Below are 143,068 nucleotides of genomic sequence, written 5' to 3' on the forward strand. Positions count from 1 at the left end.
TGTGGGGGGAGGGGTGGGTGACGGGGGTCAGAGGGGGCTCAGGGGGAGGGGGTGATGTGGGGGGAGGGGTGGGTGACGGGGGTCAGAGGGGGCTCTGGGGCAGGGGATTTATGTGGGGGGAAGGGTGGGTGACGGGGGTCAGAGGGGGCTCAGGGGGAGGGGATGATGTGGGGGGAGGGGTGGGTGACGGGGGTCAGAGGGGGCTCTGGAGCAGGGGGTGATTTGGGGAGGGTGTCAGAGGGGGCTCAGGGGGAGGGGGTGATGTGGGGGTCAGAGGGGGCTCAGGGGCGGGGGGTGGCTGACTGGGGGTCAGAAGGATGATGTGGGGGGAGGGGTGGGTGACAGGGATCAGAGGGGGCTCAGGGGCGGGGGGTGGCTGACTGGGGGTCAGAAGGGTGATGTGGGGGGAGGGGTGGGTGACGGGGGTCAGAGGGGGCTCAGGGGGAGGGGGTGATGTGGGGGGAGGGGTGGGTGACGGGGGTCAGAGGGGGCTCAGGGGGAGGGGGTGATGTGGGGGGAGGGGTGGGTGACGGGGGTCAGAGGGGGCTCAGGGGGAGGGGGTGATGTGGGGGGAGGGGTGGGTGACGGGGGTCAGAGGGGGCTCAGGGGGAGGGGGTGATGTGGGGGGAGGGGTGGATGACGGGGGTCAGAGGGGGCTCAGGGGGAGGGGGTGATGTGGGGGGAGGGGTGGGTGACGGGGGTCAGAGGGGGCTCAGGGGCGGGGGGTGGCTGACTGGGGGTCAGAAGGGTGATGTGGGGGGAGGGGTGGGTGACGGGGGTCAGAGGGGGCTCAGGGAGAGGGGGCGATGTGGGGGGAGGGGGTGGGTGACGGGGGTCAGAGGGGGCTCAGGGAGAGGGGGTGATGTGGGGGGAGGGGTGGGTGACGGGGGTCAGAGGGGGCTCAGGGGGAGGGGGTGATGTGGGGGGAGGGGTGGGTGACGGGGATCAGAGGGGGCTCAGGGGGAGGGGGTGATGTGGGGGGAGGGGTGGGTGACGGGGGTCAGAGGGGGCTCTGGGGCAGGGGGTGATGTGGGGGGAGGGGTGGGTGACGGGGGTCAGAGGGAGCTCTGGGGCAGGGGGTGATGTGGGGGGAGGGGTGGGTGACGGGGGTCAGAGGGGGCTCAGGGGGAGGGGGTGATGTGGGGGGAGGGGTGGGTGACGGGGGTCAGAGGGGGCTCAGGGGCGGGGGGTGGCTGACTGGGGGTCAGAAGGGTGATGTGGGGGGAGGGGTGGGTGACGGGGGTCAGAGGGGGCTCAGGGAGAGGGGGTGATGTGGGGGGAGGGGTGGGTGACAGGGGTCAGAGGGGGCTCAGGGAGAGGGGGTGATGTGGGGGGAGGGGTGGGTGACGGGGGTCAGAGGGGGCTCAGGGGGAGGGGGTGATGTGGGGGGAGGGGTGGGTGACGGGGATCAGAGGGGGCTCAGGGGGAGGGGGTGATGTGGGGGGAGGGGTGGGTGACGGGGGTCAGAGGGGGCTCTGGGGCAGGGGGTGATGTGGGGGGAGGGGTGGGTGACGGGGGTCAGAGGGGTCTCAGGGGGAGGGGGTGATGTGGGGGGAGGGGTGGGTGACGGGGGTCAGAGGGGGCTCAGGGGCGGGGGGTGGCTGACTGGGGGTCAGAAGGGTGATGTGGGGGGGAGGGGTGGGTGACGGGGATCAGAGGGGGCTCAGGGGGAGGGGGTGATGTGGGGGGAGGGGTGGGTGACGGGGGTCAGAGGGGGCTCTGGGGCAGGGGGGTGATGTGGGGGTAAGAAGGGTGATGTGGGATTCAGAGGGGGAGGGGTGGGTGGGTGACGGGGGTCAGAGGGGGCTCAGGGGGAGGGGGTGATGTGGGGGGAGGGGTGGGGGGTGATGTGGGGGTCAGAGGGGGCTCAGGGGGAGGGGGTGATGTGGGGGGAGGGGTGGGGGGTGATGTGGGGGGGTCAGAGGGGGCTCTGGGGCAGGGGATGATGTGGGGGGAGGGGTGGGTGACGGGGGTCAGAGGGGGCTCAGGGGGAGGGGGTGATGTGGGGGGAGGGGTGGGTGACGGGGGTCAGAGGGGGCTCAGGGGCAGGGGGTGATGTGGGGGGAGGGGTGGGTGACGGGGGTCAGAGGGGGCTCAGGGGCAGGGGGGTGATGTGGGGGGAGGGGTGGGTGACGGGGGTCAGAGGGGGCTCAGGGGGAGGGGGTGATGTGGGGGGAGGGGTGGGGGGTGATGTGGGGGTCAGAGGGGGCTCAGGGGCAGGGGGTGATGTGGGGGGAGGGGTGGGGGTGATGTGGGGGTCAGAGGGGGCTCAGGGGGAGGGGGTGATGTGGGGGGAGGGGTGGGGGGTGATGTGGGGGTCAGAGGGGGCTCAGGGGGAGGGGGTGATGTGGGGGGAGGGGTGGGGGGTGACGGGGGTCAGAGGGGGCTCAGGGGGAGGGGGTGATGTGGGGGGAGGGGTGGGGGGTGATGTGGGGGGGTCAGAGGGGGCTCAGGGGGAGGGGGTGATGTGGGGGGAGGGGTGGGGGGTGATGTGGGGGTCAGAGGGGGCTCAGGGGGAGGGGGTGATGTGGGGGGAGGGGTGGGGGGTGATGTGGGGGTCAGAGGGGGCTCAGGGGGAGGGGGTGATGTGGGGGGAGGGGTGGAGGGTGATGTGGGGGGGTCAGAGGGGGCTCAGGGGGAGGGGGTGATGTGGGGGGAGGGGTGGGGGGTGACGGGGGTCAGAGGGGGCTCAGGGGGGAGGGGTGATGTGGGGGGAGGGGTGGGGGGTGATGTGGGGGTCAGAGGGGGCTCAGGGGGAGGGGGTGATGTGGGGGGAGGGGTGGGGGGTGATGTGGGGGTCAGAGGGGGCTCAGGGGGAGGGGGTGATGTGGGGGGAGGGGTGGGGGGTGATGTGGGGGTCAGAGGGGGCTCAGGGGGAGGGGGTGATGTGGGGGGAGGGGTGGAGGGTGATGTGGGGGGGTCAGAGGGGGCTCAGGGGGAGGGGGGTGATGTGGGGGGAGGGGTGGGGGGTGATGTGGGGGTCAGAGGGGGCTCAGGGGGAGGGGGTGATGTGGGGGGAGGGGTGGGGGGGTGACGGGGGTCAGAGGGGGCTCAGGGGGAGGGGGTGATGTGGGGGGAGGGGTGGGGGGTGACGGGGGTCAGAGGGGGCTCAGGGGCAGGGGGTGATGTGGGGGGAGGGGTGGGGGGGTGACGGGGGTCAGAGGGGGCTCAGGGGGAGGGGGTGATGTGGGGGGAGGGGTGGGGGGTGATGTGGGGGGGTCAGAGGGGGCTCAGGGGGAGGGGGTGATGTGGGGGGAGGGGTGGGGGGTGATGTGGGGGGGTCAGAGGGGGCTCAGGGGGAGGGGGTGATGTGGGGGGAGGGGTGGGGGGTGATGTGGGGGGGTCAGAGGGGGCTCAGGGGGAGGGGGTGATGTGGGGGGAGGGGTGGGGGGTGATGTGGGGGGGTCAGAGGGGGCTCAGGGGGAGGGGGTGATGTGGGGGGAGGGGTGGGGGGTGATGTGGGGGTCAGAGGGGGCTCTGGGGAGGGGGTGATGTGGGGGGAGGGGTGGGGGGTGATGTGGGGGTCAGAGGGGGCTCAGGGGGAGGGGGGTGATGTGGGGGGAGGGGTGGGTGACGGGGGTCAGAGGGGGCTCAGGGGGAGGGGGTGATGTGGGGGGAGGGGTGGGGGGTGATGTGGGGGGGTCAGAGGGGGCTCTGGGGCAGCAGTGACGCTGTTCTGACGGGGTCTGAGCGTGGGGACCCCCCCCAGCAGGGGGCGTGGCTTAGAGTCTCGGCGCAGCCCGCTGCCGCCTTTCAGTTTCGATTCCCCCCTTCCCGCGCCGCCGGCCGCGCCCCCCAACCCCCAGCAGCCAATCCACGCCCGGCGAGCGGCACGTGCGCCGGCGAGAGAGGCGGGAGGGGGTCACGTGGGATGCGGGCCGCGAGCTGGGCGGGCGCGGCAGACACCAGCTGCGCGAGCCGAGGCAGGCCGGAGCGCGGGAAAGCGCCAGGCAGCTGGAGCCGGTGAGAGCCGCCCTGCGCCGGCGGGGGACGCTTCCCCCCGGCCTGGTGCCGCCCCCTCGCTTGCCCGCCCCGAGGGGTCCGCGTCTCACTGGCTCCAGGTCGGGGCCTCAGGGGCAGCAGTGCCTGGGGGGGGGGCAGCAGTGCCTGGGGGGCGGGACAGCAGTGCCCGGGGGGGGGGGCAGCAGTGCCTGGGGGGCGGGACAGCAGTGCCTGGGGGGCGGGACAGCAGTGCCTGGGGGGCGGGGCAGCAGTGCCTGGGGGGCGGGGCAGCACTGCCGGGGGGGGGTAGCCCGGTGGGGTGAGCCTTGCCCGGCTAAACCCAGCGCTGGGAGTTCAAGCCTTGAGGGGCCACTTGGGGACCTGGGACAAAGCTCTGTCCTGCTGGAGCAGGGGGTGGGACTAGATCCCTCCCGAGGCCCCTTCCAGCCCCGCGAGTCTGGGATCCCCTGACCCCCTTTGGCACCAGCAGCCCTGGCTCGCCTGGAAAGTGACTGTGGGGAACGTTTTTAATATATTGTGACTTCTTCCAATGTGGTTTTTAGCAGACAGACTCATCGGCTGGCTGGCTCGCTGTGGACTGCGGGATTCACTCTTGCCAGAAGTAAGCTTATTCCTTTATTAAATAGAAGTAAAATACGTATGTTTTTAATACAAGGTATATAAACCCGCTCGTGTTGGGCCTAAGCCAGCCACTAAGTGTCAGGAAGAAACTTTTTTTTTTTACCTCCTTGTGTGTCTTGGGTATTTAGAGTCTCATCTCTCTGGGGTTGAGACTCTCACTACCTGTTTGTGTGAGGTCTGATGATGTGGGGCCGCTAGGCCTTGCTGTAGTACGAGGAATAAAGTGATCCACTTTGGAGTTTCTTGCACTTTCCTTTGATGCTTCGGAGACCATAAACTGAGCTCGATGGACATCGGTCTTCCCAGGGGTGGCAGTTGCTCTGTTCCCTCCTCTTCTGCTTTTTTTGATCCGTGTCACCTCTTCTCTCTCAGGGATGTGGCCACAGGTCTTCAGTGTGGGTCCTCCTCAGTCTGTAGCTATAGGGGATAGAATTGGAGCTGCTTGGACAGCTGATACGGGACTAGTCCCCACATTCTGGAGACTCCTTAGTTTTGTTCTGCCCCCTGTAGCATCTACTGCAAGAGAGAGAATTAAAAAACAAAACAAACAAAAAACACCCGGAAGAGTCGGTTTGTTTCCTGCCTGGAATTACTGTAACCCCTTCCCCCTGGCAGCTCAGACTAGGAGGATGGTAGAGAGAGGTCCAAATGGAAGACCAAAGCTATATTCCTCCTGCTCTGTATCCTTGCTGGAGGATGGAGAAGGAATGGCGTGTGCATTGTGCCGTCTCATCTGAAAGGTCAGAAAGGTTTTACTTTGGCCATCTTAATCTGTCCCAGAAACTGGTTCCTCGCCTCTGGGGAGTCTGACAGCCAGGTTGTGAATGTCTTGAACGGTGGAAAAATGGAGAGCGCTCTTCTCCTGGAGGCAGTTACCCCAGGCTGCTGCCCTTTGATGTACAGGGAACCCATAAGCAGGACTGGCTGAATCTGTCACAGACAAACGTGTGTGCGCCCTCCTGTGGTGCAAGTCCTCAGTGGGCAGTTTGACCTCTTTTGTTTAGCCCCAGGGGAAGTCAGGAATTCTTCATGGAGGTGAGAAGAAGGGAAGAAATTCCTCTTTGGGCTAGGGAGCTCTTGGATTTGGTGTAGAATATGAACTGAAACCATAAACTCCCCGAACATTAAATCTCACCAAATGAAGGTCAATCCATCCTCATCATCATATCCACACATTATACTCCACACCCAAACATAGCCATTATATGAACTTCATACCCTCATAGCTCAGTGTCTGTACTTTGACCCATCAATCTTTTACCCCCAATCAGGGATATTGCAGATTATGTATTCTGTATGCCACCTGATCTTAGACCGAACTTCGCACGCCTCGATAATCCATATGTTATTCCCTGATAACCAGAAACTTCTATGCTTATATTCTGTACTGTTCACTTTTTTTTTTTTTATAACATCATCGCAATACAATTTTTAGCACTTTTACCTCAGAGGCTGCCATCTCATGAACCCCAGGCAGTAGCTGCATTGTCTCCTTACAGCCATCCTATGCATTCTCAAATGGGCAAAGATAAAGAGATGCCTGCTAGCAGAAGAGGTTCATGGGACTCCTCATCTGACTCAGGTTTCCAATCCCTATCTTCCCTAAAGAGTAAAATTTGAAAAAGGAGAAAAGGGTTCAAGAAATTGTCTCAGAACCTTAGGAGAAAACTGTCCTGTTCTTCTGGGGATAGCAGTTCCACTGACTGATCTGCTCACAAGATTTTCATACTTGGAAAGAAAAAACTTAAAGGGAATAGAATTGTTTGTGTCTGGTTTTTCTTCATCATTTGATTCATTTTCATCCTCCTCTTCATGGGCATCATCAAAGAAAAAGCTGGCTAGGAAATCTGTTCAATCTAAGTCCAAGAGAGAGAGAAGTCAAGTGGAAAGTCAAGATCTTCACAAGAGAAAGATGAAACTCTCAATCTCAGCGTCTGAAACACAGGATGAAGCGATGCAAGAGGAATCTTTTTCCGGCTTAATCACTTGAGAAGATGTTACAAAAGGTGATTAGATACTGTACTTGGGTATTCTGTCAGATGAGCTCATTAGAAAGGATTCTTAGGAGGGAGAAGAGGAGAATGCTATGGAAATTGAAAGGAAAAAAAAAATTCCCCAGCCTGTTTAGAAATATGAACCACACATTCCTCTTCATGTCTTTTTGGAAAAAGTAATTGTCTGAAAGGGAAACACCGTCAAAGTCTTTGAGATTGTAGAGTTTTTTGGGAAGTCTGGAGAAAGTGCACTATAGACAAGCAGATGTTGTGTCTCTTCCCAAAGTGGACAGGGCAGTTTCAGCACTAGTCAAAGACACTGCTATCCAAATGGAAGGGGACTTTTTCCCAAAAGAACCCAACAACTGTAGAATGGAAATACCACTGTGCCATATGTTTGAGGCTGCATCTTCCTCTCTGAGGTCTTCTGCTATTGCAACATGCTGGCCTGGACTGAGTTTGGTAGCCAGACTGCCGAAAAGGTTAAGATGGATCAATGCAGTTAGGTTCGGAGTTAAAGAAAATCTTAGTGGCTTCAGCATTCATAGCCGATGCAACCAGAGATGCTTTGGAGGTCATGGCATGTGCAGAAGACATGAATGTGATGACCAGACGGCACCTCTGGTTATGAGCCTGGAAGGGCAATATATATGCCAAAAATATGTTAATGGCTTTGAAATATTCAGAGATCAGTTACTGGGGAGCTATTAGACAAAGTGGTGATGGAATCCTCAGATAAATAAAAAAAGATCTTACTGAACCCTCCTACCTCCAGAGCTGCGAAAAAGGATAGTTGACCTTATTACAGGTCTAAATATTTTTCTCATGGTTACTCCGAAGTATGGTAGGTGAGACAGCAACAAAAGCAAATGGAACAAATCTAAACCTGGAAAGAGGAGAGACTAGTCTTCCTGCAATGGAAATTCCAACACTAGAAACAGTGCCTGATAATGGTCAGGAGAGGTCTGACAAGCAACACCTAGTGGGGAGACTATTAAAATTCAAGGGCCAATGGCCTCTCTCCACATCAGACAGATGGGTCCTGGATGTGGTTTGATAAGGTTGCATCATAGAACTTTCAAACAAAAAAGCACCTCAACATGCAGGGACTTAGCTAATTATCCCATTCTATTGCGTTTTATGTCAAGGGTACTATTAAGGGCTGAACACTTCAATAGTCTGCTCAATAAACTATCCACAGTCGATCGGCGTGTCCTTGATCAGTTACCCGAGAAACCCATCAAAGAGGATCTTGACCTCCCTCCATCAGTTGAAGAAGTCATGAAAGCCATCAAACAATTGAACCCTGGCAAAGCATCTGGAAAGGATGGTATTTCAGTAGAATTGTACAAAGTAGCAGGCCCAAAGGGTATCGAGGTATTTCACGACATTTCAAGTAGCATTTGAGAGGAAGAAGAAATGCCACACAACTTCAACGATATTATTGTATCACTGTTTAAAAACAAAGGCAGCAAAGCTGACTGTAGAAACTACAGAGGCATTTCTCTTCTCTGTACGACATGGAAAATACTAGCTCGCATTCTTCTGAACAGACTCATTGTGAATGTATCTGAGGAGAATCTGCCAGAAGTGCAGTGTGGTTTCAGACCTGATTGTAGTACTACAGACATGATCTTTGTCATAAGGCAAGTCCAGGAAAAATGTTTGTTCAGAGCAGAACATGGACCTGTATGCAGTTTTCATTGACTTAACCAAAGCTTTTGATACGGTCAACGGAGAGGGTGCATGGGCTATTCTACATAAACTGGGTTGCCCAAGAAGGTTCATACAAATCATCTGTCTATTCCATGGCCACATGACAGTGCAAGGGCTCTCCAATAGTGATTCTTCTAATGCATTTGAAATCTCAAATCTAGTGAAGCAAGACTGTGTACTTACTCCAATGTTGTTTTTACTGTGTCCTCAGCCATGCCACTAGGGGCTTGGATCAGGAGATATACATGTGCTGCTGCCTCGATGGCTCCCGCTCTAAGACCAAGACACTTTAGAGACTTCTTGTCGAGGCACTTTTTTGCAGATGACTGCGCATTGATGACCCATAGACGTGACGACCTTTCAGGTCATCATTGATAGGTTTTCTGAAGCATCCCAGCTCTTTGGCCACACCATCGCTCTTGGGAAGACAGAGGTCTTATTCCAACCAGCACCTCATTCCAATGCCCCAGTACCAGCCATCTTCATCCAAGGCACACAGCTGGAAAATGTGGATCAGTTCAAGTATTTGTGTAGGACCATCTTGAGTGACGGTTCCCTTGATAAGGAAATTGCCTCCAGAATTAGTAAAGCCAGGCAGGTCCTTGACCGACTCTGAACAAAAGTCCTTAACCAACACAACATTTGTGTCTCCACCAGAACGAAGATTTACAGTGCTGTGGTTCTAACATCTCTCCTGTATGCATCTGAGACTTGGACTCTATAGACAACACATTACATAGCTTGAGCAATTTCACATGTGCTCCCTTTGCTCAATAATGAGCATTCGCTGGCAGGACAGAGTGACCAGTGTTAAGGTCCTTGAGAGAGCGCAAACAACCAGCATTGAGGAATGCTACTGAGAGTACAGTGTGGGTGGATCGGACATGTCATCAGAATGGAAGACCACCGTCTCCCAAAACAGATCTTGTGTGGGAAGCAGAGTCAGGGCAAAAGAAAGAAGGGTCCTCCGTATAAGTGTTTCAAAGATCACTGGAGACTGCTCTTCAGGTTATCTGGCATCAGTCTCAACTCAAGCAAATGCCTTAGAACAGGATTCACTGGCATTCTCTGGCAAGATCCGCATTTAACAGGTTTGAGTGGGATAGACGAAATCTCGAGGCTGCAAGTGAGAGGCGCCACAGAGCTGCATCGTAGCAAAAATCATAGATATGGACTTCCCATGCCCTTGATGTGGCCGACTGTGCATCAGGGTTCGGACTTTGTAGTGATATGTGTAGCCATAAATGAGAATTGTAACAATATTGTCATTTTTGTCAGCGATGAACTACCAGCACTAATAAGGGGACTCTTAGAGGGTTCCTTTCTCTCGCAGTTAACTAAACAATTATCTGTGAGTGCTTACAAATTAACAGGGTGATAAGAAATAGCCAGCATGGATTTGTCAGTAACAGATCATGCCAAACCCACCTAATTTCCTTCTTTTGATAGGGTTACTGGGTTAATGGATGGGGGGAACCAGTAGAAATGAGAGAGCTTGATTTTTAGGAAGGCTTTTGACACTATCCCACATGATATTTGCATAAGCAAACTAGGAAAAAAGGGTTTAGATGAAATTACTATAAGTTGGGTGCACAACTTATTTGAAGACCACACTGAAAGAGCAGTTATCAGTGGTTCACTGTTCAGACTGGGAAGATGTATCTTGTGGAGTCAATCCTGGGTCTGGTACTACATTTTCATTAATGACTTGGATAATAGAGTGGAATTTGTTTATAAAATGACACCATATTGAAAGGGGTTGCAAGAACTTTGGAGAACAGGCTTAGAAGTCAAAATGATCTTTGATAAATTAGAGAATTGGTCTGAAATCAAGATGAAATTCAATGACAAATGCAAAGTACTACATTTAAGAAGGAAAAATCAAATGTGCAAGCCAAAAAAACCCCCAAAAACCAAACAGCTGGCTAAGTGCTGGTACTGCTGAAAAGGATCTGGGGTTTATAGTGGATCACAGATTTAATGTGATGTAGTTGTGAAAAAGGCTAATATAACCCTGGGGTGTATTAATAGGATTGTTTGTATGTAAGACCCAGGAGGTAATTTTCCCACTCTGCTTAGCACTAGTGAGGCCTCAGCTGGGAGTATTGTATCCAATTCTGGGCACCACACTTTAGGAAAGATGTGGACAAATTAGAGAGAGTCTAGGGGAGAGCAACAAAAGTGAAAAAAGGCTTAGAAAATCTGACCCATGAAGAAAGGTTTAAAAAAAAAAAATCATGGTTAGTCTTGAGAAAAGACGACTGAGGGGGGATCTTGTAACAATTTTCAGATATGTTAAGAGCTGTTGTAAAGAGGATGATGATCACTTGTTCTGTTTCCACGAAGGTAGGAGAAGTCTATAGCAAGGGAGAATTAGGGTAGATATTGGGAACAACTTTCTAACTATAAGGGTAGTTAAACTCGAATAGACTTCCAAAGGAGGTGGTGAAATCCCCATTATTGGATGTTTTTATGAACAGGTTAGACAAACACCTATCAGGGGTGGTCTAGGTTTACTTGGTCCTGTGTCAGCATAGGGAGATGGACTTGAAGATTTCTCAAGGTCCTTTCCAGGCCTACATTTCTGATTGTGATTCTCTGAAACCCACAATCGTGAGCTGGACAGGGTTGGCTTTTGCTTGAAGTGCTGCCTCAGCCATGAGCTCTCATGATGAACTTGCTGTGTCTTCCAAAGAGACTGCTTTGCTCGTCTCCCTGAGGGTTGTGGAGGTAGAGGAGGAGTCATTAAGCTCAAGAATCTCCTCAGTGGTTTGTCTATTACAATGCCTGTGATTGGGTATCTGAATTCTTACTGATACTAGTATTTTCAACATCTGCTGTTGCCAGTACCCAGTACCTTAACATCAGAGTTTCGAGCATTGATGGCCTCTGGCTCTGGGGCTCCTGTGTTAGATGTTCCAAGGTCCCTTCCAGTTCTAGGAGATAGAGTATCTCCATAAATTTATAAACATAAACTACTAGTCACAAGTTATTGATTAAAAGATCAGTATGAGTTTTTGGAAGTTTGTGTGGGGTGCATTTTCCCCCTCCTTTCTTAATGACTGAATAGTTGGACTTCCAGGTATGGACCAGCCCTTCACTCCTTGTGTGGGCAAAATGCCTATTTGCCTTTGTAAGAGCTGCTGGATTGGTCCTTGAGTTTGTATGATGCTAAGAGTTGGTGAGCTGCTGTCTGTCAGATGAGACATAAAACCAAGGTCTAGTCCAGTTTTCATTAGAGATCTGTGGCTTTTTTGTTAACTCAGTGCTCTGGCCAAATTCTTCTGGCCTAAATAACTAATGTTGTTTCAACATAATGGAGCAGGTGATATGGGACTCGATTGGTAAAGAATTAAAGGAGGGTAATTTAATGCCAATCAACATGGGTTTATGGAAAATCACACTAGATAATTTTTTTGAGATTACAAGTTTGGTGGGTAAAAGAAATAGTGTTGATGTAACATACTTGGATCTTTGTAAGGCATTTGACTTTGTATCGCAAAACATTTTGATTAAAAAAAAACTAGCATGATATAAAATTAACATGGCACACATTACATGGATTAGGAGCTGGCTAGCTGGGAATCATTGAGCAGGTATGTTTCTAGTGGAGTGCCGCAGGGATCAGTTCTTGGCCCCTATGGTATTTAACATTTTCATGAATTACTTGGAAGAAAACATAAAATCATCACTGATAAAGTTTGCAGATGACTCAAAAATTGGGGAAGGGGTTAAATAATGAAGAGGATAGGTCACTGATACAGGGTAATCTGGATTGATAGATACAATGGGCACAAGCAAACAAAATGCATTTTAATACAGCTAAATGTAAATGTATACTTCTAGGAACAAAGAATGTAGGCCATACATACACTATGGGGGGACTATATCCTGAAAAAGATTTGGGGCTTGTGATGGATAAACAACTGAACATGAATTCTGAGTGTGATGCTGTGGTCTAAAGGGCTAATGTGATCTTTGGCTGCATAAACAGAGAAATCTTGAGTAGAAATAGAGGTAAAATAGCGCCTCTGTATTTGGCAGTGGTTTGACCACTGCTTGAATTCTGTGTCCAGTTTGGTGTCTGCAGTTCAAGATGGATGTTGATAAATTGGAGAGGGTTCAGAGAAGAGCCGTTAGAAAGATTAAAGGACAGGAAAATTACACTTTATAGTGATAGACTCCAGGAGCTCAGTTTATTTAGCTTAACAAAGAGAAGGTTAAGGGGTGGCTTGATTACAGTCTATATGTATCTACGTAAGGAAGAAATATTTGATAATCAACTCTTCAATGTAGTAGAGAAAGGTATAACATGATCCAGTGGCTGTGCAAGTTGAAACTAGTCAAATTCAGACAGGAAATAAGGCATACATTTTTTAACAGTTAGGGTAATTAACTATTGGAACGATTTATCAAGAGTTGTGGTGGATTTCCCCGTCATTGGCAATTTTAAATCAAGATTGGATGTTGATCTGAAAGTTATGCTCTAGGAATTATTTTGGGAAAGGTCTCTGACTTAGTTATACAGAAGATCAGACTAGATGACCACAGTGTTCCCCTCTGGTCTTGGAATCTATGAAAAGGACACTCTCTTTTAGGACCAGAAAATTAATATGATTGTATAATGTTGTGTGCAAGATCTATGATGTTCCATACCAAGGTTGGTTATATTTCCATGATGGGTACAGTATTTCCTATACATAATTTGTTAAGCCTTTGGGATCCTTGGGCTGTAAAGCACTAAATAACCGAGGGAGCCTAGAAAGAAAAAGCTATGTTCACTTTACTTGTTGGCCATGGAACTTGGTCCTCCACTTTTGACCCTGGACCGCTTCTTCGGTTCACTTTGTGGAGGGTGATATTTTATGTTTCTGGGATAAATGCGTTGAAGGGTTGTAGATAAAATGGGAATGTTTTTGTGAGCAATGTGAAACTTACATGCTTCATTCACTTAATTTTTAATTTGTTTCCCTCCCCCCCCCCGCCCCCCCCCCCCCCCCCCCCCCCCAAGATGTAAAGCAAGTTTATATTCTCTGAAATGGCAACAATCTGCCAAACACACGGTGAGGGGCTCAGCCGGTGTCACCTGCGCAGCATAGGCCGCAAAGCTTCTGTCTCCGGTGTTGCAGAGATCATCCAGTGAGTACTGTGTAAGACAGCTCTTGGGCTGCTCTGCTCAAAAATGAACACTACATGCTGGGATTTGTATTTTACGGGCTGTGTTCCATGTTAAGTATGAGTGGCGATGGTCCATAGTCTAAACTTTGTCCAGTATGGAGTCTAACTTGTTATGGTGTGAATCTGATTTGATAGAGTATGTTCTTAGTTTAGTTTAATATTATTGATAGTAGCTTACCTTGATTTTATTTTAGTTTGAGAATTGTAACTCTATATCAATTTTATAAATTGTATTAAATTTCTCTCAATAAGCAGTACGGGTCCCAGAACCTTTTGGGGGCCTGGATTGGATACCAGCTGATCAACCTAAAATTCTGACCAGCTCCTCTTTCAAGAGTTTGGTTCTCACAGCTTGCTTAGACAGTTTTGACTTTGCCACTTCGAATATTTAACAGAACAGTCTTGGCATTGTCAGTGCAGTGGGTTTTTTGTTGATTATTTCCCCCCAGATGTATAAGTTGAACATCTTTTCTGCTTATGTTTCCAATTTCTCTAGGTTCCTTTGTATTATTATTTCTGTGCCCTGAGTGGTGTTTGACTCCTCCTACTTTATTATTGCCTGTGAATGTAATTTATTAGCTGTTTACTCCTCTTTTTTTAGATTATTAATAAAAATGCTATATAAAACCAGCTGTAACTTAGTCCTCACAGTATTCTGTGGACTTAATACAGAGTACCTCTTGCTCCCCTCCTCTCCCATTGGGCTCCTTTAATGTGTGTCAAGTTGGGCAGCCAAAGATCAAGATGCCCATAATCACTGGTTACTTCTGAAAATGTGAGCCCTGTGTTCTCTGAAACCACTCCCTACTATGCTGAGTTAGTTTTGCTCTATGTATCTTCTCTGGTAGTGTCCAGAAAATGACGATACATTACTCCAACTGTAATTCAGTTGCTAGACCTTGGAAATTCACCTATTTGTGGTATGGTGAGAGGTGTTGTCTCCAGCCTCTTGTAATCACACTGCTTTTCATGAAATCCAGACTTCTGCAGAAGAAGCTATATATAACAGAAAAAAAATCTGACTTTTTTTTTTTAAACTTTGTTTAAAGTTTTTATAAGGCAGTTACCCTGATTGGAAGAAACAAAGATGTTGTGGACTATTTCATCAGTTGTCCAGTTTCAGAGAGAAGAGATTACATTTCCCGGACTCATGCCAGAGTGATTCGAACCAATGATACTTACAGACTTGTGGATTCCAGCTTGACAGGTGTTTATGTGAACGATGTTAGAATCAATGGTAAGTGTGAAAGGAAGATGTTCAAGGGGATCTAGAGGAATCTTGTGCATTCCTCTCTCTAGGATCAGATGTTGTGATATACATAATACATCACTTTATTTTATGCTTATTTAATATTTATATTATGGTTTCTTTATCGCCTGATTGTAATACGTCCAATAGTTGTTCTGAATTTTTGAAAAGAATGATAGTTTATGATGTGTAATATTTTTTTGTTTGTTTTAAATTTCCAGGTACAGTTAGCTTGCAGGAAGGAGATACTGTGACCTTTGGACATCCTGCAGGGAATGGTATCAGGCCTGGAACACAAGTTCGTCAGCCAAATTCAGAATTTTACTTTCTGGTACATTTTATTCCTTATTTCATCTGTTGTAAGAGTAGCTAAAGCCTGGGTCATGGGTCAGATGTGATCCATATTGTTACACAGTGCAGCCTATGGCTACCCTCCTCCTTAATAAAAGGCAGGTCCCATGGGCACTATGAGTCCCATCATGCTGTGCTCTATTTTGATCCAAATGTCCTGTCCTCATTGCAGACTGGATGGGGGTGGCTGTGATCTGATTCATCTTAAATAAGTTAAGCGTTGTGTTTGTGCTCCTGGCAGGGTCCCATCAGTATACCAAAGTTTTAGAGACCTCTGTTCTAATTAGTGTTACTGAAGAGAACTCCCATAAGTTTAGTATTCAGATGACTTTGATTCTTTTAATACATCAGTATAGTTGTTTATGCTACAGACTCTGGGAATGAGTCACTTTTAAAGGTAACTAAATAAGACTAACTTGCATTAAAATTGGAAGACTTGAAAAAACTTGACTTCCTTTAAGCCTGAAAACTGAAATCTGTTAATTAGCAGTAAATGATGCAGTTTACAAGGTATTAGGCCTCATCTTCATTTTAGTCTTCTGGATCTTGAATTAAAGTGAGGTTGTGTTTCAGATAAACCTCTTGCACTTCTGTTTCAGTTTGAACATTGTTACTGTAGGATCGATCAGTTGCGAAGTGCACGTGGAGAGATGAGGAATTCGCTACCACAGGTGAGGCAAAGCATAGGAAAAACCCTGAGTACTGCTAGTAATTTCTGTTTCATCTGACAAACAGTGTTCCTTTTTTCAGCTAAGAAAACTAATGGTGGAAATATGTGAAATGCTCTCTGGACCTCCTGAATTAGTTCCCCTACTCATTGCAAGAATCATGCTGTTGTTTGTTCAGTACACATGTGTAATTTTCTTTTCAGATTGTATAAATCTTTCACCTTTTACTAAAGATTTCTGTGGAGAGGAGTATTTAGGTGCTGTTCAGACAAATAAGACCCAGATCCTGGCCCAGTGTACTTATTTTCTAAATTGTAGACAAGATACAATGAATGATAGCAACAAACAAGATGGGGAGTTTGGGAAGGAAGGACAATGATTACAAAAATGTCATACTGTTTGTGTGCACATCTTGAAGATTGTTATAATAAATAAATACTTTTATATTATAAATGGAAAAAAATAATAAATACCTATTGTATGTATATGTTTCTTGATCCTGTCTTCACCAAGCACTGTTCTCCCCCCCCCCCCCCCCCCCGGCTGAATTCCCTCTGATCACTCCTGCATTGCTTCTGAATTCTTTCAAGGGTGCCTCCACAGTGGCCAGACAGAACGAGAAAGAAGTGCGGTGCGGTTGGAACTTGGACCAGTTCCTGGAAAACAGCACTGACTACACTTGGAGTGAAATAGATATCCGCATACCCAATTATAGAAATTGGGTCACCAGCTGCATATGGGGAAGAAGGCTATTATGCTCCCTCCAGTCAAAAATTATGTGCACTTAATGTGTAGTAATGTGGGGTGTGTGGTGGAGGGTGGCACTGAATAAGTGGGGGGGTGGTGGTGAAGAGGGATTAAGTAGATATGAAATGTCAAGTCATTCATGCTACATCGGTTTCTGTTTTTACACTTAACATGTAAAACCAAAGTTCATTCCTTTTCAGTTATTTATACGTAGCATTTTATGGTGCTGTGACTCTTGTCTCTTTTCTGCAGATTCAGTTACCGCTGTTGACATCTGAAGTACCACCAGTGTACAACTCAGGTCTGGTCTTCGAGAACAATGTTGGCCTTCCCATTATATCCCAGCTGGCATGGACTTCTCCAGTAGTCCAAAATAGTGGAGCTCCATCTACATCTAGCACACACTGTGGTGATAGGCAGCCTCCCACAGTCAGTGTGACTCTGCCATTAACATCAGCTGGCTCAGTACTGTCTTCAGCGAAGTCTTCTCTGTGTACAAATTCTGTTAATGTGACTTCAAACAAATTAGAAATGCCTGCAACATCTACATCAACTGCAACACCAGATACTTCTTTGGAAGACTACAGTAGACCTAATTCTCAGATTGTACGTTCTGCTTCGCCTGAATATGTCCATAGGAAGGGCTCAACAGTCAGTGCAGAGCCTTCTCAACAAAGTGCACAGTCGTCTTTGTTTCGGGAAAATGCTGCAAGGACAGCCGAACTGGCTAATTCTGACTTTCCCCGTGTGAAACCAAGTGGAGCCCAAGCATGCACATCAGGAAGCATGCCAAAGTTTTACAGACCATTCCTGGATGAGAGACAAGACAGTGGTGAAATAGAAACACAACTTCCTGCTGTAACTTGTTATAATCTAGAACCTTCACCATCTTTTCCTCACTCAAGAGATGCTGTAGAGACACATGACAGTGACCCAAGTGGCAGAGCAATTGTCAGAGCTAGTCTTTCTGATAACAGTCTAGATCTTTCAGACTCTTTTCTAGTGGAAAGTGGAGGCAACCTTGATTCCAATCCACTAGCTCCTGTAGCTGATAAGTCAGTGCTTAGAAGTTGTGCAAATTCTGACAATGATGTAGTGATGGAGATCAACGTTATTAACCGCACTGAAGAAATAACTAAACATGAAACTTCTGGGAGTTCAGAACCTTGTATTCAAATGCAAGTCACAGAAGTGATAAATGAAGCTATGAAAAATGTTCAAGTGCCATCAGTCAGTGATTATAAGGTGAATTTAATGGAAAAGGAAAGATCAACAGAAGAACAGAATAGGTATTCATTGGAGCAGCATATTGTTGATGCTTGTGTACATGAAACTCCATGTGTGGCTGTATCTGTTACTGGTGCTGAAACATCTGAATCCCATTCAAAGAAAAAGGGTAGTCTTCATATAAATAGCTTGTCAGAGTCTGTAACTGTTGAAGTAGAAAACTGTTCAGAAGAAGACATTGCTTTGCGTAAAGATCCAGATGGTAGGTCTCCTGTAAAAGAAGTGGTGAGTCCAAAGAAACAAGTGAATGCAGATAGTAAAACCTGTGTAGAAGAGTTGGATTTGCCTTCTGAAACTGCTATGACCATAGACAGAACTCGGGAAGTAAGCATATCATTTGTGCCAGACTTAGAACTTCCACATAGTGTTTGGCATTCTGAGATCAAAAATGAGATCTGCAAAGATGAGCTGACTTCAGTTATAAAGCAAAACAGCCTTATGCCAAATGAGGAAGCAATAAAAGAAAGTAGTGATATTGTAGAAAGTGACAGTTGTTCCTTGGCTGACAGAGAATTGGAAACTTTAAATAATATCTTAGACATGGAAACTCAGAAGCCTGAAACTACTTTGGACATTCAGGAAGGAGCTGAACCTAGCAATGATAAAATCATGATGACATCAAACAGAGAAGTAGGAGAAATACATAGCGATCATGTTTTTGAGGACAAGTTGCAAAATGCTTTAGATCAGGACTACATGCTTTCAGACACTGGAATAATTAACCTAGAACATCAGAACTCGTCTGATGCTCATAAAATTCTGACAATGTGTGCAGCAAAAGAAATGTCTGAGTGTGATATTGATTCTGCTAAATCCCAAGAAAAGGAGGATGACCATGTCAGTGGGGTTGCCTTATTCCAGAGCAGTGTTACAGAACAAGTTGTCTCTAGAGCCAGTGGAACAAAGATTGTCCAGTGTCTGGATGTGCCTCATTCAGAAGAGGAAGAATCATCAATGGCTTCTCATGTGGCAGTGGATGGGCTTGTAACAAAGATGCTGCAAAACAATCCAGATCCCACAGCACCAGAGAACCTGCCCTTGTGTACAGAGAATATCTCAAACTATCATGTACATTCTCTTTCTAAACACCATATCCTATCTAAAGATACATACTTGGAAGATGTAACTTATGATTCTTCCTGTAATTGTGTGCCATCTTCCTCTGGATCTTTGCACAGTGAGAGCTCACCTCACCAACCAGCTCCAAAGGAAGAGGAATCATGTAAATCAGGGGCAGTTGTCAAACCTTTGAGTGGAACATTTTGCAGTTTGCAGGCCACAGAAGTAGAAATGACTTCTCCTGAGTATCCTTGCAGGTATGAAGAGACTGGAGCTTTTACATCTGCCAAGAGGTCCATTAGGGAAACAGAGAGCCAGGAAACGAACATCCAGCCATTGTCTCAAAATGAACCTGAAACTTCTGTGAAACAGAATGCATGCAATAAGGCAGATATTTCTCATGCCACTGTGTGTATAGAGTCTGAAGGCTTTCAGTCAGACCATGTATATATGACTACATCGGTATCTACAAAAGGTGTGCCACAGGAGGTTAGTGATGTTGGTATCAATAAAATACATTTGGAAGTAAGTGCTTCTGAAGAGGGTGAAGAGCAAACCGATATGAATGTAAATGCCATCTCTTTAACAATGGATAGTCATGTTAAATACAGAGACAAAGATGAGAGTGAATCAAAGATGGATTCCATGGATACAGAGTTGAGAATATCTTCAGTTACAGATTGTGTTGAAATATCGTATGCAGAAGTGGGAACTCAAACTAGGCTAATAAATGAGAGGGCAATAAGCTTACTGGCTACAAAACCCGCAATAAATGGAAACAAAAATAGTGTGTCAAACACTAGTATCTGTGAGGAAGAAGTAAACATGTCTGTGGACACGGATTTGAGTCTTCAACAATTTTCAGAGGCATATGAAAGAACTATACTGGATAACAATGCAAGTAAAAATTCCTGGAGAGAGTTCTTCAAACAGATGGAGTTGGATTCCAAAGCAGAGGAAAAGCTGCCTTCAGAAACACGGTTAGAAACCTTTGACGGAAAAACAGTATTTGTAGCTTCATGTTCTTCTCCAAATAAAGTGACATTTTTGGAAAACACAGAGAAATTGGTAGAAGTGATGAATCCTGAGTCACTGATTGATGTAGGTGAAGAATTTCTTGATCGGTGTCTGCTACAGAAGAGTGACTGCACTTTGGAGAGAAAGAGGTCTCCAGGAAAAGAAGAGGACGGGTCATATATCTCTGTGTTATCTTCCAATTCTCTTTCAACCACTAACACTGGGTGTATTAAAACAGTTGGAATCCTTGTCAGTCATACTTTGGATTCCACTCTTAATAATAACAATAAGATGCGTGATACTGATTGCCAGGAACTGAAAACTGCTTGCTCAGTAGTGGATGATACAGTATCAGGGGAGAAGGAGATTGATCAGTCAGCTAGTATTGAGAATACATTTTATAAAAAGACAGATGAAGATAGTGTTGAAAGCAAAGAGATAATGAAAATACCTGGAGAGAGACATGACTCAGGAACAGCCATTAATGATAGCATATTTGAACAACAGAAAAATATAGAAAACAAAGGTATAGATAAAGAGATGGAGATTATGGCAAATGTGTGTGTTGGACAAACACATCTTAATCACAGTAGCGATACAGAAGCACCTACAAACAGGCTGGAAGGGAATACAGCGTATTACTCTTCAGCGTTAGAGGGAGGAACAGCAGATGATCTTTCTCCATTATGCTTATCCAAACAGACTTCTCTAGTAGTGGAAAGAAGCTCGGACTGTAATGATTATTCCTGTTCGCAAAGACAGTCCCCTTACTATGTGAATAAAAGGAACATGGGAAACAATCCAGAACCTGTAAATGATTACATCTTGCCCCAGCAGGTCACCAGGAATGAAGAAGATATGAAGTTGAATAATGAAAATAGAGTTGAGGCAGTAAACCATAAATGGAGTGTAAAATCAGTTACACTGGAAAAAGATAAAGTGAAATTTAAGGACACTGATGCACATTTTAGTGAGCTTGATTTGGGAACATTGAATAATTACCAAGAGGATAATGAGAACTCTTCTGTTAGCTCTGCCCATTTGGAATTACGACAGCCGACTAGTGCATTTCATGACCAGCAGGAGACAGATTCCCATGCCGGGGAGTCTCAGCATTTGGAAAGTAACATAGACTTGAAATCTGAAGAGGATCCTGTGAAACAATCACTTTATCCAGAAGACTTCGTCATAGACAGTGATTTGAAGAAGCTATGTGAACAAAATATGACTACTGAAATCTTGACACCAACTAGTTTGGAAAGGAGTAATCAAAAAAGTATATGCCAAGAGGATGGTGGAATCAAACTGCAAACTTCTGAAATGGACACACAACCATGCAGTGTAGACAGAAATGATCTTGCGGTTGGGATGCAGGCTGTTGCATTTGGAAGGCCTGAATCTGCCAAAGAAAATATAGCTGAAAACCTCCTAAAGGAAATTGAAACTGACCCTACAGAGGGGTCTGAGTTATTCAGTGCAGAGGAGCTTAATTTATATATCTCAGATTCTGAAGTTGAAAAGGAAAAGGAAGAAGAAAATAGCAAGAGAACGAAAAATGCAAATGAAATGCAGTATGATAGAAGCAAAATCCTGAAGGAAAAGGACACTGTCTCAAACAATGTTTCTGGCAGCATTATTCTGCAAGCTGACCTGGACTGCAAACCAAATGAAGATCAGCTTGGCAGAGTGATTGAAACAGATGATAGCAAATCAGTGATAGGTACAGAAAAGTCAACAGATATGAGTTTGGAGGAAAAAAGCTATTCTCTTTGCAATGCACAATATGATCTAAGTGAAGTTAGAATTGCTGGACCTGAAAATTGTAGCACCGGCATCGTAGTTGGTGAAGTCAGTCGCTTAGTAAAAAGCCCAACACTGAGAGAAGAAAAAACAGAGAACCAAACAACTGCAGAACATGAGCTTGGGCCCTTATGTTGTCCATATAATTCTATAGAATTTCCCTGTGTACCAGGAAGCCAGAGAGAAATGGAAGCAGTGAAAGGCAATGCAGAGGTTGGTTTGAATAAGGGAGATGCAGGTTGTTCAGATGAACATGTAGGAAATGCTGATTCTAATTCTATCCAAGCTGGAAAAAATCTAGAGGAGAATCCAGAGCCTGAGAATAGCTTACTTGATGGTTGCATTCAAGAAGTAGATGTGGGGACATTAGCTGCACCTCTTGGAGCCCTAAAAACTGTTAAAGACTCTCCAGTAAATGAAATGCTGCCCAGCCTTTGTGCAGAAAAAGACAAATTTAACCAGAAAACAGAAACAAATGAACTGATATATATGCAGCAAGAAAGCAAAGACTCTGAACCCCTGAAATCCCAAGCAAAGATATGCCATCCCACAGGATGTGCAGACTTTTCTGAAGGCAGAAATGAAGGTTTAACTGTTTCAGAGTCTAACTTTACGAACAGAGTGGAATCTCATAAAGAGGCGAATCAAGATTCTCAGAATAAAGAGGCAAACAAAAATAATTCTTTCAGAACACTAAAAAGACACATTAGTAGAACCGAATATTCTGGAACTTCAGTTTCTGAAGATGAGCAGTGCGCCCAAAAGAGAAACTGCCCTTTGGGGTCTCTTTCCATGCAGGAGTCTGTATCTGACCTGCCCAGTCCTAATGTAACCCTGTTTTCCATTCCCACTGATTTGAAGGAGTGTCATGATCGGTTTGTTAGCAGTAGTGTTAGGCGGTTCTTTAAAAAATACCCCATTCTTCAAACCACTCAGCATCTTGATGAAGTGGAGAAGGAAAGTAGTAAAAATATTGCCCAACTGGTGAGAGAATTTTTTAAAAAAACAAATGACTCTGAGAACCCGGTAAATGAAAACATAAAACCTGAAAGGTTTGTGCCACCCATTGAAAGTAAAGTAGAAGACGACACTGACTGTAAATCTGTAGGTGAAGTAGACAGTGATGACAGTACAAGGAGAGATGAAAGCAGTTTACTTCTATTTTCAAGTATTGACCCTCAAGTAAATGGAAAACAATCAGTTAAATTAATATCTGAGTCCCAGAGTCTCCCCCTTGACAGTGAGTTTGGGTTTACCGAAGTTGCTGCTAGTTCAGCAGATTCGTGGACTGATGTACTAGAAAAAGATGTGGTAAGTAAAATTCCAGAAAGCCCAAGTGCAGATTCCCTGTCTGAAGAGGAACAGTTTCAGTCTAGAGTGTGTTTAGCATTAGATAATCGATATTCTTCTGCTAAATCTCCCCTGAAGTCTCCTGATGTAGATTCTGAACAGAGCACCAAAATCAAAGATTTGGACTTCATATTCTCTGACACATCGAATAGCTCTGTTGAAAGTGAGCATCATCCGCTTACCCAAAAACTAAGTAGCAGTAGTTCTAGTGGAACGGGTGATGGGCTTCATGAAGGTATTTGCAGTGACAGTTGCAAAGCAGCTGGTCTTGACACGCAGTCAGGTTTTTCATTTAACTCCTTAGAAGCCTCAGCTGTGTATTGGAGCGATGATGACACAAATATAACTTCAAACCTCATTGCGACATCTAGAGAAAGCAGCCAGTATGTTACAAGTAACTTTCCACAGCAGTTGGAGTCAGAAGACCATGTTGAAAGCATCAAAGACAAAAATTACATGCCAGTACTGCACCGGGCTGAGAAAACACTTGATGGTGTCAAAACGCCCAATATAGAAGACTTATCAGTTCCTGCGTTCTGTGTGAATTCAATAACTGGGGCCGTTCCTAGTTCACAGAAGATCATCTTGAAGGTAGAAAGTGATGCAGACCAACATGAAGTCCCTGAATTTGATGGTCACAACAACACACAAAATAGTGAAATCTCCTGTCTTCAAACAAAATCTGCATGCTCTCCCTGCAAAGGTAATAAATTTTTTTTTAAAGGAATAAAAAATACATGTCTTAAGGCAGAAAAATGCATTTGAGAAGGCATATGTTGTAGCCTGGGTGTGTGCCTATAAAAACTCCCAGAAATAAATTAATTTGGCTATCACAGCACGTCATATTTATTATGGCACATAGTCCTATTGTATAGAGAAATTATAGTTGTCTGATTTCATATAGATAAACTTCCCTTTTCGTATGAGGAATGTCGCGCACACAGTGTTTTGGAACCAAATTTGCCTTATCCTACAGACTTGGAAGTAGCTTACATCTGTTGCTCTGGCTCCTGCATTTCAGTTATTTAATTTAATTATTGGCGATATCCCATCTCCTAGAGCTGGAAGGGACCTTGACAGGTCATCGACTCCAGCCCCTGCCTTCACTAGCAGGACCAAGGACTGATTTTGCCCCAGATCCCTAAGTGGCCCCCTCAAGGATTGAACTCACAACCCTGGGTTTAGCAGGCCAATGCTCAAACCACTGAGCTATCCCTCCCCCCATATAAAGTTATAAATTTGATGTGTTTATATTTTTATAGACTCTTTTAATCTTTCAGCATGGTTTTTCTTGCATTCCTCATGGCTGTGGACAGAGCAGCCTGAGTGGTATGGCTAATGCAGATTGAATTTGCTAAAAAGTATACAAATATTGTAGTTCTCTAGCCTACTAGTGTTCTGGAACACTGGCTTCTGTCTCAAGGGTATGTCTACACTGCAGTCATGGGCTTTTGGGCCATCTTGTACAGTCCACACTGACGTGCACGCTGCTCAGCTTCACTGCTCTGGTACCTGAGGTAGCTAAACTAAAGATAACTTAGATATGTCTACCTGAGTTGTGATTAGTCTAGACCTACCCTAACACAGATGTGCCTCAGCAGGCCTATATTTATGCACATAAACACAAGGCCCCCATATTTCTCTATCACAGAATTCATCCCTTAACAATCTCAACTTTCATTAAAAAAAGAACAGTTTATAATTTGCATGATTGTGAAGATTGCCTCAAAAATGTAAACCAGTGCCCTGTCTGAGTCTGTAAAGAGACAAAAACAAATAATGTTGGTTGATCCATTTTCATCCTTAAATCTGAGGGTAAAAATGATATTCTCAACTAAGAAAGCCTCTATTAGTAGAGTCTAAACAAATGAAGCTGCTCACTCTAAAATGCAGCTGTTCTCTGTTGATGCAAAACTAATGTCGAATCAAGGGGTGAGGGTAGAGGGCACCCAAATGTTTCAAGTTATATCTTTTATTTCTTTGAACAACCAAAAACGTGCCAGGTACTCCACATAAGCAAGTATACAGTCCCTGCCCCAGAGCTTGCAGTCTAAACTTGGATATGACAACAAGTGTGGGTTATGGATAAATGAAATAGCGGAATTTAGGAGAGGAAAGGGAGAGGTGAAGCAAAAAGATCACGTGGTTACACAGTAAAGCAGTGACCCATTGTTGGTTTTAAACCTGCCGTGGCCTTTTGAGAGACAAGTCATGGGGGTGGGGTTTGAGAGAGAGAGGGAGGTGTCCTGGTAAACATTAAGGAGGGCATTCCATGTATGGGGATGGCTTGGAAGAAGGCAGAAAGGAGCAGGATTTGAGTGAGATGAAGGGGATATCTAGGCTGGCATAATTGGTGGAATTCAGGGAACACGGGAGGGAAAGCAAAAGGAGACAAGGTTATAGCTGAGAAGTTTGAATTTGATAGGAATATAAGGAGCCAAAGTGGGGATTGAAATAGTCTAGATTTCTGTGAATACCAAGTTAAATGTTTGGTGTGTGTGGTTTGTTTGTTTTTTTTTCCACCTCACCCCCAGATTTAACACCTGCAGCCACAGTGGATTGGAACACTAACTCACCTATACAAGAACAAATCACATCCCATGTAAGACTAGGCGTTAATTCCCAGATGCAGTTAAAAAGAAAGCTATCTCATGAGGAGCATGATGACAGTGGTAACAGAAGCAGCATTTCCCCTCTATCCAAAATGTGTCCCCCTGTCGTTGCAATTTCTTCAGAGTCTGCTGATGAGGAACCAGCACCAAATCAAAAGGAAATTGGCACTCCTGATGCTTCAGGATCAGGCAGCACTTCTCAGACCAGTCTTACTGAGCCTGTTACCCAAACGCCATCCAAGTCTGAAGCCAAGCACTCTTTATCACTGAAGAAGCTGAAAAGTTCCTATGAATCCATCCCTCCTTCTGCAGTCAAAGTGAGCAGTGCTTCTCAGAAGGCTGTAGATAGTAATGTAAGGAGATCTCTTCAGAGCTCTTATTTCAACAGTCAGTTGGAACTCTTTTCCTTTAAGCTTCCGCCTCCTGAGGCAAGTGATTCTGCCGAGGTGATTAATAGCCACCATGAGAGAACTGCCAAAGAGGAGGACTTTGCTGAAGATAATCAGCATGGAGACCAGCAAAACCAGAAAGGACAAACTAACCTATATGATTACATGGATGGAAGAGTTGCTTCGGAGCCTTGTATTGCAATGGGATCGAAAGACCCCAGTGACTTACAGACTACTAATGATTTTAGTAGTATGAGCAGTGTGCCAAAACTAGAGGCTATGGATTTGTCTAGGTCAACATTGAACAGTTTAGCTTGTGAACCTGCTGCCTTTCCTGCTTTCAAAGAAGAAAATCTGCAGTGTTCTCTGCAAGTACAAATACGTGCTGACACTTCTGATCATTGCAGCCTGGACTTCAAGGAGTATCCTACAACTCTTGTTCCAGTAATCTCAACTTTGCATGAATGTGGTGCCTCAGAGACTTCAGTAAGCTCTCTGCCAGACCATTCGTTTCGACCAGTGTCTATAGCAAATCTTCAGATTCAAGACATGGTCCTCTCTCCATGTAAGTTTAGCCAACTAGCTTCGGAACGTGTTTGCTCTTCAAATGAAGAAGCTTCCCGCCATTCCGAGGATTTAGGTGAAGATATGGAAGAATTCCTATCCATGTCTACAGAGAGTTCAAGTGCTATTGGCCTCTTGTCTGAAACCAAACATTTGGGCAATCTCTCTGATGCTGAAAATTCTGCTCCCAAAGCAAGTTCCAGTAATACAAACCTAATGGAGAGTGAACTTCAGAAAGCCTGGGCTTTATCAGAGGGAGACATTGAGTTTCAGTTGAGTCAGTGTCAAACTGTGCTTGATGAAATTTCCCAGACTCTGTGTGCTGTGGAGGGCATTGATGTAGTGCACATGAAGGAATGGAGGTAAAGCTTTATTTTTGAGTCCGCAGCTGTCAAACTAATGAAACCGTGGTGGCGGGGGGGGGGAGGACAGGGTTGTGGTGGTCAAAGCATACTGATAGGCAGGATTCCTGACTCTCTGCATGACTTTAGGCATGTCCCTTTAACCTCTGTGCCTCAGTTTACCCATTTGTAAAATAGTGTGAGTAACCACTTCACAGGGATGTTTTAGGCTACTATACGTGGCAAATTTGCTGAACAGTCCTCGTTTTTTATCTCTGAAACTTGTCAAATGATCATAAATGTTGTAAGAAAATTTCTTTTGGGTAGAATCTCTTCATGTTTGGTGTCAGCCCAGTGGTGAATTTCTTAAGGAAGTGTTGAGGAAAAGGTATCCAGCCAGTATGGGTTGTCAGTATGAAAACATAAATTAATGGGGTCAGAACAGGAAACTACTCAAATATCCAGGAACCTGTTGTCATGCCTCTCCAGCGTGCCCTCATGTGGCCTGTGGGTGTATTACACTTAGTGCCCCTTGAGTCTTTTCAATTACAATTCAAAAACAATTACCCAGACCAGGTTAATTCAACCCTTCTTTGCGCGGTCTACTTTATTCACAGTTGCAGCATATTCCCCTTTACCAGGTCGGGTTTATTAACTTGTTCTACAGCAGTAACTCACCTGTTTAGTCTCTCCAGTTCCTGCCCTCCCTAGATCCATGTAAAAGTCCTGGTCGGTTTCCTCCACTGTTCAGAAGGCCCCAGCCCTTTCCCCAGACATTGGTTGGACTTCAGACAATCCCTCATGTCTCATTTCTTAATACAGGATCCTCCTAGCTCTCCTTCTTGGAGCTGGAGTTAGACTTTAGGCCTACCGTAGAGTCTCAGGCACCTTTTCCCCACTCAGTCCTTCTCTGCTCAGTCTGGGAGGGTTCACCAGACAGCCTTCCTCTGCTAACTCAGGGCTGTGCAGGAGCCTCTTCACTCCCTGTAGTATCTGAGGGAGGAGGCGGTGTTTATACAGGCACTTCTCCCAGCTTATTCTTTATTGGTTGGGTGAGAAGGGAGGCTTGCCCCACCCTCTCTGCAAGGCTCCTGGCCCTGGACCCTTACAGGACCAGTGACAAGATTCCTTCTCCATTCCTGTGGCCACTTCCCCTCTTGTTCTATCCCCCTTAGGTCTCAGGTATAATAATCTATTGGCCCCTTAAAGAGCCATCCTATGTGGCGGGGTGGACTAACCTCTAGGTGCTACTGCATTTAAAAGGCAGACCACCCAGGGACACCCACATAGAAAAAATTTAAATTAATAGGAAACACTGATTACCTGAATGTGTTTTCTTAAGGAGTACAAGTCTGTGCATGCTCCACGTGTTGATATCCATGTTTTAAATTAATATACCTTTTGCCTTTTATGCACTCTTACCAATTAATCCAGCTTCACAGAACTGCAGTATTCCAAACCTCTGAGCAGCTTCAAGCAGTTGTCCCTTAAAAAAAAAAAGAAATAAAATCCTCAGCCTGCCATCGAGATATATGTGCATTTCACACACAGCTCCTCTAAAAAGTTAAACAAAAAAATACCCACCCTCTTGAAACCCAAGACTGGTCATTCAGTCCTGCACCAGAGACAGGTTTAAGGTCTGTTTATCTTGTGATATCTAAAAATTAGAAACAGAAGCTTTATATCACTGGAAACTTCTAGTCAATGTGCATAATGAGTATGGCTGGAATACAGTAGTACAATATTGTGTCCCTGTTTTCCTTCCTGTAATACTTCTGCCTCCTCCTCTCCCTCACACTAAGTCACACCACACACTGGCTAACAAAGTCTTTCCAATTTTCTGGGGTGTTTTATTTGGCATTCTTGTTCTGTGAAGGGCCTAAGGGTATAACATAGACTTCTCCTACCTACACGTCTTAGGCCAGTCTCTTTAATTACAGTCCTAGACCAACAGCACCTGTCTTTTTTAAAAATGGAAACTTAAATTGCAAGCTCTTTGGAACAAGAACCATGTCATGAATTTGTGCAGTCTATAGCAGAATGGAACACTCATCCTGATCAGGGCCTCTGGGAGCTAATGCAGGATAAATACTGCTAATAAACAGTCAACACTGTAGAAAAATCACTCTTCCTAACTATAGGCTAACGGTTCTGACTGAAGCTCACTGGCTTGTCTCATTGAGCTCCTAAGGAAGACTAGCAGCAGGTGTTTTGATTCCTGTTGGGTTAATTGACATGGTGGCAAAGGTCACTTGCTAAAGCAAACCCACTTTGTGAACTCTTGCTAGTCCTGGATAAATCCCTGCAAAAGATGCAGGGGTGATGGGTTTTCTTTCCAAAGGCTTATCTGGATTAGGATGCTATTGTCTTTGCTGAACCCCAAAGAGCTAGTACATCCCATCATACTTCCAAAGTAAGCATAGTTCTGTGATTTTGAAATTTATTAGATGCACAACTGTGATACTTTTCAGTTAGTCTGGAGCAGACTTAAGCACCCTTTAGATAGTTGCGATTTTCAGTATTCCTGTGGTCTCTGGAGCACTAAAATACTTAAAATACTGGCACATCATTGCGCCATTGACCATACAGAACATATATATGTTAGTTATATACAATATAGAGGAGAATTATTTTTTATTGCATTTGGATAGAGCACCCCAGTGGAACTTATTGCTAGTATTTATGTGTTGTCATGTTGAGGGATCTCTATGCTTATCCCTTGCTAAGATATATTGCTTTCTTGGTTTATATAACAATTCATGATACAGTTTTAACAGAGCTCTTCAATTCTTAAAGAAAACCGAAGTTGAATCCTTTGCGGAAGATTCTGAGTCACTTCTGTGATATTTATTAATTGCTTATTTCTTCATCTTCATCGTGTTCTTGTTCTTCTTCTTCTATCATCAAAATCCTGTTCCTATTACGCCTCTGGCATTTAGGGCAGTAACGAAACTCCTCTGCTCCTGTCTGTTTCTGGCAAGTCTTTCAATGGTTCCCCAGCTGTGCCCCAGGTTTTTCAGCTCAACTTCCACAGCTCTTCGCCATGTTGGTTTTGGGTGGCCTTGTTTTCGCTTGCCCTCAGGTGTCCATCTTATTGCTACTCTGGTGATGGAATCAGTTTCCATCCGAAGCACGTGGCCATCCATCTCCAACGCTACCTGGCAATGATGGTGCTCAGATCCTCTTGGCTGCATTGTGTCAATAGATCTTGGTTTGAGATTGTTCTGGGCCAAAAGATACGGAGGATTTTTCTGAGGCAGGTTGTATGGAATGAAGACAGTTTGGACTTGTCATACTTTTTCATTCCCCAGCATTCTGCACTATAAAATAGTGTTGAAAGTACGCAGCTCTGATAGATCTTGAGTTTGGCTTTGGTGTTGTATTTTGATGATTTCCAGACTATATTTAAGCTCCCGAAGGTGTTCCTGGCTCTATTGATTTTGTTCTGGATGTCCTGGCTTGTTCCACCGTCCTGGCTGCTTATTTACCATAGGTGTAAATCTTGAAGGTAGACAGTTTATTCTGTAGAATAACCTTAAATCTTGTTGATTGCTGAGGAGAGACTTACAGGTGGGGAAAAAAACCAGAGTGTTTGAGAGGGATCAGATTTGCTCATGTGCCTAGGTTGTTAAGCAATGACCAAGCCTGGAAGTCATGTGGATTTGTCAAACATTGCAGCAAGTAAATAACAGTATTAGAAGGTGCAGCAATCCTATCAGGGTAAGAACAGATGATACCTAGGTTCCACGGCCAGAAGGGACCATGGTGATCATCTAATCTGACCTCCTGTATTACACAGGCCATAAACTACCCCAAAATAATTCCTAGAGCAGATCTCTTTAAAAAAAAAAAAAAAAAATCCAGTCTTGATTTAAATGTTACCAGTGATGGAGAATCCACCATGAGCCTGGCTAAATTGTTCCAGTAGTTAGTTACCCTCATGATTAAAGTAGGTGGTTGTATTGCTGTACATTGTAAGTGAAATGTTTGAGGGTGGCGGTGGGTTCAAAAATACAAGAAGTAGGATATGACTCTCTAGTTCTGATTTGATCTCTGGTGGAGTAACTTTGGGAGCGTGGTAGGTAGTTCAACTTATATGCAGCTATAGAGTTCATCTTGTACGTAATTTATGGCTTCAAAACTTGCATCAGTCAGAATAGCTGCTTATGCAAACTGAAAGCTTAATAAGTTAAATATTTGCCAGGTGACTGCTTCATAATTCTGCCCTTTTTTTTTTTTTTTTTTCCAAATAAAGAGAACAGATTGAAAACTTGCAGAAAGATACAAAAATGCCAAAGACCTACATTGCAGTGGTGGGGAACACTGGGGCAGGGAAAAGCAGCTTGTTAAATGCCTTGCTGGATGAGGAAGCGGTGCTGCCTACATCTGCCATGAGAGCCTGCACTGCTGTGGTGGTGGAGATCTCCAAGACTGGTGGGAAGAGTCTATATGAAGCAGATGTGGAGTTTCTTTCTAAAGAAGTAGGTAGCAAAGATAAATCTAAATATCCAATGGGTAAATTCTGCCAGCAGAATGGTTGTATGACAACATTGGGAGCCTATGGTGTTAGGGTAAAGGGGTTAAAGAAAAGCAATTTCATTCCTGTGGAATGCAGATGCATTTTGTTTTGGCACACAACATTTCATGGGCGAAATCTGAAATCTATGACCTGTCTGTCTTCCCTCACTCCCTGTCTCCTCATGGATGTGTCCTCTAACTTTGAATTCTGAAACCCATTAACCTAAGTTGGATTGTCTTGCTCCCAGTCTCCATCCTTTATGGGTTTCACTACACTCCTGAGTGAACGTTCCAGTTAGCACAGACCCTGTAAAGCCACTCTTCAAAACTAATGGGCATATTCTTCATTGCATGTGAGGGTTAGCCACTTGACCCATAATCTTTTCAATGCCGATTGAACAGTTTTACTATCATCTGAATGCTATTCATCTGAAAATATTGGGTACCCCTCTAGATCTTTGGGGTTGTATTATAATTTGTAGGGGTTTCATAGATTCCACGGCCAGAAGGGATGACTATTATCATCTAGTCTGACCTCCCATATGACACAGGCCATAAAACTTCCACAAAAATTCCTAGATCGTATCTTTAAGAAAAACATCCAGCTTTGACTTAAAAATTGTCAGAGATGGAAAATTCACCACGACCCTTGGTAAATTTGTTCCAGTGATGGTTCTCACTGTTATAAAATGTGTGTCTTATTTCTGGTTAGAAGTTAATAGGTTTCTAAACCCAGAGAGAAGTAACATAACTAATATAATGAGATAAAAATCTCTCTGGCCTTGTTCCAAAGAGATGTTAAGGTTTGTGGGGTCTGTGATGATGGTACTTTGACCTTTTAGCTGGATGGTACTTTTACAATTTTCTGTGCCAGGGTTTGAAAATTCCACTTGTCCTTAGTGAGCAGAATGTTTTTCCCAGGGAAGTGCCATTAGCCTCTTCCTAATTTAAGCTTAGACTTGCATTTAATTTAAAAAATGGTTTTGGGTGCCTTAATTGTTGGGTGCCCATTTGAAGGAGCCTGATCTTCAGAAATTGCTTCCCTGTGAGAATCAGGCCCTTTGAAAAATGTCTCAAGTTTTGCGCACACAATTACGGCCTAAGTTTCTTCGAGTGACCTCACCCTTAGAATGTTTGAATGGTGAGGGGAGAGACTAGAGGGAGCTTGTGAGCACTCCAGGAGGCACAGCTAGTAAAAATTCCACTGTCTGAGCAAACCCAATAGGTGCATCCCATGAGTGTGAATATGCAGAGCCTATTTTGAAGAACTTTGGTTACAGTTAAGTAAACTTCATTTCTTCTTCAAGTGCTGGTCCCTATGTGTTATCCGCCATGGGTATACGTGTGCTCCATGTGCCTGAGACAGGAGAATTCTTGCAAGTAATGTCCATTGGTCTGCATCTGTGCTCCTGCTGTCCTCATGCTCTGCACCAAGATCATAAGTGGTAGGGTGGTCTAATTGCCTCTCCAGTTGCTTCATCAGTTTTATCTTCAGTGTAGTTATACTAATAGAAGTGTTAATGCTAGCTAGTCGCTGGATAGCGTCCCCTCCATGGGGAACCTTCCCAGCTTCCTGGTATGGAAATTAGATTATATCCAGAATACTGGGCTTTAAAAGCTGCATCTCCTGTCCCTGCTCTTTTCTTGTCAGTGATGACCATCAGCATTGCCTGCACTGCCTCAGGGAAGCTCATCTCTTCACCAAGTGCAGTATCTGTTGTTTCTACCCCAGCCGGACCTGTCAGATGTGGGAATTCTGACTTCATGGGGAAGGCTATAAGGCCCCAGTCAGACCCAGGCTGGGGGAACCTCTCTGTACATTGGCCAGAGTCCTCAAGTAGTGTGCCTCCTAGCATGAGGCCTGATGCAAGTGTGAGGAAGATCACACCTAGGGACCCTCCATCAGGGTTTGCTCAGGAGAGCAGGGGACACTCTCATAAGCACAAAAGCAGACCACTCTGAAGAGGACGATCCTCCCCTTCTCCCCACCCTCCCCAACTCCATCCAAGTCAGGCAAGTCTTCATCCCCAGGTCCCAAAGACTTAGCATGTCTTGAGTCCCAGGGCCACTCTATAAAGGTGCATAGGAACAAGGTTCTGCCGATACTAGACTCTGCACTGGCAGCGCTGCCATTGGCAGGTACCATCTGCAGGCCTTCCTGGAGCCCTAGGCACGCCTAGCAGTATGAACCAAAGGTGGTGAACCAAAGTAGGCCGTGTCAGAATAGTAACATCAGGGTATCCACTAACCAGGTAAACCTGTTCCTGACTGGAGAGAATGGACAGAAACACACAGGCCCCTCCTAAAGATAAGGATGGGATGACAGAATAATGGATGAGGGTGTTTTGTTCAAACTAGGAGGTACAAGTGTTACCCGCACACTCTAGGGGCATCCCACTGTTACCCTTCGGTGGGCTCCTGGGTTAATTTAGGCACCTCCACCCTAACCCAGTTCCTAATGCTCAAGGCCACCCATACCCAATTCCTAGGGTTCAAGGTGTACTCTTCTGTGGGTTTTGTGGGGCTTTTTACCAGTAAAAGAGCCTTACACAGTAATAGTCTTAACCTCTTATTTATTAAGTTACCACAACAGAATACAAATGCTAAGCATACAATGCTCACCACTCCCAATAAGTCAGACTAACTTTTCACTCCACGAACAGCATAGGAGCAACACAGACACACAGCAGCATTAACTCCACCATTGAGACTGAAAGTCAGAGAACCACCAGTACTGACAAAGAGCACTCATTGGGAACCTCAGTAATGCTGCAACCCCATAAGGATCCACCAACTCAGAGCCTTCCTATGTCAGCTCCCTTAGTGTGGGTAGACCGAATCGTGCACACCGCAGGTAGAGCAGAAGGACTCCACTCCAGGGGACGTCTTTGTTTTCCTGGATCTGCAATCTCCTCTGTTGCCAGGACTAGCGAGCTCTTGACCCCACCCGGAGACATGGGCTATGGGAAGAGAAGTCTGTCTCTCCTCCCCCCTTCCTCCCCAATTTGGTCTACCAGCTACAGCTTTCCTTCGATAGGATCAACTGCCCCATTGATTGTCAGACCTGACCTTGTTATGGGGGGAGTCAGTTCCTCCAGTAGATTTGTCATTGCCTCATTGATGGAGAACAATCCAAACAGGAGATCAAGAGCTTCCTGGAACCAACCTCCCCAACTCAAACCAGGACATCCCTCCCCTCGGGACAGGTAGTACCCCCTGTGTCTTGGGGACCTCTTCAACCCTTTTGTCTGGCCCTGTTGGATCCATGGGCCCCATACACACAACACCCAAGATCTGTGTAATCTAATAAGGAGTCAGATCACCCGTCTCCTCTAAGAGAACAACCAGAGCTTCTTTCTGAGCCTACAGAAGAGGAAGAGTATGGTTCTGCTGGTACTGACAAGGGTATCTTCTATGGTTAGATGTTCGGCTGCGTATGTGTGTTCTCCCTGTGTGCTGTCCCAGCTCTGTGAAGACAGCCGGCACAGCAGACCTTGAGCTAACCACGCAATGACCACAAGGTCCATTAAGGTCCGAAGGCACCAGGCCAGGATTATTGTCGACAAAGCACAGTAATAGCACCTGGTAGACTCTACGAGGAAACTAAAACGTGTATGCCAGTGACAATGGACGCAGCTCAGTGGATGGCGGGATTTTCCATTCCCCCCTCAGCTGGACCAAGACACGCTCTCTGAGAGATACCTCTTTAGACCCTGATACAAACAAGTTACATGCTGCCCCCCTGACATAGTTACTGCTCCCTGATGTGGCTAGTTATCACCCATCTCCTTGTACATGTTGGTTCGATTAAAACATCTCTATTCATCACACTGTCATCCTGACGGTCTCTTTTAGGAGGGGTCAGTGTGTTCCTGTTCTCCTTGGGGAATGTTTTTGTACCATCCTTGATATCGAAGATGTTCTGGTACCACTTGATATCGGGATGTGTTTGCCTGAGTACTCTGTGCCTAGCACTTCTTAGGAATGTGTGTTTCTGCAATATCAGCCCTGTTCTTGCCAGATTCTGTGAACTCGCAAGCAGGCAGAGCCTGATGTTTGCTTACAGCCTGACTTTTGCTAACTTCGCTTTATATCAGCAAAGCTTGCCCACTACTTTAGCTCAGGCCTCATACCAGGCCTCTGACACAAGGGCTTATATCTCAGGCTCTCTTCCTACTACATCTTCCTCATGATTATATCGACCAGTGAGAATGCACCTTTTTTCAGAAAATAGTTGAAGTACAAGTGGAAAAGTAGATTAAAATCAATGACTTAAATGGAGGATTTCTACTTGGTGATTTAAAATCATGATTTAAATCAATCCCCCGTCACCTTGTAGTTTAAAAATAAGAATGTTGCTCATGCTATATGTTGGAACTATCTTTTCAGTAGCCATTCTTTGTACCAGTTGTTGGCAATGCTGTTGATATTGTATGTTTAATTTTAGTGCTTAGGTACTATGGTAAAAGGGAGCTGTATAAATATCAGAGGGGGAGAATCAGAGCTGAGTGGAAAACTTTTTAGTCTTCAAGAGGAAAAAAACAAAAAAAGCTTTTAAAAATGTTTGAAAGTATTTCCTGTTTTACTGACTAGCTGGTGTAATCAGTTAAAAAATGTTTCTGGGTCTCAGCAGAACAACAGTAATAGAACGCACTTCTCTCTGTATGTGGTAAAAATACCGTAGAGCAAACAGAGCATCTAGTCTTGGATTCATTTTAACTTTAATAGTTATTCTACATATAACAAATTACAAACTTACTCTTTTGGAATATTGTCTCAATTGTTTCTATATTTCCCATTTCAGGAGTGGAATAATGAGCTGAAAGCTCTCCTAGAAGATATGAAAGACAAATCTGGTAACTTAAAGAAACGATGCCCAGATCGCAAGACTGAAGCTGGCGCTGCCTATAGTCGTGTGAAAGCTGTATATGGGACGATAGCAGAACTTCCAAAGCTGATGGAGATGAAGGAGGTGACTCAGCATCTTGGGACAGTAAAGCACATCTCTGCAGAGAAGGTAAACACAGCATGATTTGACGTGTGACCTTCCTGCATCTTCACCCGTTCAGGCTAGTTCACACGGATCGAGATGATAAATAGAGTAGCTCAGCCTATTGCCTGTAGTGAACCTTAGTCTTCTTTTCTCTCCATTGCTTAGGCAGCAGATTTCCGCACCAAAATAGAGAAATTCATTGACTCTCGGACTGATAACTTACGCGACATGAAAGGTGGAGAATTTTGGCCCATTGTTAAATGTGTCAAAATCCGTGTTCCCGGTGCTGATGTCTTGAAGACTGGAGCAGTGCTGGTGGATTTGCCTGGAATTCGAGATTCCAATGCTGCCAGGGATAATGCTGCCAAAGAGGTAAAATGGCATCTCTGAAATTGCAGCCCTTTTAAGGCTGTGGTTTTTGTTTTTTTAAACTCTTGTGTCCCTTCTGGTTCTCAGACCCTGATCTGCATTGGAAACAGCATCTTCCTCCTTAACTGCTATATAATGCTCTTGCACACACCATGTCATTCGATATGCATGGAGAGCATGAGCAACCTCTTCCCTTTTCCCCTGGTTTTCAAACATAACTATTTGCAACACCATGTAATTAATGTGTGGCACTTGCTGCTGCATGATGCCATAGTGACAAGCTGATTACTAAAACTCTAGGATTAGTAGCTTCTATGGATAAGTGGCATTCACAGCTGCACTAATTAGGATAAAGTTACAAGTGCTGTCCATCTTGGTGCTTCAGGGCATATACTGATTGTTATTTGAGGTCTGTAAATAATCACCATAAATGTTATCATATTGCACACTGCACCACAGGGGTGGGCAAACTTTTTTTGGCCCAAGGGCCACATCGGGATGCGAAACCGTATGAAGGGCTCGATAGGGAAAGCTGTGCCTCCCCAAACAGCCTGGGCCCCGCCCCCATCCGCCCCCTCTCACTTCCCCGACTGCCCCCCTCAGAACCCCTGACCCATCCACCCCACTCTTGTCCTCTGACACCCCCCCCCCCCCCAGATCCCACGCCCTATCCAACCACCCCTGTTCCCTGTCCCTGATTGCGTGCACTCCGCCCCATCCAGCTGCTCTCTGTTCCCTAACTGCCCCCCCGGACCTCCAAGGGCTGGCTTTTAACCCTTTCTATTAGGGACTGATCATAGTACTAGATAGACCATTGATCAGTTCTCCTATAGCAATATAATGGCAGAGTTCTTTTTTGGAATTGATGTTTTACACTCGGGCCCTCTTCGCAGTACAAGCGAGTTTTTGTAAGCAGCTGGAAGAACTGTTAACCAATCAGAAGTAACACAGCTGTGTTTGTGTCTATGCAGACTTTTTCTGCCATTGCAGTCCCTTTTTGTACATCTCAATCAGCAACACTGCTAAATTGTGTTTGAATTAGTACATTCTGCGAAAGTCTGGGCAACTGTCTTATAGTGTCTCAGTAGGTTACAGAGTGCAAAAAAAACCTGATTAACGTTAAATTTGGAAAATGGTTCACCACTGTTAGACACATGTAACTGTTATATAGCAACTCTGAAAGCCTCGGCACGTAAATAGATTTGGAATTCTTTTCTTTTGCATTATCCATCTGGAGCTTCCACTTAATATTTCTAAGGGCTTGTCTCAACTTACCAGGGGTCGATTTAGTGAAGACGCGCTAAATCGACTACCGATTGCTCTCCCATTGACTCCAGTACTCCACTGGAACAAGAAGCATAAGGTAAGTCGACGGGAGATTTTCTCCCCTTGACCTAGTGCGGTGTAGATACTGCAATAAGTTGACCTAAGGTACATCGGACCTAAGGTTGTTCACGTAGCTGGAGTTGCGTAACTTAGGTCAACTTAGCCCTATAGTGTAGACCTTCCCTAAGTGTCACCCTTCCACTTAGACACCCATGCAGGTTTGGAGATTCTGGAACAGCGTTTCTGAATGTATTATTTCATAAGAATTGGTTGAAACTCTCAAGTTTTAGAACTAATCACTACAGTTTTCCTGTAAACTGACTTTTCTTTCCATCTTTTAGTATTTAAAGAACTGCAATGCAGTATGGGTAGTAGCCAACATCACCAGAGCAGTGGATGACAAGACTGCCAAAGAGATGCTGAGTGCAAACCTGCGGAGACAGCTGCTCATGGATGGCCAATATGGGAGTTTAGCATTTGTTTGTACTAAGACTGACAGCTTCAACGTTACAGAAATAATGAGGTAACTTCAACGCTGCTCCAGTAGCATGTCTTGCATGAGGTAGTGGTTGATCACTCAAGCTCTGTTAAACTGAGAACCTCTTCAGCAACTTGCCAGGGGTACAAGAGATGCTCTTAACTTTCATAAAATGGGACAGATTACAAGTAGAGGTAGAATGTAGAGGTGATCCCACTGAGCCTAAGGGCTCGCAAGTTACTGTGCAGCAAGCCAGGGTCTGACTCTGCAGCTCACCAGCTTGCTGTGCGCGAACATCCTGTGTGGACACTGCTACAGTACAGTGAACGTCGGTGTGGCTTCTCATACCTGGGGCTTGTCTTCACTATGGAGCTAAATCGGCGCTGCTGCAATCGATGCAGCGGCATTGATTCAGCGGGTCTAGTGAAGACCCGCTCAATCGATGGGAAAGTGCTCTCCCATCGATTTCTGTACTCCATCTCAAGGAGAGGCGGAAACAATGTCGGCAGGAGAGCGTCTCCCATCAACATAGTGTAATGTGAACCCCACGGTAAGTAGATCTAAGCTATGTCTACTTAAGTTATGCTACTAACGTAACTCAAATTGCGTAGTGTAGATCGACCAGCAGCGGTAGTGTAGACCTGCCCTTAGGGCCCTACCAAATTCACAACCATGAAAAACACGTCACGGACCGTGTGTGCTTTTACCCTATACTATGCAGATTTCACAGGGGAGACCAGCATTTCTCAAATTGAGGGTCCTGACCCAAAAGGGAGTTGCAGGGGGCATCACAAGTTTATTCTAGGGGAGTTGGGATATTGCCACCCTTGATTCTGTACTGACTTCAGAGCTGGGAGGCTGGAGAGCGGCGGCTGTTGGCCAGGTGCCCACGTCTGCAGGCAGCAGTGCAGAAGTAAGGGTGGCAACACCATACCATGCCATCCTTACTTCTGTGCTTCAGAGCTGGTCTCCCGGCCAGCAGACACTGCTCTCTGGCCGCCCAGCTCTGAAGGCACCGCAGCCGTCAGCAGCAGCGCAGAAGTAAGGGTAGCAGTACTGCAACCCCCCTATAATAACATTGCGATCCCCCCACACTCCTTTTTGGGTCAGGACCCCAACAATTATTATAGCACACTGAAATTTCAGATTTAAATAGCTGAAATCATGAAATTTATTATTTTTAAAATGTTATGACTGAAATTGACCAAAATGGACCATGAATTTGGTTGGGCCCTACTCATACTACTACTTGTAGGGCTCGCCATGTAAACCAGTCCTCAAGTGTGCAGAGTTCAAGAAAGGATCAATTAAGTGTTCTGGTTTGGCCGGGGTACGCTAGCGGTTGGCTATATGGATTACTGGCCACAGCAGTGAACTAAGTTCTTCAACATTTCCAATCGTGATGAAATGTCCCTAACCTTTCAGTTGAATTACAATGGACTGTACCACCTGTAGCTCACACTAGTACAGTGCTCTTAGGATATAAATTGCTATAAAAGTGCTAAATGTTTATCTGTCCTCAGAATGTCTGTGTGCTGGGCTTTCTAGTATCTGCAAATGTTTTGGCCCGAGGGCCACATCGGGGTTGCGCAACTGTATGGAGGGCCGGGTTGGGAAGGCTGTGCCTCCCCAAATAGCCTGGCCCCTGCCCCCTATCTGACTCCTCCCACTTCCTGCCCCCTGACTGCCCCCCTCAGAATCCCCAACCCATCCAACCCCCCCTGCTCCTTGTCCCCTGACTGCCCCCTGCCAGGACCCCCGCCCCCATCCAACTGCCCTCTGCTCCTCATCCCCTGACCATCCCCTCCCAGGACCCCCTGCCCCTAACTGCCCCCCGGGATCCCACCTCCTTATCCAGGCCCCCCTGCTCCTTGTCCCCTGACTGCCCTCCTGACCCCATCCACATCCCCGCCCCCTGACAGGCTCCCCGGGACTCCCACTGCCAACCCTCCCTGTTCCCCATCCCCTGACCGCGCCCCCAGAACCTCCACCCCATACAACCGCCCCCTCTTCCCTGACTGCCCCCCAGGGTCCCTGCTCCCTTACCCAATCTCCCCTCCTCCCCCCACCCCCTGACCAGCAGCAGGAGCTTGCAGCTGCGACACGCGGCCAGAGCCAGCTGCGCTCCCCACGTTTCCCAGCAGGAGTGGCGGGCCAGAATGCGGCCCACGCCGCGGCGTGGCTTCAGGGAAGGGAGGACAGCAGAGGAGGGGCCGGGGACTAGGCTCCCCAGCCGCGAGCTCAGGGGCTGGGCAGGATGGTCCCATGGGCTGGATGTGGCCCGCGGGCTGTACTTTGCCCACGTCTGCCCTATAGTATGAGGGCCCTAGATTATAGTGTGGTATGCAAACCAATGAGCCATAGAACTCACCCATCTGGAAAAGCTTTGCAAACAAAACACGTGGCACAGGATTGTCAATTTGTTCACAATGAATTGCTGTTAGTAATCAAGCAATTAAAGCAGAATATCTGTGTAATTCTTTTACCACAAAAATATCCACTTAATTCCAGTAGAATATCGGAGTATGCAATGTCTTTTTTTTGTAGTGGCTCACTTTTTTTTATAGCCTAACTTTTAAATGACCTGGATCTTGCAGTGACCTGGATTTAAGAGATGAAATCCAGCCCATAGAAAAATCACTGGAAGAGCTGGAAAATCAGCGGGTGCAAATGGAGATGGAGAAGGACATACTTTATGCTCAACTCCAACAAGAGGTTGGTAATTCTTTTCCGCCTCCTAGCACAAGACACTGGGTGGCAGATATGTTTGGGTCTGGAAACAGCCTCCAGGCAGTAGAAAACTATGTTTGTTGGTGGTTAAAACAGCTGTTATCCTCCAGCTAACTTCACCCCTGCCACTTAGACTCTGATGGGCTGTATTTCAAACCTGGAGAAAGGCTTTTCATGGTTAGTTGTTCCAGTGGGGAGAAAAGGAGGATGGATAATCCAGAGATCAGATATGAAGAAAATCTGACTCAAACCTTGGGAGCAGCACAATAAGAGGAGATGTAGGGGATCCTCAGCTCTCAGACTGCCAGGTTAGAGAGGAAAATGCTCTTACCTCTAGTCCATCACCCAGGAGACAGTGCTGAACTGTACCCTACAATATGTTCCTCCAGTGTTTTGCCCTGTGTGGTTTGAAACAGCCTAAGCAATAGAGCTTCCTCTTCTCTTGGAAGGCTATTCCATAGTCTAAAGAACAGAAGTTAGGCATTGTACGTCATTTGTGATAGGTCAAGAGAAACTCAAATAGCTATTGCAGTGGATGGATGGATTAAAATTTTGCCTCAGATACTAGGATTGATTATTGCTGATATATATTGTGCAACTAACTATTTTAAGCCATCAGACTGTGCGCAAGTCTATATGTCCTATCCCTGTAACCCTCTTCCTTCCTTCCCCATGTTTTCCTGTTTGGTTACTCATTTCTTTTCTCTAGTCTTAATCTGTAAACTCTTCAGATCAGGGGTCGTCTCTTACTGTGAATTAATATAGCACTCAGTATAACAGGGCCCCAATCCTGATTTGCTACAAAATAATACTGAGAATTATTAACATACAGTGATAGCTAGATTAATTTTATTCACTTGTTAACAGTGATACAATTGTATAGGGACTTTTTATAGAGAAAATAAACAAATTATGCCTCAAGAGCTTGGAGCCGGCTTAGATACGTGTCTTCTCTTCTTGTGTCATGGTCCTCAGGCAAGATGGGTGGAGAGGCTTACACAAAATAAAGTTGAAGTTACTTGTCTTTTACTTAATCTCAATTTTATCACTATAACATTGATGTGGAGTGCCAGTCACTGCTGTGCTTGGGTGTGATGAGTCTTGAGGACTCCCTCAGTGTTCTCTTCTGGGAACTTCAGTGATTTGTGCAGTAGAAAGCTTTGTTGAGTTCAGTTTTGTCTAGCCAAATGTTTCTAGTTCATGGAATTTTTCTGACTTAACCCCCACCCCCCCCACCCCGCCCCATGGGGGACAGCCTGATGATTGGAATAGTATGGAGCTTTAAATTTCTAATGTTTTTAATGCTTCCAGTATTCTGTTCTTTCATAGCAGCAACGGCAAGGACCTGGTGCAGAAAATCCAGCCTCATTCCAGAAAGAAAATGACCTTAGGAAGAAAATCCTAGAGAAGGAATTCAGAGTGAGTGTCCTTGGGAGCCATGATCTGACCAACTTTTTGTTCAAATGAGGAAATGTGGATTCTTCTTCAAGTGATGGTCCCTAACATGTTCCACTGTGGGTTATGCATGCATACCATGTGCCTGGAGCTGGAGAATTTGCAAGTATTGTCCACTGGTCTGCACGTGCGCCCTAGCTCACCTCATGTTTCTGACAGAGTGGATAAAAGGTGGGGCAGATCAACTGCCTCTCCAGTTCCTTCTCACCGCTGCATGAGCCAGGTCGGAACCTCTCTGTGTCCGTAGCTTTAGCTTCATCCCTTAAGATATTATTTAGCTTTGTTAATTAGTTTTTAGCGCCTTGTACAGTTAATAATTTTAGTGTTTTCATAGTTTTGTAGTGCTAGATTAATCATTGGGGGAACATGTCCCTTCCCCCTAATGCCCCATGTGGGTACTGGACTGAGCCCAGGACTCAGGGCTTCAAACTGTTTTTCCTGCCTGCAATCCTTCTTTGTCAGTGACAACCACAATGCCTATATTGCTTTGGGGAAGCTCACACTGCAATGAAGTGCAGTATCTGCCACTCGTTCCCCAGCCGTACCTGGGAAGGGCAGGAACTCCACTTTTGAAAACACCTCCATGGAAAAGACTGTGAGCCCTCAATTGGACCCAGACTAGGAAAAACCCCTGTACATCAGCCTGACTAAGCAAGGCATGGGCCTCCTGCTGCTAAGTCTGACACTGATGCCAGAAATGCTACCCCCATTGACCCCCTGGCAGGATCTTCTCGGGAACCCAGGAAGCATTCTCATATGCCTGAGACTGTCTTCCTCAAAATCCACTTCAAAGGCATCGGATTTGGCTCTGAAAAGCTCAGCACCTCAGTCCAAGAGGACTTACAGTAGAACCTCAGAGTTACGAGCACCTTGGGACTGGAGGTTGTTCGTGACTCTGAACAAAACGTCATGGTGGTTCTTTCAAAAGTTTGCAACTGAACATTGACTTAATACAGCTTTGAAACTTTACTATGCAGAAGAAAAATCCAGCTTTTAACGATCTTTATTTAAACGAAGCAAGCACAGAAACAGTTTCCTTACCTTGTCAAATCTTCTTTTTGGTAGTTTACATTTAACATAGTACTGTGCTGTATTTGCACTTTTTTTTTTCTTTTGTCTCTGCTGCTGCCTGATTGTGTACTTATGGTTGCAAATGGAATGTGTGGTTGAAGGGTCAGTTTATAACTCTGAGGTTCTACTGTAGTACATCCTAAGTCCCAGAGGCTTAACAAGAAAGTCCATAAACATCAAGCTCCATAAGTACTGGAAAGCGATCAGTCCGTATTGTTCTCAGCACCTCCCAGACCTCCAGATCTGTTGGCTCTGTCGAAGACTGTGCCTCAAGTAGGAGGTGAACTGTCTTTAACAGCACCCTCTCCAGCTCTGATGGTCCAGACAAAGACAACCACTCTTAAACTGGGGAGAACTGAGTCCCAGGCCACTCCACAGGACATCTTCGCACTCCTGGATCTGGCATCTCCTCCATTGGGTCTGTTCCTTTCCAGAGATGTTGTTATAACACCACCTGGAAATCAACAGCTCAGAGAAGTTTATTGCCTGTTCCTTCTTCAAGATACAACTTCCCTTCAGTGGGAAGGTGGTACACCTCTGGAACAGGAATCAGCTTTTTCCTCATCGGGAAACTCCAAACCACCCGAGGAGCCTTCGTTTCCTTACCCTACGTATCCTTCACCACTCAAAAGACTTACACCTGCTTGGGACCAACTTCCGCATTTAGCTTGGAGCCACTGGCACTTCATGCCATTGGGGCTTCCATGTCCCCCTTTTGACCCTTCCTACTGGCCATATTGGGGGCCCTGGGACCAGTACCGCTCTGCAGAGTCTCTCAAGTCTGCTAGAGAGTCACTCCTTGCCTCCTCGTGATGGAGACACTCTGTTCCCTCCAGATCCTTCAGAGGAGGAAGAGCAATACGCACTGGATCCAGCAGTTCTGTCAGAACCAGCAAGACTGCTATCTTTGTCTCTAGACGAAGCGGTAACCCCTATGTCTCCCTCCCTCCCCCCAATGAATTCAGGCAGTTCCAGGATCTTCATTGTAGGGTTGCTGGAGAACTACAGATTCCTCATGAAGAGTTTCAGGAATCCCAGCACAAACTCCTTGACATCCTCCACCCATCTGGATCCAACAAAGTAGTGCTCCCGATAAACTAAGTTATAATGGAGCCAATGAAGGCTGTTCAGCACATTCCTGCCACCTGTGCTTCCATCCCCAACTGGGTGGAAAAATGTGCGCCAGCCAAAGGGGCTGAAATTTTGTTTTCTCACCCTCCTCCCAACTCTGGTTTAGGAAGCTTCTGAAAGGGCTAGAGAGCTACACCCACAGTCTGCTCCTGCAGACAAAGAGAGTACGTGCCTAGATTTATTGGGGAGAAAGGTCTTCTTGTCATCTAATCTCCAGTTCAGGATAGCCAACTACCAGCCATTAATGGTCAAGTGCGACTTCCTGAACTACTATAAGTTCGCGGAGTTCACCGACAGTCTTCCACTACAGGACAGAATTTGTTTCCAGGCATTGATAGACAAAGTCAAACTAATAGCCAAGACTGCCCTCCAATACAGAGTCGATGCCACTGACATATCCTCTAGAGCCATGGCTACTACCATTGTCATGTGCAGAGTTATGGCTCCATGTGTCAAGGTTCCTTGAGAGATCCAGAATCCTGTGGAGGAACTCCCCTTTGATGAGTCACAATTACTCAGTCAGAAGATGGATGAATTCCTCAATAGTTTGAAGAACAGGAGTACTTGTGGCACCTTAGAGACTAACAAATTTATTAGAGCATATGCATCCGAAGAAGTGGGCTGTAGTCCACGAAAGCTTATGCTCTAATAAATTTTAGTCTCTAAGGTGCCACAAGTACTCCTGTTCTTTTTGCGGATACAGACTAACACGGCTGCTACTCTGAAACCTGTCAATAGTTTGAAGGACTGTAGGGCTATCCTCCACTCTCTGGGGACATATACACCTGCTCCCAAGAGAAAGTTCCATCGACAATCCTCTAGACCTAGACGTGTGGCTCAACAATTTTTTCATCAGATGCCCTATGAAGCAGAATGTTCAAAGGACTCACTTCCCTGCACCTTTTGCAACAGGCTTGGCCTCCCAATCTCAACCCCCCAGTGAGGCACAATTTTTGAAGGGACCATGAGAGCTGTGAACCACTAGGCCAAACATTGTCCGACCTTCACATGCCTTTTGTAGGTTGTCTGGCACTCTCTCAACCCCTAGAATGTAGTAACAGACCAATGGGTGCTGAACGTCATCTGCGCTGGCTAGGTGATTGAGTTTGCATTCCTATCTCCTCCCTCTTTAGGGACTACTCTCACAAGACTATTTTCAAGCAAGAGATGGACTACCTATTAGAGGAAGGAGTGATAGAACATGTCCCCCCTAGATACCAAGGAAGCAGCTCTTACTTGACTGACTTTTTTTATACCCCAAAAGAAGGTGCTTCCTCAGATTCATGATGGGCCCTGACCATTTTCATTACAGAGTGCTCCCTTTTGGCATAGTGACCACCCCCAAAGTCTTTACCTTGACAACTGGCTCCTTATCGGTAAGTCATGCCAGAAAGCCCATGCATCAACTCTAATGATGCTACACTTCCTCTTCAACTAATAGCTTTCTTTGACAGGGTAACAAGCCTTGTGGATGGGGGAAAGCGGTAGATGTGGTGTATCTTGACTTTAGTGAGGCTTTTGATACTGTCTTGTACGACCTTCTCATAAACAAACTAGGGAAATACAATCTAGATGGAGCTACTATAAGATGAGTGCATAACTGGTTGGAAAACTGTTCCCAGAGAGTAGTTATCAGTGGTTCACAATCAAGCTGGAAGGGCATATCAAGTAGGTCCCATAAGGATGAGTTCTGGGTCCAGTTCTGTTCAAAAATTTTCCTTGATGATTTAGCTAATGGCACAGAGAGTACACTTCTAAAGTTTGCGGACGATACCAAGCTGGGAGGGGTTGCAAGTGCTTTGGAGGATAAGATTAAAATTCAAAACAATCTGGACAAACTGGAGAAATGGTCTGAAGTAAATAGGATGAAATTCAATAAGGACAAATGCGAAGTACTCCACTTAGGAAGGAACAATCAGTAGCATGCATACAAAATGGGAAATGACTGCCTAGGAAGGAGTACTGAAGAAAGTGATCTGGGGGGTCACAGTGAATCACAAGCTAAATATGAGTCAACAGTGTAACACTATAGCAAAAAAAGCAGTCATCATCCTGGGATGTATCAGCAGGAGTGTTGTAAGCAAGACACGAGAAGTAATTCTTCCATTCCCCTCTACTCTGTGCTGATTAGGCCTCAACTAGAGTATTGTGTCCAGTTCTGGGTGCCACATCTCAGGAAAGATGTGGACAAATTGGAGAGAGTCCAGAGAAGAGCAACAAAAATGATTAAAGGTCTAGAAGACATGACCTATGAGGAAAGATTGAAAAAATTGGGTTCGTTTAGGCTGGAAAAGAGAAGACTGAGAGGGGACAAATTGTTCTTGTTAACTTCTGAGGTTAGGACAAGAAGCTTAAATTGAAGCAAGGGAGGTTTAGGTTGAACATTAGGAAAAACTTCCTAACTGTCAGGGTGGTGAAGCACTGGAATAAATTGCCTAGGGAGGTTGTGGAATCTCCATCCTTGGAGATGTTTAAGAGCAGGTTGGACAAACCCCTGTCAGGGATGGTCTAGACAATACTTAGTCCTGTCATGAGTGCAGGGGACTGGACTAGACGACCTCTCGAGATCCCTTCCCGTCCTGTGATTCAATTATTCTTCCCTGGGGGTCAGTGTAAACGCTGGAAACCATTCTCACCCTCCAAAATCCAGTAGGACAGGGCACAGGTTATCCTGATCACTCTCTGCTGGTCCAGTCGGTTATGGTTTCCGAATTTTCTGCACATGTCATTCTGAATGCCAGTCATCCTCCCAACATTCCCCAGACTCCTGATTCAGCAGGATGGCAAGATCAAGCACCCCAACCTATATTTTCTTCATCTCGGGGCTTGGTTTTTGGGTGGATGTCGTTCTTGAAACATGCATGTTCTGCAGCCATACGAGACGTACTTTCTAATGGTAGGAAGGATTCCACTAGATGATTTCTCCTGGCTAAATGGAGAGATTTTTCTTCTTGGGCACCTCAGATATCTCTCATTTTAGACTATACCTTTTCTCTAAAGATGTCAGGCCTATCCATCAGCTTCTTGGGAGTCCACCTGGCAGTGATTAGTGCATACTGTCCTCCTTTTCAGGGTTACTTGGTCTTTGCTCACCCATTGACCACCAGATTTTGGAAAGGCCTATTTGGAACCTTTCTGACTATTCACAAGCCTACCCTTGAGTGGGACTTGAACCTTGTTCTCTCAGCATTTACAAGGTCACGCTTTGACCCTCTAGCTTCCTGCTCCATGTCTCTTCTCTCCATGAAAGTCGCATTCATAGAATCATAGACTATCAGGGTTGGAAGGGACCTCAGGAGGTATCTAGTCCCACCCCCTGCTCAAAGCAGGACCGATCCCCAACTAAATCATCCCAGCCAGGGCTTTGTCAAGCCTGACCTTAAAAACCTCTAAGGATGGAGATTCCACCACCTCCCTAGGGAACCCATTCCAGTGCTTCACCACCCTCCTAGTGAAGTAGTTTTTCCTAATATCCAACCTAGACCTCCCCCACCGCAACTTGAGACCATTGTCACCTCAGCCAGAAGGGTTGGCAAACTTGGAGTGATGATGGCGGATCCTCCTTACACTGCATTCCATAAAGAAAAGGTTTTATGTTTACACCCCAAATTCACTCCCAAGGTTGTCTTGGAATTTCACTTGGACCATTCAATCCACTTACCTGTGCTCTTCCCTAACTGCACACTTCCTCAGAGGGACAGAAACTCCACACCTTCAGTGTCTGGCAGGCCTTAGCCTTTTACCTACACAGAACAAGACCAATCAGGAAGTCCCCAAGACTGTTTGTCGCTATAACAGAAAGACTCAGTGGACAAGTGATCTCGACTCACAGGATCTCCAAATCGATCTCGGGCTGCGTTCTACTGTTACCAAATATTGAGCCTCTCTCCCACATGGGGGAAGAGCTCATTCCACGAGAGCACAAGCCGCAACCATGGCATCTCTTTAGGATGTAATCCTCCTTGGTCTCTATAATTCAGCCACGGGGGACTCTGTTCACACTTTTACGAGACACACTGCCCTAGTCCAGGACTCCTTTGGAACAGCAGTCCTTTGCTCAGCCCTATCATCAACATCTTCGCACCCTCCTCCTACTTAAGTACCGCTTGTTAATTACTCACAGTGGAATACAGTAGGGAACATCACGCTAAGAGAAGGTTACTTACCTGTAACTAGAGGGTCTTTGAGATGTGTAGTTCCTATTCAACTATCTGCTCACCTTCCTCTCTGCTTTGGATCTCCTCCGATTCACGGTGGAGAAGGAACTGGAGAGGCGGGCGGTCCACATTGTCCTTTATCCCCTTGGGTGGAGAGACAAGGTGATCCAGGGGGCATGCATGGACCAGTGGACGCTACTTTCAAATTCTCCAGTTTCAGGCACATAGTGCACATGTGTAACCCACAGTAGAATACAGATAGGGACCACACATCTTGAAGAGCCTTCATTTATCAGTAAGTAACCCCCTGTTCCTTTAAGTTACTTCCTTTGGCAACCTTGTCATTCCTGACCCTGAACAGCATTGACATTCCACTAAAACAACAATGTGAAGGTCACATGCAGCGTCAGCTTTTGGTTGCAGTTGGAACTTTGTTTTTTTTTAAATGATATCTCCTGTTCTGGGTATAATTTCATTTCTCCCCTTTCTCCTTTACCTAGATGAGTAATTTGCAAAGAGAGAAAGATATGAAGCTTCGTGACATTAGTCTGATCTGCGTTCAGTCCCGAAATAGGTTTTCCAAACAGCGGATTTGGGTGGATTTCAACAACGGCCTTCAGGTAGGAATCCTTGGGAACACCACCTCCGTCTCTGCAGAAGGGGGGACAGCACTTCCGGGCCACCATCTGGATTTCACTGCTCTTATGTTGTCAGTGGATGCAGTGAACCAGAACTGAAATATGAAATGTCAACCTTCACAGAAAAGTTAAAGGGAATCCATACGTTTTTGGTGCTACCACTCCTTTAATCTGAATTGCTGATGTTTCTATATGTACTACTAATGAATGATTAGGGCACCTTTTTAATGAGAAGCACATTATCTAGTAGAGGGCAACTCGGTGTTTTTGTTTGGCTAATTTCAGGAGACGAGTCGTACGTTCATCCATAAATTGCCATTATGACTTTCTGAATAACACAGGCCAGAGAACCGCACCAAATGCAGCTTGTGGTTGAACTAGCACATATCTCTTAGACAGACAAGAAGTGCTCATTCTAGTGTCTAAACTAGATGTTAGCTAAAGCCTCTGCAGCTGAACAACCGGTCTACTTTGAGTAGGGGTGCAATGGAGGCTGTTCTTCGTTGCAGGAAATGAGAAGGAAAGCAGCATTTGCTGAAGATGAGGAAGATGAGGAAGAAGAGGAGACTGAGGATGAAGAGTTAACTACTTCAGACACAAGTGACCCTGGTGAAGTTGAATCCCAGCATGGGAAACTTCAGGTTTTCACAGTCAGCTCTACAGAATATCTAAAATTGCATGGAAAACTGCTCCGAGATGGTCAGCCGCAAGTCTTCCACAATGAGGAGGATACCGGTATTAACACCTGCTAACTTGAGCTCAAATATCATGCTGCTGAGTTAGTGGTCTGTTGTCTTGATTGCTCACTAATACAATGATCTGCCTCCTGTAACTTTGAGGTCAGTTTCAGTGTGTTCTCCCTGGTACATGGCCAATAGACATTGCAGCTATCACTTCTGTTTTATATCTTCTTATTTAAAAATATCTCTACATCAAGTTATGATAGTTTTTGCAACAAAATGTTTCCCATCACTGTTTTCCTAGTCCTCTTCCCCAAGTCTTCCTTTTCATATTTTGTCTGATAACTAGGTGTTTGTACAGAGCCTGGCACAATGGGGTCCTGATTATGATTGAGGCCTCTGAGTGCTAATGTAACATAAATAATTTCTGAGAAAGAGGGTCTATGCGGGGGAGTGGTCATGTTCTCTTGTCTCTTTGTCCAGAAATACCGGCTCTGAAGAAGTTTGCCATTCACACTGCCTTGCAGCATAGCATAGTGGCAACAGAGAAGGTGATCAGAAATGTGGCTCGTGTCATAAGTCAAGTGGTCAATTATCTGACCAATCAGAGAGCAGAGGTAAGCATACACTAACATTTTTAACTTACTTTTATTTGGGTTGAGCAACTATTAAAAGTTCCCTCAAAACTGATAGATATTTGCAAATGCATAATATGGAATAGACCAGGGGTTATCAAACTTCATTACACCGTGACCCCCTTCTGACAACAAAAATTACTACACAACCCCAGGAGGGGACACCGAAGCCTGAGCCCCACAATCCCAGGCAATATGTCTATTCCAGCGGTTCTCAAACTGTGGGTCGGGACCCCAAACTGGGTCGGGACCCCATTTTAATGGAGTCACCAGGGATGGCCTTAGACTAGCTGGAGCCTGAGCCTCACTGCCTGGGGCCAAAACCAAAGCCTGAGCCCCATCGCCCCGGGCAGGGGGACCAAAGCCGAAACCTAAGGGCTTCAGCCCCAGGCGGGGGGCCGTTACCTGAGCCTTGCCAACCGGGGCTGAAGCCCTGGGGCTCCAGCTTCAGCCCTGGGCCCAAGAAGTCTAACACCATCCCTGGTGACTCCATTAAAATGGGGTCGCGACCCAGTTTGGCATCCCAACCCACAGTTTGAGAACGGCTGGAATAGACGTATTGCAGTGACTTGTATGGACTCTAGGTTTATTGCATGATACACGTTGCTGGCTGTTAGTGCTATTGTCCTGTGTCCTACTCAAGATGGAGAAGAAATGCTGGAATGGCAGCCAGCAAAATGTGTGGCCTAGTAGACTCCTGCTTAATAATATACATATTTAGGGAACCGAAGAGACTGTCTTCTTACTTCTACTTCTCTCTCTTTGCAGCACAAGTCCTGGGTTTCTCTCTTTAAAATACAAAGATTAATTTTAACTTGTTTAATGCATTTCACGTTGACTGACTTCTAGTACCTAATCCGAATGGAACTCCTCTGTGACAGCAATGATGGCAGACAATGGGCAGTCATTAGTGTGACGGAGCAGGGAGCAGGGCAGATTTGACCTGGGAATGTTGCAGGGGGATTGCAGTGAGGAGAGGGGACTTCCCTTGAAGGAAGCTACCTGAGCTGTAACCTGAGTCAGGAACGGGGGTGGGGAGAATTAACACCTTCTGCCCGGGAGACTGAACAAAGGAGAGGAGCAGCGGGAGGAGTTTTGAGTTTAGTTTCGGTTTGGGCTGGGTGGTGCAACGCAGGGAACCCCAAGCTGGGGTCTAAGCTCCCTGAACCTCCCAGAGGGGCCTAATTGAGGGGGTCTGGTCGTACCTACACGCTCTGCTTGAGACTGTGTTCCTGTCCTTAAATAAACCTTCTGCTTTACTGGCTGGTTGAGAGTCGCAGTGAATCTCGGGAAGAGGGGTGCAGGGCCCTGACTCCCCCACACTCCGCAATAACTGGTGGCAGAGGTGGGATTTATGCACGCCGTGGACGGCGCTTCCTGCAGTAAGTGACTGGGGAGCAGTAAAACGAAGGGGGATTGACGGGGACCAGGCGTGCTGAAGAGTGAGAGAGAGACGGTTATTACCCCTGGGAGTGTGTGACCAGCGAGAAGGACTTTTGCAGTAACAGGGTCCCCCGGGGGGATCGCAGCGAGTGGTCCCAGGGGCGGAGGAGTCTGCAGCTCGACCCTGGCAGAGAGGTGGTGACCTCGAGAAGGGCTGGCACACTAGGGGGCCCCCTGGGAACTGTGGGGAGCTGTGAGCACACAGGCCGGTGAGTGGCCAGCAGGAAGATGTATGCCAAGCGGCTTAAGAGCGACCTGGTGGAGCTGTGCAAGCAGAGGGGGCTGTGCATTGGGAGGCTCACCAAAGAACAGCTCATTGCCCGGCTGGAGGCGGAGGATCGCGCGAATGAACTGATCCCTGTGTCTCAGGGAAGCAGCCTGGCAAATGCAGCGCAGGCACCAGTGTCTGTCCCAGCTGGGAGTGGTCAGCCGGCTGCTGAGGGCTTCCCGAGACCCCTCCTTCCTATGCCTAGGGGAAGGGTGGGGAGGAGCCCAGCAAATACCGAAGGCGCCGTGACCCCCCCGGCCAGCAGGGGACCCTCCTGGCGAAGCTCGCCGGCCAGCAGAGGATCCTCCCGGCAACGTTCAGCATCCGGGGAGCGGAATTGGCTGGAATGGGAGAAAGAGCTAAAACTGAGAGAGCTGGAGGATCGTGAACAACAGCGTCAGCATGAAGAGAGACAGCGTCAGCATGAACGGGAGGAGAAAGAGAGACCGCATCAGCGTGAAGAGAGACAGCATCAGCATGAACGGGAGGAGAAAGAGAGACCGCATCAGCGTGAAGAGAGACAGCATCAGCATGAACGGGAGGAGAATGAGAGACAGAGACAGCATGAACTGGAACTGGCGAGACTGAGGGGCAGCGAACCCCCGGCTGCGGTGAGTGAGGGGGGGCCAGGACTGCACGGAGCTTTGATAAGTGCATCCTGGCCCCACGCAAGGAGGGGGAGGACATGGATGACTTCCTGGAGGCCTTTGAGACGGCCTGCGAGCTGCACCGGGTTGATCCCGCGGACAGACTCCGGGTCCTTACCCCCTTACTGGACCCCAAAGCCGTGGCATTGTACCGCCAACTGGGAGAGGCAGAGAAAGGGGACTATGAACTATTCAAAAAGGCCCTGCTACGTGAGTTTGGGCTGACTCCTGAGATGTACCGGGAAAGGTTCCGGAGTCAGGATAAAACCCCTGAGATCTCATATCTGCAACTAGCCGTCCGCATGGAAAGATACGCCAGCAAGTGGGCTGGTGGGGCCCAGATGAAGGAGGACCTGATTAAACTGCTGGTACTGGAGCAACTGTATGAGCGGTGCCCATCCGACCTGAGGCTGTGGTTGGTGGACAGAAAGCCAGAGAACCCGCGACACGCAGGGCAGCTGGCTGATGAGTTTGTAAAGAGCCGGTCAGGGGGTGGCAGGGAGGAGCCCCAAAGGAACAGGCCCGCCGCGATGCAGAGAGAGAGTCACCCTGGGACCTCCCAAAGGGGGAATATGGGGAATCCCCTCCCACGGGGAATGCCCAGCATCAGGGACAACCGACCGGCTCGAGGGGACCCACGGGACATGAGCTGCTATTACTGCGGCCGAAGAGGCCACGTTCGGGGCCCAGTGCCCCAAGCTCAAGGACAGACTGAGCAGACCGAACCCGCACCGGGTTAACTTGGTAGAGGCCCAGACGGACGAGGGGCAGGCTTCTCACGCAAGAGGGGCTGGCAGCTTATCAACTGCTCAAGAGAGAGAAGGGCCCCAGGCCAGCTTCTCTGGGGGGCCAGATGCTCCGGATTCAAAGTTCTCCGTTTACAGGGTTGGCGCGGGGCTGTCCCTGCGGAGCGAGTGCCTTGTTCCCCTGGAGGTGGATGGGAAGAAAGTTTATGGATACTGGGACACGGGCGCAGAGGTGACACTGGCCCGGCCTGAGGTGGTGGCCCCAGATCGGGTGGTGCCCAACACCTTCCTGACCCTGACCGGGGTGGGCGGGACCCCATTCAAGGTTCCCGTAGCGAGGGTACACCTGAAATGGGGGGCCAAGGAGGGCCCCAAGGACGTGGGTGTGCACCACCATTTGCCCACTGAGGTGTTGATGGGGGGGGACCTAGAGGACTGGCCAAGCAGCCCCCAGACCGCCTTAGTCGTGACCCGTAGCCAGAGCCGGCGAGGGGCACTACGCCCTGACCTTGGGAAGGATGTCCCACCGGAGGCACCGAACCCTTCCCGGGTGGGGAGGGAACACCCAAGGACAGGCCGCGGGGCGGCTGGGGCTTCCGACCCAGCCGACGAGAGGGAGCAGGTCCCCATCCCTTCCCCAGCCGCCGAGTTCCAGGCCGAGTTGCAGAAGGACCCCTCCCTGCGGAAGCTAAGGGGCCTGGCTGACCTCAGTGTGGTACAGACCATGAGGAGAGGATGCAAGGAGAGGTTCCTGTGGGAGAAGGGGTTCCTGTACCGAGAGTGGGCTCCCCCAGGGGAAGTGGAGTCGTGGGGGATCAGGAGGCAGCTGGTGGTTCCCCAGAAGTTTCGCCACGAGCTACTGTACCTGGCCCATGACATCCCTCTCGCAGGGCACCAGGGGATCCGGCGCACCAGGCAGAGGCTGCTACAGAACTTTTACTGGCCCGGGGTCTTCACCAACGTCAGGCAGTACTGCCGATCCTGTGACCCCTGCCAGAGGGTGGGGAAGGCCCGGGACAAGGGGAAGGCAGCATTGAGACCTTTGCCCATCATAGAGGAGCCTTTCCAGAAGGTGGCCATGGACATAGTGGGACCTCTCAGCAAGACGACCCGGTCGGGGAAGAAATACATCCTGGTGGTGGTAGATTTCGCCACCCGCTACCCCGAGGCAGTGCCCTTATCGTCCATTGAAGCAGACACTGTGGCGGATGCGCTGCTGACCATTTTCAGCCGAGTGGGGTTCCCCAAGGAAGTCTTGACGGACCAAGGGTCCAACTTCATGTCGGCCCTACTCCGGTGCTTGTGGGAGAGATGTGGGGTCCGGCACAACTGGGCCTCAGCATATCACCCCCAATCCAACGGGCTGGTGGAGAGGTTCAATGGGACGCTAAAAATGATGCTGAAAACATTTATGAATCAGCACCCGCAGGACTGGGACAAGTACTTACCTCACCTGCTGTTTGCGTACAGGGAGGTACCCCAGGAGTCTACTGGGTTTTCGCCTTTCGAACTGCTATATGGAAGGCGGGTAAGGGGCCCCCTGGACCTGATGAGAGACGAATGGGAGGGGAAGGCCACTCCTGACGGAGAGTCGGTGGTGGAGTATGTCCTGACCTTCCGGGAACGACTTGCCGAGCTCATGGGCCTGGCCAGGGAGAATCTGGCCAGGGCCCAGAGGAAGCAGAAGGTCTGGTATGACCGCACAGCACGGGCCCGCGCCTTCGCCACTGGGGATCAGGTGATGGTCCTCATCCCCGTGAGGAAAAACAAACTCCAGGCCGCTTGGGAAGGGCCCTTCAAGGTTGTCAAGCAACTAAACGAGGTAAACTATGTGGTGGAGCTGTCGAACCGGGCACACCACCACCGGGTGTACCATGTGAATATGATGAAGCCATATTATGACAGGGGGAATATGGTGTTGGCCGTGTGTGGACATTGGGAGGGGCAGGGAGATGACCCTTTAGTAGATCTATTCCCTGGGACAAGAGTTGGCTTCCCCCTGGAAGCAATTCCCCTCTCTGATCGGCTAACCCCTGCCCAGCGAGCTGAGATCGGAGGGGTGCTGCATCTGTACCAACAGCTGTTTTCCAACCAGCCTGGACGCACTAATCTGACTGTCCACCGGGTGCAGACAGGATCGCACCCGCCTATAAAATGCTCCCGCTTCCGAGCCACAGGGAAAACTGCTCAGGACCTGGAAAGAGAGGTCAATGACATGCTGGCTTTGGGGGTGATCCAGCCGTCTTCCAGCCCTTGGGCCTCGCCGGTGGTGCTGGTCCCCAAAAAGGACAGGTCGATCCGGTTCTGTGTGGACTATCGGAAGCTCAATGCCATCGCTGTAGCCGATGCCTACCCCATGCCCAGGCCGGACGAGCTCCTAGACAAGCTGGGAGGTGCTCGGTACCTTACCACCATGGATCTTACAAAGGGCTATTGGCAAGTGCTGCTGGATGCAGATGCCAGGCTGAAATCGGCCTTTGTCACCCCTCTGGGGCTCTATGAGTTCCTGACCCTGCCCTTCGGCCTCAAGGGAGCGCCGGCCACCTTCCAGCGCCTGGTGGATCAGCTACTGAGGGGGATGGAGAGTTTTGCCGTGGCGTATATCGATGACATCTGTGTCTTTAGCCAGACCTGGGAAGACCACATATCCCAGGTTAGACAAGTGCTGGACCGACTCCAGAAGGCTGGGCTGACCGTAAAACCGGAGAAGTGCAAGGTGGGGATGGCTGAGGTATCCTACCTAGGCCACCGGGTGGGAAGCGGCTGCCTAAAGCCGGAACCAGCCAAAGTGGAGGTGATCAGAGACTGGCCCGCTCCTCAAACCAAAAAGCAGGTCCAAGCCTTTATTGGGATGGCAGGGTACTATCGGAGGTTCGTGCCCCACTTTAGCGCCATAGCCGCCCCCATCACTGAGCTGTGCAAGAAGGGGAAGCCAGACAAAGTGGTCTGGACCGAGGAGTGCCAGGAGGCTCTCCGGGCGCTGAAGGAGGCTCTGGTCAGTGGCCCAGTTCTGGCAAACCCAGACTTTGACAAGCCCTTTATGGTGTTCACCGACGCCTCAGACACAGGACTGGGGGCGGTGTTAATGCAGGAGGATGAAAAGGGGGAGAGACACCCCATCGTGTACCTGAGCAAGAAGTTGCTACCCCGGGAGCAGAACTACGCGGCCATCGAGAAGGAATGCCTGGCCATGGTGTGGGCCCTCAAGAAACTAGAGCCATATCTCTTTGGGCGTCACTTCACCGTGCACACCGACCACTCTCCCCTGACCTGGCTGCACCAGATGAAAGGAGCCAACGCCAAGCTCCTGAGATGGAGCCTGTTCCTGCAGGATTATGACATGGACGTGGTCCATGTGAAGGGACGTGACAACCTGATAGCGGACGCATTGTCCCGGAGAGGGAGCCCTGAACTTCCCCAGGTCACTGGTCAGAGTGACCCCGCTCAGTTCAGTCTCGAAGGGGGGAGAGATGTGAGGGAGCAGGGCAGATTTGACCTGGGAATGTTGCAGGGGGATTGCAGTGAGGAGGGGGGACTTCCCTTGAAGGAAGCTACCTGAGCTGTAACCTGAGCCAGGAACGGGGGTGGGGAGAATTAACACCTTCTGCCCGGGAGACTGAACAAAGGAGAACAGGAGTACTTGTGGCACCTTAGAGACTAACAAATTTATTAGAGCATAAGCTTTCGTGGACTACAGCCCACTTCTTCGGATGCATATAGAATGGAACATATAATGAGGAGATATATATACACACATACAGAGAGCATAAACAGGTGGGAGTTGTCTTACTAACTCTGAGAGGCCAATTAATTAAGAGAAAAAAAAAAAAAAAAAAAACTTTTGAAGTGATAATCAAGCTAGCCGAGTACAGACAGTGTGATAAGAAGTGTGAGAGTACTTACAAGGGGAGATAGTCAACGTTTGTAATGGCTCAGCCATTCCCAGTCCTTATTCAAACCGGAGTTGATTGTGTCTAGTTTGCATATCAATTCTAGCTCTGCAGTCTCTCTTTGGAGTCTGTTTTTGAAGTTTTTCTGTTGTAATATAGCCACCCGCAGGTCTGTCACTGAATGACCAGACAGGTTAAAGTGTTCTCCCACTGGTTTTTGAGTATTTTGATTCCTGATGTCAGATTTGTGTCCATTAATTCTTTTGCGTAGAGACTGTCCGGTTTGGCCAATGTACATGGCAGAGGGGCATTGCTGGCACATGATGGCATAGATCACATTGGTAGATGTGCAGGTGAACGAGTCCCTGATGGTATGGCTGATGTGATTAGGTCCTATGATGATGTCACTTGAATAGATATGTGGACAGAGTTGGCATCGGGGTTTGTTACAAGGATAGGTTCCTGGGTTAGTGGTTTTGTTCAGTGATGTGTGGTTGCTGGTGAGTATTTGCTTTAGGTTGGGGGGTTGTCTGTAAGCGAGGACAGGTCTGTCTCCCAAGATCTGTGAGAGTAAAGGATCATCTTTCAGGATAGGTTGTAGATCTCTGATGATGCGCTGGAGAGGTTTTAGTTGGGGGCTGAAGGTGACAGCTAGTGGTGTTCTGTTATTTTCTTTGTTGGGCCTGTCTTGTAGGAGGTGACTTCTGGGTACTCGTCTGGCTCTGTCAATCTGTTTTTTCACTTCAGCAGGTGGGTATTGTAGTTTTAAGAATGCTTGATAGAGATCTTGTAGGTGCTTGTCTCTATCTGAGGGATTGGAGCAAATGCGGTTATATCTTAGAGCTTGGCTGTAGACAATGGATCGTGTGGTGGGCACCCTGTAGTTACAATTTTTTCTCATATGTGAGAAAAAATTGTAACTACAGTAGACCCTCAGAATTATGAACACCTTGGGAATTGAGGTTGTTTGTAACGCTGAAATGTTGGTAACTCTGAACAAAACAGTATACAACCGAACATTGACTTAATATCGCTTCGAAACTTTACCATGCAGAAGAAAAATGCTACTTTCCCTTTATTTTTTTTTTAGTAATTTAACACAGTACTGTACTTGTTTTTTTGGAGGGAGGGCCGGGGGTTCTCTGCTGCTGCCCGGTTGTGTACTTCCGATTCCGAATGAGGTGTTGACTGGTCACTTGGTAACTCTGAGGTACTGCTGTATGCCATTGTTCTCGGTCCAGTACTGGCCTGTGAAGCGTACTTGTTAGATGGGTCCCATAGGGCCACTTTGTAGCAGTGTGAGGAAAGCAAAGGTATTTAATCGTGTCACTAAACCAGGGGATGCCAGAGTGCATTCTCTGAGCCATATCCAGCTCCAAAAATTCTCAAGTGCAGCCTGTGGCCACTTTATTGTTCTTACTATGGAGTTATGGCCAGAAGACTGCAGGTCCTAGCATATGAGGTGTGGCCTGAATGCTTGGCTCAATATGAATCACTTCTGGCTGAGACCTATGGTTTCTGTAGGCTGTGCCTCTTTGTTAAGATGTGGGTGGCTAAGTAGCCGTACCTCTTTGGCTTATGGCATCTTGCTGCTGCTGCCCTGTGTTGTGCTGCCTTTGAATGTAATGCAGGGTGCCCACATATCTGATGTGTGCATGTTTTCATGGTCCCTGGATCTTCCACTGGAGAGATGTGGAGACTTACTGGATGTAGGTTTGTATGCAGTGTTGTAGCTGGATCGGTCCCAGGATATTAGAGACAAGGTGGGTGCGGTAATATCTTTTATTGGACCAGCTTCTGTTAGTGAGAGAGACAAGGTTTTGAGCTTACACGGATACCCGAAGAAAGAGCACTGTGTAGTTAAGAAGCTTGTCTTGCTCACCAACAAAAGTTGGTCCAGTAAAAGAGATTACTGCATCCAACTTGTGTCTCTGGATGTAGATCTAGTAGGCCAGCAGAGCTGTGGGTTCTGTACAAAGTTAACTCTAAGTCATGTTCTTTAATTCTTCTAAGTGCGACTTAGCCAACATCCAGTGACCTGAAGCAATGTAGCAGGAGGCCCACGTTGATTGCTTGCATTGTGTGCAGGTCTCTGGATGCTTTTGAAGCACCTGGCAGAGCTCAGCAGGGATGTAGATGGCCTCATGTACCTGTTGCACTGAGAGCTTTTTACGTTGCCCTGTTAGGATCTTCTCTGTTTGCCTTTCAGGACAATTCTCACTGGGCCCAGGTCCAAGAAATCGTGCAGGAGTGCCTGTCGAGACTACCCATGCTCCTTCAGGAGGCAGTGGAAGACAGCCTCCATGATATCCAGTACTATTTTTCTGTCCTCATTCTCGCCAATCTAAAGAAAGGAGCCAGAAGGGCAGAGGAGCTGTGCGAAGACAAAGTCAGAAGTTGGGGTTTACCTGTAAGATACGTGCTTCTGTTTGCCAAACCCTCTCCTATGCTGTCACTGCCAACCTGCCTGCCTCCCAAGCGTGGTGCTGCCTTTCACTGCACTTACATTATAGTACCCCTGTGCTCTCCATGTACTGTGTTCTGTACAAAGCCACATATAAAATTACGCTAATGCAGATCTATGTTGGAGGGCTGTGATGAGGACTATCTAGTGTTTTTTGGCATCACTCTAAAAATGCTATGTAACTGGGGTGGGGTGTTGGTGGTGGTAGTTTAAGGAAAAAATCTACGCATCGGAGTGGATGGGCTCCACCTAAACCAAAATGGAACCAGGTTGCCGGCACTTAAAATAAAAAAGGTCGTAGAGCAGTTTTTAATAAGCAGCAGGTTTAAAACAAACATAGGAAGTATTTCTTCACACAATGCAGTCAACCTGTGGAACTCTTTGCCAGAGGATGTTGTGAAGGCCAAGACTATAACAGGGTTCAAAAAAGGACTAGATAAATTCATGAAGGATAGGTTCATCATTGGCTTTAGCCAGGATGGGCAGGAATGGTGTCCCTAGTCTGTTGGCCAGAAGTTGGGAATTGGCGATAGGGGATGGATCACTTGATTGTTACCTGTTCTGTTCATTCCCTCTGGGGCACCTGGCATTGACCCCTGTGGATACTGGGCTAGATGGACCTTTGTTCTGACCCAGTATGGCCGTTCTTAGAAAATACCTGTGGAAGGAAAGGGCCGCGCTGGCGCACTCATTCCACTGAAATGAAAAAAATTCCAAGGGCTGTTAGCAAAAATGTATATTTCTCTATGTAGATGGTATAGTAGACTTTATCATGTAAGGTTTTGTGGGTAATAAAGATTGTTAGTTGCTATAGCTCAGTTAATGACTAATTGTGCTAAGATGTGTTTCATTTACTGCCACTGTTTTCTTCACCTCCCCCAGTTAAATAGCATCTTGCATTTTAAAAACGTTGCACGAGCGCTAGTAAATCTACACAGACATTTGTTAGTTTCATCCATCTGCCAGTTTCACTTGTAATCTAGATTGCTGAATTTTGTATTAAGTGCTTTTGTACCGTGCCTGCCACAATGGAGCTGTGATTAGAGCCCTTAACCACTACCTGAATACAAATAATATAAAATGGTATGGGTGCTGCACTCCTACCTGTTAGTCTGCTCACTGTTCTAGTGTATCTCACACCATCTCCCTGCAAACTATTCTGTATTGGCACTTAGCCTGCTTATTTCTTTGGGGAACAGCATCTAGTAGCCCGTAAGTGGGCAAGGAATTGTCATAGTATATACCTTTTGAGTTGCTCTTTTTATTTGTATTACTGTACCGCACTCAGAAGCTAAATCCTACACGGTCAGTGCCTTGCACAGTTATGATATGGTTATCCCAAAGGTGCATTTCTCACCGGTGAGCAACCAAAGAACATATTCGTGTCGTAGCGTTGACCTGCTGTCTCCTGTGTACATTGAAATACTGGGACAGACCCTCTCTCTCCTTGCTTTCCACTTCACAGGTTATTGGATACCCCTATGCTACATACCGAGCTCTGTGTGCTCGTCAAGGTGTCTACAGCTCGGTAGCATGTGGGTTTGTTGATTTCAATGAGCAACTCACAGAGCCAATATCCAGTGCAGTCTCCGTGACCTGGAATGAAGTCTTCAGGTACCCTCCTCTTCACTGCACATTAGGGCATTCTTACTAACACAAGACGCTTGCAAACCTCCCTGGTATAAAAACAAACACAATTTTGAGCTGTCTGCCAAAAACTGTGAGATGAGCTGGTGCAAAATGCATGGCCTCTGTTCTCTAATGTCCTCAGGCCACTTTATTCCATGGGTGAAATGATATCTCAGCATTTGATACAGGGAATGGCAAAACTTCATGATTTCGTCCCCTGAGGGGCTGAGCCTTCCAATTCACTGCCTGTCTCCCAAAAGGGGGAGATCACCCCATGGCTGATTTAGTGTCTAATTTGCATTGCTTCCTGAATGGGAAAGGATTAGTTATGTACTTTTTTGTAGTTTTGTATTAAATTATATCCCACAGTCCCCAGTCTTGCAACCAAATGCCAGAGTGCTGGTGCAGAGCCCAGTTTTCTTAAGTGCAGTTGCAGAATTGGGGCCATATTCTCCCATCACTTCTTGCAGAAACCTATTCAGTTACTATTTTAAAAATACAGACTTTGTACACTGTATCTACATACTAGCTATAACTTGTATTGTAATGCAAGTCTTAACAAGGATGAAGGTGTTAAATTCTGAAACTCTTATTAAGTGAACATAAAATGTACTAATCGTTTGGAGAATATTATTAATATGGAGTAATAGTACTTATTTAAAATCTCTTCCTATAAATTAAGAAATCAATGACTTGTAGCCTATGTGATCCAAACTTTTTAACAGTAGATCCATAATATAAATGGCCATACTGGATCAGATCAGTGGTCCATCTTTTATCGGTAATAATACACAGCTTTATTAACAAGTGTAAAGTGCTTTGAGATCCTCTGATGGAAGCTGTTACAGAACTAGGAAAGCCCAGGACAGAAGCAGACTGATGCGATGCAGCAGGGGTTCCCGAAAAGGACACCTCACATTTGTAGTGGGACTTTAGACCCTGTGGAAAAAAATGCAGATGTTTCATAGAACTCATTTCTCTGAACATAACTTCATTTGGTCATCAGTCTGACCCACCATTGTATCTCCTTCAGTAGCAGTATAAATGCATGGTGAGCAAGCCCCCAATGCCCCTTTTGGCATTGCAGCATGTTACTCATGCCCTTAGGTACCTGGATTAATCCTTGAATGCATTTCTCCCCTTCCAGTTGTAGATTGGGCGAGTCCATCGAACAGTTCAGCAAAGCCATCTTAGATAAATTGAAATACTTCTTCAGAGATCTCAAGAACAAGCTCCAGGAAAAAGGCAGAAACACAGAGCCAGTAAACGTCATTCAGAGGCATCAAATGGAAGCTGTCCAGGCTTTGGTAAGATTGGCAAGGGGGTCCGTGCGGTGGATACCCTTCAGAACTTGTCTGTTTTGTGTTGGGTAAATATGGTGAGGATGCCTCACGATTTGCAGTTTGGCCTGTACTATAGGGAATCTGCAAATGCTCAAGTAATGTAACTGTCTTGAGTAATGGGCAAGTTTTGCTAAGGAGCCACTTTATTTGAAATGAGAACTTTTTGTAGCATACCATGCTGATTTTTCCTTCCTCCACTTCCCAGTTGTGTAACTTTCTCCTGGATCAGACCGAGTACATCAATAAAAGGCAGCGTGGTATATCCCGTGTCCTGACACCAGAAATACAGGCTAGCATGAAACCAATATATGCAGGTAGGAAAATCCTACAGCTGGGCTAAGTCTGGCTTCCTGTACATTGAGAATCAAATTGTAGCAGTGACACTAACCATCTGTGCAATGGTGAATTCTGCCAGTTAGTACTGGAAAGAATGGTTCCCAAGCTGGTAGTATGAAAATCTGTATGGTGGTAGAGTCACTACACTACTCCTCCTGTTGAATCCACTTTTCCCACTTTTATTTCTTAAATTTCAAAGGCCCTAGTGCAAAGAGATCACTTTAAATTCTTATTCTTGAGCAGCCAAATAATAATGTTGTGTATTTGTAGATCACTTAGCATCTTCAAAAGGGAGAGAAGGAGCGGAGAATGAAATTCCACAGCAGTGCTGCAGAACTGCACAGAGCTAGAGCTGGACTCTGTCACAGCAATGTAGTAGCACCCAGGTGTGGTGCGTGCCTCCATCTGACACTGAAAACATCCACTCAGTGTGCAGCGGCAGTCAAAAAAAGCAAAGTGTTGGGAATCATTAAGAAAGGGATAGATAATAAGACAGAAAATCTCATATTGCCTCTCTATAAATTTATGGTACGCCCACATCTTGAATACTACGTGCACACATGGTCGTCCTATCTCAAAAAAGATATATTGGAATTAGAAAAGGTTCAGAAAAGGGCAACAAAAATGATTAGGGGTCTGGAACAGCTTCCGTCTGACGAGAGATTAATAAGACTGGGATTTTTCAGCTTGGAACAGAGACAACTAAGGGCATATAAGATAGAGGTCTATAAAATCATGACTGGTGTGGAGAAAGTAAATAAGGAAGTCTTGTTTACTCATAACACAAGAACTAAAGGTCACCAAATGAAATTAATAGGCAGCAGGTTTAAAACAAACAAAAGGAAATATTTCTTCGCACAACATACAGTCAACCCATGGAACTCCTTGCCAGAGGATGTTGTGAAGGCCAAGACTATAACAGGGTTCAAAAAAGAACTAGATACATTCATGGAGGATAGGTCCATCAATGGCTATTACCTAGGATGGGCAGGGATGGTATCCCTTGCCTCTGTTTGCCACCTGCATTACTGACCCTCTTTAGCTGTGATGAAGCAGCAAATTGTATGCTCTGGATGTTAGGGGCCACACCAAAATGAGTCTCTGGGAACTTTATAAAGGACTTCAGAGACTCTGCAGTGATTCCTTCCTATGGTGGCATGAATGAAGTAATACTTTGCTGCTGTGTGTATGATTGCATAGGTCTGGGCTAATTTAAAATTGGAAGCATGTGATGATGAAGGCAGAAGAGTGGTAGGTCAAATGCCCACAGTTTTGAAATTGGAAGTCTAGGGATTGTGGAGACCATATGGGATTTGAAATGTTTGGAATGTTTTACGGGTGCCAGCAGACAGCCTAACAACCGTTCCACTACCATATTCTGCTGATGTTGCTGTCAGGTCTGGAGCTGCTCACATTCCCTGGTGAAAAGAACTTGAGGGATCAACATGTAAAACCCTGGCTTTTTTTTCTGTGCTCATGACTCCCCCTCCTGACTTGCTGCAGAGCATGCAATGTGCTGCGTCATCACCGCTAAAGAGGGTCAGTAATGCAGGTAGCAGAGGTTTGTATGTTTGGTGCTGAACATGTGGAGTTTAATCCACAGTGACAGTTATGTCGTCTGTATACATGCAGCGGTGGCTTGCTGTAAAAGCACTAGGGATGTGCTCAGGCTCATGACCACAAAGCTCCCCCTGGCTGTGTATTTCAGTCTGTGTGGTCTACAAGCTAAATACATCCGAGTTCTACAATGAAGATTGTGTCCCACCTTCTCTTCAGTGTACAGCCCTGTTTCTCATGCAAGCTTTGCTTCCCTTGTTCCCGAGAGGGAGAACTTCTCTCCTCATGACAGCTTGGGGCTTCACGAATGATAAGGCAGTCTAGTGCCTTCAGTGCCATCCCAACATGCAATTTAGTATGGCCACTTGGATCAAAATGAAGCAACATATGTTGGGACCAGAGGCAATACGTGTGTGTGTGTGCGGGGGGGACATGTAGGGTCATGTGCCCCCTCCAGATTGCTTGATCACATGGTATGGTCGGGCCTCCTCCCTGCAGGACAGCTGAGCAGGCAGAGAGAGGCAGGAGGAACAGCTGGGATCTGCAGGGAGAGGCACTGCTTCCTGGGAGGGAGGCACTGCGGCGGGGGGGGGGGGGGGGGGGAGAGACGGACATAACTTGAGCTGTTTCAGGGTTCTGACCCCCTCCACTATCAACAGGCCTGGGTCGTCTCTGGTTGGGACCTGCCGTCTCTGTAGGCCACACCTCTATTAGATTGCAGTTTCCATTTTAGTAGTCGTGTGGCACCAGGCCTCCTGACAGATTACCATTCTGGCCATTGGTTGAGTAGCACATGGACAAGGCTGCACCAACACTTGTGAGATTATGTGCTGACATTTAAATACCATCCCTCTCCCGTAGTTTGTAGCCAACTGAATGGTCCTGGCTGTTTCCAGAGGATGAAAGATCTTATGCAGAGGCACGTCCACAGTCAGAAAGAGACCATGTTTAACCGTGTCACTGATAAGTTATGGCACCAGCTTGACCTGCTCCAGGTGAGATGAAACAGAATTAGCACTCTTCTGGAAAGTAGCTGGCCTTGTACAATGTGATATAACTGCTGCCTCTCAGGTCACAGGACCATGCTGTTTTGTATGACTTGGAAGAAGCATTGTAGCTTTTCCATTTGCAGTTAAGTAGCAAGAATGGCAGCCTGTATTAGAAGTTGACCCCTCCCGTTCTGTTTAGTTTGACTCTTGTTGCAGTATTTACTGGGGTTTTAGCCCTGGTGCAATTCCAGTGCTGCTATTAATCATGCTTAGTGAGGAGAAGGGAGAACAACTTGCAAGAAACTGTGACTGGATGGAAAGTTTTCTACTGTCTGTGAAAAATTTTGTGTGAAACACCTATAGACAAGCTTAGTGCAGGATGCCTCCTTAAAGAGAGTCTATATGAGGACAATATCATAGGGCAGTGGTCCCCAATGCGGTGCCCGAGGGCGCTATGGCATTTATGTGCGCCAGCCTACTGACAAGGGAGCGCCCCTTGGATAAGCAGCCGCTGAAATGCCGCCGAGAAGCGGCAATGTCAAGAAGCGTCGCTGCCGAAATGCCGTGGCATTTCGGCAGCGACGCTTCTTGACGTTGCCGCTTCTCGGCAGCTGCTTGTCCGGCGACTGCGCTCCTCGGCGGCATTTCGGCGCCTGGTCGTCCGGCGCCGCACTGAAAGGTTGGGGACCACTGCCGTAGGGCTACATACCATGATTGCTGTCTCCAGTTCCTTTCACACTTGACTCCCCGTGCTTTTAGGTTGTTTGAATCAGTAAACTGACTTATTGATGGACTACTAGTAATCAGATTTGTTATTACAAACAACTTTTCATAGTGTCATACATGCCTGTTACAGTAGAGCCTCAGAGTTACAAACTGACCAGTCAACCACACCCCTCATTTGGAACCGGAATTACACAATCAAGAGCAGCAGAGACCAAAAAAAAAGAGCAAATATAGTACAGTACTGTGTTAAATGTAAACTACTAAAAAAAGAAGGGAAAGCAGCATTTTCCTTCTGCATAGTAAAGTTTCATAGCTGTATTAAGTCATTGTTCAGTTGTAAAGTTTTTTAAAAGAACAACCATAACGTTTTGTTCAGTGTTACAAACAACCTCTATTCCCGAGGTGTTCATAACTCTGAGGTCCTACTGTATATTTCAGTATGCTTTAGTGTTAAAACAGTACTTAGAATTAAACAATAAATGAAATATATCTTCGAATGAGGTTTGAAAAGAAGTGAAGAGGCAGAGAGATACAGGAAATCTACTACAGTTCAGACAGAGCATTGCATGCTGGTTTTCGTCGTCCCAGGGGTCATACGTCTATATTAAAGATGATAAAATTGCTGTTGTAGTGCTTCAGCAAAGTTGAGTACTTCTGCATTAGCAAACGTATAATTTGGACCTGATTTTAAACGTGTCAGATTTTAAAATGTATTTGTAGTTTCACTAACTGGTTGTTTGCTCGCTAAAATAGTCCTCAAACTGCCATCCATGAGCTGCAGGGGTCACGTTATGCCGATTCTTCCTCTTTGCTTCCAGCTGTTTCTAGGCTGCTGGTGGCAAAGAGCCCTGGTGCCCTGTACAAGTACGTGGAAACAAGAAGAGGAGCCCGCCTAGCCTATGCATGTTGTGTAACTGAGCACTGGAAGGGAGTGGGTCCATCGGGTTGCAAATGGGAGAGGAAGCGGGTCCACAAGACTATAAAAACATGAGCTCACCAAGTGACTGTGGAGATAAACGGGAGAGGGAGGCATGTGTCCTGGATCCTTAACGCACAGGGTTTCCGTATCAAACTGCAACCTGAGCCTTCTCCCCTCTAAGTTTCACTTATACGGGGATTATCAAAGAGATTTAGCCTGATTAGAGCGATCTAGTGGTGAAGCAGCCTACTAAACAACAGGGGCCCTGCTGACTAAAAGAGAATTAATATCCATGTTGAAGAAAATTAGTGTGCAGCATGAAACCTTGAAGCCTTGTCTTGTTTTAGATCTACATCGGTGGTAGTTTTGAGTGCTTGGTTCAGGAGCTGACTAAAGCCTTGACTCTGCAGTTTGAACCAATGCTGAAGCCTGTCCAGAAAAATGATGGAATTATTCCAGGTAAAGAGGTTCTTGCTTACACGTTGGCGTCCTCTCGTTGCTGTAAATGCTGCAAACAGAGACACAACGTCACAGCACTCGCACCTTCTTGTGGAGCAGTTAGAGGCTGGTTACATATGTGAGTTATAACAAGTAGGCATTGCTGAAGCTAATTCAGTAATCTCCTACTTCAGAGTGTGCTGATAGAATTTGTGCTGTCTTTGTTTTGAACTGTAATGCTCTCGAACTAAAATGAGAGCTGAACTGTACTTTGCCATCCTTAAAAAAATAGTTTTGCCTTTGTCAGATTTGGGCTGTGTGCCTGCTCCTTCTAGTGGTGTGTCCTCAGAGGCAGACTTTGCACACACAAGCATAATTGTGTATACACCAACTGAAAGGGGAAGATGCACAAGGTTGGCCCTTTTAATTATGCAGACATTACCAATGGCACCTCTACTCTCCTGGGAATGGGCTGCCAGCCGCACCAGGTGTGCCTTCACACAGATACAGGGTGCAGTGTATCTACTGGAAAGCATTGCACGAAATCTGTTACCTGGCAGTGTTCCAGTTACATAGCTTATTGGGAGCGGTACAGTTCATGTTCATGCTACCCATTTCTTGCTGTGGAAAGCCTGGCTTCAATGTGTCTTGTGTTTATAACAGGTGCAGCTTTGAATCGTTAGGACTGCTGGTCAGCGGAGGGAATAACATTTGTTCCTTTAATGTTTTGTCCAGATTTAGTGAACATCTGTGCCAAAGTCAGCAAGATTTGTAAAATATCTCGTATAGATTATGTTCTTCCCAACCTCAGCAAGACAGAAAGCTGTTCTGTGCCTGCTTCTCCTGGGAAGGAGCTGCCGTTAAAGAGGGAGCTGCAGGAAGGCTTGGATCCCCCAAACTTCTTGGGAAAGTGCAATATCATCCGCATTGGGACCGTGTCACTTTCTCACATTAATCCCATTCAGGTACTGAATTTAAAAGCACCTCTTCCCTTGGGTTGGGAGGGATGTTAAGTAGGAGCAGATTTGGGTGTCCAAGAGAGAAGGCACAAGAGAAACCGACAGAAATACTTCTGCCAAAGTGATGTGAAACTTTGAGACTTGTTGTTCTAAGTGCTATACACTCAGAATATATGGTACATCCTATTTCTCTGTCTCAAAAGATTCACTGGCATAATATAGTATACCTGTGGATTCCATGCTAACAGGAAGGATTTCCTTTTTCTGCTCCAATATTAGATGAGAGAGATTCTCCCTTTTTCTCTTTTTGAAATTTATCCTCACTGGATATGTTCATTCTTTCTGTGACCACTCTCTACCATTGGGCAGGTTTGAACACATTGTAAAGCTGTTTCTCCTTTCAGTAGTTCAGGTTTTAACTAGATTTCCCAGGGAAGTTTGATTTTGGTCCTTTGCCGAGCCCTAACTTGTTCAAAATAAATCCTTTCTAGCAGAAACTTCTTGTGTGGAGCATCCTGACACAGGGTTTTTTCCCCTTATATTTGAGATTAATTGGAGATGTGAGAAGTTGGAAAATAACTTATCTTCTTGAAGTCTAACTTTTTTTTTTTAAGACCCTAGGAACCCCGCCCGCCCCTCCCCTCCCCCCCCCCCCCCCCATTTTATTCATTCATTGGTCCTCAGTGAAAGTTATTGCCGTTGAGTACTTCTGAAATGCTGCTGGCTGGCTTTTAGATTGGGTTTTATCTACCGCAGACTTGGAATCGTTGTGGCTTCCTTCAATGCTTTTTATAAAAAGAACAGGAGTACTTGTGGCACCTTAGAGACTAACAAATTTATTTGAGCATAAGCTTTCGTGGGCTACAGCCCACTTCTTCGGATGCAACTATATAAAGTTTGCCAGTTGCAACACTTGGCTTGAACATTTTAGAGACCTATTAATTGCCATTCCAGACCAAACTAGAGGTCCCTTTAGTACAGTCTTCTGCCTCTGAGGTCTTGTCTATACTTATGGCTAAATCTGCACTGCTACTATCAATACAGTGGTGTCAATTTAGCAGGTCTGGTGAAGACCTGCTAAGTTGATGGTAGAGCACTCTCCCATCGAGTCTGTACTCCATCTCCCCGAGAGGCAGAAGGTAAGTCGGCGGGAGAGTGTTTCCCATCGACACAGCGCAGTGTAGACACCTCTGTAAGTCGACCTAAGTTACATCAACTTCAGTTACGTAACTGAAGTAACATAACCTAGATTGGCTTACAGCTTTAGTGTAGACCAGCCCTGACACTGACCACTACCAAGTGCTTCAGAGGAAGGTGCAATGTCATACACAATTGCAGAATAGCCTCTGATGAGAGACTTTCCAAAAGTATTTGCAATGTCCAGAGACGACATGTTGCCAGATTCCCCTTTATCCACTATTTTGTTGACATGCATAAAGAATTTTAATAGAGAGGTGTAAGCTTCTTTTACAGAAGGTGTGCTGGCTTGGCCTGTCCTCATTCATGTAGGTGTTTTATAATTCTCTTTATTTCTACCAATGAGCCTTAATACACTCCCGGATCAACAGCTACTGCCAACTAGACAGGGCGGTCTACTCCACCTACCCTCCAAAGTATGTAGTAAACGTTATACTCTGAATTACCTTCCTTATGCACTTCCAGATAGAGTTCAAGGTCTTCATCATGAAATTCTGGCCTGAAAGTACACAGAAACCGTACAATGAATGGTTACCATTTGCATCTCCTGTATCTATATTGCTGAGTAAACCATGGGTATATAAATGGTTGGTGGAATTATGGAGTTAGTGATAAAGTTGTTTGGGGGATCTTAACTATGAAAATCTGGAAATTGAAACATGAGGGTTTTTTTAAATCTAATAAAATTGTATCATATTTACATCCTTAACGGTTTCTAAATGAAATATTTTAACTGCAAATTGTATTATCCGTTTCTCAATTGCAGTGTATTTTATTAACTCCTAGAGGCTTTTAGCAAAATAAATTCAAAAAGTGATCTTCAGGAGAAAGCAAAGCCTGTCATCCATTTCAGGGCTTCTCTGTGAACATATCATAGAGTTCCATTCAGGAATCAATACTGTAAAATGAAAAACAGCCACAACCTTGTTTTTAAATGTCTTTTCTCACTGGTCTATTTGGAAATCAGTGAGTTATCACCTAACAAATCTGTCTCTTGTATTTTTAAGATATCTGTGCAAGAAGTCACCATCACTATGACAGGTGAGTAACCGACATCATTTTTATCTTTGTGCACGCCCTACTTTTTCCACCCCCCCCCCCCCATTTATAAACTGCAGAATAGAAGGATTTTCTTCAATCCCTTGAAGTTGGTATTTAAAACTCCCAAGAAAGAAACTTTTGACCAGTGCTTCTGCCTTGGCTATGAAGCATTGGGACTCAGCACACAGAATCAAGGTCCCTCTGGTATGGGGACATTCCCTGGGCAGTATGAATTGATCAGAATGATTGACTTTTAGAATTGTTGGTCTCACCGAATCCATTCACACCTTTTCTGGCACAGCTGGATACATTCCTGTTACTTCTCCATCTGAACTCTCAGAAGAGAGAGAGAGACTAGAACTTCATGCCACTCTTTTTCCTACACACCATCTTAGGGCTTGGAGCACCCCGGGGATACCCCGTAGGTAAATCTTAGTAACCAGGAGTTCCCAGCCCGGCAGATTGCATTGATGCTCCTAGAAAGCTCCTGGTCACTGGCTTCGAGGAGTTAGTCATTACAGTGTTTAATATCCACTGCCATTCTCCATTGAGGGTTTTTTCTTTGTACACTGTAAAATTAGTTTTCATTTTAGACTATTCAGTGAACAGATAATTAATCTCTTATGTGGGAGGCTTAAGTAGGTTTTTGATATGAGGATATTTTCTTTCCACCTGGACAAAGCGCATAATATAAATTTAAACTAATAGAACAGCGACAGCACCATCCTTTGGCTGTGGCACCATATTATGTTCAGAGATTTTGAAACACTGAATATGGCTTTGCTGTCATAGGAGCATAAATGTGAGCATACTTTTAAATGCTCGTCTTTCTTCCTCCAAAGATAATACCACCGTGACTCTTCCGTTCAGCAGCGTGTATCTTTGTGAATGTTGCTTCCACCTATATTATTTGATCCTTCATCTCTCTCCTGAGTTTGCCAAGAACATTTATTCCAGATTGGGAGCCCAGGCATCCGACCCAAGTGAGTGGAAATGGGAATGTCTCCCGGGTGGTGGTGGTGTCTTGAAAAATAACCTAGGTAAACCTGTGAACTATTGAAGGGCTTTTTGTTTGTACAAGGCTTTTGTTTTCCATATCTCCACCAGACACATGTACCCTATACAGTAACTCCTCACTTAACGGTGTAGTTCTGTTCCTGAAAAATGCGACTTTACGCGAAACGATGCTAAGCGAATCCCAATTTCCCCGTAAGAATTAATGTAAATGGGGGGGGGGGGTTAGGTTCCAGGGAAACTATTTTTCGCCAGACAAGACATTATATACATATACAGTATACGTTTTAAACAATTTTAAACAAACAGTTTAATAGTGTACACAACAATGAATGTGAAGCTGGGTTGCGGTGGTGGAGTCAGAGGGTGGGATATTTCCAGGGAATGCCTTACTGCCACATGATTAACTAGGACTCTGCTGAGCTCTCAAGAGTTAATATGCTGTTGTTAATGTAGCCTCACACTCTACAGGGCAGCATGGACTGAGGCAGGAGGGAGGAAACACAATAGATGCAGGGCAGTAGCTGCAAACTCTTTCCTGCAAATACTGAACTGATGATGAGCCCATGCTATCCAGCTGGAGTGCACCACTCCCTCCTCCAGACAGCACATGCAAGGTGCTGACTTTCCAAAGTGCGGGGGGGTACGTGCATGAGAGAGAGATGTGCATTGCCCCCTTGAGTACGCTCACCCCACTTCAAGTACTTAAGCAGATCAGACAGGAAGCAACAGCTTCCAGCAAGCTCCCTCCGTTCTGTCCCCTAGCCCTATCCCTCCTCCTCCACTTTGTGGTACGGTGTGTGGGACGGGGCAGGAGCAGGGGGACATCCTGATACCAGCACCCCTCTCCCCCGCCTCCTCCAGCAAGGTCGAAGCTCCTGGGAGCAGCTCCAAGGCAGAGGGCAGGGCAGGAGCAGCACGGCAGTGGGGGTGGGACAGCTGAACGGCTGCTGGGCAGCTGCCGAGCCACATATCTTATGGGGAATTTAGGGGAGGTGATGGGGGGAAGAGAGGGGCACGCAGGCGGAGGGTGCTGGTTCTAATCCCTACAAGGAGGGGCTGCTCTTCTAGAGAATCCTGCAAGCAGTGGACAAAGCAGGCGGCTGCCAAACGACTGTAAGGGAGCATTGCGCAACTTTAAATGAGCTTGTTCCCTAATTGATCAGCAACGTAACAACGTTAACCGGGACAACATTAAATGAGGAGTTACTGTACTGTAATTTAAAGTCTGAACCACTACAATGGGCTAATGTGTTTTGCAATGGTAGGTGTGCCTTGTGTTCCCTGTCCTAAGTGGTGGAGGGGGAAACCACACATACACCCACATGAGCTTTTTCCATCTGTCATTATCATAATCATGTGTGGAGCCAGCAGGAGTTTCTTTGAAGTTCTCCTGCTGTGTCTTCTGTATGGAGCAGTATCTGTGCTAATTTGAGTTATTCCATAGACCTGGTATTGCTGTGCTACATAAACCATATAAACATCTGAGACTTCCGCCGAACATATTGGATTCCTAGAAACAACAGCCAGTAGGAAGTGGGGGGAGTGATAGAAAAAGCTCCTTCACGCTTCTGAGATTAGTTTATGTTGCGCTATGTAATGTAGTTTAATTGTACTGTCTTTATACCTAGGTAACCAGGAGGCTCTCATTATCCTGGACAAGCTCCAGGACCCATCATCTTTCCATAGCTTGATAGAATTCATTTCGGCAAGACATGGGGGCATACCTTGGTTCCGGGAACTAAATCTGCAGCAGGGAAGAGAGAAACTGGAATCGCTGGGGGTGTATTACACTGTCAAAGTGAGCCATCATGAGTTCTGCAGTCTAGAGGTGGGAATTTCAGGGGGACTATCAGAAAACAAGCTTGTTTCCAAAGAGAGAATGAATTGGAGGCTGTTTGCTGGGAAAGCTGGTATTATCAGATACTTGAGCTCCACAGATGAGAGCCAGCCAGTCCTGAAAAGTTGTCCTGAAAGACTGGGGCCTTGCCCTACATGTTAATAGATCATCTACTCTTGAACAGATTCTCAACCTCAAGTAGAATCTAGTTCTAGTGACATAGTGAATTCTCACTGTCTTGCAATGATTTTTGTTTTTTTGGGTTGTTGTTTTTTGTATTTATCTATCAGACCTACTTCCTAACCAGACAGACACGCATGACTTAACTACAAACTCCGATACTGTATTTGTACCTTTAGTTTAGCTAGCCACCACAACAAGCTTTCTGCCCTGTGCTGCTGCGAGGCTTCGCTTCTGGGAGACTCTTGAATGTAACCGCTCTAACATCCATGGTTTGATCATGGATCTCTGCCCCTGCCAGATGTTGGATGATATCCCACCTGCAGCAATTCTCATTTGATTTGTATCTTGTGATGATGGAGATTAAAATATTCTTTCATGGTGTTTAGTCACTCATCTTTCAGGAATTCTGACCTCTTGAGCTGAAATTATCTAGGGTTGTTAATCTCTATCTGAAGGTGAATTATTTTTGGAGAGTCTTTAAGCAAAAGTTTTGTAATTTAACTGACTTATGAGCCTTTGAAATATATGTGCTGTTTTTGAGTAGACTTCTGCATTCATCATCTCATTGGTTTTTATAAAGTGTACAGCAAAAGGCGGCCATGCTGCGCATGCGTATGCAGGTGGTATAAGCTGCATACTTTTGAATTGTAAGCTGTTACGGGCTCAGCTATTGTTCATCTTGTTCAGTGCTCCTGGAACTCTTGCTGTGTTTTCACTGAATTCTGGGAGGGGAAATCCATATTCTTTTTTAAACCAAAGAAAGAACCCAAGGAAATTCCCTACAAAATAGGTTAAGAAAGCATTAGAGATACATGGTTAAGAATGCAGAAGTTAAGGTTGCTGCAGGCTGCATTTTAGCATGTTCAGTTTAGCAGGTATTTAATTTTTTTCCCTCTTCCCTAGGACTTAAAATATGATGACGAAGAAAAGACTCTTGAGGTCCCACCTTCCAGTTTGCCATCAGATCAACCAACCGTCTTCACCATCGCACAGCAGCCCCTGCTCCCTGGCGTGAAGTGTTATCCATATGGCAGAAAGAGAGGAGGAGGAGAGATCCAGTCACAGTTGGAGAAGAAGCACAAAGGCAAAACCATAGAACAAAGCCCAGAAGTGGAACCTGCTGGGTTCCATCTACTGAGGTAACTGCATGGTGACCTTGGGGCTTCCCTGCTCAGATAGCCTTACTTTCAGTGAAAGGTCTCAACAGCGACAGCAGGTATTGCAGCACACCATCATACATGACCCCCTGTCTCAGCTTAAATACAGTTTAAATACTTAGCAGGCCCTGTCAGAAAATCACTTTTTTACGAGCTCAAAAGTCCACAAAAATTTCAGCTCAAGATTGAAATGTGTCCTGCAAAGTCCAAGTTTAGAAGAGAGACTTGGTGACAAAATGTAAATACAATTAAAATTAGATATTTTCAGATTTATAGGCTTCAAAGCTGGAAAACACTCATTACCGGTTGCTCATCCAATCCAGCCCCCCACTTTTCCTCTGCCCATTAAAGTGTAGTTTCCTATAGTCATTCCATGTGGAAACCTCAGCTTTACCACCTACCTCCCAATAGGCACTCTCAATACACCTTGGCTCATGGAGGTAGAACTGTTCTTCGAGATGTGATGTTCATGTCCATTCCAATACCCACCCACCTACCCTGCTGTCGAAGTAGCCGGCAGGAAGGAACTGAAGAGGGATCGGGTTGGCAGGGCCCTATATTGGGCGCTATGAAGGCACGACTCCCAAGGGCGTCCAGGCCGACCCTCTGGATACAGCTAAGGGAAAAATTTTCTGGGTGTTGTGCACACAGCGCGCACACACCTGATTGGAGTGGACATGAACAACACATCTAGAAGAACAACAGTTACGAGAAGGTGAGTAACCATTTTTTCCTGAGAAGATTGGGGCTTATTCCAATAGGAAAAAGGCTGTATTAGTGCCCTGCCATCACGGGACTACGACTGGGAATTGAGTACACAGACTTACTCAGGAATACCATCGACTCGGCATCTGCGGAGGATGCTTGCTTTGGGAGGGCAATTGTCCAACCTCTATTCAACTAGAATCCACGTTCTTAGTATTGCTGGCTAAATCCCTGCAGATGGGAATATGCAGAAGACATTAAAAAGTAAAAAGACCAAAAAAAAAAAAAAAAAAAAGTTTCTTTGACAAGTCCTCTTTTATACAAGATCCTGTGAATTGGTATTAATTACACTGCTTTGGCCCTGAATATTACAGCACCATGTCTCTCCAGCCTCTTTGTAAATGAAGAGCCTCTTCCAGTTAAGGTCTCTTTCTGGACGTGAAACAATCTAAATTAAATTTCTTGTCCAGAATAAATATAATGGGCTATTCAGGCTCATTGCTTTCTCTCTGAGGGTTTTCTCTGGCCCGTCACCATGGTATCTCTGCACCTTTGTCCTCCTTCTGAGGCCTTGTCTATACTACAGAGTTTTGTCGATGCAAGTTATGCTGACACACACCACTGCTTTCATTAAACTGCTGTTGCATGTCAACACTCTGTTCCTTGTGTTGGCAGAGCACAGCCACACTAGCAGCTCTTGCGTTGAGACAGAGAGCAGTGCACTGTGGTAGCTACCCCCTGTGCAACTGGCCGCAGGGCGCTTTGGGAAGGGTTTGCAATGCTTCCTGGGGCAGGTACAGCGTCGCGTGATGCAGGTTTCTCAATCCCATCCTTCCATGGGCATCCTCCAGCAGCCGCCAGCCCTGCCTGCCGCTGTGTTCCTAGTGCGGAGGAGAGCAGGATTCCACATTAATGATTTTGAGATTCTCTCTGAGTTCTCCCACAGACCAAGATGATCTACCCCTCCCCTGTAGTCTAGGCAGGAGTGTGTTTGCTGCTGTAGTGCTCAAGTGGGCAGTATCTATGTGAGTGCTGCACGCTGAGGAATTTCCACAGTTCCTGGAGCTTTGGGGGGGGCGGGGGGAACGGACGTGCCTGTGTAGCTGGATGCAGGGCTGCGGAGTTCAAAATAGTGAGCAGACTGGTCACGGTGGGCATTGTGGGATACTTCCTGGAGGCAAGGTGAACGCGGTGTCTACACTAACACTTCGTCACTCTAACTTCGCCACAAAAATCTCTACGCCTCTCGTCAAGGTGGTTTTATTTTGTCGGCAAAACGAGAGTTTTTGCCGCCAAAAGTAGCATTGTAGTATGTATACCTCCACTGTTTTGCCAACAAAACTGTGTAGTGTAGACAAGGCCTATGTTTCCAGTGGGTATTGAATTAGCGGTGACGTGACCTCTATTTTAGTCTCTTTCAGCCTTCTGCTGTTTAAATACCCCTCCTTGATATTTTTATTTTCTCGAATTCAGCCAACACGTTCCTGGCAGACTGGTGGTCTCAGCCAGAAAGTCCATGGCAAGTCACCCACAGAACACAAGCAGAGAGTGTGCACCTGCGTTTTACGACTGGAATACAACCTCTGTTCCAGGAACATCCGTGTCTGAGGCACCACCCAGCTCTCATGTAAGCAGCCTGCTAGGAGTGTGACAGCTGTCATGGGGAGGCAATGAGAGTCCCATCAGCTGGGCTGTGGCTTTCGTGGGAGTTATGCAACTGGAACCTTGTGCAGTACTATGAACACTGGCTTTTGTCTGGAGGATTTCATCCTTCACTAGGAACGTAGTTCCATGCATCTTTACTGGTGATGCTCATTATGCCTTCCCATGTGAGAGCTTCGTTTCCTTGTCACAGCCCTGGGCATCCCTTCTACTTTATACCACCGCCTTGAGGGCTTTCTCTTTCCTTGCAAACTTAGGTCCCAGCTCTCTCTGATTTACTGGAGTCTGACAGGCCATAGTTGAGCAGCTAATTAAAAATGAACCACTTCTGTGGTTGCTGGTAAAGAGAAGGGTGAGAGACACGGGAGCTCGTATAGTTGGGTATAAACTGAACTTTAACTCTTGGTTTATTTCCTCAGGTAACTGTGAAGGATGAAAGAGAGCTGTTTACCATTCCAAGTGCAGCAGGTAAGCAAAGGCAACTGTTAATGGTTACTGTGTCCTTGCTAGGCAAGGGACTCCCAAAATGTGCCCAACCAGGAACTTCACCACCTTTGCAGCCTACAGTCAAGAAATGTAGCCTGTGGAGCATACCTATCTCAGCATGTCTGCTCTGATCAAGGCAAACTATGCTGGACGTGTCCGCTCCGTGAGCTTTGCTTCCATATTGATTAGGGTGGCTGTGGTCTGAATCTTAACTGGCTTACTACCTTCTCAGTGATCCATTTCAGAGGACCCCACTCTGTTTCTGAATGTGTACGGTGTAGGTGTACGGAAAAGTGTGTGGTTCTTCAAGTGATGGTCCCTATGTGTGCATGCGCTCCATGTACCTGAGACTGGAAAATTCTTACTAGCAGTGTCCATTGGTTTGTGCTTCCTTGGGCTCCGAATCGAGGTCATAAGGAGAGGCGTGGATTGACCACCTCTCAAGTTCCTTTCTATGACTTACGGTCTGGGACAGAACTCCTCAGTATCTGCAGCTTTGCTAGCATTCCTACTAAAAAAATTTTTTGGGGTGTGTGTAAATAGTTTGTCTTAAATAGCTAGTTCTAGTATTTTAGTAGTTAATTTAGTGTTTTGGGGTCTGGGTTCCCCCCCATGTCTCTCCCCCCTAACGTTTAGGGTTCTTAGGATGCCTAAGATCCCAGGCTTTAAATCCTGCATGACCTACCTCCAGCTTTATATTGCCTTGGAGAATCCCACATTCTCTCCAAGTGCAATGTTTGCCGTTCACTTCCACCTTGAACATGGCAATCCCATGAATTTTGGCTTCAAAGATACCTAATGGAGCAGTCAATGAAGGCCCAGTCCAATCCCACGTCGTCCCTCTCTCTGTCCCTCTCTCTCTGTGTCACACGCAAGCACACACACCCTCGTGTATTATCAGCAGTTCCCTCGTAATGCCCTTTCAGGCTGACACTCTCCAGCTCTGGATCATCAGATACCAAGCTTGGGAACTCTAACAAGAGACAGGAGGGGAGGGTAAGATCAAACACCTCATAAGAAACAGGAAAGGTCCCCTCCTAAGGTCTCTACAAAGAGAATCACTTCCCTTCCACCTTCCAAATCACATCCCAGTATTGGACGTTAGGAGCTCACTGGGACCGGGGGGCTGATCTGTCAATACAGAGGGCCAAGAGCAGCCCTAAACAGCCAGCTATGGAAGGGGCAGGACCAGCCCCAATATGAGAAACAGGAGGGAGTGAGCACCAGCTGCACTGTCAGTACTGCACCACAGCAGCAAAAGGGACTCGGTGGTTCCATCATCTATCACCCAACTTAAATCACTACTGTCAGCTCCACTGGGAGGTAGCAATCCCTCCTGCTCGCCTGCTGCTAGACCTGGGTTCACTGTCCTGGAGGATCTGGCTTTTATTCCAACACAGAGTTGCTGATACTTGTGGAACCAGTGATCTATAAGGAGACACCCACACCTTTGAGGCACCATTTGCCAGTACTGTCAATGGCTTCATCCGTGGAGTCTGAAGAATCCTATTCTTCTGGTGAGATAGAGACCGAGTCAGTGTCCCTCAGCCTGCTCCAAGAAGCAGTATTTATTCCTGGGGGAATTCTGTGCCTAAAAATTCTGCGCACAATATTTTCAAATTCTGCATATTTTATTTGTCAAAATAACACTATATAATCATACCAGTTTCAATTATTTTGGTCATTTATTTCAAAATACCTGTCAACAAGTGTGTCTGTAACAATACAGACAACAACAAAAAATTCAGAAAATGTTTTTTGACAAATAGATTCCTTTCTATGCATGTTAATACAGAACTCTGAGTAATAATTCATTTAAACTGCAATACAGAACCATATTTCCTGCACCCCCCAGAAGTAGTGCAAAGTCTGGGGGGAGTGAGGAGTAATAGAGAAGCTGAGGGAATGGGGAATATTTGCTGGGAAGAAGCCTGGGTATGAACTTGGAGGGTTGTTGGGTATGGGTGGGAAAAGTATGGAACAGGTTTTTGGGGGGGATGGGGAGGGACTGCTAGAGAGTTTTCCCCCATGTAGACCCTGGCTGACCCCTAGCCTCTCCCATTCAGTCAGGCACGTGTGTCCCTCCACCCCCACTCAGACACAACCCCCCCCCATCCACATGTGTCCTTGCACCTCCACTCAGACACCCACTCTTCTCCCTCCCCCATCCCCATGTGTCTCTGCGCCCGCACCCAGCCATGCCCTGTCCCTATATGGCTCTATACCCCTTCCCCCTGTCCCAGTGTGTCTGTGCCCCCACCCAGCCACCTCCCTATCCCTATGTAGCTCTGCACCCCCATCCTGATCACCATGTGGCCCTGTGCCTCCACTCCCATTCAGCCCCTGCCCCAGTCTGTCCTCCCCCACTAGCCCTTTTATGAGCCCCTGTCTGACACCTCCTCCCCCCACCACCCCATGCTGTCTGTCTGTCCATAGTCCCTGTCTCCTGACCTGGCAGGCGCTGCAAAGAAGGCAAGCTCTTTCTCTTCCCTAGCTGTCTGGGAGCTGCTGCTGTGTTCTATTGCCACCGCACCCTCTGGTGGGCAAAAGATGGAACTGCAGCGACTTTTAAGCAGAAGCTTTTTTCTGCGCAAAAAAATTTAAAATATACGTGGCTCATTAATTATGCACCCCTGCAGTGGCACAGAATTCCCCCAGGAGTAAATGTTTGCCAAGATTGGGGCTCCAGATTCTCCTGGTACCCTCCCCTTTGTCACCACCTCCTTATCATTATGATCCCATCCCCTGGACGTTGGGGTTCCTAGGATCCCTACTGCACGCCGCCTGACTTAAAGGGATCTCTGCAGGTGTCTACACAAGGATCACTGCAAAGGGAGTACGTATCCTCAGCCCCGTCATGAGTACTGTGAGGAAGATCAGCCCAAGCACACAGAACAGTTCGACCCCCGTGCAGCACTCTCTTCCTCATCCCCTCATGAGGTGGTGATACCAGCCGCATCATCACTACCCAACAACTACAAGCAATTTCAAGGTGTGAATTCCAGAGTGTCTTCAGATTCTTCTGGAGGAAGCCCAGGATTCCACTCACAAGCTTCTGCAGGACCACAAGTGGGAACTACGTAACTTGGTGGTACAAAACATCTTCCAGTGGGGGTTCCCATTGTGGGATCTCTTCGTGTCCAAGGACAACAAGAAATGCCCGACCTAGTGTTCCCAAGCAGGTTGTGGTCACGATTCCAGAGGATTCTTTCCTGGTTCAGTGGTTGGAGCCGCTGATGAATGCCTTCCTACCCCGCCACCCTTTTGCCCTGAGTCCTAAAGAAAATCAAGAAGGACAGTGTGTTGGGGAGTCTCATGGCATCCTACTGGCTGAGGCAGTTCTGGTTCACCAGCGTCCGTCAGATGTCAGTGTTCCCGTGCATGCATATCCATCCGTTTCCAAACCTAACACAGAACAGAGGCAGAATCAACTATCCCAACCCAGCATTCTTCTGTCTAACAGCCTGGTATTGGGAAGGATGATGAGCTTAGAGGAATTGTGCTCCAAGGAAGTACAATCTGTACTCTGTAATAGCAGAAAACTCCCTACGAGACAGTGTTGTGGGCCTAAATGAAAGAGATTTTCTGTCTGGTACCAACTTCGTCACATAACCCCAGAGGATTTGGACATCTCTACTCTCTTAGACTACCCTCTTTCCCTGAAGAAGCTGGGGCTATCTCTGTTCCCAGTGTCTGCATTTGGCAGCAATTAACACATTCCAGTCCCTGATTGACAGCTACTCAGTCTTCACCCAACCTATAACTAAGATTCCTGAAAGGCCTTGCCAGAACTTTTCCTCCAGTACTGAAACCAGCACCGTCTTGGAACCTCAGCTTGGCTTTGTCAACACTCATGAATCCTCTGTTTGTACCATTGGCCCCTTGCCCCCTTCTTCACCTGTCTATGAAGGTAGCCTTCCTGACTGCAATCACCTCTGCCAGAAGAGTGGGTGAGCTCAGGGCCCTTGTGGCAGACTCCTTATGCAGTGCTCCCTAGAGTAAGGTAGTTTTGAGGTTACACCCCAAGTTCATTCCAGAGGTTCCCTCTGAATTCCACATTAACCAGGTCATACACCTTTTGGTCTTCTCCCCAAAACCCCACGTCATCAGGAAGGACAGGAAGTTCCACTCTATGGACGTCCCTCAAGCCATAGCTTCCTACCTACAAAGGACTGAACCCTCCCAGAAATCTCTGAGACTCTTTGTTTCCTTTGCTGAGCAGCTGAAAGGAGAAGCGGTCTCCTCTCTGAGTCTTTCCAAATTGATTTCTGGTTGTTTGCCTTTGACAAGTCGTCATCCCTGCAAGATCATAGCAGAGTGAGGGCTCACTTGACCAGAGCCCAGACTGCTTCAGGGCCATCTCTTCAGGGTTTTTCCCTCCTGGAAAACTGTAGTGACATCAGGCTCTGTGCAGACCTTTACTAGACATTATGCACTGGAGCAAGCCTCTTCTGCAGATGAGTTCTTCGGTACAGTGGTCCTAATGTCAATGGTGCAATACAGGTTCTCTCACCCTCCTCCTTGGTGAATACTGCTTGGGAGTCACCCACAGTGGAATACGCATAGGGACCATCACTTGAAGAAAGAACAGTAAGGTAAATGACCTGAGTTCTTTGAGATGTGGTTCCTCTGTGTATTCCACTACCCACCCTGCTCCTCTCCTGTGTCAGATCCTTTCTCTACCACAAACCACTCTCAAAAGGTATTGGAGAAGCATTCAGTCCACACCTCCCCTAATGCCTTTAGATTGGAGCATGAAGAGGTACAGGGCACAGGTGCGGACGTTACTAGTAAGACTTTTCCAGTCTCAGTTGCACGGAGCACATGTGCACCACAATAGAATACAAATAAGGACCATACATCTCGAGGAACTTCAGTTATTGTAGAGGTAAGTGATCTTTCTTTTTAAACAGGTCATTGTTAAGAGGACTTTAAGTAGATGCCCATGTAATAACAGGACTAGGGTGTGCCTACATTAAGGGTCTGTATGCCATTGTAAACAGGGCTTCAAACAGCGGGATGCTTACCTTGAGGGGAAGTCAGTCTTCTGCTAGCTGCAAGCAAGAGTTTTGTATGGCTCTTTGCAGTCTGTTGCCAGCCTTAATTATGACATGGCTATCAGGAGGATTGTTCAAGTCTAGGAGCTTTCTACAGCAGCCCCATATCCGTGTTAACACCCTGTTTCTCCTCAGCTACCAGTAGCTCCTGCATGTGTTTCAGAGGTAGCATTGATAGTGTTAAATGACTAGAGTACTGGGACGTGGGACCCTTTGGGGAACCTTAAGACTTGTTGAGGGGGCAGGCTGCAGAGAGAAATAACTGGAGGCAGGGAAAGTTGCTTGGCCCTAGAAAGTTAACTGCATTCTGTTCCTGCTCATGCACTGGTCCCTGCTGTAGCCAATGCTGGAAGCAGCTCATGTCTACAGAGGTTTAGGTACAGACCCCTTTTTGTGGACTAGGGAGAGGAGAGACTGTTGCCAGATAAGAATTTAAAAAAAAAAGAGAGAGAAAAGTACACAAAGGAAGAAGCAAGACAAAAGAGACGGAGGAGATGGGGGGATGGACAAAGATCAGATGAAAGATTGAATGGACAGAGCGGAAAGACAGTGTTGTTTTTAAAGTGTGTTGCAAGGGGGCCAGAACAGAGGAACACACCCAGCCATTAGTGTTTCCCCAGTGGGATTCCAGCAAAATGTTGGGAACCACCAAACAAGAGCTGCAAAATTCACTGATGTCAAAGCAGGACTGATGCCTCTGAATCTAATATTTTGTTCTCCTCTTGCATACAATAAAGGTACCCTTCATGTCCGAGCCAAAGAGGGTGTTTGGGGAAAGTGGCGAAATCTAAATGCTCAGGAAGACAACAGTTCTGATGGGGATAAAATGGAGACCAATGGAAACACGCACACTGCAAAAGATTCATGGAGCCCACACTAGTTTGTTATAATACAAAGATTGTTACCTGACTTATATACACACAACACACAATATATGAACATATATCATCGGTACCAAAAGGCTGTAGAAATAGACTTCTTCCCGTTGAAAAATTATTCTGAAACTGATCGTCAAGTAATCTTACACTGATAATGTAATACGATTGAGTGAATTCTGGGCACTGTCTCTGAAGTACCCTGCTGCATCAGTGCCTCTTTTCAGAATGGAAGAGTTTGCATACAACAGCAAAGCTGAAGTATCCATTTGGACAATAGTTGACTGTTTCTTGAAAGAGAAATTAAGTGAGTCAGCAGCATGCAGAGATGATATAAATGGGACTCCCCCTTTGCTAAGACACTTGACTCTAGAGTGTAGCCAACAACTCTTTGCCAGTGAAAGCCATGTTGGTAAAGAAAAACTTAGAGTAACAGTAACTCATCCAAAATGCATAGAGTCAAATGCTAAGACACTGTAGCCTACATATTAATCCAAAGCAACAGATCGTCGACCCACTGATTTTTGGAGAGGAAAACAGATTGTGATTTGATCAACAGAAAACTTCTGCAATAATAAAGAACAACTTCTTGTTGTTCTGTGTAAATTGAGGGGATGGATGATGTCCCAGGATGGTTCTGGAGAATCAGCTTATCGTGCCTGCGGTGGGGATTTTCAAATACAGACAGGTTGTGCTCGAAGTTCAGCAGAAGTGGAAAGGAAGTAGGAAAGTTCTAATCGGAAAAGATAATATGTTTAGTGTAACCCCCTAAGTAAACAAATCTACATTAAAACCTCTCCCTGGCCTTCTGGTGAGGTGTGACCCAAACTTCCATCAGGTGAGAGTGAGTTCTTGGGGTTACACTGTGTGTCAAGTGTGAGAAATGGCTGAGTTTTATGTCCCATAAGGACATGGTTTCTGAGAGAGCCTGGAGTCGGATTATACTTTTCTGTATCATAAAGCCCTGCAGTGTTAGAGTGGCAGTGGATGCAAGTGGGGCTTGATCCAAAGCCCACTGAAATCACGTAGAGACTTGCACTGACTTCGGTGGTCTTTGGAGCAGGTCCTAAATGAAGACGAGAATCCTTGGTGAAGAGGAATCTGTGCAGTACAGTTAAATCTTCATGGATTAACTGTTTAGTTTTGCTTTCTCTAAATATTCCCAGTTCTGATTAGTTTCATAATGGAGTCTTTGCTGAACAGAGCTATGGAGCACAACGATCTGTTTAATAGTATTGCCCCCACCCTTCCCTGTCTTGTTTCTCCTTTTTAATGTGTTTCCATCCTTTCCCTGCGATGCTGCCTGCTGCTAAATTTGCAAGTGCTGTAAGAATTTTTATGCTGTTGAGCAGGGTTGTTTTTTTGTTTTGTTTTAACTGAATGCAGGACTCTTTGAGGTAAAGCAGATAAACTGCAGGGATGTTAGGAACCCAGCCTGACTGAAAGTGTCTCTTGGTGCATCACTTCAGCTGACAAACTGTTTTTGCCTTATACCAATATGGTGTTTTCTAGCATTGCTTGAATCATGCATTGTATTTGTGCCTTTTTGTGTTTATAAAATAAAAATACTTGCTATTCTTCCAAAAAAAAGTATACACGTATTGGTGATTGTACTTTAGTGTGTGTGTGTGTGTGTGTGTGTGTGTGTGTAGAGGAGGCGGGGACATGTTACATACTGAGAGTGGCTATCACTGCATTTCTTGTTCATCCATCCTCCTTCCCCCCCACTGGCTCCATTTTCACATCCTTGGTACCCTGACCCTTCTACAGTTCCCACTGTCCCTACCTGCTCCTCTTCCCCTCTCCATACTAATCTCCCCTTTCCTTCCACCAGCACAGATCCAAGTCCTACATTCACCCCCTTTCCACTTCCCATATCCATCTCCCCATGACCACTTCCGTTGCTCTGGTGCCACCATTTCCAACCTTACACACATTCTCTCTCCCCCCTCCCCCCTCCTTCCCCACTGTCTCTGGAACACTTACTCCTTCTCTGAAAAGATTTGTCATCCATGACCTCTTTGTATCTTGCTCCCTCCAGCTCTTCGCTTTCTGACCTAGATCCCTTTGTCTGTCATGACCTCTGCTGCTGCCCTCTGAGGAGGTCTCTTTTCTCTCATTCCTGCCTGGAACAGACAGGGGTGGGGGTGACGGGCTTTTTCTATCCTGTTCCTGCTGCTTCAAGTCCCTCCAACCTCCGCCCTCTCCGTTCCTGCGTTCTCCTCTTTTTGAACAGCACTGCACCTGACTCTCTGCTCGCCCTCCATGTTGCTGTCATCTACTGTCCATCCAATTTCTCCCCCTCAGCCTTCCTCTTTGATTTCAACTCTTGGCTCTCTCTTCTCTTCCCAGTCTTTCACACTCATGCGTAGTGACTTCAACTTCCATATTGAAGACCCATCTGACCCCTTAGATGTACATTCTTCATCAATGATCTGGAGAAAGGGGTAAACAGTGAGGTGGCAAAGTTTGCAGATGATACTAAACTGCTAAAGATAGTTAAGTCCAAAGCAGATTGTGAAGAACTTCAAAAGATCTCACAAAACTAAGTGATTGGGCAACAAAATGGCAAATGAAATTTAATGTGGATAAATGTAAAGTAATGCACATTGGAAAAAATAACCCCAACTATACATAAAATATGATGGGGGCTAATTTAGCTACAACAAGTCAGGAAAAAGATCTTGGAGTCATCGTGGATAGTTCTCTGAAAATGTCCATGCAGTGTGCAGAGGCGGTCAAAAAAGCAAACAGGATGTTAGGAATCATTAAAAAGGGGATAGAGAATAAGACTGAGAATATATTATTGCCCTTATATAAATCGATGGTACGCCCTCATCTCGAATACTGCGTACAGATGTGGTCTCCTCATCTCAAAAAAGATATACTGGCACTAGAAAAGGTTCAGAAAAGGGAAACTAAAATGATTAAGGGTTTGTAACGGATCTCATATGAGGAGAGATTAAAGAGGCTAGGACTCTTCAGCTTGGAAAAGAGGAGACTAAGGGGGGGATATGATAGACGTATATAAAATCATGAGTGATGTGGAGAAAGTGGACAAGGAAAAGTTATTTACTTATTCCCATAATACAAGAACTAGGGGTCATCAAATGAAATTAATAGGCAGCAGGTTTAAAACAAATACAAGGAAGTTCTTCACGCAGTGCACAGTCAACTTGTGGAACTCCTTACCTGAGGAGGTTGTGAAGGCTAGGACTATAACAGAGTTTAAAAGAGAACTGGATATATTCATGGTGGTTAAGTCCATTAATGGCTATTAGCCAGGATGGGTAAGGAATGGTGTCCCTAGCCTCTGTCTGTCAGCGTGGAGATGGATGGCAGGAGAGAGATCACTTGATCATTACCTGTTAGGTTCACTCCCTCTGGGGCACCTGGCATTGACCACTGTCGGTAGACAGGATACGGGGCTAGACGGACCTTTGGTCTGACCCAGTACGGCCTTTCTTATGTTCTTATGAGTGATGGTCTCTAAGTGTATTCTAAATGTGAGTATGAGTGCACACCATGCACCCTATCCAGAAATTCTTCAGATTCGTGTCCGCTGGCCCGCACATGTGCGGTAGTTCTCCTCATGCTCCTGACCAAGGGTATAAGAGACAGTGTGGGTTGATACCTCTTCAGTTCCTTCTTACCACTGCTTGGCCCAAGTCAGAACTGTGCCCTCCACTTTGGTGCATAACCTATAAAGAAAGCATTTGTAAATAGTTGTATTCTGAGAGTAGTAGTTAGCAGTTAAAGTTTATAGTCTAGTTCCGAGTATTTCTTTCTCCTGGTTGGGAAACGCCTCTGCAGCACCAGGACTATGCCCAGAGTCCCTCAATCCTTCTCCGTCAGTGATGAACATCAGTGTTGCCTATATTGTCTGGGTGAGGCGCATAGCTCTGTGAAGTGCACTATCTGTTGTTCCTTCCCACCCAGAACTCAAGAAGCCCAGGAGCTTCGCCTGGGGAGGCATGTGATGGAAAAAGCTATGAGAACCCTCTCCAATTTCAGCCAGGGAGACCCCCTGTAATCAGCCTCAACTGATCAACAGTGCCCCTCCAAGTACGTGCCTTGGAGCAGAGCCCTCAACATCTAAGCCTAAGATCTCTTCTTTCAGGGCTGCCCTCGATGGTAGAGAGCATTCTCCTGGTGTAAGGATAGATCATCACTGAGGACTGTCCATGAAAAACGCACTTCCTCCCTGAGTCTGTCCAGCTTGGGGGAGACGTCACGTATGGAACCTAAGGAACTGACTCCATTGAAGACCCCTGGATCAGAGTGCAAGACACAGAAAGAAGGATCCGTTGGTTCTGTTGGTCACCTCGGTACTGAAGCACAAGGATAGATGTTCCGTCTACAAGTGCAGGTCCAGACCAGTTGTCTGTATCGCTTCGTCTATCTAAAGACCAGACGGTCACTGCAGATAAACAGATCCATCAGATTTAACTACGGGAACCTCGAACACCAGGGTGTCCCGAGACTTTTATAACACCAGAGGATATATTCCTCCCTTATCCATGGTCTCCACTTTTCTAGCCCGGCCCTCCTGAGGGATGCTCTTACTCCAGAGGAGGAGTCTACACCATTGTCCCAGGAGCCATCTCCCCTCCAGGAATCTGGCAGGAGTGTCCCAGTACCTACAGCACCACTGCTACCAATGGAGCAGGTCTCGGACTCAGATGACTCGCAGGAGATGGCCGCACTGGTAGCTCTGTGGAGGCAATTGAACCCTGATAGTCAAGGGGTTACCCTCACCATCTTGCTGGATATGAACCCCCTCCCCTCAGGGACTGCTGGCCCAGATTTCTTTGGGGTCCCCCGCAACCAATCCATCCCTCTTTCTCGCGTTGTTGGGATCTGTGAGTTCCTTATGGCAGATATCTGAGCCCCTCTCAAGAGTCCTACTGCACCTCGCCTGCCGGTTCTGTCAGTATTCGAGGAGGAGGGGTGGAACTGGATTCACGGGTCCTGACGGGTGCCTCTGCATCATCCCCGGATGAGGTGGTCGCTTCTCTGTTTTTGTAATAGGGGGAGAGAGCACGAGGCCTTGGGCAAGGCCTGAGGCCTGAACCAAACTCAGCAAAAGTTATGCTATGAGCAAAAGTCTGTGTGCTGTACCAGCTCTGGCCAGATTCAGCACACAAAGAGAACACAGGCACCCAACAGCCTTCTCCACCAGATGGCCACTGCCAGTACCAGGAGCTATTGCAACAAGTTGCCAGTGATTCATAGATACCATTAAAGGGGGTAAACAGTAAGATAGCGAAATTTGCAAATGATACGAAAATTGCTCAAGATAGTTAAGTCCCAGGCACACTGCGAAGAGCTACAAAGGGATCTCACAAAACTGGGAGACTGGGCAACAAAATAGCAGATGAAATTCAGTGTTGATAAATGCAAAGTAATGCACATTGGAAAACATGATCCCAACTATACATATAAAATGATGGGGTCTAAATTAGCTGTTACCACTCAAGAGAGAGATCTTGGAGTCATCGTGGATAGTTCTCTGAAACTGTCCATTCAAGGTGCAGCGGCAGTCAAAAAAGCGAACAGAATGTTGGGAATCATTAAGAAAGGGCTAGATAAAAGAGAAAACATTATATTGTGTCTCTATAAATCCATGGTATGCCCACATCTCGAATACTGCAGAATATAGTGGAATTGGAAAAGGTTCAGAAAAGGGCAACAAAAATAATATGGGGTATGGAACAGCTGCCTATGAGGAGAGATTAATAAGATTGGGACTTAGACTCATAGACTCATAGACATTAAGGTCAGAAGGGACCATTATGATCATCTGGTCTGACCCCCTGCATGCTGCAGGCCGCAAGACCCTTCCCTGGACTCTACCGTTGAAGTCCCCAATCCTGTGTTTTAGTGACTTCAATCGGCTGAGACCCTCCTGCTAGTGATCCCTGCCCCATGCTGCGGAGGAAGGCGAAAAACCTCCAGAGGCTCAGCCAATCTACCCTGGAGGAAAATTCCTTCCCGACCCCAGATATGGCGATCAGTAATACCCCGAGCATATAGGCAAGAGTCTCTAGCCTGACCCTTGTTGGCCATTATGCTGTTCATGTACCATTGCTTGGTTTTCCTTGGCTACTATGTTTTATCATTAAACCATTCCCTCCATAAACTTATCCAACTTAATCTTAAAACCAGACAGGTCCGTCGCCCCCACCGTTTCCCTCGGAAGGCCGTTCCAATATTTCACCCCTCTGATGGTCAGAAACCTTCGTCTAATTTCAAGCCTAAACTTCCCCCCGGCCAGTTTGTATCCATTCGTTCTCGTGTCCACATTAGTACTAAACTGGAATAATTCCTCTCCCTCCCTTGTATTAACCCCTCTGATATATTTAAAGATAGCAATCATATCCCCCCTCAGCCTTCGCTTTGTCAGACTAAACAACCCAAGCTCCTCTAATCTCTTTTCATACGACAGGTTTTCCATTCCTCTGATCATCTTAGTCGCCCTTCTCTGCACCCGTTCCAGTTTGAGTTCATCTTTTTTAAACATTGGAGACCAGAACTGCACACAGTACTCCAAATGAGGTCTCACCAGCGCCTTATACAACGGAAGCAGGACCTCCCTATCTCTACTAGATATACCTCGCCTAATACATCCCAAGACCGCATTGGCTTTTTTCACCGCCACGTCACATTGCCGACTCATAGTCATCCTGCGGTCCACAAGGACCCCTAGGTCCTTCTCCTCTTCCGTTACTTCTAACCAATGCGTCCCCATCTTGTAACTAAAATTGTTATTATTCGTCCCCAAGTGCATCACCTTACACTTTTTACTATTAAATTTCATCCTATTTCTGATACTCCAATTCACAAGCTCATTCAAGTCTCCCTGCAGAGTATCCCTATCCTCCTCCGAGTTTGCAACTCCTCCCACCTTCGTATCATCCGCAAACTTTATCAGCCCACTCTTGCAATCGGTCCCGAGGTCAGTTATAAATAGATTAAATAAGATGGGTCCCAAAACCGAACCTTGAGGCACTCCACTAGTAACCTCCCTCCAACCCGACAATTCACCCTTTAATACGACCCGCTGCATTCTCCCCATTAACCAATTCCCTATCCACCTCTGGATTTTCATATCGATCCCCATGTTTTTCATTTTAACCAATAGTTCCTCATGGGGTACTGTATCAAACGCTTTACTGAAATCCAGGTATATTAGGTCCACCGCATTTCCCTTATCTAATAAGTCCGTTACTTTCTCAAAGAAGGAGATCAGATTCGTTTGGCACGATCTGCCCTTCGTAAAACCATGCTGTAATTTATCGCATTTGCCATTAACTTCAAGGTCCTCAACTAGTTTCTCTTTCAGAATCTTCTCCAGCACCTTGCACACTACTGATGTTAAACTAACAGGCCTATAGTTACCCGGGTCACTTTTTTTCCCTTTCTTGAAAATAGGAACCACATTGGCTATTCTCCAGTCTAACGGGACTACCCCCGAGTTTACAGATTCATTAAATATAGTCGCTAATGGGCCTGCTATTTCCCGCGCCAATTCCTTCAATATTCTCGGATGAAGATCGTCCGGTCCACCCGACTTAGTCCCATTAAGGCGTTCTAGTTTTGTTTCTACCTCGGATGCGGTAATCCCCCATCCCGTATGCCCCTCTGTAACGGTGCTAGTATCCCTAATACCTTCATTGGCCTCATTAAACACCGATGCAAAATATTCATTGAGATATTGCGCCATGCCTAGATTATCTTTAATCTCCTCTCCAGCTATAGTCTTCAGCGGTCCCACTTCTTCTTTCTTTGCTTTCTTCCTATTTATATGGCTGTAAAACCTCTTACTATTACTTTTAATTCCCCTCGCTAAGTCCAACTCTTCCCGGCCTTTGGCCTTTCTCACTCTATCTCTACATTCTCTGACTTCACTAAGGTAAGTTTCCTTACTGATCCCTCCCCTCTTCCACTCTTTGTACGCTTTCTGTTTTTTCCTAATCGCCCCTTTCAGCCGTTCGCTCATCCAGCTCGGTCTAAGTCTCTTGCTTAGTAATCTTTTTCCCTTTTTGGGGATACAGGCCTCCGACAGCTCTTGCATCTTTAACTTAAAGTAATCCCAGGCTTCTTCTACCTTTTCAGCTTGGAAAAGAAATGACTAAGGGGGGATATGATAAAGGTCTATAAAATCATGACTGGTGTGGAGAAAGTAAATAAGGAAATGTTATTTACTCCTCCTCCCAAGACAAGAACTAGGGGCCACCAAATGAAATTAATAGGCAGCAGGCTTAAAACAAAAGGAAGTATTTCTTCACACAACGCACAGTCAGCTTGTGGATCTCTTTGCCAGAGGATGTTGTGAAGGCCAAGAATATAACAGGGTTCAAAAAAGAACTAGATAAATGCATGGAGCATAGGTCCATCAATAGCTAATAGTCTAGATGGGCAGGGATGGTGTCCCTAGCCTCTGTTTGCCAGGAGCTGGGAATGGGCGACGGGATGGATCACGTAGATTCATAGATTCTAGGACTGGAAGGGACCTCGAGAGGTCATCGAGTCCAGTCCCCTGCCCGGATGGCAGGACCAAATACTGTCTAGAACGTGATGATTCCCTGTTCTGTTCATTCCCTCTGGGGCACCTGGCATTGGCCGCTGTCAGCAGACAGGACACTGGGCTAGATGGACCTTTGGTCTGACGCAGTCTGGCCGTTCTGATGAGGTCTAGGACCCTCAATGCCAGCTCCTGGACATTGTGCAGTCTCAGGAGCCGAGTAAGGTAGCCCTACCCATCACTGAGTCCATACTAGAACCGGCTAGAGTGGGATGGCACACTCCAGCATCCTGTGCCCACATATGAAAAGGGCTGAGATACAGTGTTTTGTTCCTGCCAAAGGGGCTGAATTCTCATTCTACCCTGTCCCCAACTTGCCGGTGGTACCGATGGCCGATGAAAGCGTGGGGCCAGCCTGGCAGATAAAGGCTCTAAAAGACTGGACCGTGTGGGGAGGAAGGTGGTCTCCTCCAAAGGCCTGCAATTTCATGTTGCTAACTAACAAGTGGTGCTAGTGAAATAGGATTTTAATACTTATTCCAGGCTTGTGGACTTCACAGATAAGCTTCCCACAGAAGATGGGGGTCCATTTCAGTCTCTCTTAGAGGAGGGGAGGCTAGTGACAAACGTAGCCCTCCGGGCTGCACTGCATGCAGTGGACCTGGCTTCCAGAAGTTTAGCCACTGGTCTAGTCCTGAGGGGGATTCCTGGCTACAACCGGCAGGGTTCCCTAGCAAGGTCCAAACTGCCATCCAGGACCTTCCTTTTGACGAGTTGAATCCATTCAACAAGAAAACCGCTGAGACCCTGCACTCACTAAAAGACTCAAGATTGATGCTGCATTCTCTGGGGACTTATACGCCAGCCCCTAGGAGGAAACCCCAGACGCAGTCCAATAGACCAAGGCCACCCCCTCCTTGTGCATCTTATCACCAATGCACAACCCAGCCTCTGCGCAAATGCCAGAGGATTCAGAGGCCTCACTCTTGGCTCCCTCTACTGCCACAGTCTCTCCTCACTATCCACCACCAGTCAAGAGCCACTTTTGACACATTGGTCGAGATCCAAGCACCACTGCTGTTGCCAGTCAACTGTCCCCTGTCATTTTGGGGGCCATCTTACACTTTTAACCCACAGCTGGAACAAGATCACAATGAACAGTTTAGGTTCCGGAGATTATCCACCAGGAATATTTCGTAGTTTCTTTCCTTGCCAGCTCACAAACCCCCTTTCTCCCCCTCTCCCCCTTTGGGGACCCCTCTCATGAGGTGATTCTTCAATAGTAGGCAGAATCCCTTTTACACTGAGGGGCAGTAGAGCACGTCCCATCTCGTTACCGCAGAAGAGGGGAGGGTTCTACTTCCCATATTTCCTAATCCCCACAAAAGACCGAGAGTGGAGACCCACCCTGGACCTTCAGCAACTCAACATCATTATTCAAAAGCTGAAGTTCCAGATGATCACGCTAGCATCTATAATCCCCTCCCCTCAGGAAGACAGACTAGCTCTGTTGATCCTTGGAAGCACACGGATACAGTCTTCTGCTCAAAGGATTGACATTCAGGCAGTATTCTTTGAAAACAAGAATATTCTTTACTAACACAATATTCCCTAATCCAACATGTTTATTAAGAAGATAAAGAATCCATAAATGTTCTTAACAAAGCATAATGTGATCTGTGCTAATTGACTTTAAGTATTCACAATTGCAGTATCATACAGTTTTTAAATTGCTTCGAGTGGTTACATTCCATATGTGACGACCAGTCACACACACAATGCTGACAGCAAATCCTTAAACATCTAAATCATAACGAACAAAAACATCCAGCTTTATTATCCCAGACCCTTACATTCACACAGTTTAATTCTTCTTACCCTGGAGAGTTATTTTGCTTTCTCTGCTATCTTCTTTTCCCTCTGAGAGCTGCTTCTGCTCTGTCGGTGTTGCTACTGCTCCATTGTTACTGCTTAAGTGATTTTAGTTCTTTTCTTTTTATTCTTGATTCTCCTACTGCTTATACACACTAGTACCTTCCACTCACTCTCACTCAAGAGTGTTCGCTCTCTGCCTTCTATACAGATTTTGGCCTATTGGGATTGGTTATTTTTACAATCCTAAGCATTCCCACCAATCATGTTTAAGCCCTCTATCTGTCAATCAAAGCTAGACCTGATTGAAAACTTGTGCCTTATTTGGCTGACCTGATTGATGACTTGCATCTTGCCTGATTGACCTCTCCCTTCAGGTTTTGGAGTGACCTTTATTTCACCTCAGCCCCCCTACTTGCTGTTGGCTGAATCACTCCCAGACCTCCTGTGACGTTGTGCAGTCTGTATGGTTTTAGAAAAATATCCTAAAAAGTGAATACAACATAACTGGGATATGCTTCATGCAAAAGGTCTCTTGTAAGATATCATTACAAAGCTTATAATCTACTGAGTGTGATCATCCGATTTGTATAAATGTACCACTCTTGTATCTAAAGCTAGAAATATAAAATATAACTCTGAGGGCCTATTGTAATTATGTAAAGCGTGGGCCATTAATGATGGTTTGGAATCTTGATGACTCCCATTGTCTGCAGATGGCTGTGTTTACCTGTGAGTCTTCCTGTATATGTGTGTGCTGGCAAGTGGGCAATGAAGTCTTGCAGTGACATGTGATCATGTCACCTGAACTGAAATCCATCTTTAACCTGGTGCTTTTCCAGTGAGGGGAGGTGGAAACCCAGAGGGACAAAGGGTTCCCGCCTTATGCAAAAGATATATAAAGGGGTGGAAGAGAAGAGAGGAGCCATCGTGAAGAATCCCCTAGCTATCACCTGAGCTGCAACAAGAGCTGTACCAGGGGAAAGAATTGTGCCCAGGCCTGGAAGGTGTCTAGTCTGAGAAAAACTTACTGAAGCATCTCTGAGGGTGAGATTATCTGTATTCGGTTTGATTAGACATAGATTTGCGCATTTTATTTTATTTTTCTTGGTGACTTACTTTGTTCGGTCTGTTACTACTTGGAACCACTTAAATCCTACTGTCTGTATTTAATAAAATCACTTTTTATTTAGTAATTTACTCAGAGTATGTATTAATACCTGGGGGAGCAAACAGCTGTGCATATCTCTCTATCAGTGTTATAGAGGGCGAACAATTTATGAGTTTGCCCTGAATAAGCTTTATATAGGGTAAAACGGATTTATTTGGGTTTAGACTAGGGTTACCATATTTTGTGCCTCCAAATGGAGGACACTCCACGGGCCCCGCCCCCCAGCCCCGCCCACGCCCCCACCCCAACTCCGCCCCTTCCCCAAAGTCTCCGCCCCCTCCCCTGCTTCCCGCGAACATTTGAGTCGCGGGAAGCCTGTAGCAGGTAAGGGGGGTGTGGGGGGAGGAGGCGCAGCCCAGGCTGGCCCCCCGGCGGCTCCAGCCTGGGTCGGCTTGGGCCCTGGGGTGCCGGCCCCGGACCCCGGCCGACCACCCCCGGCCCGCCCAGCACTGCCGGCCCCCGGCGGCCCGGCACACCCCGCGGCCCAGCGGACCCCCCCGGCTCCCGGCCCCGCGGGCCCAGCGGACCTCCCGGCCCGGCCCCCCAGACCCCGTGGACCCCCCAGCCCGGCCCGGCTCCCGGCCCCGCAGCCCAGCGGACGCCCCGCGGACCCCCCGGCCCGGCTCCCGGCCCAGCGGACCTCCCGGCCCCGCAGGCCCGGCCCGGCCCAGCGGACCCCCTAGCTCCCGGCCCCGCGACCCCGGCCCGGCCCCGCACCGGCCCTGGCCAAAGAGGCCCCGGCCGAGCCCTCCTGATTTTCCCGGACATGCCCGGCTTTTGGGGATTTCCCCCTGGACGGGGATTTGAGCCCCCAAAAGCCGGACATGTCCGGGAAAATCCGGACGTATGGTAACCCTAGTTTAGACCCCATTGGGAGTTGGGCATCTGAGTGCTAGAGACAAGCACAGTTCTGTGAGCTGTTTTCAGGTAAACTTGCAGCTTTGGGGCAAGTGATTCAGACCCTGGGTCTGTGTTGGAGCAGACGGGAGTGTCTGGCTCAGCAAGACAGGGTGCTGGAGTCCTGAGCTGGCAGGGAAAACAGGAGCAGGGGTACTCTTTGCACATCGGGTGGCAGCTCCCAAGGGGGTTTCTGTGATCCAACCCGTCACACCTCCATTTTGGATTTCTCTGTGACTGCTTGTAACAGCCACCTTGTTATCGCTAGCCGAAACCACCTAAAACTATCTTAACTATTAAACCTCTACAGTTATAAGCTATCCATATCTAAGCAGGCCCTAACCCTACCATTCACTGCCACTGCTCCATTCTTTATTATTTAAACAAGTTTAATTTCTGTCTCTCCCTGCTTCGGCTCGTGGTGGTTGTGCAGTGCTCTTAATGCTGAATTCCTTACACAGAGCAGCTGAAAAATCTCTTGTATCCCCCTTTGACTTCGGAGGCGGTTAATACTATTTATACGCAAACAGAATTCAGACATAATTTTTACCACTAAAAGAATAAAGCAAATCATGCTTAAACATGTAAAAAAAAAATAAACTTTTAACTCCTGTTATAATAGACATCAAATCTCTTTCTATTCCTCACTAAAATTTAAGTATTAAAACCTTTATTTAAACAAAAAAAAGATTTAGCATTTCTCTGCAAATTACCACAGACTGTTTTTTTGCTCACAGTAGAAACAGGTTTTCCCATCTCTGGCGCACTCACATGCCTGGAGACATGCACCACATCTATCTGCGTGGGCTTGACCAGGACCAGGCTTCCTTGAGTCTGAGGCCTGAACCCTGGGCAGGTGCAGAATGTAGACAGAGTCTGCCTGCGTTCTATTTGTCATTCATGGAGCCTGGTGTCTGTCCTGATACACAGGTCCATAAAAGCATCCAACTTGGCAGGAGCATCTACCCATGTCAGCCCATCCTTAATTCATCACACTGATTGAACTGAAACTGATGGAGGAGTGTGACATCATTGCAGATGCTGTCTGGGCGACATAGGAAGGGGCCACCCCCTTACGTAAGGCAATCTCCGCCATGTGGGCTTTAGCCGATTCGTCACAAATGGTAGCACAAATGAGTGCAGGAAAGAAGCCCAGCATGTCAACACAGGGTGGTCTTGCTCTAGAAGCAGAGAACTCTATGCAAGGGCCTCCGCGGTAAGCAAGTTAAGTAGCTGCCCCACCTTGACCTGGTCCTGGCATATTCCTGGGGTTGGAGCACAAACAGGAGTCTGCATTGGGTAATAAACCTGCAGAACTTGCCGATGGTGCCGTGGTATCTCTGCGAGCAGAACTCTAGGGCTGGTTACCCAGCTGGTGTCACAAGAGGAGACGTGGTCCCTGCAGCTGCTCTGAGAGCTGCAGTGTGCTCCTGCAGGGAGAAGTTTCCTGTCTGCAGTTGCCATACGTGATCTCTCAGGCTCTGGGTCTCAGCCTGGAGGACAGGGATGTGTTCCTGCAGACGCACAGGTCCCTGGGGCGTCGGTGTGGCGGAAGACCCAGCAGTGTCCATACTCCGTTCAGGGGAACAGCAACAAGTCTCGGAAGAGACCGAGGGCCCATATACGGGCAGTCAAAGCTCAGAGCAGAGTCAGGGCCATGGACAGGAATCACGCCAAGGGTCCCGGGACGAGTCAGTCAGAAGCCATGTCGGGTGTGAAAGCCGGAGTCAGTAACTGGGGTCAGAGGGAGGAACAAGGAGCCAGGAACTCGGTTGTCGGGGACCAGTCAGCGCCAGGCCTGGTGCAGGTTGCTCAAGCAAGGGGTGGGACAGGAGAAAGAAGGTTTATGCCCAGTGGTGTCCAATCAGCCGTCTGCTGCTAGTCACCTGACCCCGCTGAGTCAGCAGGTGGAGCATTAGCAGCGGTTTCTCTGCCTTGCCGCGCGGTGGCGCAAAGAGTACGGCTCCTGCTTGGCACGCCCACGGGCCTGGGTTCGAGGCCGGCGGTGCCTGACAGCAGCCAGGGGGTTGGCAAGGCCAGCTGGCAGGGAGGGCTGGGGGAGTGTGGGGTTAGCAAGGCTGGCAGGCATGGGGAGCTGGATTGGTGAGTCTGGTTGAGGGTGGGGGCTGGGTGGGCGAGGGGACAGTGAGTCTGGTTGAGGGTGGGGGCTGGGCGGGCGAGGGGGCGGTGAGTCTGGTTGAGGGTGGGGGCTGGGCGGGCGAGGGGGTGATGAGACCACCTGAGGGTGGGGGCTGCGTAGACAAGGGGGCGGTGAGTCTGGTTGAGGGTTGGGGCTGGGAAGATAAGGGGGCAGTGAGTCCGATTGAGGGTGGGGGCTGGGTGGGCAAGGGGGCGATGAGTCCGGTTGAGGGTGGGGGCTGGGCGGGCGAGGGGACGGTGAGTCTGGCTGAGGGTGGGGGCTGGGTGGGTGAGGGGGCGATGAGACCACCTGAGGGTGGGGGCTGGGCGGGCGAGGGGGCGGTGAGTCTGGCTGAGGGTGGGGGCTGGGCGGGCAGCAGGTGGGGGACCATGGCTGATCGCTGGAGCTGGGCAGAGCTAAGATACTATCCTGTAGACGTGGTTCTCGCTCCTGTGCGCTAGCGGGTTCCAGTATTTGATCGTCGGCGATGTTATCCCGAGTGAGAGCGTGGTTTTGCCCCCCAATGGTAGCTCCACACTCGGGGCAGGTGCTCTGCTGCATTGGACGGCCGCATTCCCCAATTGTGTACAAGTGGCCCTGAGGGCATCTGTACCAGTGGCCCCTGCCGAATTGCATGGCCTCTGTTACCATGACCCGCTCTGCCTCGGAGAGCTGCAGTCCTGCCGCAGGAAGCCACTCATCAATCTTCTCCAGCACCCTCTGGAGAGATTACTCCCGACTCTGGGTGAAAGGGTCCTGCCGCTGGAGGACGCCTATAGCTTCATTAGCAAGTGCCACGGCCTCGGGGGATAACGATGCTTGTTTGTTTTCGTAGCCACTCAGCCGCTCAAAGATGTTTCCCAGGTACGATATCCTCTTGATCTCATTCCTGCATTCCCTGAGCTGCTGAGCTGTGAAGGCGTGTCTGTTTCTGCCGATCCAGTGCTCCACGGCCTCAATCTTCCGTTTCAAATTGCGTTCTCTCGCCGCCGTGCACTTCTTTGCTTGTTGCTTCAGTCTGGAGAGACTTGCAAAGAAATTTAGGGAGTTCTCCAAGTCCAGAAGGCTCTGACGGGAGACCGTGTTCAGAATGCTTCTTTCCATACCCGCCCAGGCCACGAGGTCTCTGTCGATGTTCAGCCGAAGGAGCAGTTGCTGCTTTCCAGCTTCAAGTTCTTCCTTGTTTCCCTGAATCTTCAATTTGATCTCCTTGATTTTTTGCTGGATGGCCTTGATCACGTTGTTGTAACGTGTGTTATGCTGGATGGGTGTCGCGCATTTGGGGCACACCTTCAGCTGGACGTGTTGGGCATGAGCATTGTCTGGCTCGCCGTCCATCCAGCGATCCAGGCCCTGCACCTCCAAAATGTGTCCGCAGTCTTCTAAGACAACGAAACGGGCATCCGGCTCGTCCTCGGCCCCAAAGAAAATCTCGGCCAGCTCATCTCTGTGGCACGTGCGACACTTGGGCGGACATGGCTCTCCACAGAGGCCTGCGCAGGGGTGGCTGCATTTGAGTGATTTTTGGCAGGGCTCACTGCAGCGGGGGCGATTGCACGTCTCGGAGCACAGCTGTGTGCACCGGTAGTGCCTGCATTTCCAGGAACAGGGCTGTATGCAGGGAAAACAGATCTCCCCGCATAGCTTATCACAGCGGCTGTGTCTGCACTGGTTGGGGCACTGTCTCTTGCACGGAGGACAGTTCTCAAAACACGATTCCTGGCACTGGTGGGAACACAGAAGGACCCTCGTGCACTTGTTACGGCAGTGGACATGCAGCCTGCCCTGCACGCATTCATAGCAGTTTCCTTTGCAGTGGTGTCCACACTCGAGTTTCTGGTTGCATGTCTCAAGGCAGACTGGAGGCATTTTCTGCTTGTAGCATTCAGTTCTCATTACGTGAGAACAGGGCAGAGTGATGTCAATCATTTCCTTGCACCTGCAGGTGCTGCAGGCTTCCCCACAGCGGCGTGTGCATGGGTGTTTGCATTCCAGAAGCTGCTTGCACGGCTCCTGGCAGAGCCAGTGATCAGCTGGCATGTGACAGGGGACGGTCTGGAGGTGCCCACACTTTGGAATGACTTTTTCCACTTCCACAGAACAAGGTTCGCAAGGTTCCTTGCACTTTCTCGGACACCTGTGGTTGAGCTCACACAGCTTGGAGCACTGGAACTGACAAACGTACAGGCTGTGATCCCTGTCGTACGGGTGGCAGCGGCGCGTGCAGGGGTGGCCGCATTCCAGCCGGATTTGGCACTGAAGCGTGCAGCCTCCGTCAGGGATTTTACTGAAGTCCGAACTCTCCTTCACCACTGTCTTGGTATCGGGGTGATTTTGACACACCAGCGTCAGGCCTTCCCCCGTAAGTTTCTTTCTCTTTAGGAGACGTAGAATATCTTTCCACAGTTGGCTGTTGGAGCCAGCTGCAATGCCAGCTAGGTTTCCAATGCAATAGAAGCCCTTCCTGGCCCGTGAGAGAGCCACACAGAGCCGATTTTTATCCTGGAGGAAACCAATCCTCCCTTCTCTGTTGCTTCGTACCAGCGAGAGAAGAACGATGTCATTCTCCTCCCCTTGAAAGTCATCCACAGCATGGACAGCCACGTCTCCCATGTCTCTGCTCCTCATCAGCGTGCGGATTTTCAGCACCTGGCCGTGGTAAGGGGTCAGAATGGTGACTTGACTCTCGTGGTATCCCTGATCTAGGAGAAAAAAGAACAGGAGTACTTGTGGCACCTTAGAGACTAACAAATTTATTAGAGCATAAGCTTTCGTGGACTACAGCCCACTTCTTCGGATGCATATAGAATGGAACATATAATGAGGAGATATATATACACACATACAGAGAGCATAAACAGGTGGGAGTTGTCTTACTAACTCTGAGAGGCCAATTAATTAAGAGAAAAAGAAAAAAAACTTTTGAAGTGATAATCAAGCTAGCTAAAAACTTTGAAGTGATAATCAAGCTAAATAACACGGCTGTTACTCTGAAACTGATCTAGGAGGTATCTGCTCAGCGAGACCAGGAAGGCAGCCTCAAACCTGTTGCTGTAGCTCTCGGAGTCAGCGCTGTGGCTCTCGGCCGCTGTGTGCTGGATGAAGAAGACACTGCTCTCCACGCCCTGCAGACAGGGAGAGTTGGCACCCTGAGCATTTTTTAAAATGAAGTGACTGCTAATATTTGCATGTTTAACCCAATCTGTAAGCTGTCCCGCCCGAGGCAAAGGAGCTGGGATCCAGTAACCCTCGCTATTCCTTTAACCCCTTTTGTCCCAAAGGGCTTTACAGGTGGTACCAGTTCATTCAGCCGCAGCTGAGGGGAGGGAATGGGCTGCTGTTACTGTGGGCTGCGAATGGCGTCCTGCCTGCAGCGTCTGAGATGGTGCTAGAGCAGAAGCGTTTGGCCTCTTTTCTGAGTCCCCCGTGAAGCACCTTGCCCACTACTGGCAGCTACCGAACAGGGCACGTTTCCAGGAGCAGTGAAGAGGAATTCCATGCAAAGACTGAACTACCGCTAACCCTCGGGGTAGGCAGGAGAAACTGGTCTAAATATGGGTCACTGGGCTTTGCTTGTTTGCAGCTCATCTCCCATGGAGACGGGTTCAGATCCCACTTCCTGACGCTGCCGGTCACACCTCAGCAGTAGCATAGAATTACAGGTCCGAGGCTTGTTTAAAACAAAGGTGCAGAGGATGAGCACGAAAGAGCCTGTTACCTCTGGGAGGAAGGATAATCTAGTGCTTAGGGCACCCCATGTGTTTATTTTTCCTTCAAAGTGTGTGTGTGTGTGTTAGTTAACCATTAAAACTCCCCTTGGCCTCCCCAGCCAGAAGGAAGAGCCCCCCACACCAGACACCTAGGAGCACACACAGAAAAATGACTACGGCTGGAAAAGTTTTGAAATTTCTATTGTTTTGCAGAAATCCTCCCTGAATGGTTAACTGAGGACGTTTCCCTCCAGCTTCCCAAGCAGCCAGAACTTGCTGAACGTGCAAAATCTCCTCGAACGGTGTTTGGGATATTTTTCCCCTGCATTCTCCAGCCAGCCCTACAGCTGAGGATGAGAACAAACCGAAGGAAACAAGCCAGCCGTGGGCAACTCCCCATTCACCGCACCGGGGGCCTGCAGTGCTGCCTAACAGGGCTAAGTGGGGGAGAAAGAGCTGCCTTCACAAATGCCCCAGTCACAGAGTCTCCACCAGCCGGTCCCGTTGGCTTCATCTGGATCCAGAGGAAACCTAGTCTGATAAATGAACTCTGCCCTGAGGCGCGCATGGCAGGCTCCTTCGGTGAGCCAAGGCAGAAGGATGGGAGCAACCAGCCCTGTAGTTGGTTTCTTGCTCTACCGTGGGCTTGTTAACAGCTTCAGTGGGATGCATCTAATACATTAGAATCCCTTTGGTAATAACCACGCCCTCGCTCCCCCCGCCCTCCCCGAACACTCTTGCCCGGGCTGGCAGGTGGCTCCGTCACGTGGCCCAGGCAGACGGATTTCCCAGCTACGGGAAATGTTTCCACCTACCTTGATCTGTTCGTATTCAGCAACGGCATCGTGGTCTTTGAGCTGTTTGTAAAAGAGCGGCACCAGCAGCTGGGAAATCTCTGGGCGCATGCGGTGCTGTTTGAGACAAGAACGGGACACCCCGCTAAGAGCCACGGTTATTCTTTGGTAACTATTTAAAAAACCTCCCTTGGCCGTGGATTAACCGTTTGCTCCACGTTTGTTACAGTTCCGCCTGCTTCGGGCTGGCGGCTGTCAGCTCTTTGATGAAGGGATTGGAGCCTTCCTCAAAGGCAACTAGACTGGACGATGGGGCCGATGGGCCTGCATCTAGCAACAAAATCCTAAAGCTGTTCTCACCCCCCACCAGCAGCTGGCACGGGGTACAGCCGCCCTGCTCCATCTGTCCACCACTTCTGTTCGCCGGCTGCCAGGTCGGGACGATCGGTGTTACCGAGCCTGTCGGTATGGTAACCGCCGTTCCCTAGACCTAGTGGTTTGTCTGAGTTACAGTATTTATTAGACAGGCCCCAGGGGGTTGCTTGGTGACTGTTGTGGCTGGATGCTCCAACCCTCGTGGAGTCTTGAAATCTGCCTGTTGCAGGGGGGTTGGGAGCGGGGTGTGGCTGTTTTCACCGAGCCAACCCAGCAGCTCACTAGCCCCCAGGAGTGGGGGGGCTCTAGGATCCCTAGTGCGCCATCTCAGAAGAGGTGATGATGGATTCCCCATCCACTTTCCCATAGCACCGCGGGCGTCAGTTTGGATTCTCTGGGTTTACAAGGAGCTGAGTGAAGCAGTGGGGCCTGTTACGCCCATGATGTGCCAGGCCCTGCTGCCGAGGGGTAACTCATGCACATCCCCTCGGGAGGGGCCTGGGTATGGGCTCATCACCCTTCTAGGACCAAGCGTTACGGCTGGCAGGTGACCTGGGCAGCTGACTCAGACACCAGCGCCAGTGATGTGCAGCGGAGATGCCACTGCCCCCTGGCTAGCCCAAGGCTCGGGGCTGCAGCTGAACCGGAGCTAGATGCTGGGGGGCAGAGGAGGGCACTCGGAAGGACACTTTCCACCAGCTGTGCTGGGCTAGGAGATTCTGTCCCTCCGGGCCTGGGTTAGGGGGAGTGGAGGGGAGCCCCAGACTCTGTCATCCATTCGGGGTCTAAGCTAGGGCAAAGGGGCTCTGCATATGTGTGACGTGGCCCATTCAGCTCCTTGAGATGTTCTCAGACGAAAGAGAACAGCACCTGGAGACACAAGCGCCAACTCCGTGGGCGCTCCAGGGCTGGAACGCTTGGGGAGGGGGCAGAACTGGGTGGGAAGAGGTGGAGTGAGGCCTTGGGGGAAGGGGTGGGGTGGGGGTGGGAAGAGGCGGGGTGTGGGTGTGGCCTTGAGGGAAGGGGTGGGGTGGGGGTGGGAAGAGGCGGGGCGTGGGTGTGGCCTTGAGGGAAGGGGTGGAGTGGAGGCGGGAAGAGGTGGAGCGTGGGTGTGGCCATGGGGGAAGGGGTGGAGTGGGGGGGGAAGAGGCAGGGTGTGGGTGCGGCCGTGGGGGGGGAAAGAGGGGGGGCGTGGGTGTGGCCATGGGGGAAGGGGTGGAGTGGGGGCGGGAAGAGGCGGGGCGTGGGTGTGGCCGTGGGGGAAGGGAAGGGGTGGGGGCGGGAAGAGGCGGGGCGTGGGTGTGGCCGTGGGGGAAGGGAAGGGAAGGGGTGGAGTGGGGGCGGGAAGAGGCGGGGCGTGGGTGTGGCCGTGGGGGAAGGGGTGGAGTGGGGGCGGGAAGAGGCGGGGCGTGGGTGTGGCCGTGGGGGAAGGGAAGGGGTGGGGTGGGAAGAGGCGGGGTGTGGCCGTGGGGGAAGGGGGAGAGGCGGGGTGTGGGTGTGGCTGTGGGGGAAGGGAAGGGGTGGAGTGGGGGCGGGAAGAGGCGGGGTGTGGGTGTGACCGTGGGAGAAGGAGTGGAATGGGGGTGGGAAGAGGCGGGGCGAGGCCTTGGGGGAAGGGGGAGAGGCGGGGTGTGGGTGTGGCTGTGGGGGAAGGGAAGGGGTGGAGTGGGGGCGGGAAGAGGCGGGGCATGGGGGTGGCTTTGGGGGAAGGGGTGGGGTGGGGGTGGGAAGAGGCGGGGCGTGGGGGTGGCTTTGGGGGAAGGGGTGGGGTGGGGGCGGGAAGAGGCGGGGCGTGGGTGTGGTCTTGAGGGAAGGGGTGGGGTGGGGGCGGGAAGAGGTGGAATGGGGGTGGGAAGAGGCGGGGCGTGGGGGTGGCTTTGGGGGAAGGGGTGGAGTGGGGGCGGGAAGAGGCGGGGCGTGGGTGTGGCCATGGGGGAAGGGGTGGGGTGGGGGCGGGAAGAGGTGGAATGGGGGTGGGAAGAGGCGGGGCGAGGCCTTGGGGGAAGGGGTCCAACCTCCCCGGCACTTTGGAAAGTCGGCACCTGTGCCTGGAGCTGTACGCAGCCTGACACAATCGCTCTGCATGCTGTGAACTACTCCATTCATCCCCGTCGCTGTTCTCTCTCTCGCAGTGCCCTCCCCTCCCCTCCCCTCCCCTCCCCTCCCCAGGACAGGCCTAATGGTGGAAGTGGGCATTCGACCTACCACTTAGAGCTGGGCCCAGGGTGGGCAGGGCCCAGGAAACGAGCCGAGGGGACAGAAGCCAAATGCCGGAGCCAGAGGTTTCCACTGGTGCTGGAAGCTAGAGGCAGAGCTGGGGATTGAAGCGAGAATCTGAACCCAGAGGGGGGCAGGGGCAGGGGCAGGAGCAGGGATTGGAACAAGAGCGAGCCCAGCTGGGGCCCAGCAATGCCTTGAGCAGCTGCTGATGTGCTGTGCAGGCCAGGCTTATAAGCAGGGCCACCCGGGAGGGAGGGGGCAAGTGGGGCAATTTGCCCCGGGCCCCGCAAGGGCCCCGCAAGCCCTGGCCGAGAATCCCTTCCCTGGCTACTCACCCGGCGGTGGTCCGGGTCTTCGGCGGCACTTCGGCCGTGGGCCCTTCAGTCACGGCGGCATTTCAGGGGCTGGTCCATCAGTGCCGCCGCAGACTCGGAGTGCCGCCCGGTGAGTACAAGCGCTGCAGCAGGTGGCGCCTTTTTTTATGTCCGCTCCCCCGCTTTGCCCCAGGCCCCCTGAATCCTCTGGGTGGCCCTGTAAATCAGCAGGGGCTGTGGCCCCTCTCTCAGTTCCAAGGCAGGGCAGCCGGGCTCATTAACTGCCTAGCAGCCAAGCTGGGGAGTCGGCCAGCGGCTGTCGGAGCTGGGCTGGCCCCTGACAATCGCACTATGCACGTGGGTTTTAGAACAATTTCAGTTGTTGGGTGGGGAGACCTTCACCTGAGGAACCACTTGACCAAATGACCCCAATTTGCGCCACTGACTCGATGCGTGGCCCTGTGGCAGGGTGGTGGCACCTCTCGAGAGAGTTACACCTGGATTTCCCGTCTAGCAGGGGGACCATGTCTATACACATTCTGCCGTTTGGGGCAGAGTCTCCTTTTCAAATGTATGTTGTCGTTTGGACACAGCTTGGTTTTTTGGTAGCAGTTGGGGGGGGGGGGGGTGGACATGGATTGAGATTTGCTATGAGTTTTTTTTTTTCCAGTGTCCCACATTCCTTCAGACCCCTCTTCCAAGGAAGTTCAGCACTTTGATGGGGGTTGAAATCAGTGGGGGGGCAAACCTTGGTTTGTGTAGACTGGATGAGTTACACTGCAATTTCTGCACTATTTTCTGCATGTTTCTCTCGTGATACCCCTAAGATACAGGTCTGACTGAGGCCTGTATCCTGGTGCCACATCAGCCACTGGGCTCCTTATACCCGTCCTTACGATAGGGCTCTCCGTTACGGATGCCTGTCCTGAGGCGTCATTAATGAGCGTCACAGCTACTTGCTTTTCTTTGATCACACTCAGTCCCGTTGTTCAGGAAATGGGTGAAGCGCATGCGGCCTGGTTACATTATTCTAATGCTGCTGCTGGCTGGACACTTGTCTTCCTTCTCTTTAATTAATGCTAGTTCCCTTGACAACGCTTCTGACCTAAACTCCAAGTCTGCCTGTGGATTTCCGAGCACTTAGGAAAACTGGCTGTTGAACAGAAAGCAAGTCACAACCTTAACTATGGTGATGCTGCTGCCCCCCCAGGATTTGGGCCCCTAAGTGCCCAGTTGCTCAAAGGGGCTGAGCCCCGAGCAGCTCCCAGTGACTTCAGTTAGCGTGACCCTTGCTCAGCACTTTCAATAACCCAGACGCTTATTTCAGTGCCCACAAGCAGGCCCCGGACATGGAAAATTCTGGCCATAGTTCACATTGTGCCCATCAGCTGTGTTGGTGAAACACATATTTTGTCAATACTGCCCGGGGAGGAGCCCAAGGCCTCCCAGTGCGTGTGGGGTCCTGGCTTGGTGTCTGTTCGGCTACTCGCCGCTATTCCCCACCCTGACACCGTTTGCCCTCCCCAGAGTTGTGCCACAGAGTGAGGATCTTGTGGAGACCGTCTGCGTTCGTAACCAGGCCAGTGCTCTCAGAGGCTCTGCAGGCAGACGGGGATGATACATTGTCACTGTACAACCTTCCCACCAGCAACCGGAGAGGGTCACCAGCGGCTGCGAGCAGGTACCCCTGCCACAGGGAGGGGCGTGGGGAGCCATCGGTGCAGCCAGACCCCTCCCAGAGGCATGGACAGCATCACTCACCTGATAGAGCAGCTGCACATAGGGGATCTGATTATTTATCATGCGCTCGAACAGGGAGATGCCGAGGAAATACTTCTTCTCCAAGGTGTAATCGGCGGGTTTGGGCCGCAGCTGGAAAACACAGAGCCAGTTCTGGGTGCTGCACACACAGGACACGCAGCGCTCGGCCATTGGGAAGGGGCTGGATTTTGATATCGGTGACCAGGTTGCAGAAGGGCAAAGCTACAAGGGAGCTGCGGAGCTTTAATCTCCTGCGCGCCTGGATCAGCTCGAAGGAAGCAGCAGCCGTCACACCGTTCCCCTTTCATAGCTCAGCAAACACACGAACTCCGCCCTTGGCCTCTCCCAGTCGCTGATCTCCTGTCACGGGCCGACCTGCCAAGGGACGTATGTCCTACCTCACAGATGGCTGTGCCATTTCAGCAGTGCCACGGGGAGTGTGCCTGGGAGCAGTGCCGGGGGAAAGGAGCGGTCCCTGGGGTAGCTGTAGCAGGACGTGCACTAGGGCGGATGGGCTTGGGAGGCTGGTTTTGTTGCATTTACCTGCTGGTGATCTCCAATCAGGATGAGGTGCTTGCAGGTCGGCGTGAGGCAGGTTAGAACGTGAGCTTCCAGGATCTCTGCTGCCTCTTCCACAATCACAGTGTGGGGCTGGATTTTCTGCAAGAGCTTTCGGTACTTGGCAGCCCCTAGGAGCAACGAACAAGCAGGGTGAGCACGTGGGGAGAGGGCAGCGTGGCACAGGTGGGAATTCCCGCTGTGGCAGGGACGTGCTCTGCCCGGTGGGTGCCGTGGTGTAACGATGTGGCCCCTGTAGGGACACTACTGAGAGTAACAATTCAGGACAAATTGCTTAGAACAGGGCAGTTACAGCCCAAGGCTGGGGTTCCTTTACAAACTAAGGCAAACCAAACCAGCCAGACAGAGGGGACTTTGGTCTCACCCCACTGGCTAACCAGAAGTCACACAAGCAATTCCCTCAGACACTCCAGTTTCCCAGTATCACCACCAGCACTGCTCCTTATGGGGACAAATGGTTATGAAAACCAATACCCCAGTAAAAGAAAAAAGGTTCTTCCGATCCCAAAGGACCAAGCCCCACACCCAGGTCAATATACAAATCAGATCTTACCCACAAATCACGCTGTTGCCAATCCTTTAGAATCTAAAATCTAAAGGTTTATTCATAAAAGGAAAAAGATAGAGATGAGAGCTAGAATTGGTTAAATGGAATCAATTACATACAGTAATGGCAAAGTTCTTGGTTCAGGCTTGTAGCAATGATGGAACAAACTGCAGGTTAAAATCAAGTCTCTGGAGTATGTCCAGAGAAGTTACTAGATCGCAGGGCCTGGTTCTCAGGGGGGACTTGAATCACCCCAATATCTGCTGGGAGAGTAATACAGCGGTGCACAGACAATCAAGGAAGGAAGTTTTTGGAAAGTGTAGGGGACAATTTCCTGGTGCAAGTGCTGGAGGAACCAACGAGGGGCTGAGCTCTTCTAGAACTGCTGCTCACAAACAGGGAAGAATTAGTAGGGGAAGCAAAAGTGGATGAGAACCTGTGAGGCAGTGACCATGAGATGGTCGAGTTCAGGATCCTGACACAAGGAAGAAAGGAAAGCAGCAGAATACGGACCCTGGACTTCAGAAAAGCAGACTTTTGACTCCCTCATGGAATTGATGGACAGGATCCCCTGGGAGAATAACATGAGCGGGAAAGGAGTCCAGGAGAGCTGGCTGTATTTTAAAGAATCCTTATTGAGGTTGCAGGAACAAACCATCCTGATGTGTAGAAAGAATAGTAAATATGGCAGGCGACCAGCTTGGCTAAACAGTGTAATCCTTGCTGATCTTAAACGCAAAAAAGAAGCTTACAAGAAGTGGAAGATTGGACAAATGACCAGGGAGGAGTATAAAAATATTGCTCAGGCGTGCAGGAGTGAAATCAGGAAGGCCAAATCACACTTGGAGTTGCAGCTAGCAAGAGATGTTAAGAGTAACAAGAAGGGTTTCTTCAGGTATGTTAGCAACAAGAAGAAAGTCAAGGAAAGTGTGGGCCCCTTACTGAATGAGGGAGGCAACCTAGTGACAGGTGATGTGGAAAAAGCTAATGTCCTCAATGCTTTTTTTGCCTCTGTCTTCACAAACAAGGTCAGCTCCCAGACTGCTGCACTGGGCAGCACAGCATGGGGAGGAGGTGACCAGCCCTCTGTGGAGAAAGAAGTGGTTCGGGACTATTTAGAAAAGCTGGACGAGCACAAGTCCATGGGGCCGGATGTGCTGCATCCGAGGGTGCTAAAGGAGATGGCGGGTGAGATTGCAGAGCCATTGGCCATTACAGTAACTCCTTACTTAACGTTGTAGTTCTGTTCCTGAAAAATGTGACTTTATACAAAATGAGGTTAAGCGAATCCAATTTCCCCATAAGAATGAATGTAAATGGGGGGGTTAGGTTCCAGGGAAATTTTTTTCTCCAGACAAAAGACTTATATATAAATAATGTCTTTTGTATATACACACACACACTCTCTATAAGTTTTAAACAAACAATTGAATACTGTACACAGCAATGATGATTGTGAAGCTTGGTTGAGGTGGTGAAATCAGAGGGTAGAAGAGGGTGGGATATTTCCAGGGAATGCCTTACTGCTAAATGATGGACTAGCACTCGGCTGAGCCCTCAAGGGTTAACACGTTGTTAATGTAGCCTGATACTCTACAAGGCAGCAGGAATGGAGGGAGAGGTGAGAGCATCACAGACAGAGACGGAGAGACACACGCTGTGTGTGGGAGAGAGAGAGGCGCATTTCCCCTTTAAGTTCGCTGCCTTGTTAATTAGATCAGCTTGCTGAGACTGCAGATGCTGCCTGGAAGCTCCCTCCGTCCTGAACCCTGCCGGGTGTCCCCCCTGCTCTATGGCAATGGGGTAAGCGGGGTGCAGGAGCAGGGGGGAGAGGGACACCCGGACAGCCCCCCACTTCTGCCCTCCCTCTGTACAGCAAGCAGGAGCCTCTGGGAACAGCTCCAAGGCAGAGGGCAGGAGCAGCACATGGCAGTGGGGGCGGCTGCGGCACAGGGAACTTAGGGGAGCTGCCAGCCCACCCTGGTTCCAAGCCCCCACCAACTAGCGCCAACGGGCTGCTCTTCCTGCAAGCAGTGGGCAAAGCAGGCGGCTGCCGAAGGAGCATTATACAACTTTAAACGAGCATGTTCCCTAATTGGTCAGCAACGAAAGAACATTAACCGGGACGACTTTAAGTGAGGAGTTCCCGTAGCTTTGAAAACTCCTGGCGATCGGGGGAGGTCCCGGATGACTGGAAAAAGGCTGGCGTTGCAGGAGGGGCCATGGGGCTTTGTGCTTTTCACACCTTCTGTGGTCCCAAGCGTGTGTCTGCCCCGCAGCAGGGGAGTCACTGGAATCAGTTAACAGAGGTCAGGCTGTGACAATGCGGTTCTGGCGGAGCCCAACTGAGAGTGCCAACTCAGGACAAATTGCTCAAATAGGGCAGTTACAGCCCAAGGCTGGGGTTTTTCCACCTCTAAGGCAAACCAAACCAGCCAGACTAGGAGGACTTCGGTCTCACCCCACTGGCTAACCGCAAATCTCACAAGCAATCTCCTTAGACACTCCAGTTTCCCAGTACTCCCACCAGTGCCACTCGTTATGGGGACAAATGGTTATGAAAACCAATACCCCAGTAAAAGAAAAAGGTTCTCCTGATCCCAAAGGACCAAGCCCCAGACCCAGGTCAATATACGAATCAGGTCTTACCCACAAATCACGCTGTTGCCAATCCTTTAGAATCTAAAATCTAAAGGTTTATTCATAAAAGGAAAAAGATAGAGATGAGAGTTAGAATTGGTTAAATGGAATCAATTACATACAGTAATGGCAAAGTTCTTGGATCAGGCTTGCAGCAGCGATGGAATAAACTGCAGGTTCAAATCAAGTCTCTGGAATACATCCCCCGCTGGGATGGGTCCTCAGTCCTTTGTTCAAAGCTTCAGCTTGTAGCAAAGTTCCTCCAGAGGTATGAAGCAGGATTGAAGACAAGATGGAGATGGGGCATCAGCCTTATATAGTCTTTTCCAGGTGTAAGTACACCTCTTTGTCCTTACTGTGGAAAATTACAGCAAAAATGGAGTCTGGAGTCACATGGGCCAGTCCCTGCATACTTTGCTGAGTTACAAGGCGTATCTGCCTTCTCTCAATGGGTCCATTGTATAGCTGATGGTCCTTAATGGGCCATCAAGCAGGCTAGGCAGAGCTAACACCAGTTTGTCTGGGATGTCACCCAGCAGCATAGCATAAGTTTGAAATACAGACAGTATAGAGCCAATATTCATAACTTCAGCTACAAAAGTGATACACACATATAGACAGCATAATCATAACCAGTAAACCATAACCTTGTCCTAGACACCCCATTTGACCCCCTTTATACAAGATTTGGGTGCCACTACAGGACCTTGGTTGCAACAATGATCTATATGGTCCCAGATTATATCAATAACATCACACCCCCAACGCAAAATTGATGCAGGAAGGGATGACACAAACATCACTGACTGCATCCCAAGAGCTCCCCATCCTTGGGTTTATCTCACTATGGTTAGTATCGGGGTAGGCACTATGGCTTAGCTGGCTAAAGAACAACAGAAATGGTTTATCAAAATTGTGTTTAACAACATGATTGAACCTCTTTACAAACTCAAGGTAAAACTTGGTTAGAACAATAGTGGATTGGATCTGCTCTGGCAGCATGGTTCCTGTATGTCTCATGTGATCTTGCCAAGAGCTAAAGAAAACAGCTACTTTATCCATACAAGCTCGGGCAAATGTTTGGAACCCAATTAACATAAAATAAATGCAGATATTAATGATGTTCATAGTACAGGAATCTTGGCATTTAGCCATGAAGGCAATATGGTAGCGTGCCTTAGTTTCCCTTCTCATACAGCACATTAGGTCTGGAATGTCTTTTCTCCTGTGCAAAGTTCCAATACTGTTCACAGGCATCAACTGTGAAACATTAGTATAGCAAGGCCTTTTAACATAAAGTGTGTTCTCATGTATTCCTTTTAACATGTTCAAGGGATTTTCCAACAGATTAGGAACATTGTACATTCTTACAGTTCTTGGTAATAGCAACACATTAGTTACAAAATTACCATTAGCATTAACAACAAATCCATTGCAAGTGTCCATCTACAATCATGGTTGTCATGCCACACCTTGGGCTCAATACCATTGGAGTTTGGGCATTTTAGGGTTAACCTGTGGCTTTCCTTTGCCAAATTCAGTTTTCTCTTTCCTCCTTGTCCTGCAGGATCACACCCTGATTTTTCTTGCTTAACAGAATTCATTGGCTGATGGGGTGGGCTCTCTGTGCTAACAGCTATTAGCAAGTCCTTCCCCTCCCAGCCAGACAAGTAATTTGCATTACCACAGACAGAAGCCAGTCCACCAGTTTTCATATCCTTAACTGCTATCATTTCCAAGGCTGGACTCTGTCTTAAAGAGATACCACACAAATCCAAAGAGTCTGAGGGTGAGAGTTTGCTTGCTCTCCCCTGCATCCTCAAGCATTTAGCCATAAAACTGTTCTGCTTTGAAACCCCATTAACCGAATCTGTCTTCAGACCCTGAAGCACAGACTGCTCACTCACAGAATTAGCATGGAGACATTCCTGTCCCAACACCATTGTCTTCCCAACAAGCTGGCCACACACAACCACTTGCTTATAGGGTTGCTTAACTTTCTTAACAGCTCTTACTCCATCTGAGACCTTCTCAAAGCTACCCACACTGGATCTTTCGAAAGGAAAGTCAGTGGATCCATTCACAACAGAAAATTTCTGGCTGTTAGGAACTGAAACTTCCTTGATTAAATCACTCTCACACCCTTCAGTTGCAGGGAACTGCTTGCACAGATTACCATGAGGATTTCTTTCCCCAGGAGCTTTTCTAAGCAGCAAATCACCCCTCACAGAAATTTTGCCCTTACCCTCTTCATCTAGGGCCTGCTCTAAAGGAACACTTTCCTGAGAAACGACAGACTTTTTCCGGGTCTTACTTACATCCAGGATCACCTTTGGCCCATCAGGCAGATTTTTACACAATCCCCTTTCAGGCAAACCCATAGACTTCCTAGATAAAAGGTTAGAAACATTTCCCTTCCCTTTGCCACACACAAGTTCAGGAATCCTTTCCTTCTTGCTACAAGTTTCCACACCATCAGTAGATAACACAACCAAATCACCTTCATGCTCTCTTTGTGCCCTGGCTAGGGTATTACCCTGATTAGACAGAGTTGCTACACCCTTTACCAACCACACACTAGCAATAGGCAAAATATAAGCACCAGAATTGTCTGGTCTCTGGGATTTTGCTAAGACACTAACTGGATGCAACTTAGTTACAGTGCCAGTCTCCCCAGCAGACACAGACTTAGGACCATTTCCTTCCTGGGCTTTAGTTGAATTCAGAACCAACTCTGAGACAACTGCACTATTCTCAACCATCCCAGGCTGAAAGGCACCTTCTGTCTGCTCCACAGACAAAGACGAGCTGGAGACACCTTCTTTTTTACCAGACACACAGCTAGGGATTTCATTTCCCTTGTCCCAGCACACAGGGCCGTTCACAGACAACTGCTTGGAGACTGAGGTAGCTTCCTCCATAGGCAAGTCAATACCCCTGACAGATACAGGCACATTTCCTTCACTATCACTATTCTCCACACAGGAAACAGGTAAGGTATAGGGACATTCATCTTCCACTATCCCTGCCTTCCCAAACTGCTGACTAGACAAATCCATCAGCTCACAAGGCTGCCTTGGCTTCTCCAAACTTTTCTTGCCTTCCTCTCCTTTGTCCCAGCACACAGGGCTGATTACAGACAAAGACTGGGAGAGTGGGGCAGTTTCCTTACCAGGCACCTTGCCACTCCCAACAGATAAACTGCTCTTCTTACTACACTGAGCCACTGCCAGCAAATCACAGTTACCCTTTTCAGGTTCACTTTTGCAAGCTGTACTAGCCACCAATGCATCACCCATCCAAAATCCACCCTTTCCTTCCTCAGTTAGGGCTTCCACCTGACCATCCACTTTAATCTGCTCCAGAGAAACATTTTCCTGCCCAATAAGATTTTGCTGCTCTTGATTTAACTCCAGATTCACTTCAGAGACACTAGACCGACATTCAGAAACTTCATTTACAGACAAATGGCTCTTCTCAGACAAACCTTTGGAGCAACCCTCCCCAGGCAAATCATTGCCCACAATAGACACAGGTTTAAGATTATTCCTGTCCTGTGACTGATTACCTGGACTGAACAAAGCTTTAACATTTTCCCCAATCAAAAGATCCTTAGGCAATAACTTCCTTACCCCAGCTATAACTTTATGCTTAGCACCATTCCATTCAAGGTGGATTCTGGCTAAAGGCACGCTTACAGTAAACTCATAAAAAGAAGAACAGGAGTACTTGTGGCACCTTAGAGACTAACAAATTTATTAGAGCATAAGCTTTCGTGGACTACAGCCCACTTCTTCGGATGCATCCGAAGAAGTGGGCTGTAGTCCACGAAAGCTTATGCTCTAATAAATTTGTTAGTCTCTAAGGTGCCACAAGTACTCCTGTTCTTCTTTTTGCGGATACAGACTAACACGGCTGTTACTCTGAAACTTGTCAGTAAACTCATAGAGGACTACAACATTCACACTCTGATTTGGTAAATAATCTTCCTCTTTGACAAGATCTGCTTTAACCAGAGTGATGTTAGAAGCCATCATTTGCCCTAAACAGCTTTTACCATTGACTTTTACATTCTCTGTGAATTTTTCATTACCACTCCCATACAGAGCATTGGCACAAGTTATGGAGCCACTCTTTACTGAACACACAGTAAAAGCATTTACATAAAAGGTGGCAGAATTGGGGTACATTTGGTTACACCCAGACAACTGCTCAGAGTTATACAACATACCAACATTGTTATAAACTGGACTTTCAAGAGGATACAATTTCTGCTTTTCTTCCCTTGCTTTTTTGACTGGGAGCTGAAATCTTTGCACTTTTGCCTCAGCTTCTAGTTCCTGCAATCGAATTTCTGCCAGTCTTTGTTCATGCTCAAGTTGCAGTTTACTTGCTGCCTTTTGCTTTTCAATTGCTTTTGCCTTCTGATCACTGGCCATTAACAGATCTCTCAGTTCTTGATTTGTAGCTTTCTTTCTAAAGCTTATCCCCTTTTCTGAACACAAATCTTTCAGGGCTTTTTTGTCAAGGCCCTCATATGCTCTTTGCTCACCCATTGCAACTCTTCTTTAACCAACCAAACTCTCAATCCCAAAATTCAAATTTGGACAGCGTGGGGTTCTGACCCAAAGCTTAATTGACCTGGTTCTGTGGATCCAAGCACGACTACGCCACTGTGACAATGCGGTTCTGGCGGAGCCCAACTGAGAGTGCCAACTCAGGACAAATTGCTCAAATAGGGCAGTTACAGCCCAAGGCTGGGGTTTTTCCACCTCTAAGGCAAACCAAACCAGCCAGACTAGGAGGACTTCGGTCTCACCCCACTGGCTAACCGCAAATCTCACAAGCAATCTCCTTAGACACTCCAGTTTCCCAGTACTCCCACCAGTGCCACTCGTTATGGGGACAAATGGTTATGAAAACCAATACCCCAGTAAAAGAAAAAGGTTCTCCTGATCCCAAAGGACCAAGCCCCAGACCCAGGTCAATATACGAATCAGGTCTTACCCACAAATCACGCTGTTGCCAATCCTTTAGAATCTAAAATCTAAAGGTTTATTCATAAAAGGAAAAAGATAGAGATGAGAGTTAGAATTGGTTAAATGGAATCAATTACATACAGTAATGGCAAAGTTCTTGGATCAGGCTTGCAGCAGCGATGGAATAAACTGCAGGTTCAAATCAAGTCTCTGGAATACATCCCCCGCTGGGATGGGTCCTCAGTCCTTTGTTCAAAGCTTCAGCTTGTAGCAAAGTTCCTCCAGAGGTATGAAGCAGGATTGAAGACAAGATGGAGATGGGGCATCAGCCTTATATAGTCTTTTCCAGGTGTAAGTACACCTCTTTGTCCTTACTGTGGAAAATTACAGCAAAAATGGAGTCTGGAGTCACATGGGCCAGTCCCTGCATACTTTGCTGAGTTACAAGGCGTATCTGCCTTCTCTCAATGGGTCCATTGTATAGCTGATGGTCCTTAATGGGCCATCAAGCAGGCTAGGCAGAGCTAACACCAGTTTGTCTGGGATGTCACCCAGCAGCATAGCATAAGTTTGAAATACAGACAGTATAGAGCCAATATTCATAACTTCAGCTACAAAAGTGATACACACATATAGACAGCATAATCATAACCAGTAAACCATAACCTTGTCCTAGACACCCCATTTGACCCCCTTTATACAAGATTTGGGTGCCACTACAGGACCTTGGTTGCAACAATGATCTATATGGTCCCAGATTATATCAATAACATCACACAGGCCTGGACCAGCTCCTGTTGACGGCGGTGTGAGAGCCTCATTCCTGGAGCTTGGGGGCTCTCCGCCAGCACAGGCTTGTGAGGGGCTGGGGCGGTCTGTCTGAGGGCAGGGCCTCCTCCCGAGGGACGCTCCTTCGAGGCAGAGCTCGGGCAGTTTGCTTTGTGCTCACCCCGGGGAGACGGGGCAGGGCGTAGCCTCTTGGCCGAAGCACTCTCTTACTCGAACGAACTGGCCTGTGCTGCTCCAATTCTGTCCCTCTCAGCACGGCCCAGCTCCCTGGCTGGCTCTGGCGTCTGGCCCACAGACCCCGTACAAGCTGGGTCTAGGCGGAGACCTGCCCTGCCGGGGCCTCCAGTGCACACAGACCCGGCCCCCGTCAGTGCAGTAGAAACCCCCAGTTCCCCTTGCAGGGGTCGCGTTCTTCAGCCACCGTCCCCCTCCCTGCCTTGAAATCCCTTCGCAAGAGGCAATTTCTCTGGGAGGATTGAAACCTTCAGCCACTTCTGCACGTCCAGCACCAGGCTGTGGAATGGCTGCCACCTCCAAGCCACTCCAGTAGGCCCCCGAGAAGAACATAACGGCCGCACTGGGCCACCCTATCCTGTCGTCCAACAGCCAAGCCCCTGTGCTGTCCCCAGGCCTGACCTTCCTGCCCCCTCCCCTCCTGTGTCAGGCCGTGGCTCTCCCTTGCTGACCCCCCGTTTAGACTGGAGGCTCTCTGGAGCAGGGATTATGTTGCTGGTTTATTCTGGTGCCGGGTGCCGCCTGGTTTGGGCCTGTCTGAGGGGCTGTGCAGAAATGAACACATTTTGGGGTGATTTTTCATGACGTGCCTGCCTCTCGTAAGACTGCAACAAACAGGCACAATTAGGGACCCTCTCCCCCAACGCATTGTGTAATGTATGGCCAGCCCAACTTGAAAAATAACAGCAGCGTGTGGGTCCCTTGCCAGGATTACTGGGGGTCTCACTTCTTCCTTTCCCTGCCACTGGGGGCCTCGGACACCGGTGCCCCTTGGGGTTTGCTGCCTGTGGCACACGCCAGCCGGGTCTCCTGCTCTCCTTCCGGGAGCTGGGTTTAGTGAGCGGGCGAGGCTGGGGATACCCAGGGAAGCAGCGCAGACGATCTGCTGGTCCCGTCTGACCTTACGCTCCGTGGCTGCGAACCTCTGTCCGTGGCTGAGGCTGTCTCCGGTTGGGCAGGGTGGGGAGCAGCTGCGAGCGTTCTCACCTGTTGTCGTCATGCCAATGACCCGGCTTCGTTTCAGCACCCACAGGTCCTCCTGGAAGGTCAGCTCCGCTAGTTGGGCTGCTTTCTTCTCGTACTCCTTCAGCTTCTCCACCAGCGTCTCCTTCAGCTCACGCTCGTAGGCCAGCATCCACCTCCTGGGTGCAGAGTGCAGGGGGTGGAAACAGGACCAGCCCTCCCGCAGTGACTCCCGGGGCCGGGGGTTTGGTAGCCCAGTGGTCAGTGTGTGACGCATCCCCCCCGCCCGCTCCACGGAGCGCCGTCCGGCTCAGCCAGGCAGCCTCACGTTCCCGCAGGACTCAGAGCGAGGGTGCAGCTCGGGCCGGCTCCGGCCAGGCTTGTCCAGCCACGTGCGGCAGGGTGCGACTCACAGGCCGTGCCTGGCCCCCAGAGTGAGTCAGGACCTGGCCCCTGCTCTCCGGGGGCCCCCTCCCACCAAGCAGCAGGCCCGGCACCGGCTGGAGCTGTGTTATTGCCTCCAGCCACCGGCCTGTGCCCAGAGCTCGGGCTCCTTCCACAGACCCGAGGGCAGCCCTGCGTATTCACCTCATCTCCCAGGCAACCTGGGCTGGGCTAGGCTGGCGTGCGTCACCCGCCTCGCCCAGAGGTCCCGGCTCCCCGGGAGCTCGTGAAGGGTCCGGGCAGGACCATGCCGTGGTTTGGAGGGCTTGGGGAGGGAGGGTGCTGCCTGGGGGTGGGGTGGGGAGACCTGTAGAGACACCAGCGATCCCTCAGCCGCAGCTCCCAGACGTCTCTCACGTTCGCGACGTCCTCGTCGGTCATGATGTCACCCTCCTCCAAGCATTTGCGTATCCCTTGGTGTGAGGAGCTGCGGGAGAGACTGGGCAGTGACTGAACAGCGTGGGGAGGGCTGCAGCCTGTGGGCTCTGCTCCATGTGAACCCCAACCTTGGCCATGGGGCACCAGCCGCAGCCAGGGTGACCGCAGCTCCCACACCTGTTCCAATGACCGCGGGCCCTGCCTCAGCGGGTCTCAGACAAGGGCTGGCAGGGAGATGTGGGGTGCCCCGGAGCTGCCATTCCCTGGGGCGATACAGAGACCGTGGCAGCGTCGTCTCTCTTTCAGAGCAGGACGGCCGGGGGCCGGAGCTGGGGGGCCGTGGTGCTGGCGAGGGCAGAGAGCTGAGGTCTATGCACAGCAGTGAATGCTGTGGCTGCTCGGCCCTGTGTCCCGGCCCTGCGGGGGCCGGAGCTTTGCCACGGCTGCAGGAGGGGGCAGTGATGCCTGTGCTCCCAGAGAGCCTCCCCTCCCCACTGAGGCCCGGCCGTGTCGTCCCGTCTCACAGACACAGGGCGGCATGAGGCTGGCAGAGCTGCCGGGCCTGTGCCCGCACCCTGGCGCTGTGCTGAGCCCAGTAACGGGCACGTGGCGTCTGCCCAGGGCCCCGGACTCTACCTGCCCTCGGCGGGGAGGATGTAAGCAAACTTCTCCTCCACTGTGCTCCGCCGCCACTCGGAAGGGTCCAAATCGTCCTCGTCATCCAGGGCCCGCTCATCCCTGTGGCACGGCCAGAGCTCTTCCTCCGCGCCTGCGGGGGCAGGGGGACCCGATGTCCCGATATTTGGGGCTTTTTCTTATACAGGTCCCTGTGACCCCCACCCCCATTCCCATCCGGTCACCCTAGCGGGGTGGGAGCTCCATGGAGCCCCCGCCGTGCCTGGCAGACACAGGCCCGTGAGCTCATGGCCAAATCCTGCCCCACCTCTCCAGAGACAGGAGCTGCCCTGGGGGGCGTCAGCAGAGCAGGTCAGCTCTCCCCTCATGTGACTGGCCTCGGGGACTGGGGCCTGGCTCTGGCCTCCCACCCCAGGTCTTCAAGGCCCACAGCTCATGCTGGATTAGAGCGGGGGTGTCCTGCCCCCTGCACCCCCCATCACCAGCTGCTCCGCCTGCAGCAGCCCCCTGAAAACCTGGCGTGCAGGTTGCTGCCCCTCTCGCAGCCCTGGCTGGTTCCCCTGCTCAGGCAGGTGTGAGGGCTCATGAGCTTAGCCGGCTCTGCCCCTGTGTGCCTGGGCTCTGCACAGCCGGGGGCAGCGCCCGGCCCTTTGCCCAGCCACTCACCTGCCTTCCTGCCCCCGCCCTGAGCCTGGGACGGCTTCTCCTCCTGCGCCACGGGGTAGATCTTCAGCCAGTCGCACATGTCGAAGCGCCCCGCTCTCTGTGGAGGGTCCGACACAGCATGCGCTGAGACGGGGCCCCAGCCACCCACCCCGGCCAGGCTTGGCCAGGGGAGCCCGGCCCTGGGGAAGGGGCAGCTGGGTTCTGTGTCCTCCCCACCCTCTCCTCACCCAGGAGCACTCCAGGTTGTCATCGCGGATCTCCGCTGCCAGCTCTGTGTCCGTGAGGATCCCTCGGCGGAGGAGCTCCAGCACCGCGGTGCGGTAGGCGATGCTCTCCTTCTGCTTCTGCAAGGCCTTCCGCATCTGGGGGGGAAACAGAGCATGGGGCAGCCTCCCGGCTCGGGGCACAGGGCAGGTGTGATGTTATTGACATAAACTGGGACCGTATAGATCATTGTTGCAACCAAGGTCCTGTAGTGGCACCCAAATCTTGTATAAAGGGGGTCAAATGGGGTGTCTAAGACAAGGTTATGGTTTACTGGTTATGATTATGCTGTCTACATGTGTGTATCAGTGATGTAGTCGAAGTTATGAATATTGGCTCTATACTGTCTGTATGGCAAACTTATGCTATGCTTCTGGGTGACATCCCAGACAAGCTGAGATTAGCTCTGCCGAGCCTGCTTGATGGCCCATTAAGGACCATCAGCTATACAATGGACCCATTGAGAGAAGGCAGATACGCCTTGTAACTCAGCAAAGTATGCAGGGACTGGCCCATGTGACTCCAGACTCCATTTTGCTGTAATTTTCCACAGTAAGAACAAAGAGGTGTTCTTACACCTGGAAAAGACTATATAAGGCTGATGCCTCATCTCCATCTGGTCTTCAATCCTGCTTCTTACCTCTGGAGGAACTTTGCTACAAACGGAAGCTCTGAACAAAGGACTGAGGACCCATCCCGGCTGGGGATGTATTCCAGAGACTTGATTTGAACCTGCAGTTTATTCCATCGCCGCTGCAAGCCTGAACCAAGAACTTTGCCATTACTGTATGTAATTGATTCCATTTAACCAATTCTAACTCTCATCTCTATCTTTTCCTTTTATGAATAAACCTTTAGATTTTAGATTCTAAAGGATTGGCAGCAGCGTGATTTGTGGGTAAGATCTAATTTGTATATTGACCTGGGTCTGGGGCTTGGTCCTTTGGGATCAGGAGAACCTTTTTCTTTTACTGGGGTATTGGTTTTCATAACCATTTGTCCCCATAACGAGTGGCACTGGTGGTAATAATGGGAAACTGGGGTGTCTAAGGAGATTGCTTGTGAGACTTGCGGTTAGCCAGTGGGATGAGACCGAAGTCTTAGTCTGGCTGGTTTGGTTTGCCTTAGAGGTGGAAAAACCCCAGCCTTGGGCTGTAACTGCCCTGTTTTAGCAATTTGTCCTGAGTTGGCGCTCTCAGTTGGGTTCCGCCAGAACTGCATTGTCACAGCAGGGCGGGGGAGGGAGAGCCGTGCTCCAGGGGTGGGGCCTCACCCAGGTATGGCTCTCCCGCCCAGCCCCCAGAGCACACCCTATCACCTGGCTCTCGCTCCCCCACACTGCTGTCCCCGGGGCATGCAATGGTGCTCCCCCCAGAGCACTGCTGGGGCCGCAGTGTGAGCGCTGCCCCGTGCCCACGCTCTAGCTACGTACCCAGCCATACTGGTGCTTCTCCGCGGCCCCCAGGAGCGCTGGCAGCTGCTGTTGGCGAAGGTTCCTCAAGGAGCACGCTGCCACCTTGTCGCTTCTGCTCCTTCCCCCAACGCGCACCACGCCGGAGGGCTGGAACTGCAGGATCCCTGTGCGGAGGGCAAGAGGCAGGGCTGGCTGCACTGACCACACGGACCCTGGCCTGGCCTGGCCTGATACTGCTAGTCAGCTCGGCTGGGAACTCTTGGGGCAGCGATGCGGGACGTGAACCCTGCAGGACAGCGAACCTCTTCCCACCACTCGCAAGCGCTGGAGGTCACATCAGCCCCGTGGGGGGCTGGAGGTGGAGCCTGGCCGCAGCCCAGCCCGTGTCCCACAGGCACAGGGGGGATTGCTCAGGGCTCGAAGCAGGGGACTGTACGGTGCATTGTGCAGGGAGAGGCAGCGATCGTGCCGACATGAGATGTCCGGCAGTGCTCAGGCCTCCCTGGTGAGGCTGATAATACAGCTCCAGCCAGCGGTACCCGGAGCTCGGCGCCCGCAACGGGGCCCGGCCATACCCGGAGCTCAGCGCCCGCGACGGGGCCCGGCCGTACCCGGAGCTCAGCGCCCGCAACGGGGCCCGGCCGTACCCAGAGCTCAGCGCCCGCGACGGCGCCAGACCGCTCCAAGGGCAGGGCAGAGGGACGGCCGTATTGAGCTGTGCAGCTGTGACAGGGTTTGCTGGGGGAACAGCTGCAATCTTGCCTTGCCAGAGGCTGCCAGCCGAGGGGCATCCCAACAGGCTGCACAAGGCTCCCTGGAAGCCCAGGGACTAGGGGCAAATGCCAAGAGCCTGGTAGTCCCAGGTACCTTCCATAAATTGGTCCAGAGCATGGTTTGTGTAGCAGACGACCAGGAAGGGTCTCTGGTCCTTCCACCACTGAGACTGATTCCTCAACAGGATCTCCACGATCTGCAGCCCAATGAAGGTTTTGCCTGGAAGGAAACGGCCCGAGGTGACTGGTGGGGCAGGGCCCAGGAACAATTCGGTCACTGACCAGGTCACAGGCCCTGCTGCTACAGCGGGGAGGCCCAGCGAAGATGCTCTCGGGGCTGCTGTTAACACCACAAAGGCAGCATCTCCAGCAATGCAGGGGCGAGAGCGTCTCCTTTGCGCACAAGCCCCATTGGGGTGGGCTCAGACCCTCCTGCGGCTGGGCCAGGGAGGATAAAACCCACCTGGGGGCCAGGTTCGCTGGCGATTGTGCAGCCCTGGCAGGCAGGGTGAGGAGCAGGGGCCACTCAAGCCGCAGGGCAGCCCATTGCAGTGGTGGGCAGGGAAGCAGAGCACGTACCTGTCCCAGGTGGGCCCTGAATCAGCACGAATTCCCTGGTCAGGGCCATTCGAATGGCCAAGATCTGAGACTCATCTAAGTGAGGAAATGTCTCTGGAGACCACAGATAGGCGTCGCAGGGTCTCACGGCCGTCAGGTCCACCGCGGTCACGTGCCCCTGAAAGCCAAGAGCCAGGCATGTTCTCAACTGCCTCCTAGGAGCCCTCCATGGTGCAGGTGTGGAGACGCGTGCGCTGCTGCCCTCTCCTGGAAGGACTCCCACATGTGCAGGTGTTTCTGAGTGTGCATCTACACTGGAGCGGGGCGGGGGGGGGGTGTAATTCTGGTTCAGGTGCCAGTTCTGAGCGAGCTACGCACCAAAATAGGAGGGTAGCCATGGCAACACAAGCAGCAGCAGGGGCTCGCCGCCCCGCGAACAGTCCCGCTGGAGCAGCGGCAGGGGCTGCGTTTGGGCCACTGCTGGCCCATTCGGGACGGGGACGGGGGTGGGATCTGCTACAGGAGACGGGTCACCCGCTAGGCCCAGTTCAGTCCCTCTTTGCTGCGGTGCCGGCGTGGGAGCGGAGCTCCGGGACTCAGATCACACACCTGGCTCTGGGGGGGCCGCAGGGCCAGGGGAGAGTGAGGCAGGCTCCCCCGCTACCCCAGACCTACCTCAGATGTGTCCCCCATGGGCTCTTTGTCAGCTCGCCCAGTGGGTTGCAGAACAGAGAGGTCAAAGGTCACGTCCTCTCCGAAGTGCGCGGGTGGGGCGACGGGGGTGCGGCACTGCACGACGTAGCTCTGGAACGGCACCCGGGCGGGGTCCAGCTCCTGCAGCCCCTCCAGCACGTGCCGGTAGGACTCGAAGAAGGCTGGCGACTCCACCATGATGAAGTTGGTTTTCCCCAGGTGCCTCGTCAGGAGATCGCTGTGGTTTGCCTTAATGTCCAACCACACGGCCCCCTTCAGGAGCTGAGGCCTGTTGCCCCCCACCACGGTCCCAAACAACACCTGGCCACAGTCACTGGAGATGAGGCAGGTCAGGGAGCCGCTCAGCAGCCGTTTGGAGGAGGCGTGGGCAGAGCCCTGCGGGGCCTGGAACCTAGCCATGTACATGGCACCAGCTGGGGAGGTGCCCACCTTCACCAGCTGCACGTTCCTATAGAGCCGCAGCGCCCCCCTCTGCTTCCCAGCGCCCCCGAACACGTTCTGCAGGGAGAAGTGAGCCGAGATCCCGGCCCTCAGGGGCCGGACGAAATCCTCCCGCAGCAGGCGGAAGTGCGTGTCCAGGTAGGCCGCGTCGCTCGCGTACTTCCCAACGGGGAGGTTGCGCTTCAGCTTCTGCCCAGGGTCCACGAATATCTCCTCCGGGGTTGGGAAGATGGGGATGGCGTGGAAATCCTCCCGGCAGGCTGGCGAGGCCAGGGGCGCACTGCACCGCGGGAAGGCCGAGTCCACCAGGCTCTTGGTGTCGTGAAGCCGTTTCTGGATGATCCATGTAAACTGAAAGCCGCGGCTCTGGAGTCTCTGGACGGTGGCGAAGAGAAGGTCCACAGGGTAGCAGAGGAGGGTCTTTGTCTGCTCGGGGGACGCCGTCAGCAGATGGTGCAGGGCAGCCACCGTGTCCTCCATCACCTCCTGGGAGATCTGCCCATCCTGGTGCTGGAAGCTCTCCAGCTCGGCAATGAAACCCAGCAGACTCCTAAGCACGAAAGCTGGTCTCAGCGCCAGGGCCAGGACCGGCTGGACCTGCTCCGGCTCACCAGCGCGCTCCACCGCCACCTTCAGGGCCCGCAGCAGCGTATACACCCTGGCGGGGCTCAGGCCGGGGCTCTCCACGACCTGCTCCAGCTGGTAGTCGTGGTCCAGCAGGAAGGGTAGGAGTTGCTGGGGGCTGTGGTCACAGAGCTTTCCCAAGTCAGTGAGGATGGCGCAAGGATCCGTCCTCCAGCTGGGCCCTGGCTCCGGGGAGAGCCGGGCAGTTTTCGGTGGCACCGGCTCCCAGGCGCTGTCAGGCCAGTCCAGCCACATCCTCTTCTGGCCAGACATTTCTCCGCAGGGCAGGAGCTGCTCAGAGACAAGAGGAATCGACGCTGCAGAACAAGCCCCCAGCCCCACCCTGCCTGGTCACGGGGGTGTGACGTTATTGACATAAACTGGGACCATATAGATCATTGTTGCAACCAAGGTCCTGTAGTGGCACCCAAATCTTGTATAAAGGGGGTCAAATGGGGTGTCTAGGACAAGGTTATGGTTTACTGGTTATGATTATGCTGTCTATATGTGTGTATCAGTTTTGTAGTTGAAGTTATGAATATTGGCTCTATACTGTCTGTATGGCAAACTTATGCTATGCTTCTGGGTGACATCCCAGACAAGCTGAGATTAGCTCTGCCTAGCCTGTTTGATGGCCCATTAAGGCCCATCAGCTATACAATGGACCCATTGAGAGAAGGCAGATACGCCCTGTAACTCAGCAAAGTATGCAGGGACTGGCCCATGTGACTCCAGACTTCATTTTGCTGTAATTTTCCACAGTAAGAACAAAGAGATGTTCTTACACCTGGAAAAGACTATATAAGGCTGATGCCTCATCTCCATCTGGTCTTCAATCCTGCTTCTTACCTCTGGAGGAACTTTGCTACAAACTGAAGCTCTGAACAAAGGACTGAGGACCCATCCTGGCTGGGGATGTATTCCAGAGACTTGATTTGAACCTGCAGTTTATTCCATCGCTGCTGCAAGCCTGAACCAAGAACTTTGCCATTACTGTATGGAATTGATTCCATTTAACCAATTCTAACTCTCATCTCTATCTTTTTCCTTTTATGAATAAACCTTTAGATTTTAGATTCTAAAGGATTGGCAGTAGCGTGATTTGTGGGTAAGGTCTGACTTGTATATTGACCTGGGTCTGGGGCTTGGTCCTTTGGGATCAGGAGAACCTTTTTCTTTTACTGGGATATTGGTTTTTATAACCATTTGTCCCCATAACGTGTGGCACTGGTGGTAATACTGGGAAACTGGAGTGTCTAAGGAGATTGCTTGTGAGACTTGTGGTTAGCCAGTGGGGTGAAACCGAAGTCTTAGTCTCGCTGGTTTGGTTTGCCTTAGAGGTGGAAAAACCCCGGCCTTGGGCTGTAACTGCCCTGTTTGAGCAGTTTGTCCTGAGTTGGCACTCTCAGTTGGGTTCCGCCAGAACCGCATTGTCACAGGGGGCATCCGCACGCAGCTCCAGAGAACGGAACTGGACGCATAGAGCCGCCTCATTAACGCCACGCTAATGACCTTGCCCCATGACTCCAAAGTGGGGGAGCTGCAAACCCTGCTGAGCTCAGAGAACCGGGGCAGGAGGGGCGTCCCGGACACTGGAGCGAAAGCCGCCGGGTGCGGTGAACGAGGACGTGCACGGAAGGCGGACGCTGTGCAGGATGTGGGAAACGGGAGATGAGCCCACCTGTGTCTGCCTGTCGCTGGCTGCTGGGGGCTGGACAGGCACTGCCCTGGGCGGGGGCTACGTATCCCAGAATTGCCCACGGGCAGCTCCTTGCACTGTGCTCTGTGGGCACTGGTTGGACACAGCACGGGGTGGACGGGCCAGGGGCTCGGGGTTCTTCTGTTCAGCATGGCCAAGTGCTGCCCAGTGGGTGTCGCTGGCGTAAACGTGCGGAGGGTGTGGGCATCAGGGAGGGGACGGCGTTCGGGGGAGGCAGGGGAGAGGGGAGGGGGCTGGTGAGCTGGTCCCCTGGGGAGTCTCCCAGCCGGGAGACGTGGTGATAATATTGCACGTCTGCCCGAGGGGCCCACAAGCACCTTCCACCTGTCCGAGGGGGTGGCTCAGCCCGGAGGGGCAGGGGGGAGATTTGGGCCAGACAGCTCCTGGGAGCTCTTTGGAGCCTGGTACAGCAGGCAGGAGCCGGCCCAAGGCACTGCTGGGACACAGAGCAAAGGCAGGAGCTTGTCGGCTGCATGGCGAGGCAGGGCCTGCCCTCAGCAGCTCCGGGGCGTCTCTGGGCCCCGCCTGCGTCTCCCTGGGAGAGACCTGCCCATGGGACGTGGGGGGGGCACCCATGGCTCAATGGGTAATGACCGATGGGGGCCTGGCCTCCAGCTGCTCTCTGCAGGGGACCCTGAGTGTGGCCAAGCAAGGCCCTGCCTGCCTCTCAGACAGATTTACAGCTCCTGCCCAGCGCAGCCCCGAGGGGAGGTGGCGCCAGCCCTGCACCCTGGTATCACCTCCGTGTGGCCAGGACTGTCACGCCCTGGGCACGGGGCCAACCGCACTGGTTTGAGTCAGCCTGGGTGTGTGCCAGCCTCTGTGCCCCAACCTGTGTGTGTGCCCCGGCCTGCGTGTGTGCCAGCCTGTGTGTGTGCCAGCCTCTGTGCCCCAACCTGCGTGTGTGCCAGCCTGTGTGTATGCCAGCCTCTGTGCCCCAAATTGCGTGTGCACCAGCCTGTGTGTACCCTGGCCTGTGTGTGTGCCAGCCTGCGTGTGCCAACCTGTGTGTGGCCCCGCCTGTGTGTGCCCCCGGCCCCTCTCGCTCAGACAGCGCCTGTGTCCGGGGAACCACCGCTCTCCGTCTCCTGGTTGCTGCAGTTTTTGGCTCTCCCCTCCCCGCTTTGCTGAGTCCCATTCCGGCGGCCTGTCAGGGCATCCGAGAGCTGGTCCGGTTCAAGGCTGGACCAGTGGAGCAATACCTGGTTCCCGGCTTTGCGGACGCCCTGGGGGCTGCTGGGTGCATTGACCAGACTCCTGGGAACCCTCCGGTTCTTGACCTCGGGCCAACAGCCCTGCAAGCGTCACAGCCAAACTGGGCAGCGGCTGTGCAGGCCACGCCCTCCGCCTGGCACTGCCGGGGAGCTGCCCGCCCCATACAGGCTCCAGGGCGGGGCTTGGGGGCTGTAGCTGGGGCGGAGGTAAGGTGGAGCCAAGTTCTGCAGCTGGGTGCAGGTGAGATAAGGTGTCTGGGCCGCTGTTCCCCTGGGGTCTCCTGGGGCCAGGTACCTGGCTCAGCGCCCAGCACCCCTGCGCCCGCTCTAGGCTGGGAGGGTTCGCAGGCGTCAGCGGCGAGTGAAACCTCCCCAAAGCTTTTACTGCGGGGAGCTTAGTTACACTTCCAGGAGGGAGGAGTGTGTACGTGTGTGGGTGTGAGCGGCTGCACGCGACTGTGTGTATGTGTGCATGTGTGGGTCTGAAATCAATGGGCAGCAGGTTTAAAACAAATAAAAGGAAGTTCTTCTTCACGCAGCGCACAGTCAACCTGTGGAACTCCTTGCCTAAGGAGGTTGTGAAGGCTAGGACTATAACAGGGTTTAAAAGAGAACTAGATAAATTCATGGTGGTTAAGTCCATTAATGGCTATTAGCCAGGACGGGTAAGGAATGGTGTCCCTAGCCTCTGTCTGTCAGAGGATGGAGATGGATGGCAGGAGAGAGATCACTTGATCATTACCTGTTAGGTTCACTCCCTCTGGGGCACCTGGCATTGGCCACTGTCGGCAGACAGGATACTGGGCTAGATGGACCTTTGGTCTGACCCAGTGTGGCCGTTCTTATGTTCTTATGCCACTGTGACGTTATTGACATAAACTGGGACCGTATAGATCATTGTTGCAACCAAGGTCCTGTAGTGGCACCCAAATCTTGTATAAAGGGGGTCAAATGGGGTGTCTAGGACAAGGTTATGGTTTACTGGTTATGATGATGCTGTCTATATGTGTGTATCAGTTTTGTAGTCGAAGTTATGAATATTGGCTCTATACTGTCTGTATGGCAAACTTATGCTATGCTTCTGGGTGACATCCCAGACAAGCTGAGATTAGCTCTGCCTAGCCTGCTTGATGGCCCATTAAGGACCATCAGCTATACAATGGACCCATTGAGAGAAGGCAGATACGCCTTGTAACTCAGCAAAGTATGCAGGGACTGGCCCATGTGACTCCAGACTCCATTTTGCTGTAATTTTCCACAGTAAGAACAAAGAGGTGTTCTTACACCTGGAAAAGACTATATAAGGCTGATGCCTCATCTCCCTCTTGTCTTCAATCCTGCTTCTTACCTCTGGAGGGACTTTGCTACAAGCTGAAGCTTTGAACAAAGGACTGAGGACCCATCCCAGCTGGGGATGTATTCCAGAGACTTGATTTGAACCTGCAGTTTATTCTATCACTGCTACAAGCCTGAACCAAGAACTTTGCCATTACTGTATGTAATTGATTCCATTTAACCAATTCTAGCTCTCATCTCTATCTTTTCCCTTTTATGAATAAACCTTTAGATTTTAGATTCTAAAGGATTGGCAGTAGCGTGATTTGTGGGTAAGATCTGATTTGTATATTGACCTGGGTCTGGGGCTTGGTCCTTTGGGATCAGGAGAACCTTTTTCTTTTACTGGGGTATTGGTTTTTATAACCATTTGTCCCCGTAACGAGTGGCACTGGTGGTAATACTGGGAAACTGGAGTGTCTAAGGAGATTGCTTGGGAGACTTGCGGTTAGCCAGTGGGGTGAGACCGAAGTCCTCCTAGTCTGGCTGGTTTGGTTTGCCTTAGAGGTGGAAAAAACCCCAGCCTTGGGCTGTAACTGCCCTGTTTGAGCAATTTGTCCTGAGTTGGCGCTCTCAGTTGGGTTCCGCCAGGACCGCATTGTCACAGCCACACATCAGCGTGTGCTTATACATGTGCATCTGTGTGGGGGTGTAGCTGCGTGCACATGTGTGTGTCTGCATGTACATGTGTGTCTGTGTATATGTGTGTCTGTGTGTACACATGGGTGTTTTTCTGCATGTGTCCATGTGCATGTGTATGTCTGCCCATGTCTGCATGTACATGTGTGGATGTGTGTGCGTGTGCACATGGGGGTGTTTCTGCCTGTGTACGTGTGGATGTGGAGGGGGGGGTGAGCTAGGCTCACGGGGTTGGGACTGGCTGGATTACAGCCCTGTTTCGAGGTCGTGCTGAAGGGTGGGAGGGGGCTACCAGGGCAGACATACAGACAGATGGGGGGGCTGCCAGGGCAGACAGACAGACGGATGTGGGGAGGGGAACTGCCAGGGCAGACAGACACACGGCCATGGAGGGCGGGGGCGCTGCCAGGGCAGACAGACAGACGGATGTGGGGGAGGACTGCCAGGGCAGACAGACAGATATGGGGGGGGGCTGCCAGGGCAGACAGACAGATGGCCGTGGGGGGGGGCTGCCAGGGCAGACAGACAGATGGCCGTGGGGGGGGCTGCCAGGGCAGACAGACAGACGCATTGGGGTGGGGGGGGAACTGCCAGGGCAGACAGACAGATGGATGGGGGGGGCTGCACGGAAGCAGGTGCAGGTGCAGGAGGCGTTTGGCCACAGCCTGGCACGGGGAGGTTCAGCTAATGCCGTGTTTGCGTGTGGGCAGAGAGGGGGGGCCGGGCACCGGGGGCCTGCAGTGGAGACAGCACAGCCGTGCAGGGACCTGACTGACCAACCCTGGTGCCAGCTGGCGCCACTGGGTGAGCAATGTGGGGGGGCAGAGCTGCCGGGGGCAGTGGAGGGGCTGGGATAGCACAGATGGGGGTGACCAGACCACGTCGGCTGCAGGGAAGCTCTGTATGGGGCTGCGGCCTGTGAGGGCTGGGGGCTGGCCAGGGACCTGGCTCTGGGGCCAGCCAGACCGAAAGGGCTGGATCTTGGCGGTGCAGGAGGGAAGCAGCAGCCGGGGTGTGAGACCAGCGAGAGGAGGCGTCCACGTAACCCCTGATTCTGGGATGGGGGGACCAGACCCCCCGACAGGTGAATGGTCCCTGAACCCCCCAATCCCAGCAGGGGCCCCCGAGTCCTGGCCGCCGAGGCTGGGAAAACCCCACTAGGTCCAGCTGCTCCCCGTGCAGGGCAGGCTGGATTGTGTCCTACCCACACTGCCTGGCACACGGTGCTGGTACCCAGGCGCCCACAGGCTGGCGTCAGCTCCCGCCGGGGTAGCGTTTCCCTGCCAGGGGCCACGCTCTAGGGCATGTGCCCACCTCTAGCGAACACCCTGGGGAGCCACACGGCAATGGGGCCAGAAGGATTACCCCACATCTGCCCCTGAGCCCCAGGCTCCCAGCTCCCACTGCCCTCAATTGCCCCGGTGCCTCCTGCCCACCTCCATCCCCGAGTCCCCGGCCCCCGGGGCCACCCGCCCACCTCCGTCCCCGAGTCCCCGGCCCACGGGGCCACCCGCCCACCTCCGTCCCCGAGTCCCCAGCTGCCGGGGCCACCTGCCCACCTCCGTCCCCAAGTCCCCGGCCCACGGGGCCACCCACCCACTTCCATCCCCGAGTCCCCGGCCCCCGGGGCCACCTGCCCACCTCCGTCCCTGGCCCACAGGGCCACCTGCCCACTTCCATCCCCGAGTCCCCGGCCCCCAGGCCCACCTCCACCCCCGAGTCCCCAGCCCCTGGTCCCACCTCCACCCCCGAGTCCCCAGCTGCCGGGGCCACCTGCCCACCTCCGTCCCTGAGTCCCCGGCCCATGGGGCCACCTGCCCACTTCCATCCCTGAGTCCCCGGCCCCCGGTGCCTCCTGCCCACCTCCGTCCCCAAGTCCCCAGCCCACGGGGCCACCCACCCACTTCCGTCCCCGAGTCCCCGGCCCCTGGGGCCACCTGCCCACTTCCATCCCCGAGTCCCCGGCCCCCGGGGCCACCTGCCCACCTCCGTCCCCCAGTCCCCAGCCCCCGGGGCCACCCATCCACTTCTGTCCCCAAGTCCCCGGCCCCCGGTGCCTCCTGCCCACTTCCATCCCCGAGTCCCCGGCCCCCAGGCCCACCTCCACCCCCGAGTCCCCAGCCCCTGGTCCCACCTCCACCCCCGAGTCCCCAGCTGCCGGGGCCACCTGCCCACCTCCGTCCCTGAGTCCCCGGCCCATGGGGCCACCTACCCACTTCCGTCCCCAAGTCCCCAGCCGACAGGCCCACCTCCACCCCCGAGTCTCCAGCCCCCGGGCCCACCTCCACCCCCGAGTCCCCGGCCCCCGGGGCCACCTGCCCACCTCCGTCCCCAAGTCCCCGGTCCACGGGGCCACCTGCCCACTTCCGTCCCCAAGTCCCCGGCCCACGGGGCCACCTGCCCACTTCTGTCCCCAAGTCCCCGGGGCCACCCACCCACTTCCACCCCCGAGGCCCCAGCTGCCGGGGCCACCTGCCCACCTCCACCCCCGAATCCCCAGCTGCCGGGGCCACCTGCCCACCTCAATCCCTGATCCCGCAGCCCCCGATGGCACCACCTGTCTGCCTCCATCCCTGATTCCCCAGGGCCACCTGTCTGCATCCACCCCTCAGTCCCCTGTGCCACCTGCCTGCATCCACCCCCTCCCAGCCCCCAGTGTCACCCGCCCTTATCCACACCCCCAGCAGCTTGTGCCGCCCGCCCGCCTCCATCCCTGAGCGCCCCCCCAGTGCACCTGCCAGCCTCCGTCCCTGAGCCCCCCTCCCCCGTGCACCTGCCAGCCTCTGTGCCTGAGCCTCCTGCCAATTTCTGTGGTTTTACAGCCACATTTTCCACTCTGTCCCCCTGCCCTGGTGTGTCTCCCGTTAGCAGCCTGAGCCCTCTAGCTTAGCTCCCCTCTGCATACCTGGCACGTCTGTCACTGTGCCCCTGCCTCTGGTACCTCCCCCAGTGCTGAGCTGTGGGCAGCCAAGTCCGGTGCTGAGCCGGGCCGGGTCCTGTCCAGGGCGCTGAGCTGTGGGCGGCCAGTTCTGGTGCTGAGCCGGGCCGGGTCCCTTGTAATAAGAGACTGTTGGCAGCACTAGGTCCCACCCAGATGCTGCCTCTGTCTGCTCTGCCGAGAGACTAAGTGACTGAGCAGAGAAATAGAAACTTATATTTCCTGCTCTGGTGCCCTCTGGGTCCTAATACAGGTGTGATGGTGCTGCCTGTGGGAGCTGGCTGAGGTCACTCAATTAGGGTGAACTGCAAAATAATGGGGGCAGATAAAACAGGTTACTTAGTGGGGGGGAGAGATAGCTCAGTGGTTTGAGCATTGGCCTGCTAAACCCAGGGTTGTGAGTTCAATCTTTGAGGGGGCCACTTGGGGATCTGGGGCAAAATCAGTACTTGGTCCTGCTAGTGAAGGCAGGGGGCTGGACTTGATGACCTTTCTAGGTCCCTTCCAGTTCTAGGAGATAGGATATCTCCTTTAATTTATTTTAGAAGTTCAAACAACACAGTTCCCTTAAAGTGCCAAGCCTCAGACCTCCATCCAGACACACACATCAGGTATGATGCTGATTACTGAAAATCTTATCTCATCATATAAAAGAAAAGGTTCTTCCAACCCCAAAGGATCAGCCACACACCCAGGTCCAATTATAACTTAGATCTGACCCAAAATACACGCTTAGAGCCAATTCTTATTAACTAAACTAAAATTTATTAAAAAAGAAAAGAGAGAGAGTGTTGGTTAAAAGATCAATATACAGACAGACTTGAATTCAATTCTTGAGGTTCAGATGCATAGCAGAGATGAGCTTGTAGTTGCCAAAAGTCCTTTTAGAAATAGTCCAGAGGTTATAGTCCAATGTCCATATTCAGGGTGGCTCCAGTCAGTGACTGGGGATCTCAATCCTTGTGGGTTAAGGTTTCCCCCTCTTGAAACCCAAAGCAGATCTGAGATGAAGCAGGATCGTGTCCCAGGGTTTTTATACATTTCCAGCAGCCTTTTGGCCTGAGAAAACAATAGGCCTAACTCTCCTTCTCCCAAACATCCTGGCAATTAGCACAGGGTAATTTGTCCATTAAACAGTTCAGATCCAGGTACCACAACCTTCAAAGAGACATAGAGACAATAATACTATTTCCCTCAAGTGTCTTCCCACATGCTAATATTCCTTTTTTGATCTTTGAATTAAAGCTATAGCAATAGACCAGACTTGTTTGCTTACATAACAAGACCTGAGCAAACACCTCCCCTTCTATCTCTAACAATGCCGGCTGCATTTCAAAGCTCTGTTCATTTACAGATCTTCCTAACCGGTTTCTAAAGTTCAGTCATGGGTCAGGTCAGTCTGTGAGTTAATTAACTCTTTCTGGCCCTGTCACCTTCCAATGAGATATTATATCACTCCTAACGTCACAACAGGTCACCGTCCGGGCCTTGGGCTCCACGTCGTGAGCAGGATCTAGCCTCACGGCTGGGTTGGGCGTCTGCGCCAGGCCAGCCGGTCCCCCCATGCCCAGCTGGAGGAGCTGGTACGGATTGGTCAGGAACCAAAGGCGATGGCATGGCGAGGGGGTGGGGGCCGCCCACGCCCAGCTCCCTCCAGGGAGCAGGGGCAGCAGGGCACTGCCCTGGAGTGGGGGTGTGAGAGGGACGGGCGGGGTGGGGACCATTTGCTGACCCATGTCCGGCTGAGGAAGCTGGTCGCACCAGGCGCTTGAGTGGACGTGTTGCCAAGTCTGCAGCGCCGGGGCGGTGTTTTCTGAGCCGGCGTCGCGGGTTGTGGGATTTGGGACTAGTTTGCTCATAATTGGCTGCATTTGGGCTGCTTAGATTTAATTCAATGACAAAAATAGAACTAGCTGTAATTCAAACCCCTGGGCCCCAAGCCCTGGGGGCGGTGGCCCGGCACACGTGGATGCCAGGGCCCGGTTGGCGGGGGCGAGGGGTCAGTGCTGTCACAGCGATGCTGTGTCAGGGTCTCTCCCGAGGGGGCCGGGCTGTTCCGGCTGAGGCGAGATTTCTGGCCGCAGGGAGAGCCGCGAGCCATGGCCATGCCGAGCGCAGGTGGCACTCGCCGGCTCCGCTGCTCCCTGGTGGGACACAAGCTGGAAGTGCAGGTCCTGAGTCGCAGCCTCTCCCCCTGGGGGGCTCCGTGTCTGTGTCCCGGGACCGAACGGCCTGGCTGAGGAGAGCGGGTGGGGACCGGGCTCTGCGGGTGCATGTGGGGGCAACCGGGGTCACCTCACCGCTCCCCTCTCTGCTTTCGATGGCCTTTGTTACAAACAGAGGAGCACTGGCTTGGCCTCCCTGTGGGGACCCTGTGGCCCATGGCCCCCCTGCTCTGTGCTGCTCCGGGAGCAGGTCTGTGGGAAAAGGACCATGGGGATCTCCGTTAACCTAGCCTTCTCCTGCAATGTGGCCATCTTGTGCCTCCGCGAGCCCCAGGGCAGTCTCTGAGATGTCCTTCCTGGCGCTAAGAGACAAATTCTTCCCTGGCTCATGACTTTGGGAGTTGGAGACACGTGTCTCACAGCCACACTTGGCCTTAAGTGTTCAGTATCTTAGTGCAAGAGACGCTGTTCTTCCCACAGATGGCCATTGCTACTGACTATCTGTACGGGACTATTCAATAATACATTACAGCCTTATTGGCTTGCCGTGCCCTTTTCCGAACCCCCAGGAGACTCTCCCCAGTTCAGAACGGCACCCAGGGCTGTGCAGGGGGCGGAGTTGTTATTGTTTGCGCTTTGTCGGGGCTTTTGGTGGAGATTCGGTTCCCACTTGCTGAGCTGTGTAGTGCTGGTGTCCACTTGCCGGGAACGTCAGGGAATTAGCTCAGTTTCGCTCCAGAGCTCAGAGTGCTTTACAGACGCTACGTTTTCCATCCCTCCTCTAAAGGAGACGTCCATTTTACAGATGGGATTACTGAAGCAGCGATACTGGACATTTCTCGTCTTTTCAAAGAAAATCATTCCAGTTTTTGACGGTGCAGAATGTTCGGAATTTTCCCACAGGTCGTCTACACGGGTATTTCTGCTTCGTTTAATGTCCATAATGGTCTCTCCAGCAAGGTCGAAATGAATGTACAGGTGCCGTATACGCTGACACCACCGCTACACAACGTACAGTCCAATGCATAAAACAAACTGAAAAAGCAAAACAGACACTTTTTTGTTAATGTCTTTCAGTTGTACACATCTTAGGTGTAGCTACCAACTGTACAGTGTTGTCTCTCAGTCAATGTGGCAGGGCCACACGACGAGTCATTGAATTGAAACTGAGAGAGCTGGTGTCCTTTGTTAGAGTCAGTAGCTATCCCAGGATGTAGTGTATATTTGGGGCAGCAACCAAACATCTCCTAGGTGTGTACCATATCCCTGGGTCAGTGCGTCTGCACTTCCTTTCCCAATGGCGAGTGGAACCAGAAGCAATTGACCAGTTGGAATATTTGTCATATAAAACTTGGGTGATTTGGGTGAGGGAAACAAAAGCGAGCCTGTTAAACACACTTGTCACCGGAGGGAGAGACTCTTCACATTTTCTAACAAATTTATCACAAAGAAGGGAGTTGTCCTCTTCCCCATATGAATGCAACAACTCTTTCTAGCTCTCCTCCACTATGTTAGTGATCACGGTGTGGGTAGAATCATAGAATCAGGGAACTATAGGACTGGCAGGGACCTCGAGAGGTCGTCTAGTCCAGTCCCATGCACTCATGGCAGGGCTAAGTATTGTCTAGACCATCCCTGACAGGTGTTTGTCCAACCTGCTCTTAAAAGTCTCCAGTGATGGAGATTCCACAACCTCCCTGGGCAATTTATTCCAGTGCTTAACCACCCTGACAGTTAGGAAGTTTTCCTAATGTCCAACCTAAACCTCCCTTGCTGCAATTTAAGCCCATTGCTTCTTGTCCTGTCCTCAGGGGTTAAGGAGAGCAATTTTTCTCCCTCCTCCTTGTAACAACCTTTTATGTACTTGAAAACTGTTATGTTCCCCTCAGTCTTCTCTTCTCCAGCCTAAACAAACCCAATATTTTTAATCTCATAGGTCATGTTTTCTAGACCTTTCATCATTTTTGTTAATAATAATAATTAATGGAGATATCCCATCTCCTAGAACTGGAAGGGACCTTGAAAGTTCATCAAGTCCAGCCCCCTGCCTTCACTAGGCAGGACCAAGTACTGATTTTGCCCCAGATCCCCAAGTGGCCCCCTCAAGGATTGAGCTCACAACTCTGGGTTTAACAGGCCAATCCTCAAACCACTGAGCTATCCCTCCTCCCTTTTTGCTAGATTCTCTCCAATTTGTCCACATCCTTCCTGAAATGCGGCGCCCAGAACAGGACACAATACTCCAGCTGAGGTCTAATCAGCGCGGAGTAGAGCAGAAGAATGACTTCGCATGTCTTGCTCACAACACTCCTGCTAATACAGCCCAGAATGAGGTTTGGATTTTTTGCAAATATGTTGACTCATATGTAGCTTGTGATCCACTGTGACCCCCCCAGATATCTTTCCGTGGTACTCCTTCCTAGGCAGTCATTTCCCATTTTGTATGTGTGCAACTCATTGTTCATTTCTAAGTGGAGCACTTTACATTTGTCCTTATTGGATTTCATCTTATTGACTTCAGACCATTTCTCCAGTTTGTCCAGATCATTTTGAATTTTAATAGATTCATAGATTCATAGATTCATAGATTCTAGGACTGGAAGGGACCTCGAGAGGTCATCGAGTCCAGTCCCCTGCCCGCATGGCAGGACCAAATACTGCCTAGACCATCCCTAGTAGACATTTATCTAACCTACCCTTAAATATCTCCAGAGACGGAGATTCCACAACCTCCCTAGGCAATTTGTTCCAGTGTTTAACCACCCTGACAGTTAGGAACTTTTTCCTAATGTCCAATCTAGACCTCCCTTGCTGCAGTTTAAACCCATTGTTTCTGGTTCTATCCTTAGAGGCTAAGGTGAACAAGTTCTCTCCCTCCTCCTTATGACACCCTTTTATATACCTGAAAACTGCTATCATGTCCCCTCTCAGTCTTCTCTTTTCCAAACTAAACAAACCCAATTCTTTCAGCCTTCCTTCATAGGTCATGTTCTCAAGACCTTTAATCATTCTTGTTGCTCTTCTTTGGACCCTTTCCAGTTTCTCCACATCTTTTTTAAAATGCGGCGCCCAGAACTGGACACAATACTCCAGCTGAGGCCTAACCAGAGCAGAGTAGAGCGGAAGAATGACTTCTCGTGTCTTGCTCACAACACACCTGTTAATGCATCCCAGAATCATGTTTGCTTTTTTTGCAACAGCATCACACTGTTGACTCATATTTAGCTTGTGGTCCACTATAACCCCTAGATCCCTTTCTGCCGTACTCCTTCCTAGACAGTCTTTTCCCATTCTGTATGTGTGAAATTGATTTTTCCTTCCTAAGTGGAGCACTTTGCATTTGTCTTTGTTAAACTTCATCCTGTTTAACTCAGACCATTTCTCCAATTTGTCCAGATCATTTTGAATTATGACCCTGTCCTCCAAAGTAGTTGCAATCCCTCCCAGTTTGGTATCATCCGCAAACTTAATAAGCGTACTTTCTATGCCAATATCTAAGTCGTTGATGAAGATATTGAACAGAGCCGGTCCCAAAACAGACCCCTGCGGTACCCCACTCGTTACGCCTTTCCAGCAGGATTGGGAACCATTAATAACAACTCTCTGAGTACGATTATCCAGCCAGTTATGCACCCACCTTATAGTAGCCCCATCTAATTTGTATTTGCCTAGTTTATCGATAAGAATATCATGCGAGACCGTATCAAATGCCTTACTAAAGTCTAGGTATACCACATCCACCGCTTCTCCCTTATCCACAAGGCTCGTTATCCTATCAAAGAAAGCTATCAGATTGGTTTGACATGATTTGTTCTTCACAAATCCATGCTGGCTATTCCCTATCACCTTACCACCTTCCAAGTGTTGGCAGATGATTTCCTTAATTACTTGCTCCATTATCTTCCCTGGCACAGAAGTTAAACTAACTGGTCTGTAGTTACCTGGGTTGTTTTTAGTTCCCTTTTTATAGATGGGCACTATATTTGCCCTTTTCCAGTCTTCTGGAATCTCTCCCGTCTCCCATGACTTTCCAAAGATAATAGCTAGAGGCTCAGATACCTCCTCTATTAGCTCCTTGAGTATTCTAGGATGCATTTCATCAGGCCCGGGTGACTTGCAGGCATCTAACTTTTCTAAGTGATTTTTAACTTGTTCTTTTTTTATTTTATCCGCTAAACCTACCCCCTTCCCATTAGCATTCACTATGTTAGGCATTCCTTCAGACTTCTCGGTGAAGACCGAAACAAAGAAGTCATTAAGCATCTCTGCCATTTCCAAGTTTCCTGTTACTGTTTCTCCCTCTTCACTAAGCAGTGGGCCTACCCTGTCTTTGGTCTTCCTCTTGCTTCTAATGTATTGATAAAAAGTCTTCTTGTTTCCTTTTATTCCCGTAGCTAGTTTGAGCTCATTTTGTGCCTTTGCCTTTCTAATCTTGCCCCTGCATTCCTGTGTTGTTTGCCTATATTCATCCTTTGTAATCTGTCCTAGTTTCCATTTTTTATATGACTCCTTTTTATTTTTTAGATCGTGCAAGATCTCGTGGTTAAGCCAAGGTGGTCTTTTGCCACATTTTCTATCTTTCCTAACCAGCGGAATAGCTTGCTTTTGGGCCCTTAATAGTGTCCCTTTGAAAAACTGCCAACTCTCCTCAGTTGTTTTTCCCCTCAGTCTTGATTCCCATGGGACCTTACCTATCAGCTCTCTGAGCTTCCCAAAATCTGCCTTCCTGAAATCCATTGTCTCTATTTTGCTGTTCTCCCTTCTACCCTTCTTTAGAATTGCAAAGTCTATGATTTCATGATCACTTTCACCCAGGCTGCCTTCTACTTTCACATTCTCAACGAGTTCCTCCCTATTTGTTAAAATCAAGTCTAGAACAGCTTCCCCCCTAGTAGCTTTTTCAACCTTCTGAAATAAAAAGTTGTCTCCAATGCAGTCCAAGAATTTGTTGGATAGTCTGTTCCCCGCTGTGTTATTTTCCCAACATATATCCGGATAGTTGAAGTCCCCCATCACCACCAAGTCTTGGGCTTTGGATGATTTTGTTAGTTGCTTGAAAAAAGCCTCATCCACCTCTTCCACCTGGTTAGGTGGCCTGTAGTAGACGCCTAGCATGACATCTCCCTTGTTTTTTGCCCCTTTAAGCCTAACCCAGAGACTCTCAACACTTCCGTCTCCTATGTCCATCTCTACCTCTGTCCAAGTGTGTACATTTTTAATATATAAGGCAACACCTCCTCCCTTTTTCCCCTGTCTATCCTTCCTGAGCAAGCTGTACCCATCCACACCAACATTCCAATCATGTGTATTATCCCACCAAGTTTCAGTGATGCCAACAATGTCATAGTTGTATTTATTTATTAGCACTTCCAGTTCTTCCTGCTTATTCCCCATACTTCTCGCATTTGTATATAGGCATCTAAAATACTGGTTTGATCTTTCCTCCCAGTTTTTTCCTGACTCTCCTTTCTCTCTGCCAATATAGCCCACACTCCCTCTTGTTTCCGACTCATTTCCCCGGTCTCCATGTTCCCCACTTACCTGTGGGCTTTGCTCACCTGTCCCCGTCGAACCTAGTTTAAAGCCCTCCTCACTAGGTTAGCCAGTCTGTGTCCGAATAGGGTCTTCCCTCTCCTCGAAAGGTGAACGCCATCTCTGCCTAGCAGTCCTTCCTCGAATAGCATCCCGTGGTCTAGGAAGCCAAAGCCCTCCTGGTGACACCATCTTCGCAGCCAGGCATTCACCTCTTAATCTTATCTTCCAAAGCACTTGCAACCCCTCCCAGCTTGGTATCATCCGCAAACTTTAGAAGTGTGCTCTCTGTGCCGTTAGCTAAATCACTGATGAAGATATTGAACAGAACCAGACCCAGAACCGATCCCTGCAGGACCCCACTCGTTATACCCTTCCAGCATGACTGTGAACCACTGATAACTACTCTCTGGGAACAGTTTTCCAACCAGTTTTGCATCCACCTTATAGCAGCTCCATCTAGGTTGCATTTCCCTAGTTTGTGTATGAGAAGCTCATGCGAGACAGTATCAAAAGCCTCACTAAAGTCAAGATACACCATGTCTACCACTTCCCCCCATCCACAAGGCTTGTTACCCTGTCACAGAGAACTATCAGGTTGGTTTGACACGTTGTTTTTGACAAATCCATGCTGACTGTTACTTATCATCTTATTATCTTCTAGGTGTTTGCACATTGATTGCTTAATTATTTGCTCCAGTATCTTTCCAGGTATTGAAGTTAAGATGACTGGTCTGTAATTCCCCGGGTTGTCCTTATTCCCCTTTTTATAGATTAGCACTAGATTTGCCCTTTTCCAGTCTTCTGGAATCTCTCCTGTCTTCCAGGACTTGTCTAAGATAATCGCTAATGGCTCAGATATCTCCTCAGTCAGCTCCTTGAGTATTCTAGGATGCATTTCATCAGGCCCTGGTGACTTGCAGACATCTAACTTGTCTTAAGTAATTTTTAACTTGTTCTTAGCAATATGTCCATTGTAGGGAATTGTAGGGATACCGTGGACAGGGCTCAATGGGTTAGCTATCATATACAAATTTTTGACTGAATATGGGGTTGCTGCAGCCCTTCATTCTACTTTCTTTTGATGGAGGAGAGGTTTCAGCTGAATATTAAATACGTTGTGATCTTCATATACATGCTGTACTCGAGAGGTTGGAGGAAGGGGAGGGGAAAGGATCATGCTTTTTACAAGAAAGCTTTTGGAGCGTGGGATTAAATCACATTTGTCACTGATTCCTGTGCTTCTGAGCCACTCAGAGCCAGGCGGAAAGGAAGTAGAGACTGTAACGATGCGGCCTCTGGCGGGACACAACTGAGAGTCTCATTTCAGGACAAATTGCTTAGAGCAGGGCAGTCACAGCCCAAGGCTGGGGTTTCTCCACTTCTAAGGCACCAAACCAGCCAGACAGAGAGGACTTCGGTCTCACCCCACTGGCTAACCGC

The 143,068-nt window shown here is 49.2% G+C and overlaps 2 protein-coding genes and 1 pseudogene across 7 annotated transcripts; 2 read left to right on the plus strand and 1 right to left on the minus strand.

The window, feature by feature from the left end:
- Positions 1-3,886: 3,886 nt before the first annotated feature.
- On the plus strand, positions 3,887-86,241 carry LOC128831750 (uncharacterized). 6 transcript variants are annotated; one of them, XM_054018481.1, is made up of 31 exons: positions 3,887-3,963; positions 4,509-4,564; positions 13,306-13,433; positions 14,522-14,709; positions 14,943-15,052; positions 15,672-15,743; positions 16,740-23,703; positions 25,535-26,927; positions 31,162-31,387; positions 36,229-36,441; positions 36,583-36,789; positions 38,454-38,635; positions 41,188-41,305; positions 42,650-42,739; positions 49,635-49,754; positions 50,282-50,507; positions 50,936-51,069; positions 60,291-60,491; positions 62,011-62,159; positions 63,322-63,481; positions 63,723-63,831; positions 66,272-66,405; positions 68,392-68,503; positions 69,218-69,447; positions 71,646-71,679; positions 72,522-72,662; positions 74,325-74,524; positions 75,620-75,855; positions 78,052-78,205; positions 78,660-78,708; positions 84,521-86,241. In XM_054018481.1, the coding sequence occupies exons 3-31, from the start codon at positions 13,333-13,335 to the stop codon at positions 84,661-84,663; spliced, it is 12,396 nt and encodes a 4,131-aa protein (XP_053874456.1). In that variant the 5' UTR covers positions 3,887-3,963; positions 4,509-4,564; positions 13,306-13,332; the 3' UTR covers positions 84,664-86,241. The 6 variants fall into 6 exon arrangements, with proteins under 6 accessions (XP_053874456.1, XP_053874455.1, XP_053874452.1 ...); XM_054018480.1 differs by having other exon boundaries at positions 3,941-3,963; positions 4,506-4,564; XM_054018477.1 differs by having other exon boundaries at positions 3,943-4,061; positions 4,506-4,564.
- LOC128833265 (U5 spliceosomal RNA) lies at positions 15,924-16,014 on the plus strand (annotated as a pseudogene).
- Positions 86,242-99,040: 12,799 nt separating the features above from the next.
- Positions 99,041-126,355, minus strand: LOC128831751 (NFX1-type zinc finger-containing protein 1-like). Its single transcript, XM_054018484.1, is given in 15 exon segments — positions 99,041-99,267; positions 99,562-101,967; positions 102,255-102,390; positions 103,791-103,886; positions 108,440-108,550; positions 108,983-109,128; positions 119,195-119,349; positions 119,922-120,041; positions 120,629-120,761; positions 121,295-121,391; positions 121,522-121,656; positions 122,991-123,136; positions 123,840-123,965; positions 124,325-124,481; positions 124,979-126,355. Coding segments are annotated over 15 exon segments (5,568 nt in total).
- Positions 126,356-143,068: the final 16,713 nt, after the last annotated feature.

Source organism: Malaclemys terrapin, chromosome 2 (genome assembly GCF_027887155.1).
Source record: "Malaclemys terrapin pileata isolate rMalTer1 chromosome 2, rMalTer1.hap1, whole genome shotgun sequence".
NCBI lineage: Eukaryota > Metazoa > Chordata > Testudines > Emydidae > Malaclemys > Malaclemys terrapin.

Coding starts and splice junctions, on each gene's coding strand:
- LOC128831750 (XM_054018481.1), top strand. CDS start 13,333: ATGGCAACAATCTGCCAAACACACGGTGAGGGGCTCAGCCGGTGTCAC. Junction 23,704..25,534: donor TGCATGCTCTCCCTGCAAAG/GTAATAAATTTT, acceptor CCTCACCCCCAG/ATTTAACACCTGCAGCCACA. Junction 78,709..84,520: donor TACCATTCCAAGTGCAGCAG/GTAAGCAAAGGC, acceptor CATACAATAAAG/GTACCCTTCATGTCCGAGCC.